The following is a 123,944-nucleotide window of genomic DNA, read 5'->3' as shown; positions in this document are numbered from 1 at the left end:
AGTACACACGGTACATTTCACGTTTAGTAAAATAGTTCAGGGTTGGTTGGCAGAGTCGGAGTACCAGCGAGGTAGCCGCCTCGTGTGCCTGAGTGTTGCGGCCATAGCTATTGACCTAGCAGAGAGGGGGCGTTGTCCACGCGTCCCTCTGAGTGCCCCGAGCAGTGGGCACAGTATATCCACCCATGGGGCATAACGCAAGGAGCCGAGGGTGTGGCTGTATTGGGTTGTTGGTGATCAATGTTTCATCACCCATCCAATCACTGGCTGTCCCACCGATTTCTCACCTGTCCAGTTTGCTGACGGTCGAGGGAGATGTTGAGGATGGGAAACGTGTAAAGGGGATTGCCCTCCCCGCGAACCAGCATCTACAGCACTGCAACTGGTCATCCCGAGGGCTAGCCTCGGGATGACCAGTGCTGTAGATGATGGGCACGGGGTGGTCCGTCGTTCACAGTGTGCCCTCAGTGTGTCCTCGCGTTGGCTGGATAGGTACTAGCTGATAGCCGCAGCTTCGCCCGCGTGGTTTTAGGTTTTTAGAAATTCCGTGGGAACTTTTGATTTCCCAGCGCAAAAGTAGCCTATCCGTAATAGCCCGTCCAAGGGATGCAACGTGTTTCTGTACCACACATTTAAACGGATGACCCTTCAAAAATTCCGTAGGTTCACCAGATTTAGGAATTCCTTACAGTATCAGGGTTAAGGAGTTGGCTCTACGAAGTCAACGACAAAGTCTTTACTTGGTAGATAGATATACCTTCAATATCAATTATAACCGACAGATTCTAAATCCTATTAGCTTTGGTGGTCAGGCTTCCTGCAGCATCAGGATTGAGGAGTTAGAATCCATATTTTTTATGGAACAATGTATCGAGTGGAGTGTCAAATGAAAGAGGAGAAAATTCTGAGTTCATGAATATACAACAACATTAAAATAAATGTACTACAACATGAAAATGAAACAAGCAACAAAACACTTTTAGTATAATATTTCAGCGTTTATTAAGACGATCGTAATCGAGTTTTAGTTTTCAACTTTATCTCGTTACTAATAGAATAGAATAGAATAGAAAATATTTTTAGTGAAATAAACTAGTATGGAATATGAAAATGAACATGGACACCGCACGACACAGTAAAAGACAATAGTGCATACATTTTGAAGTCCCACTCGCCAGAATAACTCCATGTGTCAACCATTTCACATTTTTAACCCCCGACCCAAAAAGGGGGGTGTTATAAGTTTGACGTGTGTATCTGTGTGTCTGTGTATCTGTGTATCCGTCTGTGGCACCGTAGCGCCTAAACTAATGAACCGATTTTAATTTAGTTTTTTTTATTTGAAAGGTTACTTGATCGAGAGTGTTCTTAGCTATAATCCAAGAAAATCGGTTCGGCCGTTTGAAAGTTATCAGCTTTTTTCTAGTTACTGTAACCTTCACTTGTCGGGGGTGTTATAAATTTTTAATTTACACTTGTCATTCTCAAAGCTTACCTATGTGTAGAGAGTATATCTCTATGAAATAGTTTTCTAGTTTGTCTCAGTGTTAGTTTGGACTTAGCTCGATTTTCACAGCTCAAAGCTCAATAGGAGGCTATTGCAGTTAAATAAAGCAGAACATTTTATAAGGTTAAATCTAAAGGCAAAAATAAAATAAATACATATTTTAATACATGCGTATTTTTTTTTAATTTTAATATGTTTTGCAGATGGAAGTAATTAACTTCTCATTAATTAATCAACTGAACAAAACATACAATATAACAGCGATTTTATTAAAGGGCAGCAGTTTAAGCAATTTGCTTAATTGATTCGCAAGTATCAGCGCTTTATTCAACACATTGTCTTCCAAGCTTCCCAAGATCCCCAGAATACTGTCCGGATAATCACTGCCCCCGATGAATTTAATTATGATTTCTTGGAGACCATCAAGGTCGACATCTCCTGGGTAGTTGCCCAAGCCGCCAGCTTCAGTTCCATTAACTCCAGTTTCACCGTTATCAGTTCCGTTAAGTCCAGTTCCACAAATATCAGTTCCGTTAACTCCAGTTCCACCGATATCAGTTCCGTTAAGTCCAGTTCCACAGGTATCAGTTCCGTTAATTCCAGTTCCACCGATATCAGTTCCGTTAAGTCCAGTTCCACAGATATCAGTTCCGTTAATTCCAGTTCCGTTAACTCCAGTTCCGCCGATATCAGTTCCGTTAACTCCTGTTCCGTAGATATCAGTTTCGTTAACTTCATTTCCACCAATTTCAGTTCCGTTGCCTACATTCCCATTTCCGCGATTAAAAGAACCTTTCCTTAGAACTCGTGGTGTACAAAATATTGTTTGAATTATGCATACCAGCGTAATAATGGCGATGATCAGTACCTACAATATTAAAATATTAATTATTATTATATACATTATTTTATCAATCTATATAGAGGTAAAGTTTGTAAGTTTGTTTATAGGAAGTTATCTCTGGAACTACTGAACCGACTTTGAAAATTATATCACCAGTAGAAAGCTACATTATTCCTGAGTTTATATTCCTGAGGTTATATTTTATTTTCTAAACTAGAGTTCAAAAGTCGCTGGAGAGAGATCCCAAGAGCCGCAGTGAAAGAGTGGATCTAGGTTTATAAGAGAAGTAACCCTCGCGCGCTTCCCAGTTATAGAAAAAGCCTATGAGGGCCAAAAGTTTCTCTGTGTATTGTCTCCAACACAGGGAGGCACGATCTGCGACTCTGAAGTTTGGATCATGGTGGCCTTGGCAGATAAAAGGTAACAATGTGTAAAAAACTGATGAAAAAGCTGATTATGATTCTTTTTATAAATACTTGCAAGCACAGGATTGGGAAGATATTATATTACATGGATCTAACGACGTCAATTCCATGATAGAATGATGCTAAACGTGTTTTATGACATTTCACGTGAAACTATTCAAAACTATCCATTTATTTATCATTGTATTAGTTAATAATATATTTTTTTGTAAACTTGTTGTGGTGAATGTTGTGTTCACTTGTAAATAGCGACTACATTTAGTAAGTAAGCTTAGACTAAGTACTATTTTAAATGTATAATGTAAGTAGCTGTAAGTGAACCTAATTAATAAAAATAAAAAATAAAATAAAATAAACTTGCGTTGAAGTGTAAAGTGTACTTTTTATATTTTCTTCAGAATCGTTAACGTTCAAAATTATGGTGTCGTTCAAATAACCATATTATGAGCTTAATATGAGGTAGTTATTTCGAAATTTCAGACAGACACTCCAATTTTATTTATTAGTATATAGAAGTATAGATTATTATAGATAAGACTAGGCGATGCCCGTTTTTTCGGGATAAAAAGTAACCTATGCCGTCTCTTATAAAAATTCATCAAAACAGACAGTAAATAGAGACACACTTTCGTTTGTATAATATTAGTATGGATATACCTACATATCTACGTCATAGCCAATAATTTCCTTCAACATCCAATTACCCTCTAACAGACTTTTTATAATATTAAAAATTACAAATAAATAAAGTAGATACTTTAAAAGCTTACCTTTTGCGTCATGGTGATAGAGAAAAATATCAAATGCAGTCAGTAGTTAAAAACTTACAGCTTTATACAATTTTCTTATCAAAATATATATTAAATTATATTATAATGAAATGTGAAGGTACCTACACTTCTATCACTTCAGGTTTTTAATAGCCTTCATTTATTTCAGTACCTAATGATACAATACAAAACCTGGCTAGATTAGTTTTATGAGCTGTATAATAACTAGGTATGCTAATATTTTTGTTTCGCTGTGTTGTTGATAAATCGATTACACTTCAATAGTAATGTGTTTTTACTTCATTGGTTATTTGTGTTTTAGGGTCCCTTGTAAGGGTGTGGTTTCGGTTCAGGATTGCTTAAGATAAGGATGAGCCTCAATAGCTCAACCGGTAAAGGAGTGGACTGAAAACCGAAAGGTCGACGGTTCAAACCCCGCCCGTTGCACTATTGTCGTACCTACTCCTAGCACAAGCCTGACGCTTAGTTGGAGAGATAAAGGGAATATTAGTCATTTAACATGGCTAATATTCTTTTTTTTTTTTTTTAAAAAAAAAGGTTGTATGGTTTACGATTTCGTCATGTCTGATGTCTAACTGTGCGTCCACACACTGCTCTACTCGCGCAATTAATCTCTCAAGCGCCGCACTAGGTCGCTTGCCTTTGCAGCATGATGGACGTCGAAACTGTGGCAGCGTGCGCGCTATTGCATACTTACCAACAAAAAATAAACCGACTTCAAAAACCACAAACACTAAAAAGTAAAAAATAATTTTTGTTTAGCTACACGTGTAATATACCTAGGTATAAAGTCGAGCGAGCATAATAAAACAAAATTAGAAATCCAAGTTTGAAACTCGCCCGACTACGTACCTAGGTACATTACACGTGTAGCTAAACAAAAATTATTTATTACTTTTTAGTGTTTGTGGTATTTGAAGTCGGTTTTATTTTTCCTTTGATTTTTTTTTATTTCACAATTTTTAGTAGCCCCACTGTACTATAATATGCTATGTCTAGTTAAAACCCTACTGTTTACTAAACTATTACACTGATCGCGAGCATTTTGCTCTTTACCATTGTTCTTCACCTCCGAAGATATTCATCAGATCTTCACCAAATTTATATGGGACCACCTGCTCAGTATACCCTTTCAACAAAAAAAAAATCCAAATCAGTCCAGTACCAAATCTTTGAGTAATCGGGGAACATACATAAAAAAAAAGATTCCGACGAATTGAGAACCTGCTCCTTTTTTGGAAGTCGGTTAAAAATAGGGAGCGATGGGCGTGAACGAGGAACATGCGAGTAACGCGGCCACACTACGTCTCTGCCTCCGTTCCTCGCTTCTTCCCATGCCACACGGGCAGTGTGTGGACGGGGGGTAAGGGCTCTCTCCGTCACTCGTTTCATACAATCGTAGTTCCAATTTCATTTGAATACTAAGCAACCAAAGTCCATGAAATTTTGCAGACATATTCTAAACTAATATCTATGTCTGTGGTTTTCCAGATTTCTGTTAAAATATTCGGTTTCAAAGTTACGCGGTCTTAAAAATTTTCATACAAATCTTTGAGCCCCTGTAATTTTAAAAAAACATATTTTTAGAAAAATCTAAAACACCACAGACACAGATATTAGTTTCTAGAATATGTCTGCAAAATTTCATGGACTTTAGTTGCTTAATATTCAAATGAAATTGGAACTACGATTGTATGAAATGGTATGAAACGAGTGACGGAGAGAGCCCTGTTAAGTAGTATGGATTAGCAAGGATTATATGGATGTCAGTTTGAGAGTTTGAAATCTCTACCGTTTCTGAGATACAGAAGTTGAAATATCGAGACGTACGGAGTACGACGGAGTGCATCAGGCCAAGTTCCGACCTGGCATGCAGTGTAATTTTATAATTATAGTAAATACTTAGGTGCTCAACACTCATGCCTTCATCTTCTCATCATCATATTCATCAACTTTATGAAGCATTTCCCGTGTTAAAGTTGAAAGCACCCGCTATTTTCTATACTAATAAATAATATTGAAGTGTCTGTCTGTAATTTCGAAATAACTACCTCATATTAATTAAGCTCATATGATTATTTGAACGGTACTATAACTGAATCACATGTTTTTAACCCCCGACCCAAAAAGAGGGGTGTTATAAGTTTGACGTGTGTATCTGTGTATCTGTGTGTCTGTGTATCTGTGTATCTGTGTATCTGTCTGTGGCATCGTAGCGCCTAAACGAATGAACCGATTTTAATTTACTTTTTTTTGTTTGAAAGGTGGCTTGATCGAGAGTGTTCTTAGCTATAATCCAAGAAAATCGGTTCAGCCGTTTGAAAGTTATCAGCTCTTTTCTAGTTACTGTAACCTTCACTTGTCGGGGGTGCTATAAATTTTTAATTTACACTTGTTAAATTTGTGGTTACATCAGTAAAAAAAAAATTAAAACGTATTTCAATTTTCAAAGTAAGATTACTATACCAAGTTGGGTATCATATGAACGGGCTTTACTTGTACATTCTAAAACAGATTTTTATTTATTTTTATGTATTTGATTTATCGTGCAAACTGTTGGAAAAATACCCGAGCACGGAACCCTCAGTGCGCGAGTCTGACTCGCACTTGGCCGGTTTTTTAGTCCCGTAGGAACTCTTTGATTTTCCGGGATAAAAAGTCCTTCCCCGGGGTATATCCTAAGTCTGTACTAAATTTCATTAACATCGGTTCAGCGGTTGGGCCGTGAAAACGTTGTTGTAAATGTTGTATGTAAACGTTGTAAGCGCTGTTGTAAATTCGTTTTACACTAATATTTAGAGGTAAAATTAAATAAAAATTGTAGATGCCTGAGGTGATAAGTATCTCGAACATTTATTTACTCAATTCTTACATCATTTGCAAGATGCATTCAGATGGACTGTTGATGGATGTTTTTCTTTTTCCTGTTTTTACAAATTTTTACAACGATACCATAACTGAATCACACGTTTTTAACGATGTTTTTCTTTTTAACCCCCGACCCAAAAAGAGGGGTGTTATAAGTTTGACGTGTGTATCTGTGTATCTGTGTGTCTGTGTATCTGTGTATCTGTGTATCTGTGTATCTGTGTATCTGTCTGTGGCATCGTAGCGCCTAAACGAATGAACCGATTTTAATTTAGTTTTTTTTGTTTGAAAGGTGACTTGATCGAGAGTGTTCTTAGCTATAATCCAAAAAAAATGGTTCAGCCGTTTAAGAGTTATCAGCTCTTTTCTAGTTTTCTTGTAGAAAGAAGGTTATATAACCGTTAGGTTCTTAATATTATGTCAATTGACAAATGTCAAGCTGTCAAGATGGACGTTGCCTAAATACATAATAATTTATTTGAAAATGATGTTTTGGAAAACTCAAATACTTTGGATCGTCGGGGGTGTTATAAATTTTTAATTTACACTTGTTCTATCTATAATATATTACAAGTAATCGCGCACCAAGGGTTCCGTACTTGGGTGTTTTCTCCGACATTTTGCAAGATAAATCAAAAACTATTGGTAAAGTTCTTTCATATGATAGATACCTCACTTGGTTAGTTATCTTACTTTGAAAATTGAACATATTTATTATTTGTTCATGAACATATTTTAATTTTTTTTTTGTAATGTTACCACAAATTCACGGTTTTCGGATTTTTTCCTTTACTTATGCTATAAGACCTACCTACCTGCCAAATTTCATGATTCTAGGTCAACGGGAAGTACCCTATAGGTTTCTTGACAGATACGACGGACAGACAGACAGACAGACAGAAAGACAGACAGATAGACAGACAGACAGACAGACAGACAGACAGACAACAAAGTGATCCTATAAGGGTTCCGTTTTTCCTTTTTAGGTACGGAACCCTAAAAAACTAAATTAAATTCGGTTCAATAGTTTAGGAGCTACGATGCCACAGACAGATACACAGATACACACGTCAAACTTATAATACCCCTCTTTTTGGGTCGGGGGTTAATCTATAGGTACTAATAAATAAAATTGAAGCGTCTGTAATTTCGAAATAACTACTTCATATTAAGCTCATATGGTTATTTGAACGATACCATAACTGAATCACACGTTTTTAAAATTTTTGTCTGTCTGTCTGTCTGTCTGTTTGAAAAGGCTAATCTTTGAAACGGCTGAACCAATTTTGACGGGATTTTCACAGACAAGTAGAGATTTGACCAGGGAGTAACATGGCTACTTTTTTAACCGACTTTCAAAAAGGAAATTGTTTTTCTACCAATGTACACCGAAATCTCCTAGATTTCTGATGCCCGCAGTTTCGCTCGCGTGGATTTAGATTTCTGAAAATCCCGTGGAAACTTTTGATTTCCCAGGACAAAAGTAGCCTATCCGTAATAGCCCGTCCCCGGGATGCAACGTGTTTCTGTACCACCTAAAAACATTTAAACGGATGCTCCTTTAAAAATCCCGAGGGGTCACCAGGATTTAGGAATGCAATTCATTAAAGCATCAGGGTTGAGGAGTTGGGTCCTCGAGGTCAACGACAAAGCCTTTACTTGTTACAGAAACCTTCAATATCAATCAATTTATAACCAACAGTTTCTAAATCCCATCAGTTTGGATGGTCAGGTTTCCTGCAGCATCAGGATTGAGGAGTTGGAATCCAAATTTTTTATGAAACAATATCGCAAAGTTCCTCTATCGATTGAAAAAAAATGACGCAAATCGGTTCAGAAATCTTGGATATTTCGGTATACATAGCTAGAAAAACACAACTCCCTTTTTGAAAGACGGTTAAAAAAGTATCCTATGTTACTCCCTGGTCAATCCTCTACTCATCTGTGAAAATCTCGTCAAAATCGGTTCAGCCGTTCCAAAGATTAGCCCGTTCAAACAGACAGACGGACAAAAATTTTAAAAACGTGTGATTCAGTTATGGTATCCTTCAAATAACCATATGAGCTTAATATGAGGTAGTTATTTCGAAATTACAGACAGACACTCCAATTTTATTTATTAAGTATTAGTATAGATTATTAGATGTATATATATAAATATAAAAAAGCTACCGACGACACTTTTTAAAAGGAAGCTCATTCAGTGGTTGTGTTATAAATCGTTCTACTCTATTTCAGACTAGCTGATGCCCGCAGCTTCGCCCGCGTGGATTGGTCAGATCCCCTGCAGCATCAGGATTGAGGAGTTGGAATCCAAATTTTTTATGAAAGAATATCGCAAAGTTCCTCTATCGTTTAAAAAAAAATTACGCAAATCGGTTCAGAAATCTCGGAGATTTCGGTATACATAGCTAGAAAAACACAACTCCCTTTTTGAAAGTCGGTAAAAATAGTAGCCTATGTTACTCCCTGGTCAATCCTCTACTTATCTGTGAAAATCCCGTCAAAATTGGTTCAGCCGTTCTAAAGATTAGCCCGTTCAAACAGACAGACCAGACAGACAGACAGTATAGTATTAGTATAGATTAGATATCTATACTAATCTTTACTAATAAATAAAATTGGAGTGTCTGTCTGTAATTTCGAAATAACTACCTCATATTAAGCTCATATGGTTATTTGAACGATACCATAACTGAATCACACGTTTTTAAAATTTTTGTCTGTCTGTCTGTCTGTATGTCTGTCTGTCTGTCTGTTTGAAAAGGCTAATCTTTGGAACGGCTGAACCGATTTTGACGGGACTTTCACAGGCAAGTAAAGGATTGACCGGGGCGTAACATAGGCTACTTTTTTAACCGACTTTCAAAAAGGGAGTTGTGTTTTTCTACCTATATTTATATATATAATATATTTCAATTTCGAGTTCAACGAGGTCAGCTAGTAGGCTATACGTATCTATTATCTATTATGTATAATATAATATGTCAAATTCCATTATAGATCAAAGGCGGTAAGATCAGCTACTCGTCCGTCGGTGTTAACAGGGCTCTCTCCGTCGCTTATTCCATACAATCGTAGCCCCAATTTCATTTGAATATTAAGTCACCAAAGTCCATGAAATTTTGCAGACATATTCTAGAAACTAATATCTATGTCTGTGGTGTTTTAGATTTTTCTAAAAATATGAAGTTTTAAAATTACAGGGGCTCAAAGATTTGAATGTGAATTTTTAAGACCGCGTAACTTTGAAACCGAATATTTTAAAGGAAAACCACAGGCATAGATAATAGTTGCCGGAAAGTTTCTACAAAATTCCATTGAGTATGATTGGTTAGTATTCCAATAAGAGACGAACTATGTTTGTATGGAGCGAGTGACGGAGAGACCCCTCTTAAAGATTGCATACACCGCTTCTATTACCGTATTGAGTATTTTTTGGTAGTCCATATGCTCAGAAACATAAGTTGAATATAAGTTCAATATAAACAACACAGGGAAGGTCAAAGTAAATATTATGTAAATAAAAATCAAGAAAATTGTTACTTTTTTTAATATGCCAGAATAATATTTTTAGTGCACAGCTTTAATTATTACCAATATTTTTAATCATATCACTTCACAAGATATACTAGGGATAAGTTTAACTATAGCACCCACGACCTTACCCAGTTGCAGCCCTAAGACATCCAGGCCTGTGATGGTACCTGCACCTTCTCCTGCAGTTACTTCACAAGATATTCCTAATATGCGTAAAAGTTTTAATACGTCTGTAAGAAGAAGTGCCAAAAATTCTTCCAAGTTCCCAATCAACCCTATCAGGGCCTTGACATCCAAGATGTCAGTTACGAGGCTTGTAACTCCACCAAGCAGAGGTGTGCAATGCGTTGTTTGAATTATGCATGCCAGCATAACAGCGGCTAAGATTATTACCTGCGAAATAAATTGAATTACAATAAAAGTCAGGTTTTATATATGTATGTATATATATAAAAAGTATCTATTTGGTAAACTATTTTGACGATACAAAAGCTCTTGTGAACTTTTATTTAAAAAAAATATATTCTTTTCTATACATCCTAGAATTTAGAGTTATAGCGTAGTGGTTAAGACTGCGGCTTTCTTGTCAGAGTGGCGTCCACGGTTCGATTCATCGAGGGAAAATATAGTGAGGGAAACTGCATGGTTGGGAGTTCACCGTAATGTTCTCAAAGATTTGTGACGCCAATGTATGAAAGGCTAGCGTGGTAGACTATGGCCGAATCGAATCTTAGCACCAATCGAAAGATTGGTGCTAAGATTATATTATTATATATTGGTATAAGACTGCAATTTTTCTTCACTTACACAATTAGGTATTTGATCACAAGTTGTACCTACTTGTAACATTAGAGTCCCTTGATTATTGGTCTTATACTTGATTTATTGATTTATTTTACTCGAATCTATGGATTGTAACCCGGTAAAAGCTTCTGCTAGACCGTAGCCGTCGTTTGAAACGAATGATTAAAATATGCTTTATTTCATAAAAAGAAAGGAAGAAAAGTAAAACAAAGAAGGTCCTCAGGGAGGAAAAAAGTGTGCTTTGACAAGCCTTCTGAATGTTGCAAGGGAATGCGCACGTCTAATAATATGAACAGGTAAGGAGTTCAATTATCTTACAGCTTCAACATAAAAGGATTTAGAAGGAAAAGAAATATTATTGGAAGGTATTTTTAGGATAAGATTGTCATCAAAGAGAGCGAGAGGAGGCTTTTTAAGATAAGGAGCAGAAGTAGGTATGATTAGAACACTGTAATGAGAAATAACGTCTTGAGCTCGTTTCCTTACGAAGACATATCATAAATGTGGTCATCAGTTTAGTGATAAAGTTTATAAGTTTGGATGTAGGAGATAATCTGATTTCAAAAATTCATTCACCTTTTGACAGATCGTACTTTGTTCATTTGTGTATAAGTACTTAATTTAACCGGAGCGAAGGTGGATGAATGTGCTATACTCTATCCTCTAAAGAAGTTAGTATTGCACTCTTTCTGTTACGTGATCCCATACAAATGTTTAACGCCCACTGATATTCGTCTCTGTCATTTGTATGGGATTAGAGAGCAGCTATACTATAACTTCTTTCCGGGGATAGAGTATACTACAGGATTGTAGAGGATGATATAGAGTATAGCACTCTTTCTGTTACATGATCCCATACAAATGTTTAACGCCCACTGATATTCGTGTCTGTCATTTGTATGGGATTAGAGAGCAGCTATACTATAACTTCTTTCCGGGGATAAAGTATAGTATAGGATTGTAGAGGATAGTATAGAGTATAGGATTCGGTTTACTCTTGTGAAATTTGATAATATTATTTTGTGAAAATTAATATTTAATAAAATAATTAAAAGGAAAAGAACTTACCTTGGATGCCATGGTTGTAGTGAAAATTGACAATGGTAACTATTAGGCGAAACTTTCCAACTTTATACTAATTTCTTATCAAAATGTAATAAATGAAAATATTTATTGGAATGTCTACTTTATACTAATTCGTTATCAAAATATAATTAAAGAAAATATTTATTGTAATGTTCTCCTATCATTTCAGGTTGTTTAATTAATGATTAAACGAACTTACCTGTAAGTGAAGTTCTATCATAATTATACGAAGGCTTCGTACGAAGAGATTATATAGACTAGGTAGTATACGCGTGCATAGTGGATACCGTTCACTTTATTGAGATTTATGAAATATATTTTTTAAAATAGGGTAGGTTGATATACTATTGCCTTAACGCCCGGACGTCGCCTACTCATTTAGTTTAGAGTTTAGCTAATAATTATTATTTGTCGCCTCATATTTTACGATAAGGGTAAACGCGTAGCGTGAGGGTGGGAGGGTTATTATAATCTCTTCGTACGAAGCCTTCGTATAATTATGATAGAACTTCACTTACAGGTAAGTTCGTTTAATCATTAATTATACTTCATGCTTCGTACTCGAGATTATATAGACTAGGTAGACTTTTAGAGATAAGATTCGTAAAATATGAGAAAGCGTGTTGTTAAAAGAAAATTTTGATTTAAATGTTACAAATTATCTACTATATTTTTAACAAATAACTATAAAGAGTATTCCTCTAATCATAAACAATAACTATTGAGTTAATATAAGAATCAATTAGCAATTTATATTTCTTTTGAGTCATTTATAATAGACCTGCTAAAACAATAAATGTTTGGGCCTTAATAGGCCGAATGTAAAAGCTAGTAAGTATGGGAACTTGAGTTCCAGCCTGCAGTTTCCATAATTTGATGCACTTACTGAAAGACCTAATCTTTGCGCAGCATGTTGGAAAAAAACGTAGAAGTATCAATTCCGTTTTGGCTCAAGGAAACTTGATAAAGTTTGTAAAAAAATTGTTTTTTTTTTTTTTTTTTCTAATGAACAATAATTGTTCTGCAGTTTGCCAGAGTGATTTAGTAATTTTTTTTTTTTTTTTTAGTAAATCTAGTATGTACCGTTATTCCCGGACTAAACTGTGATTTTTCTTTAAAATGCAGGAATGACTAAGAAGGGTTGGTTTATTCCAACCATCTAGGGTTTTAATAAAATCTAGTATATTTATTTGATATCTGATAGATATATGTTACAAACTTTTATTGTTGATAAAGTTTGCACTTTTTGTGCAGTAATGAGTGCTAAAAAAGTAACTAATTTTTAAGAAATCGTTTTTAGATTTATGATTTAATTAATGTATAAGTTACCTAGGTAATTTAAGACCAATGACGTATCCCATGTGTCGTCATACTTTGGCCGCGTTGATCAAGAACGACAAACATCCTTAAAAAATCTTTTAACATCGTCGTTCAACGCTATAGCTGACCGATATGAATTTAATGTCCCATATCGAAAAAACTAAGAAAAAAATAGTAACCAAAGCTTTAATATCGGGCATTGGTACTTCAGACATATTCAAATTATTCTGATTACAATAAAGGAGCCACTTTTTGTAGCATTCTTCATATTGTTTATAAGTGTTTTCTGACAGAGAGCTCATATCGACCTATACGATATCCAAAGATGACCTGGAACACTTCTCCGAATGGATAAGACTCCTGCCACCAGGTAGAGTTGCCTACGTGGAGGCTACTGCAAACTTTGGATAAGATTAATCCATTGTCAGCCATAAACATTAAAACGTTTCTAACACTAAAATATTTTTAAACAGTGGATGTCATGGCTGGGTAGGCCAGTCTATAACAATCATTATACCTTTGGAATTATCATAAATAATTTAACATGACGATTTAAAAACCATAGTAAATGGAGGAAATGCATAAAAATAAAGATTAAACCATGAAATAGTAAAAGCTGCGTACGCACGTGGATCACTGTGCCATGAGACGTATCTCTGACATTTATTATTCAACAATCGACTTGTAAATAAATCTATATTTGGAGAATCAAGCTTAAATATAATTTAAGCTTTAAGCGTAGGTAATCTACAAGTTGCCATTCAATATTTGGATGCACACTTACGTCTAGACTCTTGGTCTGGTTTAGAGTTCTCCGAAGAGCTAATAAATGAAGTAAAAACATACAATTTTCGGTTTTCACACCATTGCCACAGCTGGTTTGTATTATTTTGTATTAACATTTGTCAAATGTGTAAACCCATTGGATTAACGTATGAAATTGCTGTGGTTGTTATCAATTAGGAAGTGTAACCTGTGTGTAAACAGTTTTTCGGCAAATATTTTTAGACGAATGAAGGGAGCTAAAATTTCCATAAAATGAATATATGCATTACATTCATTGTCATTCCATAAGTCACTAGCTCTTTGATCTCCACAGGCAAGGCCACCCAGTCGTTGAGACATCAGAAAAAAATTATCCAGGTAATTGTTTAATATTAATTTTACATACTGGCTGGCCAGTAGTACGATCCCACCATTCAAACTCATGTTTTGATGTACTTTGTATTTTCATGAAATTTTCAAAATAATTTAGGTACTTACACCTATTAAAAAGTTTTGTATTAAGCCAACCGTACTGAACAGCAGAGCGAGCAGATATATCAATAACCGAAAAAACTGGCAAACACTCTAATTTACGTTTGATTTTCGAAATTTTTATAATTTCTGATTTGATTCTATTAAGTTTTGTGACTTGAAAATTTTCTATGTCTACTATATAATATCCTGAGAACTTTTAACATGGATTAAAATTACTTTTCTCATTATTTATAATGAAAAATAGACTCATAAACAAGTTTCTGGTTTGTTGTAAGTTTCGATGACGTTTCATAGTCGTATCCAATAAGACAAATATCGTCTAAGTATAAAGTAGACATGTGTAAGCATGTTTTCAATAACTACTCCCGTTTTCATAACTTTATAGAACACAAAAGGAGCAATAATATTTTAAGCCAAAAGGCCTTAAATTCATAAATAGAATCATTAAACGGGAACCTGAGATAACTTTGATTATCCTCATGTATCTTAAGTTAAAAAATACACGTCTTTTAAGTCTATTGTGCACATCAAACTATTATTTTTCATATTAATTTTAGAAAACTTCTTAATTCTTTCAGCTTGAAATGATTCGTATCTGTTTTGTTTAATGATTTTAAATTATAAATAAAGCACCTCTATCCATTAATTATGTAGGTATTAAAAGAATGTTACCTACTGAGCTTTACATTTTGAAATAGCGCCTAAGCTATTAAATCATTTACTAATAGCATCATAAAATGTACTCTTTATTTGCTATAATATACATTATACACGGTTGCTAAGAGGAACTCTTTGGACTGGTATTCGTGAAAAAGGAATTTTGTAATCCTTGATGTATGAAAGAACCACAGGGTCGTTAGTAATAATATAGACCATACCTTAAATAGATTTTTTAGCCAGCAGGTTTTACCATGTTTATCGACGTTTATAGCTCGCTGCAGTGCTACTGCTTCGAATAGTCTTGCCGACTGTGTTTGACTTGCCGATTCGAGGCCATCGCTGGTCCTTGTGGGTGTCACTGGCCTGCGAGCCGGGCCTTGACCCTTCTAGTATGAACTGGCAGAATTTGGAAATATCTTGGGTACTGGGGATCATTTCCTGATCTATTTATGGCTTTTGCCGACTTTGACTCTCGAAAGGTCCTCGCCGTAAAGAAACTTGTTCTAGCTGTTCCTCGAGCTCTTTCTTTACTCCGCACATAAGATAATTTCTCCTTGCAAGGGCGCTTTCTTTGCCGTAAAGCGCCGCGCCCGTTCATAGTTTGAGCAAAGTAGTATATCTCTGTTTTAAGAATAACAGTGGGATTCATAATTACAACTAATAGCCGAAGACATATTAGCTTGATTTTCTTTCATTGCTTTATCGCGTTGTTACAGTATATGAAACAGTTGCTTTTATCTCTGCGTTTAATATTGGCGGATAGCTATCAACTTGGAAGTTTCAGAAGTTAAATATTTTTCATTTAGCTACTTACACTAAGCTTACACTGTTGTTTTATTAGACTCACAGTGGTGCAATACTGGAATTTAATACAGAAATCTTTTTGTACTTCCTTGCCATATTTTTTATCTACCTATCAATGGTTCTATACGAAGAATATCTAGATACCAATAATATCCACAACTCACTATCAAGTCTAGAGTTTTCAGCTGTAGGTATTCCGAATAGAATATTCCGAAGAATCAGTTTTTATTCATAAGTTCTTTAGAAGAACCAGATTTTAGCGGAAGTTTGGATAGAACCGCACTTGAAGTACCCGGGCTTGAATTTGGGTTTATTTCCGGCTCTTGTTCGTTAAACTCCGTTTAAGATCGGCGTGACATCATCATTCTTTTATTCTATTACTTCTTTACTTTATTATTCTTGTATTCTACTATTCATAATTTTAATAGATAGCTACTTCTTCTCGTACTGTCCGCATAGTAAGTCATATAGTTTAAATAGACTTCTACTTAAGTGAATCATATGCAGTGAGAAGCAGTCCCAATACAAAAGCAAGTACTGCCCACAAACTAACCAATAAACAGTAAGAAACAGTCCCAATGCAAAAGCAAGTACTGTCCACAATACTGTGTGTTTCGTAAGAAAACACATTCACTAAGGTTTATTAATAAACAGTAAGAAACAGTCCCAATGCAAAAGCAAGTACTGCCCACAATACTGTGTGTTTCGTATGAAAACACGTTCAATCAAGTTTATTAGTTATCATGAGTAAAATAATCAGTAAGAAACAGTCCCAATGCAAAAGCAAGTACTGTCCACAATACTGTGTGTTTCGTAAAAAACATATTCACTCAGGTTTATTATTTATCACGAGTAAAATAAACAGTAAGAAACAGTCCCAATGCAAAAACAAGTACTGTCCACAATACTGTGCGTTTCGTAAAAAAGAAACATATTCATCTAAGTTTATTAGTTATCACGAGTAAAATAAACAGTAAGAAACAGCCCCAATGCGAAAAAGCAAGAACTGTCCACAATACTGTGTCCCTGCTCAAGGGTTAGTACTTATTCACAAAATTAACCGTCTTATATAATTATTGAAGAATCAGTCACAACGTAGGTACTGCCTACGATACTAATTTCTCGAGTTCGTATCATCCATCAATCGTAATATCCAACCTTACCTTGATAATCCAACGGTGCATTTTAGCATGTATGTGAAATCTACGATGAGCCAAATTACCATCGAGTATTAAAAATTAATACGCTCGTAGGGTCGACGCTGTTTTCGTCGTAATTTCCTTCCTAACTTTTTAATTTTTTCTTTAATACTTTCACATTTATCACCATTATGTTTAAACATTATAAAAATGATACTTCGTTACCTTTTTTACAGTTTAAATATCACTTTAAATAACACTTTCACAGTAAGCTAGGCGAAGGCGTAGTGGAACGGTAGCGCACTAAAAAGCGAATGGGTAGGCGACGTCCGGGCGTTAAGGCAATAGTATATCAACCTACCCTATTTTAAAAAATATATTTCATAAATCTCAATAAAGTGAACGGTATCCACTATGCACGCGTATACTACCTAGTCTATATAATCTCGAGTACGAAGCATGAAGTATAATAGTATACCTACCTACTACGTCTATATGTATACTATTACATGACATAATATATTTTTAACCCCCGACCCAAAAAGAGGGGTGCTATAAGTTTGTCGTGTGTATCTATGTATCTGTATATCTGTCTGTGGCATCGTAGCTCCTAAACTAATGAACCGATTTTAATTTAGTTTTTTTTTGTTTGAAAGGTGGCTTGATCGAGAGTGTTTTTAGCTACAACCCAAGAAAATCGGTTCAGCCGTTTGAAAGTTATCAGCTCTTTTCTAGTTACTTGTAACCTTCACTTGTCGGGGGTGTTGTAATTAATTTACACTTGTAAGGCCATAAGGAATAGTTTGTGCGACAATTTCTAATTTGTATTGTTTTTTTCTTTTCTTTATATTTTATTTAAGGGCTTTTATACATTTTATATATACCTGTCAGCCCTATTATAATCTAATTAAATAATAGTAAATAAAAATTTTAACCTAACAAAATAAACAAGAACTATTTACATTTAATACAGATTCCGCCTCAAACCAAGTTTCCTAAAAGAATGCTATGTGAATTTTTCTTGTATCGATATCGATTTATATTAGTAAACTATACATTATATAAACCTTCCTATTGAATCACTCTATCTATTGGTGAAAACCGTAATAAATGATTCCCACGATTTCGTTTTCTTGGATTTAGGTTTTTCAAACATTCCGTGGGACCTCTTGGATTTTCCGGACAAAAAGTAGTTCATGCCCGTCCACGGGATGCAAACTACGTTTGGACCTTTCTACAAAATCGGCTAAACGTGTGAGTCGTGAAAAGCTACCAGACAGACACACTTTCGCATTTATAAAATTAGTATGGATTAGTATATGGATGAGGTAATTTTTTGCGTTTCTAGAAATTGCATATCTACTATAATATGCAAATAAGACTACTTAATAGGTACTATATATAGGACAGAATATAAAATGCCGATAACTTAATTAATTTAGCGTTAATGAGGCCTTATTATCACGAGCAATTTTAGTTAAGCGGTCATTACCTCCTTACTTTGAAGAATTTCAATTACCTATTTACGTAATCATTAGGACAATTTACATCATGACTATTATTATTAACCCCCGACCCAAACAGAGGGGTGTTATAAGTTAGACGTGTGTATCTGTGTATCTGTCTGTGGCATCGTAGCTCCTAAACTAATGAACCGATTTTAATTTAGTTCTTTAGGGTTCTTTACCGTTGTTTGAAAGGTGGCTTGATCGAGAGTGTTCTTAGCTATAATCCAAGAAAATCGGTTCAGCCGTTTGAAAGTTATCAGCTCTTTTCTAGTTACTGTAACCTTCACATGTCGGGGGTGTTATAAATTTTTAATTCACACTTGTACTTTTAAATTCTTTAATTAATTATATTTATTATATTACCTTTAAAATATTTAAGTTTGTTATTCTGATAGTTCTTGTTTAGGGGAGCACTCTCTTACGCCCTGCACCCTGTACTCAGCAGTCTGCACCCCGAACCCTGCATTGCGCATCCCTTGCCTTACACACAATACTGGAACCATCCTGGTAGTCTGGTACTTTTGTTCATGACTTAATGAACTATTTATTAATCTTCCGATCTCTACAGCTTCTTCTTTAAAGGAAAATTATTTTTCATTCCATTCCATCAGCCTGTAAGCATCCACTGCTGGACATAGGCCTTTCCAAGAGCGCGCCATCACACACGGTCCTCCGCCTTTCTCATCCACCCGCTTCCCGCTACCTTCTTCAGGTCATCGGTCCAGTGGGCTGGAGGTCGTCCCACACTGCGCTTACCGCAAGAAAAATTATGCCCATGATTTATTATGTATTTGTTCTTGATTAAATATGTTACCGGAAATGTATATATAATTCAGTGATTTTATAGAATACTTAGTCATTCCATGAAATATCGGGGTTGTTTTGGCAAAATATCAAATAGATAACAAATAAATCATCGATCATTAATTTATACATTTCCTAGACATTGTATACAATTCCTAGGCACTCTATACGATTCCAAAATTCTTGTTGGAAATGTATAAAATGTAACAAGAGTTGATATCTTGTTCTCTTAGTTTAGTGACGAGTCTTATGGAGAAAGATCTGGGAGCCTACCGCATTATTATCCCCAGAAAACTTTCTACCATTGTGTTTAATGAAAACGCAAAACCCTCAGCTATGAGGGACACACACAGATATTACTTAAACTTATTTTTTTAAGGTAACTATATTCAGCGTTATTATGCTTGTCTGCACTCTGCATGATCCATTCTTTAATATTCAAAACTCTTTGCCACACTATCACGAATGGCCAATGTCTCACACCAAATCGTTTCTGACAAGTTAAGCCCTCGAGACTTATGTTACAAATTGTCGTGAACTGTGCTTATATTGACTAATAAATTCCAATCTTTTCTGCTTCGAATCAATATCAACCGCTTTTCTTGCCGCTATTTTCCCATCTTCCTAATGTCTTTTCTTTTCTTTTTTAAATTCAACTCTAGGCAAAGGTAATATCGCTAACAAAAGGAAGGGTTATGATTTTTTTTGTAATATGCCGGTTCTGTAACCAATAAACTAATATGGAGCAACTCCTTTCATATTATGTATGCGAGTTACACGTTACATGATGGCCTCCCGTTTTTAGCACAAATAAATATTACAAATGCATTATGAGGAGTCTTATGTCTTACTAATGCATTATTCTTAAGTATTTTTAACATTTGTGAAAATCTGTATTATTACTTTCTAATAAATAGAGTTATAATCGCTCTAATTATGAGGAGTTTTATTTATTTCTCATATCTAAGAACAATTTTTTTGGCGAAGCAAAACATCGTGAAAATTCCTACTTGCCTGAGAGTTCTCCATATTGTTCCCAGAGGTGTGTGAAGTCTGCCAATCCGCAGGGGGTTTCAGCATAGTCTAGATTCAATAAACGTAATTGTTTGTTTGTTCTTAATAATGTTCTGAATTTATTGCATAGCATTGTAGCATTGTAGAAATAATTCTAATTTGTTTAATTTTCAATTTTAATTTATAGGCAAATAAATGCTCTAATTTTATATCTCTTGATTGTGCCATAGTAAAGACTTTTTCGTTCGTCAAATAAATAATTATGGTTATCTAGCACACAAAATCACTCTCTCACACACAAACACACACATTAAATTATGTTTATTGGTACCTTTTGTATTCAAACAGAATAAAAAATGTATTCACGAATGTTATTGGAGGTTAAATTATAAAGACAGATAAGATTGAGAAAAGTGGATCGTATTTATTATGTAAATTGAGTAAATAAATTAAGAATATCCTGTTAAAAAAATGACACACATGATAAGCCCTTAACTTCCTTGCAAGATAGTGCCTTATTATACATATATTGCAGACTCCATTTAATTTTTATCCAGTAACCATGATTAATTCCAAAGTAAGTTCGTCTCCTGTAGGTACCTATAATACTTATAATATAGTATTATTTATTTGTGTGAATTGAATAAGTGATTTTTTTATTAGAAACTTAATATTGGCCAATTTCCACAACTTCTTCCGGGGAATCTTTACAATCTACATAGTATTTAAAACAAAGTCGCTTATCACTGTCTGTATATTCTATGAACGCTTAGATCTTTAAAACTACGCAACGGATTTTTAATGTGGTTTTCATCAATAGATAGAGTGATTCAAGAGAAAGGTTTATTTGGATATTATTTTGTGTTCATTTTATGAAATATGATGATAATTGTTCAAGATGTCGGGAGAAATCAAGGCGTCTGGGAGCATTCATCGAAAATTAACTAATATTATAAGAGAAAAGTAGTAACTCAAGAACTACTCAACCGATTTTAAAAATTCTTGCACTTATTGAAAACTACATTAATAACAAATAACATGGGCCATTTTTTATTTTGGAAAATTAGAAATCCCTAGGAAAATTCTAATAATGTGAATAAAGTCGAAAAAAAACTTCTGATCTGAGAGTCCTAAAAAAAGTCTGCGATAGCATATCTTTTGAGGTTGACCCACAATAACAATTTTTATGATTTTCAAATATGATCTTTACTTTACAACAACGAACAAAGCTTTACTTTCAAAGGTTTTTTACTAACATGATATTAATTCAGGTTATTGAAATAAAATTTTTGGTGATCTTCAGTATTCAATTTAGACCCATTTAACTCAGAATAATAGGTATCTTAGAAGACATGAAAAAATCAAAATAATGGCGACGGCAGTCCGTGGATACAGTGTGGATTTTTTTCGACATAAGAGTACTTCGCAAAATGTTGACAAATTATAGCTTATAACCTTTTCAGATAATGCCTCTTCCTATAGTGGAAACCTTATGGAAATCCGTACAGTAGTTTTTGTGATTGGCCTGAACAAACGCGCACTTTAACTTTAAAATATAACTAACTTGTATAATAATAATTATAAATACTCTTATTTCTTATAGGTTCTCGTCTTCAGAATGCTCGTGCTTTTATGGCTATTCCAGTTTGTCAACTCTACACGCGTGAGGAGGAATTTAATTCAAGCTGTGGTTCCAGCATCTGAGGCTCCGCCTACGGCAAGCTATAGCGAAGACAAAGCTGGAGGTGATGATGAAATTTCGTCCGGCCTTGGAGTTAAATATTTGGCGAATTTGACCCCACGGATTTAATAAAACAAAATACATAATTAAAATAACATAATTAAATTCTTTTTTACTTTTTGTGATTATTGAAGTCGGTTTTTAATTTTTTCTTAAAAAAAAAAATTCACAATTTGTGTGTGGCTGTATTAAAATATGCAATGCGTGGTTAAAAACCTACTTTTGCAGACATATTCTAGAAACTAATATCTGCGCCTGTGGTGTTTTAGATTTTTCTAAAAATATGTATTTTTAAAATTACAGAGGCTCAAAGATTTGTATGTGAATTTTTAAGACCGCGTAACTTTGAAACCGAATATTTTAACAGAAATCTGTAAAACCACAGGCATTATATACATAGATATTAGTTCCCGGAACGTTTCTACAAAATTTCATTGAGTGTGATTGGTTAGTATTCCAATTAGAGACGAACTACGTTTGTATGGAGCGAGTGACGGAGAGACCCCTCTTAAAAATAGCGATATTGTTGAAAATCCCGTGGTTAGCAGCCCTTGGAAATCCACACGCCTAACTCCTCGTTATTCGTGTGTTATTTTGTCTGCAAACTTATTGGACACACGTGCGTGACCAAAGCAAATTCATGATTTCCTGCTGGTGCATTATATCCAGTAGGACATCTGATTCTATATTGACAACACGGCTGCCTCTGCTAATATTATTTCAAAAGTGATACTCTTTAGAAATGGAATTACGGCTTGCTATTTTCTTATGCCTTGTAAGTATTAATACTCTCAATATCATATTATTTTTTCTGGTTGCAAAATGTGTCGTTCATCAGTAAAAATTTAATCCATCGCTGAGAAGTTGGTACTCCTTTGGTTTCTACACGGCATCGTACCGGAGCACTAAATCGCTTGGCAACGGCGCTGCTGGTAGGATGGTAGGGTGGCCGATATTGTCAGCCCTAGCACAGATTACGGTCTAATTGGGCTACAAATTGTAAACACCAATCTTAGTTTTTATCTTGTGCTTTGGTCTACAAAGTTTGGTATAAATTGTTAAAATTAAATTCAAAATTCCAAACCCCAGCCGGGAATTGAACCCGGGACCTTGACTGCAGTCTCACCTAGTGGTAAGTAATGATGCAGTCTAAGGTGGAAGCGAGCTAACCTGGAAGTATTTCTTAAACTCATACCCTAGTTCTAGTTTCTACGCGGCATCTTGTCGGCATGGCTTTGCTAATGGTAACTAGCCATGGCCGAAGTCTCCCACCAGACCAGACCAGAGATTTAGAAATTACAAAATTCAAAATTTCCCCTGCCGGGAATCGAATCCCAGACCTCCAACTAATAAGACTACAGTGCTCATCACTGAGCCAGGGAAGTCGTCGTTATGGAGAACTCTTAGGCAAGTAGGTTTCCTCCTGATATTTTCCTTCACGGTTAAAGTAAGTGATAGTTTACACCTCGTTCACACAGGCTGCGTAAGCGTAGACGTAGCGCATACCATTGCGTTGTAATGTATGGAGCTGTATAAGACATGGCATACCGCTTGCGTGGCATGAACGTTCGCGTAGACGTAATGCGTGCAGTTATGTCTACGGATTCACACGCGTCACTCCGCATGTGTCACGTGAACGTGCTTGGTGTGCATCAGCTTTAATTGCTCAAAACGCACTTACTTACCTAAGTTACACTGAAAAGTTAGACGTGCGTGCCCGGAATCGAACCCCCGACCTTCTAAAATAGAAAGCCGACATCTTAACCACTAGGCTATCATCATTTTTTATATATTTAGATATAAATAGTAATACTAGGTTCTTTTTCACTTTTCTTACAGTGTTTCGGAGCAATTATATTAGCACTGCCATCAGAGTCTGAATTTCGTGTAAAACGGGATGTGATGGACTCCATGAAGAACGCTTGGAACGAGGTCGTCAAGACTTTATCTGACGCGGGAGATGCAGTTGTACATGTATTCAAGCCTACAGAGAAGAATTTAGTGGACAAAATGGTCGACGGGATCAAGAGTCTCGCAGATTAATATGATTACGCGATGCTTTGTTAAAGAACAACCTCTGAAGAGCACAAAACAGATATAGGTACAGATAAAGTAATGTAATCCATCAATCAATCAGCCTGTTTGCATCCACTGCTGGACATAGGCCTTACCAAGAGTGCGCCACCACACACGGTCCTCTGATTTCATCCACCCACTTCCCACTACATTCTTAGGTCGTCGTCATCTTTCTAATGACCCCAACCCCAGTGGGTTGTGGGTTGGAATTAGAAAGGGGTAATGCTCTGCAAAAATTACCTTTTATGAATTCATACGGTTAATTCTGTTAACCTTCATTACACGACTATCCAAAAAAAGGAGTGTAATATTTTCAGGGTTCATTATGTATATACCTATCTACGAGTAGATATGAGTTTCTATGTATATGAGTTTCTTTCCACCATAACTTGTAAATGCCCTGAACAGATTCGGATTATGGGGTATCGTTAGGATCCTCACGTCATCCCGAGTGATCCTGGCTGTAATTTCTTTGAAAACTAAAATCAATATCAATTCAAAAAAGGCATTCGTGTTTTTTTTTAGAAATTTTATATTTATAGAATTTTATAGAAATTAGGTATATAAACTACATCTATATTGGCATGATTTTTAATGCCGTTCTTGCCAGGCAATTAATTGACCGTAGTTGCTTCTCAGGGGTCAGACAGGGCACGGACATGGCACGATTTACGTAGCAAGAATTACTTCATACATTAAAATTCAGATGAGTCTAAAATAAATCAGTCCTTCAAGCTTAAGGCTTACCAACCATAGGTTATACTACTAAGGGTACCGTAAACCGATACTGCTCAGGTACTACTACTAATACCATAATAAAAATGACGTGGTTTATAACAACTGTTTAATTATCTTACTAATGGCATTTTGTTAAGATAATAAATTAGGTTAACAATCGTATTTTGTAAGAAAAATCAATTCTCATAAATGTACCACACATATAAAGCGATAAGGAATAAATAAACGTACCTATACCTAATATACCAATTGAATGGTGTATTGTGATCAAATAACAATGGTTGTGCAACGATTTTATACGTCACTGTGATACGGGACGCTGGAGTCGAGATCAAAACCGACAGATTTATGTTCCGCGTCAGTAGGACTGTCACTGATAATCTCTATTAACTTATCAGTCCTTGGCTGCAAATCCGCCAAAGTCCCTTCAGGATAATCAGGCCTTTTTTCGTAGCTGTAATCCTCTTTGTGACGTGATGGCATTATGAAAATTCCAGCTGTCACTTCTTTATATTCTTTAGCACTATTTTCCTCCATTTGTTCTTGGGCAATCTCGTAATTTTTTCGTCGCAAATCCGATATATTGTATTGATAAGACTCCGATTTGTGACGCTCTTTGCAAAACATGCAAAACGTTATCCAAGCGATCACAAATGCCGCCTGAAAACAACAACGGCATACAATTAACCGATAGAGAAAACTGCCTACTGTACAAGTTCAATCTTATCCGTTAATAAGTAGAATTCATCATCATCAACGGAATCGCCAGCCAACGACTGAAGACGAGTCTCCTTGGTATGAATAAATAAATAACTCCAAAAAGTTAGATAATCCGGAATTGAATAGGAGGCCGATGTAGACCACTAGGCTCTATACAGGGTGTAACCAGAACGCTAGCAAAAACGTTGCGTAAATAGGTCGCTCGTAGTCAATGCCGCGTCGTAGGTGGGGCATTGACCCGAGTTTTGCACGATGTACGGGTTTGAAAAATGCTAAATCACTAAACCTACAAGATAAGGCAATTAATGATTATTGGGACTGGATTGTGTTAAGGTAGTATAATAATAACGCTAAGTTTTAGCTAGAGTTCTGTTTACACCCTGTATTATACATATACGCAATTTCTTACCGAGATCATAGCGCTCAGTAGTCCAATAACGTAAGTCGACATGATAATTGTCACAACAACGTTGAAAACGAATCTAGAGCTCGTATGTACACGGGTATTGCTTACGAGATTGGAACAATAATATAGGCTATGGCAACTAAAGAATAACGTAATTTCTTACCAGGATCATGGCGCATATTAGTCCAATAATGTACGTGGACATGATAATCGTCACACCGTTTAAAATGAATCAAGAGCTCGCAACGTGACACGGGTATTACTTTCGAGATTGGAACAGTTGCTGGCGCGATCGCGAGCTGGACCAATGTCGTTCTCAATTAAGCCCGTTGTTGCTCTTTTAGTGTGTGATGTCATTGGATTGATTGAAGCAGCTCCATTTGGCCCAATGAGCCCAATTTCGTTTACACTTAGCGGTATTGGAATTTCCCTTATTGCGAGTTGCACGGTTAGAGTTAAGTTATTTACTGACAGAGCGTATTCTTTACGTTCATACATGGTTGTTACTTATTACTATTAGTCATTAATTGTTACGAGAAATTCTATACTTACTAGCTTTTTCCCGCGACGTCGTCCGCGTGGACTACACTAATTTTTAACCCCTATTTTACCCCCTTAGGGGTTGAATTTTCAAAAATCCCTTCTTAGCGGACGTCTACGTCGTAATAGCTATCTGTATGCCGAATTTTAGCCCGATCCTTTCAATAGTTTGAGTTGTGCGTTGATAGATCAATCAATCAGTCAGTCAGTACCTACTTATATATTTAGATGCTAAGAGTTGTTCGCAAAATCACACGCAAATAAAAGCAGTAGAAAACTTGACTCCAAATCGATTTGTGACCACTTTTGAACTTATTTTTCTTTGTACTAAACTATGACGTTCCTAGTTTTAATTCTACGCGAAATAGTTTTCTTTTACAACCACAAGAAAACAGTTTTCCAGTCAATACACAGACATCACAGACTTTCATATTTTATTGATAACGCATTATGCATTGTATTTATGACCTCTACCTACGTTACACATTTTACAATAGGTACTTAGCTACTCTAGATCTTTACCTAGGTGCATACCTATCTCTTATTTTAAATACGGAAAATATTAGTTGTTATTGGATAGATATAATTGACTCCAGATAGCCGCCATTACAATTTTGTGACCTCGATTGTGGTTCATTTAAGCCCTAAGCACGGCGCTCTTAACCACATATATACCTACCTACCTAAGATCACATAATTTCCCTGACGCTGTGGTTTTATAAGTGGAAGGTTCCGGATTCGATTCCTGGCAGGGGTAATATACGAATTTATATTTTCTAAATCTTCTGTAATCTGGAGACTTTGGCCGTGGCTAGTTACCATCCTACCGGCAAAGCCATGCCGCCAAGCGATTTTAGCGTTCCGGAACGATGCCGTGTACAAATCGATTAGGGGAATGAATATCCCTTCCAAGTTAGCCCACTTTCATCTTTGATTGCATCATCACTTACCATCAAGAGAGATTGCAGTTAAGGGCTAACATGTATCAAAATAAAAAAAAAGAGGGGAGCATAGCATCGCGTTTGATTCTCAAATGAAATAATACCTACGACAGAGAAAAGAAATTAACAGTAAGTAATATGAAGACATGGTGCTAGTAATATCGTTAGAAACTGAAGCGAGCAACAGGAATGTAAGTAAACGGGTAGGTTAATGTACCTACCTGGGAATGCTCATACATTTCCGAGGTCAGACTCTGACTTTTTAATTATCCATACCACGGTAATATTATGTATAATATTACCGTGTCCATACTAAAGCAAATTTTTCACTCAGAAGGAAAGTAGGTCAGATGAATTTTACAGAAATTAGGTGCCTTAGGTATTTCTATGTGTATGTATATTCATCCTGATCTCTAACCTAATCAAGAGCAAAATGCAATGTGTTTTATCGTCCAATGATGCATAATTACGTAGTTGCGTAAGTATTTTATACTAGCTGATGCCCGCGACTTCGTTCGCGTGGATGTAGGTTTTTTAAAATTCCCGTGGGAATTCTTTGATTTTCCGCGATAAAAAGTAGCCTATGTGCTAATCCATGGTATAATCTATCTCCATTCTAAATTTCAGCCCAATCCGTCCAGTAGTTTTTGCGTGAAGGAGTAACAAACATACACACACACACACCAACACACACATACAAACTTTCTCCTTTATAATATTATAGTGTGATAGAAAATACGTAATTTTAAATCGTAACCCATAAATATTATATCAGTGTAATTACGTTGAAGCGTGTTTGCTATTCTAAATGTAGAGGAGTAAATGAAATTATCTTTTTTCACAATAAACATACCTATCTACACTACAAATAAATCGAAGCGCATTCAATGACATTCCAGGCAGCCATGACCTCTTTAAGAAAGACCGTTAAATCACATCACACTAATATTATAAAGGCAAAAATATGACTGTGTGTAGGTATGTGTGTATGTTTGTTACTCCTTCACGCAAAAACTACTTGACGGATTTGGCTGAAATTTGGAATGGAGATACATAATATCCTGGATTAGCACATAAGCTACTTTTTATCCCGGAAAATCAAAGAGTTCCCACGGGATTTTGAGAACCCTAAATCCACGCTGGCGAAGTCGCGGGCATCGGCTAGTTAAAACATAAAAATGGGAATTTTTAAAGGAATAGACTGTAGTTACATTTATATGATATTTCGGCCCAGTTGCATGAGTCCCAGCCACTGCAGTCCCGTCTTTGCACATTTTCCGGGAAAAGTCACAGGTGTGAAACCGCTGTGAAGAAAAAAAGTTGCCAAAAGAAAATGGATCGCCAGATGAAGATCCCCGTCTCTAGACTAAATCAATCAATCAAGCGACGGCGGATGTTACGGTCTTGAACCCTTGTCCTCATATTATCTTCTGAGGTCACCGATGTTTTTAACACACAATAAAAAGGTTAAATCCCTATTATTGTTCTGAGTGCGAAGTGTCAGTCTGCTAGCTTTTACGAACCGCCCGTTCAACGGATTTTGAGATTTGGTATACAGGTAGGTATGCATCCCGGAAAAGGCCACAGGCTAGGCTTTTTATACGACTGTGCAATACGGTTATCATCCCAGAAAATCAAATAGTTCCTACGGGATTTCGGCCCATCCGGACGGATTAACCGGTTTTAGCGGGTACAGAGATAACTCACATGTCTGGGACGGATATAGATCCTTTTTTGCGTCGGAAAATCACAGTTTAACTGATTTTGTTGAAAGGCACAGAGTTGGCTTACATCCCGGGCCCGGACGGATATAGGCTACTTTTTATCCCGGAAATCGAAGAGTTCCCACGAGATTCTCAAAGACCCATCCGTTGAACCGATTTATATGAAAGGTACAGAAGTAGCTTGCGTCCCGGAGATTGACACAGGCAACTTTTTATCCCAGAAAAGCAAAGAGTTCACGGGTTTTAATAAAAAAAAACCTAAATCCACGCGGATGAAGTCGCGGGTATCATACAAAATAAACACAAATACTACTTTACTGTTGTTTTAAATTTTAATAATGTTCAATGCAAAGATAGAAATAAAGTTTTTTCGTAATAACCATTTCATTATTTATTTTTATGTACCTATAATTTAAATGTATCTACAATAATAAGCAGGTAAATAAATAGTATTTAATTTATTTTACTAGATCCCCGTATATAATATCGAATAATGCAAAAAACAAAAGCACGTGTATGAGTTATAAATTTTTAATGACGATAATTAACAAACATTTCATAATTTTTTGAGTGAAGGAAAATTGTATGACGTTTTTTCATAGTCTTCATTTTGCCGCATGAATGATCTTTCTTAATCTGTAATGGAAAATGCAGCAGAATTAAATAAAATTTTATACATAAATGAAGTTTTAATTAAGAGTAGGTATGAAGAACTATTGAAACACCGAGCTTGGTATCTCATTATGGTAACCGCTTTCATAATCACAGACATTTAAGTCATATAAAGGTCATATAAGACTTTTGTTTGCCTAAAATTAGAAGCAATCTGTCACCACAATATACCGTTACACAAAATACAATCTTTCTCAAATTGTGTTCGTGATATCCATACTTAGGTATATTATAAGTGCTAAAGTTTGTCTGTCTGTCTGTCTGCTAGCTTTTCACGGCCCAACAGTTTAATCGAGTTTGATGAACTTTGGTTCGGAGTTAACTTACATCCCGAGGGGTCCCCCCTAGGGGGGAATAGGCTACTTTTTATTCCGGAAAATCAAAGAGTTCCCACGGGATTTATAAAAACCTAAATCCACGCGAACAAAGTCGCGGGTATCATCTAAATATCTTCTTCGATAGTGTTACTACCACGTGAGTAGGTGGCTCTTACCATCACATGGAGTACCTATGTTAGGCATTTTGGGCACGTGTGATGTGGTTGTCATCTGAATAGAATTTTAGAGGTGTGTTATAAGTTTGACGTGTGTATCTGTGTATCTATCTGTGGCATCGTAGCTCTTAAACTAATGAACCGATTTTAATTTAGTTTTTTGTTTGTTTGAAAGGTAGCATGATCGAGAGTGTTCTTAGCTATAATCCAAGAAAATTGGTTCAGCCGTTCGAAAGTTATCAGCTCTTTTCTAGTTACTGTAACCTTTACTTGTCGGGGGTGTTATAAATTTTTAATTTACACTTGTTGATTTTTTAACTACTTACTCTCACCTGGCTATTCAGCAACATTCACTGAAATGAAAAATAAAATTATTATTTTTCACGAATGAAATATGAAATTATTTAAAAGAACCTTCTTGACAGGCATTTGGGATGAGAATCTAACTCACAAAAGTGAAAAGAACGAACGTGGCTCATTGGTGCCGCGTTTGTCTGTTAGTTTGTTTTACTTTTTAACCGAGTTCGGCAAAGTCAGGAACGGTTATGATTTTGCAATTAGGTCCCCACCAGTCCAGCCCACCCAACTATTCAAGAAACCTTGATTGAATAAATTAATTGATTTTATTTGTATTATGAATTCTGATAATAATAATGTGACCTACGAAATTCATAAATAAATATTCGAATAATAATGTTATGTAATAGATTAAATAAATATTAAGGTTCAAGGCACATTGCGGTAAGCAACGCGACGCGTCTTTTCTTATCTTAGCATAAAACAGACGGAACTTTATCTCTACTAGGTACGTAATCTAGGATAACATTACGTATCTAGCAGATTCTAGGAGCGACTAATAATAACGTTTCACCTCAATATTTAATATTACCTTTGTACTATACCTTTTATAGTAGCTAGGTTTTTACTAATCCATACTTATCCATAGTAATATTAAAAACGCGAAAGTGTGTCTGTCTGTCTGTCTGCTACGTTTTCAGGGCTCAACCGCTGAACAGATTTTAATGAAAGGTACAGAGTTAGCTTACATCCTGGGGATGGACATAGGCTACTTTTATCCCAGAAAATCAAAGAATTCCCACGGGATTCCTAAAAACCCATCCACTTAACCGAATTGTATGAAATTTGGTACCGTGGTAGTTTGCGTCCCTGCAATTGATATAAGCAACTTTTTATTCCGGAAAATCAAACAGTTCCCACGGGATCTTTAAAAACTTAAATCCACGTGGACGAAGTCGCGAGCATCCTCTAGTGCTAATTTAATGTAATTAATAAAGCAGATAATTGGTACCTCCATTCGGATTCTCCACGACGGTCACTAGAACAAAGAGTTTATTTTAATTTGTATGTAATTTGTATTTCAAAAGAACTGAAGTGCGCGGTTTAAAATCGACTACCTCGATCGTTTTAACGTGAATTCAATTTAAAAGTAGGTAAATATCCAAATTTATAATCTATACTAATCCTAACATTATAGATAAAAAGTTTTGTAAGTTTAGATGTAGGCGATGATCTCCGGGACTAATAATTAAATTCTGAAAATCCCTTTACTCCAATACAAAGGTTGCTTTACTCATAGTTAGCTACATTATTCTCGAGTGCTCAACTCATAGCCTATAAATTATATCACGCGAACGAATTCACGGGTACTTATATATTTTTCTAAAACATTTCAGTTTTTTAATAGAAGCTGAATACAGGTTTTCCTAGTTTGCTGTACGCGTCCTAAAGCACCTATGGAGTCAACTCTAAATTGATTACCATTTTTTTTGTTAATTATTCATTTATATTTTAAGAAGCTCAAAATGTAAAATACTGTAGATTGTACAGTTTTGTCATTTCCTTCCATTTTACCTGCATTTTGATTCTCCGCAACGATCACTAGAACAAAGAGATTTATTTAGTTGGTATGCTTATTACCGAAATAAAAAAAATATTTTAAGTATTGCTACTAGTATTGAAAAATTGGTTAATTTAATATTATATTAATCACAAGGTAGATATTTGCAGCCAATGCATCAATGCAATGATTGGTGTCTTATACCTATAACTGTGAATCATTTTCACAACATTTTAGTATAAATCCATACTGATATTTTCAAAACGGAAATATAGCTGTCTACCTATCTGCTACATTTTCACGGTCTATCCTTCAAACTGTTTTTAATGATATTTGGTACAGATCTTGAATTCATCGTGCAATAGACTACTTTTTATCCAAGAAAATCAAAGACTAATAGTATTAAAATTAAAAATTCACGCGGATGAAGTCTCGGGTACTAGATAATATAGTAATTATATAAAAACTTCTAAGTATGAAGTTTTTGATATGTTGACTAAATATAAAAGAAAACGAAACTATTACCTCCTCCACCGCCAACCGCTGTAACAAAAAAAAAATACAAATGAGTGGGTCACATTAGTGATAGATGCTAGTGGATAAGATATTATGGATTTTTAGTGGTAAGTATCTGTACCTACTCGTATTAACATCAATTGGTATTATTGCTGTTAATAAAAATAAAATTAATTGTAATAAGAAACCGGCTTCAACTCACTTGTTTTAGTCGGTGTAAGCACGACTAGTTTGGAACTTGTTTGGAGAATTAAATCATGATAAATCATGATGTGGTCATGTCTGTGTGATAAATCATCCCGAAACGAAATGTGGGTTGGGCTCATGTCCAAGGAAAAAACTTAGAACGGGTTTGAAACTAGTCGGGCTTACACCAAAAAAACAAGTGTGTTGCAGGCTTTTTCTTATTAGGTACTGTGTACGAGTAGCCTCTGTACCAATGACAAAAGTTCAAAAAACAAGTAATTTAAAAAGTTTTCAAAAAACCCCCACTGCAGTTTGAACTGCATGTTTTGCAATCCGCACGTCTATAAAATCTGCCATTTTGATTTTTTAAGAATTCTATGGACCGACCATTAAAACGAACCCAATGACGTATCATTTATTATTATATTATTTATTTATCAAAATCGGTTGAGCCGTTGAGTAGTTACGATTGGGCATAGGAATACATACACGCAGATTAAACACATAAACCTCCTTTTTGGACTTCGCCACAAAACCTTCCGTCGGGTAGAAATAAGTACCTACCTGGTCCGTTTCCATCGACAACTGCAACTGAAAAAGAAAAATGAGGTTTTATCAGTTCCTTTCATTTTAATTACCACCATTGTATTTTCTTATAAATCCGACGCCAATCGCTCCGACTGCCAATGAGCCTTGAGCTTAAGTTAAACAAAATCAAGTTAATTGTTTTCACTGAACATTAGAGGACTATTTTGAAATGTTTTTTTTTAATTTTATAAGTAACTACTTAGTTGATACTTGAGTTTATAATTAAGTAGCTACTCATGCTAAATATTGATAATACAGCTGTAGAGTACCTCCATTTTCATTCTCCACGACGGTCACTAGAACAAAGAAATTATTATTTTAATTTGCATTAATTGCTTACTCCCTCTCTGATACCTCCAAGATACAGTGGTGAGCGTTATGGTCTTAATAGTGAGAGGTCCGGGGTTCGATTCCTGCCATCCTGCCAGGGAAAGGAATTTTATAATTTCTAAATTTTCTTTGGCCGGATATGGTGGAAGGCTTCGGCCGTGGCTAGTTACCACCCTACCGCCCGCCAAGCGAAACCAAAGGGGTATGGTTTTCAGGAAACTTCGATACCCTTTCCAGGTTTGACCACGAATGTTATCTTTGCCAGTAGGTTAGAGTTAGGCTAAGGTTTTTGTGCACCCAGAAATATATTTTCATCTCATATTTTAACTAATATTTAACAATTAACTCGAGCACCATTTTTTTTAAAATCCTATACCTAGCATAAACAGTACTTAAGTATTTCCGATTTTCATAAACTACAGAAACTATTGAGATAATAAAAGAACAGATATTATTATATTTACCGCCTTGTGGATAAGGACGAGCCGATACGATGGCGATAACTGCTATCAGAACAAGTAGGTACTGAAAAATAAAAAAAAGAGTACAAAACCTATAATAAACCTATTTCAGAATACCTATAACTCACATAGAAAGTGGACGTTATGTAGTTTTCGTAAACGAAATATGTTTTCGATTAACTCAAACACCAGATATCTGAGATCAAAGTGGCCAGTTCTCTAAAATGACAATTTCCGCAACTTTCTTCCGTTTTTTTAGGGTTCCGTACCCAAGGGGTCAAAAAACAGAGTCAATAGGGAATAATAATGTCATCTAATAAAAATGTCAATTGCTGTCTGTCTGTCTGTTTGAATTTACTGTTTTAAACAACAAATACTGAAAACAACGATTTATAAAATAGATTGTAAGCTGCGACAAGAATCATTTTTGGGGTTTATTGCAATGTTCTAGCTCGGAAAAGAAATAATATTAATTGAAACCCAAAATATGATGTTTATAATTATGTACGGAACCCTGAAAGAGCTAGGCCCGATTCGAAAAATTCTAATTCTTAATAAAATTTCGGTCTTAGATAGAGGATGTTTAGAACTTATAAGATCTTAGTGCAAAAAAATTTTTAAGAGACATACAGAAGGGCTGGTTCATTTTTTGCACAACGGATCAGCCTGGCTGTCCAGCGCGGAATTGCAGCCAGTATTCTTGGCACTATTCCACGCGAGCATGATTTGTATAGTAATTAAATAAGGCTAGCTTTAAGTTTTATTGTAATATTTTAATTAAAAAAAAAAGATACTGTACAGTGTACAATGTAACCTGTGTCTAGTTTTCAGTAGATAGGTATTATTTTTATAAAAGGCACAATATATACATACCGTTAATTTGGGCATATTTATTTAGTAAATTCACTCTTCCGTCTAGTTCAATGAACAAAAAAATCTAATTTAAATATGATTGACAACATTTAAGTTAAACTGACCTCTCTATAACTGATAACCCGAAATACAACAGATAGATAATTTTGAATATTTCACTGCTTAAGTTATAATTTTTGCTTTTCATACAATGTCTAATATTGAATGAATGAATACTAATATTATATAAATCTATCCATCCATACTAATATTATAAATGTGAAAGTGTGTCTGTCTTGCCAAAACCGAACTAAAAACTAAAAAAATTCACATTTGAAAATGTGCCATACAGCCGCCATATTGATTTTTTCAAAAAGTTATAGCTAGTCACTAGTGTGACACAGGATAATGTAAGGATTTTACGATACTCCATACATCCATACATCCATTATGGTGGAATAAAGAAACTCACATAGGTACATACATGAACCCTGAAAACAATACACTGCTTTTTTGGGGTGTAAATAGGTTCTCTATTTTTTATTTTTTAGTTTTTAAATTACAGCAGTAGGTATTTACTGGTAGTGTCTACTAAAGATTTATAAAAGTATCATTTTATTGTAAGCCTATATTTTGTCGCTACCGTTTACAACTTTACATATTTATAAGATTTGTGGTTTTTCGACGAACTACTTAATAGTGATAAAAACTACGTAAACATATTTTTAGAGGTCTATGATTTTTAGTTTATAATTCTACGAAAAATCGTGCATATGAATTATTTCGCTTAGATTTTCTCTGCTGGCAGCTGCTAGAGCGATATCAGAAGGCGATAGACAGAATTTAGGTAGGTAGGTAGATTAACCAAAGTACAGCGATATCCTGGAGGCATGTGTTAGTTACTTTTATTATAGAAATTCAAGAGTCTCACCAAAATTTCAAAAACATATAGGTACCTACTTATTCATATTTACTTATCCACGCGGACGAAGTTTTTATTTTATAAATAAATCGTAAGGTCATCAAAACTCAAGGTTTATTCATATAAAATAGGTAAATTTTGTTGACAAGTTTCCTACTTGCAAATCAGATTTATTTGTATTTCCCACATCTGTGTCCAGACGAGACTGGGTAAGTACTCGTATATTACAAGAACAATTAGAGGTAATTCTCTGTAATAAAGTCTACTTGACCATGCAACAGGTTCTCATGATCTGGATGCGATCGACGTCACCTCACGAATACGACTCGGCTGCGACATCCTTATCATATTATCACACACTAAACTGACTCATAGTTCCGTGTATTCCGTGTACAATGTACAATTGTACAGATTTTTTGCAATGTGACATTGTACCTAAGGCAAAGATTTTTTTGCAATTATGCATTGTAAGGTCTACATCTTCTCCGGAGTTGTGGCGAAACGTGCGTCGAGTGGTTTTAGGATTTGTGTTGTGCTCCGTGGTGGTGGTACGTATTGCTTGCTTGGTGGCTGGCTTTTCCTGCATGTTTAGCAATGGGAGGGCGGGGGGTGCATATCGCATGCTGCATGTTACACGTACAGATTTGTCTAGTTTAGCGGATTACAGCAAATTAAGCTTTTTGTTCCTTGTATATCATGGACTTCCGCAAAGCAACGCCTGTTTCTATACAACATAACTCTCTTGAACTGTGATACTGCGGAGTACGAAATAGTATAAAGCGAAATCGTCAAAAAACCGGGATAGGACATGTTGCCACTTCACAGTCGATATATTGAATACTAGAGGATGCCCGCGACTTCGTCCGCGTGGATTTAGGTTTTTAAAGAAACTGTTTGATTTTCCGGGATATAAAGTTGCCTATATCAATTACAGGGGCGCAAGTTACCTCGGTGCCAAACATACAAATCGGTTAAGCGGATGGGTCTTTAAGAATCCCGTGGGAACGCTTTGATTTTCTGGGATAAAAAGTAGCCAATGTCCGTCCCCGGGATATAAGCTGACCCTGTACCAAATTTCGTTAGAATCGGTTAAACTGTTGGGCCGTGAAAAGGTAGCAGACAGACATACAGATAGAGACAGACACACATTTGCATTTACAATATTAGTATGAACAGTATGGTTAGAGAACACCAAATCATTAATGTAGTATATTATTATAATCAGCCTTAATTTTATTATACACGTAGGCCTTTTTAATCTATAATGTGTAATTTAGAAGTCGAGTCTCGTCCATGTCTCGTCACTAGGATGTTTTGTTTTGTTTGTAATTTGGTAATTTGTATCATGGGGAAGTAAAATATATCTAGTTAACATTCATTAAACAACGTAAAACGTAATGGACCAAGAGCCAACGAGAGCCAGACCTTCGTTATTTTATATTATGTAGTTTATGATCGCGACTTCGTCCGTGTGAACTAACACAGGTTTCAAACCCCTTAAGTTAAATTTTCAAAATCCTATCTTGACGGATGTTTAGGAATAGCTATATGTATATATCTATGTGCATGCCAAATTTCAGCCCGATCAGTCCAGTAGCTCGAGCTTGAGCGTTGATAGATCAGTCAGTCAGTCAGTCGGCTTTTCTTTTCATATATACAGTAAAAGCTGAAAGATATCTACTCTATGTATTGTCTCCAACTGTCACAGGGAGGAATGATCAGCGACTATGAAGTATGGATCATCAATCTTAGCCAAAGTATAAAGTCCATTTTTTATTCTTCTTTTACTGATTTCTAGTACCTACTAGTTGAATGTTGATGTCTGTTGTGGTTTTCTCTCTAATCAATATGTTTCACCCCTATCTCGAGCTCACATCAACTGACTAATTCTGCCTTTTTGTCTCTGTCCATGCGTTTCTTGAGGCAAAGATCATGCTCATACACATGCTCTTTTGAAACATTAAAACCTTCAAATATTAACACTTTAATAATTGACTGATTCTAAACACACAAACACACACATTTAGCAAATCATGACATATATAAATAAATCATGACACATATAAATACATTTCCACAGGTCAAACACATAACCACATAAAACAACGATTTATGAAAATTTGTAAGCTGTGGCCAAAACAAACGAACATTTTTTAGGGTTTTCTTTCACGGTTTATTGCGATGTCTTAGCTCGGAAAGGAAACAATTTATTCCATATACCCAAAATATGAAGTTCATAATTATGTACGGAACCGTAAAAGAGCGAGGCCCGACTCACACTTGACGCTTGTGATGCAGACAGAGAAAAAGAAAATAAGAGATTTCAAAACCTGAGCCCAGACATAGACATGCTACCTACCTACTTACTCCGTGGTCGACGCAGGAATTTTTTTCTCCGTAATAACTAATTGGTATAAAAACAGCAATGTGCCCAAATTAGCATGCATCGATTTTGTTCGGGCTCTTAAATATTAACAGGGCTCTCTCCGTCACTCGCTTCATACAATCGTAGTTCCAATTTCATTTGAATATTAAGCAACCAAAGTCCATGTCCAATTTTGCAGACATATTCTAGAAACTAATATCTGTGACTGTGGTGTTTTAGATTTTTCTAAAAATATGTAGTTTTAAAATTACAGGGGCTCAAAGATTTGTATGTAAATTTTTAAGACCGCGTAACTTTGAAATTGAATATTTTAACAGAAATCTGGAAAAACACAAACATAGATATTAGTTTCTAGAATATGTCTGCATTTCATGGACTTTGGTTGCTTAATATTTAAATGAAATCGGAACTACGTTTGTATGAAGCGAGTGACGGAGAGACCCATCTTAACTGGCGATATTATTATTGTACACAAACCTGTTGTTTGACGCAATCATAATACACAGAATCAAAATACAAAATACATAACATAACCTACCTAGGTAGGCATGTAGCTAAATAATAGATACCTACGTCAATATGCAAAATATCATTATTATTAATTGCTTATTGGATACAAATATCACTATTCATATTATTAATAAATGCGAAAGCGTGTTTATTATTTTATTTATTTGTTGGTTTGTCCTTCAATCACCCGCAGGCACTACGGATATTATTAAAGAAGACTTAAAGAATGACACAGCCAATTTTTTAAGCGAATCAAAGAGTTCCCGCGGGATTTTGGGAAATGTAAATCAACGGATGAAGTCACGGGCATCATGTATAATGTATATGTATCTACAAAGTGTATAGTTCACTCTGTAGGTAGGTATACTTAATATTACAATAATATTTTTTATTGTTATTATAATATTTGGTACTTCCATCGCGCTGCAACAGTATCTGCATCAGGAATCTCGTAAAAATACACAAGGCCTACATGCGTGTATATGTTGATATATACTTATATAGGTAACCCTTTCAGAAACAGCCACTCACTAGTTTTTAGGGTTCCGTTCCCAGAGGGTAAAAACGGAGCCCTATTAATGTCACTCTGCTATCTGTCTGTCTGTCCGTCCGTCTGTCCACGTGTCATAGGTCTCTAGCTCGTAGATTAATGAGTTACAAATCTGAAATTTTGATATTTAGTGTAGAACGTTGACCCAAAAACAATTAATATTGAATTAGAATTTTAATTAAAAAAAATTTCAGGGGAACTTGCATATATGAAAAAGGAGCCAAAAACTAAAAAAAAATTCTTATCCTAGCATGCGGGATAACACTGTTTAGAGCTCATTGAGTAGAGTACGAATATAATATTTTTTATTTATTTTATAAAACAAGGAAATGGGGGGCCGCCAAAGTTGTCAGTTTCAGAACATTTTTGGTGATGTCTCAAAATGAATGAATGTCTGAAAGCTCAAAAACTGAACTAGTTAGGAATATTAAATTTCAGTATATTATGTACCATATACCTACTGTTTTTAAACGACAACTACTGACTACAAGGATTTATAAAATAATTTGTAAGTTGTGACCAAAACAAACAACGGTTTATTGCAATGTTCTAACTCGGAAAAGAATTAATATTTCTTACACCCAAAATATAACGTTCATAATTAAATTATGTATGGAACCCTCAATGAGCGAGGCCCGACTCGCACTTAACCAGATTTTCAAGTACCTACAACAATATGCGAGGCTATCGTTATAAAAAAAATTACTTCCAATATTTTTTTTATATTCTTGGAGTCATCTAAAGTCCCTACACAACTTTTTAAGAACTCACTCAGATCGGTCTTGAAGACAGTTTGAACACTCACCGTATCAATCTAGTTTACGGAACCGTTCATAGGTAGGTATAGTGTTTCCTCCTGACTACATAATATATAAAAGATTGTTGAACGATATAATACGCAGTATTAGCACAACATAGGAACAAGAAACTTGAAACGTAAGTAAGCATCTTTTGCATAAACTGGTTGCGATTAATGGCCAAAATTAATAATAAAATTCTCTAATCTGTCGATAAGTAACTTTTTTATTTATTTCAATACCAAGTTACACTTGGTTCCTTCGTGCTCGTACAAATGCTAATTCTTCAGTAATCTTAGGTCAGTTATCTCAGGTCTAACTCTAAACATAAAAGTTGCTAACTTCAGTATAGCGAAGTCTACCTATGCTAAAACTGATGAAACTTAACTCCTTTAAAAAGATTCAATCACAACGATACATAAACGTCATTCTTATTTAGTGCCAAGGGTGTTGAATTTTAAAAATTGTAATGGTTTTTTAACCCCCGACCCAAAAAGAGGGGTGTTATAAGTTTGACGTGTGTATCTGTGTATCTGTGTATCTGTGTATCTGTGTATCTGTGTATCTGTGTATCTGTGTATCTGTGTATCTGTGTATCTGTCTGTGGCCTCGTAGCGCCTAAACGAATGAACCGATTTTAATTTAGTTTTTTTTGTTTGAAAGGTGGCTTGATCGAGAGTGTTCTTAGCTATAATCCAAGAAAATCGGTTCAGCCGTTTGGAAGTTATCAGCTCTTTTCTGGTTTTCTTATTACTTTTATCCCAGGACCACCAGAGGTTACGTATTTTCTGACACAGGAAATATGTACGATTGAGTAGTGTTAGTAAGTACTAAGAAAGCATGCCTAGCCTACGTGCTAGCTTGCTTAGACGGCCAATTTTCAGTTATCTGATAATCAAGGTACATAAAACCATTACTTACCTCACGTAAATTCTCCAAACTGTTTTTTACGTATATTTTAGGCAACATCCTTAAAAATATGTCGCCAATACTCCCAGACACTTCCCGCGTCGGCCGTATTGCTTTGCAGACGCTTTAAAGCTCCCAACATAAGTAATTACTTAACTGCACGTAAATTCTGATGCTCCATTTTTATATATGTCCACCAGACAACTATTTTAAAACCTTTTACAAGAAGACAGACCGATCCAGAGAACCAATCATCCCCTAAATTCAATTTTAATGCCTCTGTGGGTTTGAGCGCGAGGGCATCATTATCTACGCGCATGAGACTGAGTAAGACATATATTAGGATATATATTGACTTCTCTCTCACTCTCTTATAGTTTACTTATGTCAATTAATTATTAATATTAAAAAAAATCAGCTAAAAATTAAAAAAAAATGGAGAATTTACGTGAGGTAAGTAATGTTTTTATGTACCTAGATTACCTGATACCTGAAAATTGGCCGTCTAAGCTAGCAGGTCCGTAGGCATGCGTTCTTTGTACATACTAACACTACTCAATCGTCCACATTTCGTTCGTCAGAAAATACGTGACGGCTGGTGGCCCTGGGATCTTTCACTATTGTAACAGAGGTTCATAATATTATGTCAATTGGCAAATGTCAAGCCGTCAAGATGGACGTTGCCTAGATACATAATTATTTATTTGAAAATAATGTTTTGGAAAACTCCGATACTTTGGATCGTAGGCGCGGAGTTTCTAATTTATAAAATATTATAATCACAGTTAAAGCGAGAAAACATCAATTCAATTATAATATCCAACAGTCAACCAAAGGCCACGAACAATCAACCCAAACCCAAACCATAGTCAAACAATTTTTAGGGTTCAGTAGGTATCTGTAGAAAAAAAAGATGTAGTCGCGTAGGTGTGCATGGCACCATTAAATATCGTAGGAGGCGATGACCCTCCGCGCGGCTGAGGTTCCCGCATCGTAGTCGCTTTGTCGCGCAGGTTTGGATGATGCATTAGGCGCACCTTCTTTATATTTTATCTGCTTGAACTCAGCTTATTTACTTTGACAAAATACGTTTAAAATTCATCATCATCAGGATCAACCCATCGCCGGCTCACTATTGAGCACAAGTCTCCTCTCAGAATGAGAAGCTACCACACTGGCCAAGCACGTATTAGCACACCTCGCGCACCTTTGAGGGAGCATTATGGCCAACTCTTAAGCATGCAGGTTTCCTGACGGTGTTTTCCTTCACCACTTCATTGTCTGTCTGTGTGTCATCTTTCAAGAGAATCAAAACTTATAAATTGGGTACTTCCCGTTTACGTAGAATCATGAAAGGCAGGTAGCAATATCTTATAGCTCAAGCACTCTACTCCTGTGGCCCAAGTAAAGTGAAATCCGACAACTGAATTGTCATTACATAAAAAAAAAACTTGTACGGAACTCTTCATGTGTGAGGCAGACTCGCACTTGACCGGTTTTTGAAAGTTATGTCAAATAAAATTTTGACATGCAATAACAAACAAAATGAAATACAAGCCACTTTATTCCTTATTTCATCGGATGAAAGTCGATTTCAATTTAATCGTAGGTATATCTTGAAAAGCGAACTATTTACGACTACGTAAAATGGGTACATTTTTAAAGCAACGACATGTTAGAAACAGATATTTCGTTTTGGTCGTGTTAAACTATGTGAGTCATTCAGATAATTCTTGATTTAGTGAAGTTCGGTCAAAAATATTTCATGGAACATATAATTAACATAACATTGATGTTACTTTTGAAGAGATATTAGCTGCCTTATTGGATTTATATTATTATAGAAATTGGGTTTTAGAATGGCACAAATAAACGGTAATTTATGAATAAAAGTTTAAAAAGCGTGAAATAAAAATTAAATTAAAAATTTAAAAAACCCCCGACACATAAACCTCTAAAAAGTAAAAAAATAATAGGTAAGTATGTATGGGCCCTTTAAGAATAGTATAAATAGTAAAGTTTTTATCCAAGCGTTCGTTGCGTCGGGGGACCGCTAAAGACTATTCTTTCTACAACAGATGACTTTCATAGTTTACGATAGGTAGCGGTCCCCTGGCGCAACGAGCGCTTGGATAAAAACTTTACTATTTATACTATTCTTAAAGGGCCCATACATACTTACCTATTATTTTTTTACTTTTTAGAGGTTTATGTGTCGGGGGTTTTTTAAATTTTTAATTTAATTATTGACAAATAATGTTTCTTTCTGACTAAAATTAATTACCGTAATTAAAGGGCGAATACAGGAAAGTTTATAGTTTTAAATGTGCAATCCTATTTTGTCTCACTTTAATTTAACAAAGTTATTGAAGATTGGAGCCGGAAAGTCCTTGAGTGGAGACCGCGTTTAAGCAAGCGTAGTATGGGACGCCCTCCAGCACGATGGACCGACGATATAAAGTGGCTGGCGGGAAGTGGCTGGATGAGGAAGGCTGAAGACCGGGTGTGGTGGCGCTCTTTAGGGAAGGCCCAACAGTGGATATCCACCGGCTGATGATGATGATGATTGAAGATTGTTTTGTTTTGTTGTGTTGTACTTGTGTTACGGAGGCGTTACGGAGACAGGTGGCGCTCATGGGCGCCCAACCTCCTGCGATGGATGGCATGAGAGCCCGCAGCGTCCTCTCTCATGCGCTTCAAGTCCTAGATTTTAGGGAAATAGGTTATAGTCATGGCAATAACAATTTTAATTAAAAAAAAATATATCCAAGTGCTTCTAAAATTTAAAAAAAAATAGTGAGCAGGCGAGTAGGCGGGTTACCCGATGCCAAGTGATTACCGCCGCCCATGAACATTTGCAGCACCAGAGGAACCGCCGATGCGTTGTCGGCCTTTCAGGAATTGGTTGGTCCGCCCCTTGAATAAACCTATGCTGTTATCTAGTGGGAACAACGCCGACATTTTTGACAGTTGAAGCCTGAATTGAAGCTCATCTATACATATAATGAAATTGTAGAAAAGTGGTGTCTGTACAATGGAAATATATAAAAAAAAAGTAGCAGGGGTTGTTATTATATCGATGCCGAACCCGAAACTGTAATTAATTTTTTTTGTCTGTTTGTCTGTTTGTCTGTTTGTCTGTTTGTCTGTTTGTCTGTGTGTTTGTGCACGCTAATCTCAGAAACGGCTTATTAGATTTAGATACGGTTTTCACTAATATATTGTAGTAAGCTTCACTTAGCATTTAGTGTTTATTTCATGTCAATCGGTTCATAAATAAAAAAGTTATGTCAATTTAAAGAATCACGCGCGCCTGAGCGTCCGTGGCTATAATATAAAGCGCGGTCACTATTCCACGCGAACGAAGTCGCGGGCACAGCTAGTACATAATAAATACCGCCAGCATCGGTCTCATTATTATTAATTTTTATAATACTTATGCATTTTAAATACAATCTATCAAAACAGGTCTTTAGAATTTTTTTATAATTTTAAACTATTTTAACCTATGTCCTAATTCTCATTTTCTAAACATTTTCACCGCTTGTTTCACCGTTGTTGTATAAGAAATCTGTCACGTTTAAAATAAACGCGCGGTTTAACGCTTACTTACCTACTTAATTTTCTGGTAAGTCTTAAGATGTAAGTACTAAATAATCACACTAATATTATAAATGTGAAAGTTTGTATGTGTGTGTGTGTGTGTGTGTGTGTGTGTGTGTGTGTGTGTGTGTGTGTGTATGTTTGTTACTCCTTCACGCAAAAACTACTGGACGGATTTAGCTGAAATTTGGAATGGAGACAAATAATAGCACATAGGCTACTTTTTATCCCGGAAAATCAAAGAGTTCCCACGGGATTTCAAAAAACTTAAATCCACGCGGACGAAGTCGCGGGCATCATCTAGTATGTTAATATAAGAAAAAATTAACTTTTTTGTTTTTCTTATTAGGATGAAGATTATTGTAGTCCTGGCGTCTTTGGTAGCAGCGGCGTTGGCCATTCCTGCTGACACCTACGATCCTAAATACGACAGCTTCAATGCTGCGGAAATGGCGTCAAATCCACGTCTGCTTCGGAACTTCGGCAAATGCTTCCTCGGGCAGGCGCCATGCACCGCCGAAGGAAACGCTTTCAATAGTAATGACAAGTTTTATTTTTGACAAATTTATATCTGTTTTTTTTCTGAATTTTGTAAACAACATGTTCGATAACGTAAAATTAAAGATACTTACTACTTAAACACCGGCCAAGTGCGAGTCAGAGTCGCGCATCGAGGGTTCCGTACTTGGGTATTTTTTCCAACATTTTGCACGATAAATCAAAAGTTATAAGGCATGAAAATAAATAAAAATCTGTTTTAGAATGTACAGGTAAAAAGCCCCTTCATATGATATCCCATTTGGTATAGTTATCTTACTTTGAAAATTGAAAATACTTATTTGTTCATGTTTTTTTTTTTGATGTAACCACAAATTCACGGTTTACGGATTTTTCCTTTACTTGTGCTATAAGACTTAGAATATAAGAATGTCGATCGAAAATACCTTTTAAAATAGTTTATCCTATCCGTGCGATGTCGGTGCATGCCATCTCATTACCTATTACTATTAATATCGTACTTATTGTGTTTCAGTAATAATTCCCGAAGCGCTTCATACCAATTGTGGAAAGTGCACGCGCAAACAACGTGAGCTAGTGCGCATCATAGTACGCGCTTTCCAGAAAGATGTTCCTGATATATGGGAACAGCTCGCGAAGAAGCATGACCCCAACGGCCAGTACAAGGAATCGTTCAATAATTTCCTTAACGCCAAGGACTAATTTTTACCAAAGACCACCATATTTTCTGCCACCACGAAGACAGTGACAGTGACAGTGCAAGTTTTCAGGTTAATAAACAACTCTGGAGTTACATTAATCAACACATAATTAAATTAAATTGAATTAAGTTGCGTTGGTTAACCTGCTTTGTAAGTTACGTGGTAAAATTCGGTGGTGTTTGGTAATTCTTGCCAAAGACCACAGAATTTCTCTTACTTTTCAATAGGACCTTCATAGGTCCAACAAACAATTCGGGATTTAGAAAGATACACGCCAACCCACAAGTCACGTTGGTTTGGCTACTTGATAAGCTAATCACGTGAAAAATTTCGGTGGTGTTTGGTGATTGTTGTCAAAGGCCACCGCATTTCACCGTAACACTTATAGTGGAGTCAATGAGGCCTTTTCGAAGTACTGACATATTATTATCTACTAATACAACTAATAAAAAATTGGTACAGGTCAGTGACTTTGGAAAACAAATACTTCGCTGATAAAATTACCTGTAACTTTTGATAATGTTTGTCTTTTCTTACCTATGATTATGTTAATTTATGAAATCTAGAGAACTCTGAAAAATGTCTGTGATATACAATAATTTTATTCCAGTCCGTATTAATTTTGTACTTTTTAAGCCGAAATTCAAAAGAGTGGACTTATGAAATAAAACATTTTATTTGTATAGGTATATATCTTTTATTTTTGTTGTATAGTCGGGCGAGTTTCCATCCTTGTGTCGTTGACATTCCATCTACACGCACGAAACGTTTTGCGTCTTCATTCCTCATACGCATGGCTAAGGTTTTGAATACTCTTCCGCGATCTGTGTTTCCTACCAATTACAATCCGGGTATCGTTAAAAAAAGAGTAAATAGGCACCTTCTAGGTAAACGTGTCCCATCTTAGACCACATCATCACTTTCGATCAGGTGTGATTGTGGTCAGCTTAAATGTAACTAAATGCTATTTTTAACCGACTTCCAAAAAAGGAGGAGGTTCTCAATTCGTCGGGATCTTTTTTTTTTTTTTTTTTTTTTTTTTTTTTTTTTTATTTTTTATGTATGTTCCCCGATTACTCAAAGACCCCTGGACCGATTTGGATTTTTTTTTTTGTTTGAAAGGGTATACTGTGCAGGTGGTCCCATATAAATTTGGTGAAGATTTGATGAATATCTTCGGAGATGGAGAACAGAACTCCTCAATGGATAAGAGCAAATTGCTCGCGATCACTGTAATAGCTTAGTAAACAGTAGGGTTTTAACTGGGCATAGCATATTATAGTACAGTGGGGCCACTAAAAATTGTAAAATAAAAAATTTTCAAAAGAAAAATAAAACCGACTTCAAAAACCAAAAATACTAAAAAGTAGAAAATAATTTTTGTTTAGCTACACATGTAATGTACCTAGGTATGAAGTCGGGCGAGCTTCACTCTTGGATTTCTAATTTTGTTTTATAATATGCTCGCTCGACTATGAAGTCGAGCGAGCATATTATACCTATATAACCTAGGTACATTACATGTGTAGCTAAACAAAAATTATTTTCTACTTTTTAGTATTTTTGGTTTTTGAAGTCGGTTTTATTTTTATACTAAGAAAATTGTTAGATTTAACAAACCATAATAGAAAAAATGGTTCAATTTGATATCACAACAACAATTGACCTACAACAAGGAACTCATTACAACAAATACGCTAGTAGCAAATAGTCTAGATTTATACCATAGTCACCAAATAGATATGAACGTCTAATGACCCTTTTCAAATAGCCAACAACACCTACCTACTCACGTCTTACGAGAATGCAGTTAAGAGTAAACCATTTTAAGAGGATTCATGACCCCTGAGCCATTTTTGAGAAATTTTGACCCATTATATTTCGTTTATTGTTAGTTAGTTAAGTTAATTATTATTTATTACACCTATCTAAAGATGGCCAACGATCTCAGTGAGTTAGGGCACGTTAGGGTCATGAAAACTTTGACAATACATACAATTTTTTGTCAACACAAACCCTAATTTTTTATGAGTTACAGTGTATTTCCATTTGAAGTTTCTTAGCATTGAAAAGATTTAATGGCCATATTTTAAATACTATAATTATAAGTAACCACGTGCGAGGAGCTGATTTATCGCTGTTACCATAAAACAGTAACTGCAGATGTGTAGGTACCTATTATCCTCACATAGCAGAATAAGGGTCCCGTAATGTATGTAAACGTACAAGTAAAATAGATGCATGCATTACGAAATTCGACGTTTACAAGTACAACTGACAATGAAATTATATCGTGTAACTAATTTCGTGCCACTAATTTCGTAATGTAAATACCGCTTTAGACTTATTGAATCTCCCGTGGGATCGCTTTGATTTTCCGAGAACAAAATAGTAGCCTGGGATTCAAGCTATAAATATTATCTGTACCTTCGTCAAAAACTGTTGAACGGATGGGCCATGAAAAGCTATTAGACAGACAACCAGACAAACTTTCGTACTAATAATTATAATGTGGTATTCACACAGATTAGTATGGATCATACCCACTCGTATTTGCATTTTAGCGCTTCTTCGAAATAAGAGCAAAAAATATAAATAGGTACCTATTACTGATATTAAATGTTGGATAGATTAGTAGGTATTTATATCTAAATATTGCGGAGGTGAACAGAATTTCAAATAGAATATTATTTGGCAGAGATAATATATTACATCCTGGAGACGGGCATAGTATAGGTAGGTAGGTACTTACAACTAATTTTCTGGAAAATCCAAAAAATTCCACGAGATTTTTTATGCCCGCGACTTCATTCGCGTTGACTTCATGAATTTCAAACCCCTATTCTACCCCCTTAGGGGTTGAATTTTTAAAAATCCTTTCTAAGCAGATGTCTATGTCATATCTATCTGCATACCTTTCAGTAGTTTGAGCTGTGCGTTGAATTTAAATTCATCATGATTAATCCATGTCCCCCCCCCCCCACTACTGAGTACGGGTCTCCTCTCGGAATGAGAAGGGTTTTGGCCATAGTCTGCCACGCTGACCCAATGCGGATTGGCAGACTTCACACACCTTTGAGAACATGAAGAACTCTCAGGCACGCAGGTTCCTCACGATGTTTTCCTTCACCGTTAAAGCAAGTGATACTTAATTGCCTGGAACGCACATAACTGAAAAGTTAGTGGTGCGTGTCCGGGATCGAACCCCCGACCTCCGATTAGGAGGCGGACGTTCTAACCACTAGGCTATCACAGCTTATAGCTAATATTTAGATTAGATTTGATATTCACTCATAATAATTTACATTGATGCAAGTAATATCGTCGAAATTCAAGGTCTACTACCTACTCATAATAAGTAATACATTTTGGGAAGTTTCCTAGAGGCAAAAAATATAAGATTTACGTATTTGTATGTTTTTTACTTCTGTGTTCAGAGATACTATATTATAAAAGCAATTATTAGAGGTAATTAGCTGTAACAGAGGTTACTTGACCATGCAACTGGTTCTCATAATGTTAATCAGATTGTCAATAATCTTGATGCGATCGACGTCCACCTCACGACTACGGCTCTGCGACAACAAGCAACGTGGCACATAGCAATTTAAATAATAATCCATACTAATATTATAAATGCGAAAGTGTGTCTGTCTGTCTGTCTGTCTGCTACGTTTTCACGGCCCAACCGCTGAACCGATTTTAATGAAATTTGGTACAGACTTGGGGTATATCCGGGGGAAGGACATAGGCTACTTTTTATCCCGGAAAATCAAAGAGTTCCTATAGGATTTTAAAAAAACGAAACGGAAGCGGGCGAAGCCGCGGGCATCCTCTAGTATTATATGCAGTATGCTACTAGATGATGCCTGTGGATCTGCGTGGATTTAGGTTTTAAATTCAAGGAAACTCTTCGATTTTACGATATCGATATCGAATATCGATATTCGTTTTCGGGCTACAAGCCGTCTCTCTGCCAAATAAATGATGCCCGGTAAGTAGGCATTTCGTCTAAGTTTTAGAGTTTTATATAATTTCCATGGGAACTGTTTGATTTTCCCACAAACAGTAGGTAGCCTATGTCCGTCCTCGGGATGCTAGCTATATCTGTTTCGAATGTCATGAAATTGATTTAAACTTTCACATAGGTATTTCTTCTAAGTTTTATACTACAAGGGTAAATTAAAATTTTATAACAGCCCCGACAAGTGAAGGTTACAGTAATTAGAAAAGAGCTGATACTTTCAAACTGATTTTCTTCGATAATAGCTAAGAACACTCTCGATCAAGCCACCTTTCAAACAAAAAAAACTGAATTAAAATCGGTTCATTTGTTTAGGAGCTACGATGCCACAGACAGATACATAGATATACAGATACACACGTCAAACTTATAACACCCCTCTTTTTGGGTCAGGGGTTAAAATAAACCACCAAATATTAAATGTCGAGTATAAGTATAGGTATGTAATGTCGTGTTACGTATATCAAATCTGTATTGTCTTATCGGTTAGTGTAAAAATTAGACGTCAAGTCTCATCACTCGGATATTTTGTTCTGTTTCTATCGTGCGGAAGTAAAATAGAGTCAAGGAACATAAGCTCTTCTTACGCGCTTTTCCGTACAAACGTATTACGCCTATTATTCTTAATTCTTTGTTGCTCTAGATCTATAACCATATATCGATTTATCTCTCTATTATCTATGCCTTAAAATTTACGCGCTTTTCCGTACAAACGTATTACGCCGATTATTCTTAATTCTTTGTTGCTCTAGATCTATAACCATATATCGATTTATCTCTCTATTATCTATGCCTTAAAATTTACGCGCTTTTCCGTACAAACGTATTACGCCGATTATTCTTAATTCTTTGTTGCTCTAGATCTATAACCATATATCGATTTATCTCTCTATTATCTATGCCTTAAAATTTACAAAAGAAAAATAAAACCGACTTCAAAAACCACATAAACTAAGTCGGTTTTATTTTTCTTTTGAAATTTTTTATTTCACAATTTTTAGTGGCCTCACTGTTATGTACTATAATATGCCCAGTTATAAAACCCTATTGTTTACTAATAATCCCTGATCGCGAGCAATTTGCTCTTATGCATTGAGGAGTTCTGCTCTCCATCTCCGAAGATATTCATCAGATCTTCACCAAATTTATATGAGACCACCTGCACAGTATACCCTTTCAAACTGGAGTCTTTGAGTAATCGGGGAACATACATTAAAAAAAAAAGATTCCGATGAATTGAGAACCTCCTCCTTTTTTGAAATCGGTTAAAAACAATTAATATAGTAAAATTGTATTCATTTTAAAAGTTATGGCCCTTGAAAAATGTACATTTTAGGGTGAATTTTGAGGCTACTTCGTGCGTCAATAAACTATATAAAAAGTATAAAAATAATTTAAAAATTAACTACACCATGTCACGTTTTACTTCATAGTAATTTCTAATGTCTTTAGTGTGTGTAATAAAAGTGTTTTTTTTTTGCTAAAAATAGGCGTAAGTCCAAACGTCTGTTAGCAGTAATTATCACTTTACCGTTTTTGACAAAAATTTTTTGAATCTCAAGCAAAATTCATTCACGCCTGTCTCGTGGTGAAGTGTAAGAGACACAAATAACGTTGTTTCTGTCATATTATGTGGAAACAGCACTACTTTTCCTAGGTTCCACGCGCTAATATAAGTATATATTTTATAAATATAGCTACTAACACTTTATGAATGTAACTTTGTAATTTAATTTAATTTACCCTTACTTTAATTAAAGTACTTATTAGTAATATGTGGTTAACGTAGTGCATAACACGTAAGTTTTACTTCATTATTCTACTATATTATTTATAATCACTGCGTGCTACTGTTTGTTAATCCAAATAAATAAAATAAATAAATAATACTAGCTGATGCCCGCGACTTCGTTCGCGTGGATGTAGTTTTTTAAAAATCCCTTAAGAACTCTTTCATTTTCCGGGATAAAAAGTAGCCTTTGTGCTAATCCAGAGTATAATCTATCTCCATTCTAAATTTCAGCCCAATCCGTCCAGTAGCTTTTGCGTGAAGGAGTAACAAACATACACACACACACACACACACACACACACACACACACACACACACACACACACACAAACTTTCGCCTTTATAATATTAGTGTGATAATGAGTTATATCGCTTCGATGAAGCGGGCTCTTCATTTTGAACTTTAGATAGAACGTGTTTAAGTACTATGATATTTTTCATTTTTCGTAATATTTGTTTCGACCTAGGTCAGTGGATGTGAGTCATTCTTGACGAAAATTGTCGAATAAAAAACTACAAGCGTAGGTAGGTACGTAATTAGCCGCAGGTAGATAATATATTATGTATGCTTATTTTAGAATTTTTGGCCGTTTGGAAATCCCCTTCAAGAACATATTTTTTGTATCGTTCAAATATTACAAAACAAAATTGGAGTTTGGACAAAGGTAAAAACGCGGATTGCAACTTAAATAGGTAGGTGTAGTTTCTGTATTGCTTATAAAACCTATATGTACATTAAACTTATAAATTATTTATAATATACAAAAATATAAATTATTATGCTTGTAACTTCTAAACTTCTACGTGGATTTAAATGCAATTTTTTAACAAAAACCGGTCAAGTGCGAGTCGGACTCGCATACTGAGGGTTCCGTACTCGGGTATTTTTTCCAACATTTTGATTAAAAATAAATAAATATCTGTTTTAGAATGTACAGGTAAAGCCCTTTCATAATATGATACCCCACTTTTGTATAGTTATGTTACTTTGAAAATTGAAACACATTTTTTTTTTAAATGATTCAGATTGATTCTTGAAACACATTTTTTTTAAATGATTCAGATTGATTCTTGTACTTGTGCTATAAGACCTACCTACCTACCAAATTTCATGATTCTAGGTCAACGGGAAGTACCCTATAGGTTTCTTGACAGACACGACGGACAGACAGACAACAAAGTGATCCTATAAGGGTTCCGTTTTTCCTTTTGAGGTACGGAACCCTAAAAATTAAAACACAAGAAATTATTATTGAATGTAAATGTGACCCCGCTTCTACACTAAGTAAATTTAGTTATTCTTAGCTTTATAACTTAGCTAAACTATTGCATCAAACACCAGTCACACTCATGGGCTAAGAACCAGCGTCAATTTTTGATCTTTTTCTGCACCATTGTGTATTGCATTCGATGATGGTAGCCATTTGGAAATTCGCTATCTTGGTTTTTTATTGTTTTATAGCGGCAATAAAAATAAACATCCTGTGAAAATTGTAACTATCTACCTATTACGGTTCACGAGATACAGCCCGCTGATAGACAGCCAGACGGATAGCTGAGGCTTAGAAATAAGGTTCCGTAGGCACCCTCCGCGTACGGAACCCTAAAAATGATCATCAGTACCAACACCACTCTTTATGACACCCGAAAGGCGACCTCCCTGCGCAGTGATAAGCACTGTGGTCTTTTTAGTGGGCGATCCCGGGTTGGATTCCCGGCAGGGGTTTAGAATTTTATACTTAACTAGAGGATACCCACGACTTCGTCCGCGTGGATTTAGGTTTTTAAAGATCCCGTGGGAACTGTTTGGTTTTCCGGGAAAAAGTTGTCTATATCAATAACATGGACGCAAGCTACCTCGGTACCAAATTTCATACAAATCGGTTAAACTGTTGGGCCGTGAAAAGGTAGCAGACAGACAGACAGACAGTCAGACAGACAGGTACACTTTCGTATTTATAATATTAGTATGGATTTGTCTAGTCTGGTATGGTGGGATGCTATGGCCGTGGCTAGTTACCACCCTACCGGCAAAGCCGTCCTGCTAATCGATTTAGCGTTCCGGTACGATGCCGTGTAGAACCAAAGGGGTTTGGGTATGAAAAAAAACTGCCATACTCCTTCCAGATTAGCCCGCTTCCATCTAAGACTGCATCATCACTTACCACCAGGGCTAACGTGTAACTAAATAAAAAAAGGCACTCAGCCGTGTTTACACTTATTGCATTAATTTGCGGTTCTATTCATTCATTATGGATGCGTTTTCCTCCCTGTAAAAACATATAAAAGATTGTTGCACGATTTTACGTGCAGTATTAGCACAACCTAGGAACAAGAAACTTGAAACGTAAGTCTGAATTTATAATTAATAATAATAATAATAATAATTTATTTATTTAACAACAAATTTTTACAAGGTTTACAAAGCAGGTGTATTCATAAACTTGAAAAGTTTTTTTTATTAAAAATTGATGATATTTAATAATGTTCAAATAGTAATTAATTAACAATTCTATAATATTAACTTAAATCTAAATTTAAACTAAAAAAGAACATTAAATTAAACACTAAATCAAATTAAATTAAAGCTAAAACCTCACCGGGACCACCGCAGCGAGGCATTGTACCCAAGATGCTGGCAGGATACCTCTTTGGATGGCCAAACTAATTTTTTGCCCATACCATTTTTGCCCATACATGTCAGATAGCTGCCAGCTCTCGGGTCCCCGGTTGACTCGATAACATTTTTCGAAATTTCCTCAAAATAAAACTGGCCAAGTGTGAGTCAGACTCGCGCGCCGAGGGTTCCGTACTCGGGTATTTTTTCGACATTTTGCACGATAAATCAAAAACTGCCATGCATAAAAATAAATAAAAATAAATAAATTCTAAATATATAGCTAGATTTTAATAGGGTTTCTACTGTAATTTAGAACACGAGTAAAGTTTATCTTTTATGACTAGTATAGCTTATAGCCCACGATTTCGTCCGCATGGACTACATAAATTTCAAACCCTTTGCCCCATTTAGGGGGTGATTTTTCAAAAATACTTGCTTAGCTTACTATAATAATTATTCTCGCACTCAACCAGTTTGATATTGATGTTTCTTGATGTACATTGTATAGAGTTTGGCTCGGGGACGCATCTAAAGTTTTCTGTTCTTATTATTAGGATGAAGACTATTGTAGTTCTGGCAACATTGGTGGCAGCAGCGATGGCCATTCCTGCTGACACCTACAACCCCGACTACGACCACTTCAATGCTCAGGAGATAGCAGATAATCCACGTCTGCTGCGCAACTTCGGCAAATGCATCATCGATGATGGACCTTGTACCCGAGAAGGAACCGATATGAAAAGTAATGACAGGTTTTATCCTTCATAAGTAATTTCTTCATAAGTAACTAGTTTTTTATAAACAAGATGATGCCCGCAGCTTCGCCCGCGTGAATCGGTCAGATCCCTTGCAGCATCAGGATTGAGGAGTTGGAAACCAAATTTTTTATGGAACAATGTCGCAACGTTCCTCTATGGATTAAAAAAAATATGCAAATCGGTTCAGAAATCTCGGATATATCGCTGTAGACAGGTAGATTATGGTCGAACCGTTCTCATTCTGAGAGGAGACCCGCTCTCAGTAATGGGTCAACGATGGGTTGAAGATGACTATAGCTTAGGTCGCCAAAGACGCAAATAGTTGGACGATATAAGAGGGTGGACAGGGCTTACTTAGTCGATCGAAGTTAAAAGAGGCGGCTTTAAATAGAGAAGTTTTATGGATGATGATCGCCAAAGTTCGTTTCGAAGAAGGCACGCGATGGTGGTGATGATGATAACAGCTTATTCACATGATATTTGTATTGTGTTCCAGAAGTGATTCCCGAAGCGCTTGAAACCAATTGTGTAAAATGCACGCCCAAACAACGTGAACTGGTGCGCATAATTGTACGCGCTTTCCAGAAAGAATTGCCCGAGCTATGGTCAGAGATTACGAAGAAGCACGACCCCAATGGCCAGTACAAGGAATCCTTGAATGAGTTCCTCAATGCCGACGACTAATTCTTACCAAAGACCATCATAACACTTTCAATGAGACCTTTCAAACACTGTGTGTAAGTTTTCAAGTTTGATACCAAGAAACAACTCTAAAGTTACGGAAACAACGCACAAGTTGCGTAAGTTTACTTGAAAAGGACTTTGAATAAAATTACATACTCTTCGTTAATAAAACTTGCTGCAACTTTATGTGCTTTTTTACTCAACTATGTTATACTTGATTCTCATCGATCCAACTTCACATTGGCGTCTGGCAGATTCTAAGGACTCAAGTAGACTCAGCCTTGTGGCAGCGTGGTTAGATACGTCCAGTAAAACGCCACTCACATTTATGTTACATTTATATTCACAAGATCACACTTCACACTAATATTATAAAGGCGAAAGTTTGTATGTGTGTGTGTGTGTGTGTGTGTGTGTGTGTGTGTGTGTGTATGTTTGTTACTCCTTCACGCAAAAACTACTGGACGGATTTGGCTGAAATTTAGAATGGAGATAGATAATATCCTGGATTAGCACATAGGCTACTTTTTATCCTGGAAAATCAAAGAATTCCCACGGGATTTCAAAAAACCTGATTCCACGCGGGCGAAGTCGCGGGCATCGGCTAGTATTTTATAATAAGTATACTGTATTTAGACCAATGGTTCGACCAGACGAGGTATATCGCCTCGTTCTGGTGTGGAATATAACAAGACTTCTGGAGCACAGTGGTCGATGAGGGTCTCGGGGAGAATGAGTTTCTCGGAGGTCCACGAGAGCTGCAGGATTTTCAACTCGTTCCAAATTACATTTGTTTGTTCCAACTGGCAGCTGTGTAGAAGTTTTCTTAATAACTGTCTGCCAGCCAACCAACGTCATTGGGAGTAGAGGTTGCATGCCTCTACAGCTTCACTCTTCGAGGTTATCAAGTTTGCATACAAGTGTGCAATTGCAGCTTACTTATAAATGCATCCGTATAGAATCTTCTTTATTGAAACTCATATACAGGCTATTATTAGAACGCTAGCAACAAGTGTAAATTAAAAATTTATAACACCCCCGACAAGTGAAGGTTACAGTAACTAGAAAAGACCGAAAAGACCTGATAACTTTCAAACGGCTGAACCGATTTTCTTGGACTATTCCGCGCCTACGATCCAAAGTATCTGGGTTTTCCAAAACATCATTTTCAATGTTTTCAAATAAATAATTATGTATCAAGGCAACGTCCATCTTGACAGCTTGACATTTGTCAATTGACATAATATTATGAACCTAACGGTTATGTAACCTTCTTTTCTACAAGAAAACTAGAAAAGAGCTGATAACTCTTAAACGGCTGCACCAATTTTTTTGGATTATAGCTAAGAACACTCTCGATCAAGCCACCTTTCAAACAAAAAAAAGTAAATTAAAATCGGTTTATTCGTTTAGGCGCTACGATGCCACAGATAGATACACAGATACACAGATACACAGACACACAGATACACAGATACACAGATACACAGATACACACGTCAAACTTATAACACCCCTCTTTTTGGGTCGGGGGTTAAAAACGAAGACAAGTGATAGTACCGATGATTACTGATAAGGGACAAATGGTGGATTGACAGACTTCACACACTTTTAAGGACATTTTTTTTATAATTCAGATACAAGCTAGCCCATTACTGCAATATCGCCTGGTGGTAATTGATGATACAGCGGCTCAAATAAAATAAAATGTACTTAATTATTTAATATCAACATACAGATAATTAGGTACTTATAAAATAAACAAATCTAAATGAATATTAAAAAAATGTTCAAATAAAAACTAAAATGAATCTAACGAGACCATGCAGTATTGTATCCTAGATGCTGGCAGCATTATCCCATTTAGATGGCCAAACTAATTCTTTCCCCAAGGTAGCCGCCAGCTCTCGGGTCCCCGGTTGACTCGATGACCCTTTTCGAAATTTCCTCAAAAAGAGCTCGAGCCCCCAAGCCCAAAGGCCCCAAGGTCTCCACGCCAATAGGCACAAATATGAAGTACTTAATAATTTTTAATAGCAATTGTTTAGGTGCTATTATTGCTACAGGCATTCCACTTGGATTCCAGCATACCATGCCTAAAATCTCAGTGACTACCAGCTATTCTAAAAATGTAATACATACGAGTGAGTTTATTAACCCCCGACCCAAAAAGAGGGGTGTTATAAGTTTGACGTGTGTATCTGTGTATCTGTTGTGTGTCTGTGTATCTGTGTATCTGTGTATCTGTCTGTGGCATCGTAGCGCCTATACGAATGAACCGATTTTAATTTACTTTTTTTTGTTTGAAAGGTAGCTTGATCGAGAGTGTTCTTAGCTATAATCCAAAAAAATTGGTGCAGCCGTTTAACAGTTATCAGCTCTTTTCTAGTTTTCTTGTAGAAAAGAAGGTTACATAACCGTTAGGTTCATAATATTATGTCAATTGACGAATGTCAAGCTGTCAAGATGGACATTGCCTAAATACATAATTATTCATTTGAAAACATTGAAAATGATGTTTTGGAAAACCCAGATACTTTGGATCGTAGGCGCGGAATAGTCCAAGAAAATCGGTTCAGCCGTTTGAAAGTAATCAGGTCTTTTCGGTCTTTTCTAGTTACTGTAACCTTCACTTGTCGGGGGTGTTATAAATTTTTAATTTACACTTGTAAGACAGTAAATTATTTTGACAACCTACTTGGCGACGTACTGAGTCTGTCTTGTAACTGGGCGGTCTCTCGGTTGATCCTAGACAAGGCTAATTTGAGGGTGGTCTTGGTGGGAGACTTCTCTCCGTCACTCGTTTCCACTCGTTTCATACAATCGTAGTTCCAATTTCATTTGAATATTAAGCAACCAAAGTCCATGAAATTTTGCAGACATATTCTAAAAACCAATATCTGTGTCTGTGGTGTTTTAGATTTTTCTAAAAATATGTAGTTTTAAAATTACAGGGGCTCAAAGATTTGTATGAAAATTGTTAAGACCGCGTAACTTTGAAACCGAATATTTTAACAGAAATCTAGAAAACCACAGACATAGATATTAGTTTCTAGAATATGTCTGCAAAATTTCATGGACTTTGGTTGCTTAATATTCAAATGAAATTGGAACTACGATTGTATGAAACGAGTGGAAACGAGTGACGGAGAGAGCCCTGTTAACGGTGGCTAGCTACCAGCCCACCGGAAAAGGCGTGCCTCCAAGTAATTAGTATTACAGTGACGTCATTTTTTTGTCTGCTGGGAGGCTTTGGCTTGGGTTGTTATACCCTACCAGCAAAGCCGTGCCATCAAGCGATTTAGCGTTCTGGTACGATGCCACGTAGAAATCGATCACAGTAGGTTTGGCTTAAATGAAAACTGCCATACCTTGTCCAAATTAACCCGCTTCCATCTTAGACTTCATAATCACTTACCACCAGGTGAGATCGCAGTAAACTTGTATCGGAATTTTTAAAAATTACCTTTTCTACGCTCGCGCAAGAAATGTTTGAACGCACTTTCTTAGATTGGGTAAACAACCCTCTCTCGATAGTCCTAGCTAACTTATCCTGGCTATGGATCATGATTAATGCGTTCAAGTTGGGGTTGAGCTTTTCTGTCAAAAATTCACATACTTACAACTTACAAACGTAATTCGCTATAACTAATTCATTTTTATTTTTGCTAATTTAATCAAAGGTTTTAAGGAAATGGTTGAAGGCTTTTCTAAATTCTCCTGTGGGATCCTCTTTGTTGACGAGTTCTGCCCAAAGCTCGGGGAGCCTGGTCCGGAAGGCGTGAGCCACATTGCGAACTAGCTGTTTCTGTTTGGGCGTACATTTGGCGCAACTCGTTCTTAACGCTTCAGGAATGATTTCTGGAAATGCAAAATGCAGTTTAGGTATTAAAAACGTCAAGTGCGAGTCGGACTCGTACACGAGTGGCTCCGTACTATTGTATGAAACATAGCCCTTTTGTAATTTTAAAATTTTTTAATATATTTTATTACTTATATCACATTCTGTGAAAGTTTTAATTCTCTACCTATTACGGTACTCCACTGACTGCAGACGGACGGACGCAAGGACAGAGGGACGGACGGACGGACGAATGGACGGACGGCCAACAGAGGCTTAGAAGAAGTTATGAGCGGATCAAAAAATTCCTGAATAACTGGCAACACGGTTCTTCTGCTCGTTTGCTCGTTTGCTCGTTTGCTCGCTATTTAAATAAAATAAAACATTCAGGGTCTGGTAATAGTAGCTCTTACTTTTAATGTCGGAGCCCTCTGTCGTGCAGGGTCCTTTATCGAGGAAGCACTTGCCATAGTTCCTGAGTAGACGCACGTTTTCCATTAACTCCTCGGCATTGAAGTTGTCGTACTCTGGGTCGTAGGTTAGCGAAGGGAGTGCCAGAGCCATCGGCACAAATGTCGCTAATACTGCTATTAACTGCATACCTACTGTTTCAAAAAATACATCTAAATATATTATACAAGTGTAAATTATAAAATTATAACACCCCCGACAAGTGAATTTACAGTTACTAGAAAAGAGCTGATAACTTTCAAACGGCTAAACCGATTTTCTTGGATTATAGCTAAGAACACTCTCGATCAAGCCACCTTTTAAACAAAAAAACTAAATTAAAATCGGTTCATTAGTTTAGGAGCTACGATGCCACAGACAGATACACAGATACACACGTCACACTTATAACACCTCTCTTTTTGGGTCGGGGGTAAAAAGGAAACGCTGTCTAACTGACTGATCTATCAACGCATATAAAAAGATATACCTACAAGACTAAGCTTTGAAAAGTTACTTTTTGCCCATACCTTTTGATTATGGAAACACAAATTAGTGGACACAATTTTAATCAATTTGCTTTTCACTCTCACTTCTAGGAACTTTTAAACACAGCTACACTACTATAAACATTATAATACAGAACTATATTTACACTTAGCTCGTTTAAATATGTTGTTTTCATTAGAACTGTCAGCATTTAAAAATAACAATCATAATATTGTCATCTTTAAAAGGCACGTACCCAAAACTGCATCAGCGAATTTTCCTTACCTCAATCCAGAGTTGTTACATTTCTAGAGCAGCAGTCGTATGTTGCATTGTCATTTTAAAATAGGGGACCATTTCGCAAACCATCTTGAGTAAAAAAAAATGCAAATCAGTTCAGAAATCTCGGAAGATTCGGTGTAGGTACGTACATATGAAAAATGCACCGAATTAAGTATACATACCTTCTTTTTCTGGAAGTCGGTTAATAATAAAACCTAGGTAAACAAGTGATATTCTCTCTTATTAGACAATCTTTTTTGAAAGATTGCAAGTTTTTAGGGTTCCGTACCTCAAAAGGACTTTGTTGTCTGTCTGTCTGTCCGTTTGTCTGTTCGTCCGTCCGTCCGTCCGTCCGTCCGTCCGTCAAAAAAACTATAGGTTACTTCGGCCATTTATTAGCCACGGCCGAAGCTTCCCACCTGCCAGACCAGAGGCAATTTAGAAATTATCATAAATTTTTCAATCGCCACTGTCAGGAATCGAGTCCGGGACCTCCCACTGATAAGACAACAGTGCTCACCACTGCGCCAGGGAAGTTATCTGAAAAAGTTTAAATGTAAATTATAAGCCACTTTAGTTTAAATAAACATTTATTTATTGATGAAAGCTGTATCGAAGTATTTGTTATCAGGATTATACAATTTGTTCGCCTCTTCTATAGAAACACCGTTTTGAAACGCGTTAATCCATGAGGCCATCTTGAATTTTTGCTCGTAACTGCATTTTGGGCACGTTTCTTCGACGACTTTAAAAATATTATCATCTGCAAAGAAGAAACAGCATCGATATGGAAATAGAATATAAGGTGTCATATTATCTACTAATGGACAGATAAACGCGCCGAAACAATATAGGAGTTTCTAATTTTACTATGGAATCCTAAAAATGGATCTTCAAATGACAGAATTAGGGTAAGTAGGTAGGGGTGGCTCTTTCAAAATCAATGGTAGTACCAATACTGAAGCTTCAATAGCTAAAACGAATTGAAACAAAAAATGCAGTTGGGATGCAGTTTGATTGCAGTTGACACAACTGCCAAGCGACCACGCTGTCCAAATGCAAACGAATTTCTAATACGGCTAACACGGTAAACACGCAGTCAGTTAGCAGTTGCGATGCAGTTGTGTCAACTGTACAGCAATTATGCAGCCAGATTGCAGTCCGTCTGTCTAATGCAATAATCTCACCAGTAAAATTATTGTCTTACGGATCGTAAAAACACGAATGAATGCACACGCGTACGTACATTTTGCATAAAGGCCACTTCGCATCGTATGACGTACACGATCATACACGTAAAAATCTCGTATATACATATACGAGATTTTTTCACATTGAGTCGTATTTTCACGAATCACGAAAACGAATTGAATACGAATGAGTGCACAAACGCTCTATGTGACCGTTCTCTGCCATGTCCGCGGGCGCACGTATAATAATTTCACTAAACATATAACTATACTTATCATACTAAATACTAAATGCCTAAGTACAACAAAGAAATAGATTAATACTCACTAGCAGTAGCAGAAGCAAAATTTTCTACACCCTTGTCAACCTGACGCACAAGCAGGTTTTTTAATGTAGGCCAGTCTACAAGCACAGTATTACCCAGTGTTTCAGCTGATAAGAGAGCAAGAAACGCCATCAATACAATAGTTTTCATTTTCAGCTATGATTACCGTTACCTAGAAGTAAATTGAGAATTATATATTTTGATACAAAAAAATCACTCGGTCTATTACAAACGTAGTTTCGTTTATATTTTAATTAACCAAACTCTTGGTAATTTTGTGACGCGTTCTAGAAACTAGTATCTATGACTGTGATATTTTTTAAATCAAAATAGTGAGCAAATGAGCAGGTGGGTCTGGATGTTAAGTGATTACCGCCGCCCATGAACATTTGCAGTACCAGAGGAAGGCCAATGCGTTGCCGATCTTTCAGGAATTTATTGGTCTTCCCCCTGAATAACCCCATGTTGTAATCTAATGAGAACTTTGAAACGGAATATTTTAACAGAAATCTGGAAAAGCATAGACATAAGATATCAGTTCCTAGAATGCATCTTTTTTAAATCGACGCGGCAGTCAGCGAACTGTTTTGGTTTCTGCGATATCTAAATAATTCTCTACATGAAAGATCAAAAGAGCTGACATAAGCTAAAGCGGCTGGGAGGATCCTCTTTAAACACACTCACATATACACATATACAGACGAAATCACTTGTAATTTTACCTCAAGTTAAAAAAAATAGCAATGTCTACGTACCTACAAAGAACTTACTTTCTCTACGTTTTCGGAGATGCAATGAATGAGTTAATTGTAGTTTTAAACAATAAATAGACTCTAATAGCTTTATAAATAGACTCCGTTATCTTGTTGCACAGATGAAAGTAGAGGACAAGATAACACACATTGGAAATTGTGGTGTTTTGGAACAAAAATCACTAAGTACTCATACTATACATGCGAAAGTGTGTTTGTGTGTCTGTCTGTTGGTTTGTTAATCATGTCGCGACGAAGCGTCAGAGCGACGAATTTCTTGTATGGGGTTTTAAAGACCCTGAGACTGATATATGCTACTTTTTATACTGGAAAATCAAAGTTCCCACGGGATGAAAAAAAAAACTTATACAGCTACAGCTACTATTATAATAAATCCGAAAATAATCAGAAAAAAAACCGAAATGAATCCGAAATAAATCTAGGTGCTGCCCTTCGGCTTCACTTGCTAGTTTATTAAACTATCAATAATTCTATAGGTATTATCAAAGACATGAAGATATTTTTGGCAATGTTTTTTTAACGTAGGAGAATACAAAACATGATTTTATTTTTACATTTCCACCAATCCGCTTTTGGTAAGTACTAAGTAAATATAGTAAGTATAATTTTATATTTAAATGATATATTGTTATAATTTTCCTAAAGTTTATAAGTGTGAAATCTGCTCCCTCACCTACCCAATGGTCTATTTTCATGTAATGTGCGATATTATAACATTTATGTCGATTATTTCAATTTTTTCAAATTATCTTGTCATAACTTTCTTAAAGTTTATACTTAAGTGTGATATTTTCTCCCACACCTACCCTATCATCAGTTTTGACCTATGTCAATACGATAAGATAACGGTGGGGTCTGATAAAATAATATGATAATACTAGTAATGACATTATCAGAAAGTAATATCAAAATTAATTATTTTCGTTATCAAAATTATTGGAAAAAAACATTGTGAACGGTCACCCATATGCACGGTTGACTAGTCGCCCGGCAACTCAGTCGACGACGGTCAGATCACATCACACAGACAGTCAGATCTTCACCAAATTAAATTGGGACCACTTTGAAGTATGACCTACCAAACAAAAAAAAATCAAAGTCGGTTCATATTTGGTGGAGTAATCGCGGAACAAACATACAAAAAAGTTTTCTTGACAGACAGACAGACAACAATGTGATCCTACAAGGGTTCCGTTTTTCCTTTTGAGGAACGGAACCCTAAAAACACAGTCGAATAGAGAAACTCGACTCCTTTTTTTAATTATTATCTATTTAATTTTAAATTTAAATTATTTAATTTCAGTATGACGTATTCACCGAATTGGATTGTCTTAGTTAAACATTATTTGAAAAGGCTGCTGACTCCACTGCTTATTTAGCATAGATTTTCAAAGAACCACCCCAACGTTATTTGGTTCTTCTAGAGATATGGATGCCCCATACCTATAACAGCTTTAGGCCTAGTTATAAGTTAAGATATTCACTACAATGTAGTGTTATAGCGTTCAAATAAAAAAGATTTCTTTCTGTCTATCTTTATTCTACGAATTTTGTCATTTCTAATTTGATCATCTACAAATACTGCAATCTATTTTGATCTCGACGCCTAATTTTAACGTTTATATTCATAAATTTTCCTCAATCATTAGTGAGGATAAAGAAAATTGATTTTCCCATTAATTCGTGATTTTGTAATTAGAAACAACATATAAAAGCTTTATTTAGGATATGTATGAAACCAAAAAGTCTATAGACTAGAGAGCAGGTAAGTTTATTGGAATAAGAAGCATGTAACCATTAATAGCCTCTAGGGAAATAATTTGGGAAATTCACGTTTTACTACAGTTATACTTACTCAGAATAATATGTTATTAGTTATTACCCATGGAGAGATTAGAAGTACAAAATAATATTGATACTAATCTCTATTATTAAGGTTTACGACTAGGATTACCTCTACAGCCATACTTTTACAAACTCACAATAAATAACGTGGTCGGAAACATTTCAAAATGTTTCCGATCAATCAAATCAAATCAATCAATCAATCATCAATCATGTTTGATCAATCAAAACAAGAATCAGAGTTCTACACCTAAGTTATCTCTTTATTCATCTTTTAGATAAGAAGACACTTGCAGGCAAAATGAAAATCATTTTTCTATTTGCGTTCTTCGCTCTGGTGTCAACCAAAGCACTGGATCAATCTGTGCTTGAAAACCAATCACTACAAGATTTTTATGACTGTCGTCCGGGTGAAAAATGTGCTGACAAATTAGTGAGTGCCAGCGGTAAGTTTACAAATGGACATAAATTCCACTTTACAGCAACTGCTGAGTTTCTTGTTAGCTCTTCTCAGTAGAATCTGCTTCCCGAACCCGTGGTAGAGCCTTGACATATCATAAGTGGCACCGGCATATCATAAGTGCCAAGTGTAAGAGTTGGGATCCAAAGACTACGATTCTTATATTTCGTGTCCGAATTTTAATGAGGTAATCGCGTTTAACAGTAGTAATTACGTCCGTCACAAAATCACAAACCTGTACCAAATGAGTCCTAGGTATGGATAGTGCTTGCCTAGAAGATGCCTATTCACTCAATGATTAGTCAATTCATTAATAATTCGTCTCAGACTAAATCGCGGTTGGTACCCTCGCTTTAATTTTGCGTAATTAATTATTATTATTATCACTGTTACATCAATTAGAGCCTTAATAGCAGGAACGGACTGAATTCCGAAAGGCTGGCGATTCAAACCCCACCCGTTGCACTATTATTGTATATTATACTTTTAGCCTGTGACTTTTAGCACAAGCTTCACGCTTAGTTGGAGGGGAAAGGGGAATATTAGTCATGATAAATATGGCTACCAATATTATTTAAAAAAACTTACAAATTCAACAATTGACAATCAAAAAGTGTACAATGGTACCAATAATTTGAATAAATGGGCTTAACTTTGATTTTTTTACAGATAATTTTCCAGAGGCTGTCGAAAAAGCTTGCCCGAAATGCAGCTCTGAACAAAAAAGTAAAATGGCGGCGTTTGTCGATGCAATAAGCAAAGGAGTATCTTTGGAAGAAGCGAAGAAATTATACAATCCAGATAACAAATATTTTGATATTGTCGATAATCCCAATACAAGTTTCACTTTTGATGCGACCGTTAGTGCATCCTAAAATTGATCATTATATATCTAACCTGCAACGTTTACCCATTTTTTTCAAACTCCATTAGGTATAGATTTAAAATTATTATCTACGGAATCCAAATTGTACTACTTGTAACTTAATAATATCATCATTGTTGTAACTACTATTTCAAAATAAAGCATAATGTGAAGTGTTTTAATAAAATAAACAATCAATTATTTTTCCTCCAGCTAGGTAATTCGCTAACTCGGTGAACACTGATAGTCACCGAAGTTGGTTGGTTCTACATTGCTGCTTCACTGGGTGATATCAAAATATTATTTCGTAGAAAACCTTCAATGGATTAAGACATGAGCTCGGTGGCTATTATTCATCGTTAGACACTGAGTTGGCGAATCAACCCTCAGGTCATCAAAAACGCAAATGGTTGGACTATATTATAAGGGGGTGGACAGGGCTTAGTTACAAAAATTATTTCAAAAGAAAAATAAAACCGACTTCAAAAACCGCGAGCATAATTAGAAATCCAAGAGTGAAGCTCGCCCGACTTCATACCTAGGTACACGTGCAGCTAAACAAAAATATTTATTTACTTTTTAGTGTTTGTGGTTTTTGTAGTCGGTTTTATTTTTCTTTTGAATTTTTTTTATTTCACAATTTTTAGTGGCCCCACTGTAGGTACTATAATATGCTATGCCCAGTTAAAACCCTACTGTTTATTACTAAGCTATTATACTGATCGCGAGCAATTTGCTCTTATCCATTGAGGAGTTCTGTTCTCCATCTCCGAAGATATTCATCAGATCTTCACCAAATTTTTATGGGACCACCTGCACAGTACACCCTTTCAAACAAAAAAAAAATTCCAATTCGGTCCAGGGGTCTTTGAGTAATCGGGGAACATAGATTTAAAAAAAAGATTCCGATGAATTGAGAACCTCCTCCTTTTTTGGAAGTCGGTTAAAAAGTAAAAACAGGCGGCTTTAGATAGAGAAGCTTGTCGTATGACGACCGCCTAACTTCGTTTCGAAGAAGGCACGGGATGATGATGATGATTGATGAGTCTCCAGGAAGCAAGCTATCTGTCTCTATATCAAATAGATGATGATGGCGACCTCTCCCACATGGATTAGCTGATGCCCACGACTTCATTCGCGCGGATGTTAAAAATCCCGTGGGAACTCTTTTATTTTCCGGGATAAAAAGTAGCCTATGTGCTAACCAACCATATAATCTACTAGTTGATGCCCGCGACTTCGCGTGGATGTAGTTTTTTGAAAATCCCGTGGGAACTCTTTGATTTTCCGGGATAAAAAGTAGCCTATGTGCTAATCCAGAGTGTAATCTATCTCCATTCTAAATTTCAGCCCAATCCGTCCAGTAGTTTTAGCGTGAAGGAGTAACAAACATACACACACACACACACACACACACACACACATACATACACACATACTACACACAAACTTTCGCCTTTATATTAGTAGAGTGAAGTGTGACATATTTAGTGTGAAGTGTGAAGTGTGATGTGATTGTGGGAATTATGGGATACCACGAGGTGTTAATTCGGGGCGAACCACTAGTATTAATATAATGTATTTTGTGAGTATGTTAATAAAAAATCGATTAGTCAACGATAACTTCAAAATAGTATAGGTCATTAACAAAAGAAAATTAAAGTAGGTAATTAACACCACAAAAATGGAGTATAAAATGTAGATTTAATTTTAAAATTATACAGGCGCATTTTTGACACGGCGGTCTTCACTTGTAAGTAAAACGAAGAAAACCTATTTAATCACTGTTGTCTATCTGTCTGTCCGCGTATCACGGGGCTCTATAGCTTGTAGACGAAATGAGTTACAAACCTGAAATTTTGGTATTTGGTGAAAAACGTTGACCCGAAACGAAAAATTTGATTTGAAATTCGGAGACCTAACTGTCGTTAACTGTGACCGCCCAGACAAAGTTTAAATAAATACCTACTGCTACTGGTAGCCAAAACATTTTAAAATTTAATTTATAATTTAAAAGGCACTTGAATTTTAAAATTAAAGTGTCTAACCTACACTTGAAGGAATTTACATTGTTAAATAATGCTTTTAAATTTCTTTCAGGTTTTTCACAATGAAGGCTATTATATTATTTGCGCTATTCGCCCTGGCCGCTGCTGAAATAGAATATTACGTTGCCGATGATACTCTGGACATTAATGAAATAGTTTCTGAAGTATCAAGGATGAAAAGTTTTGTAGACTGCTATCTGGATAGAGAGCCTTGTTTTGAACCAGCTGCAACTTACAAATGTACGTATTTGCGTTACTCACAGAGAATAGTCTGTCTGTCTATCTGTCTGTCTGTCCGTCCGTCCTTCCGTCCGTCCGTCCGTCTGTCCGTCCGTCCGTTCGTCGTGTCTGTCAAGAAACCTATAGGGCACTTCCCGTTGACCTAGAATCATGAAATTTGGTAGGTAGGAAGATCTTATAGCACAAGTACAGGAATAAATCTGAAAACAAGTAATATAAGACAACTATACCAAGTGGGGTATCATATGAAAGTGCTTTACCTGTACATTCTAAAACAGATTTTTATTTATTTTTGTGTATTATTTTTATTTATACCTAGTAAACGTATCTATAACATTATATTTTATTTACAGTATTGATTCCTGAAGCTCTTGCCACTAAATGTGAAAGGTGCACGGATAAACTCAAACATTTGGCACGGGGATTCCTTGAGGCACTTAAGGCTGTTTTGCCTGAAGAGTACAGGGCCTTCAGATTGAAGTACGATCCCGAAGACAGATACTTTGACGATTTCGAAAAAGCAATGGAAGCTTATTAGGTCCTGCAACGACAGAAATCTTCTGCATTCTTTCTTTTTAATTAAGTTACAACGAATATCCTATGCAATTTTCCTAAATCAAACTAAAACCTGTATTTGAAACGAGATAAACCTGAAAATAAAATATCAACGATTTCAAAAAAGCAATTCCGACTTATAAGGTCCTACTGATGATTATTATAGAAATCTTATTATTATTCTTTGATTACTGTATTTAATTAAATTTAATTTCGCATTAATGACTGCTTTCTTTATTTTATTTTAAATAAGTTACAATAAACACCCTAAATACAAATGAAGAGCATTTGGGTTTTAATGTTATGATTTTTAGATAAAACTAGCAAACCCGGCGAACTCCGTTTCGCCACTTGGTTTGTAGTACATGCTATGAAAAAAGATTTTCACGCTTTTCTGTTGAAATTTTTCCTGAATTTTCTTTGCTATAAACCACACGGAGCCCGAGACCTTTCCAACGAATGCAAAACCGTGGAAATCGGTTCGTGCGTTATGGAGTTATAGCGTCAGGAAGGAAAACCCGACTTATTTTTATATAGTAGATAAACGATGTTTTTCAATAACATAATTTGTATATCTATGTTACTAAAGATATCAATGAAGTTAGTAGCTAATTGGTTGATAATGTCTCTAAAATTGTTTTAGTCATTAACAAATGAAGTTATAGTGATTGACATAACAAAAATGGAGTATAAAATGTAGATTTAATTTAAGAACTATACAGGCGCATTTATGACACGACGCGACGGTTCTTACTCGTAAGTATTTCAATACTTGAAACTATTATAATAGATCTAAAAGTACCTTTGTAATGTTAACTATAATAAATAAATCTTTAATCAATTATATTAAAATTCAAATTAATAAAATTAAAACCATTTAATAACCATGTTATAAACCAATATTAATAAAGGAAACAGAAACACATCGACGTCGGATATAGAGTCTAATAATTTTGGTCCTAATTTTTTTTTTTTAGATTTCTCAAAATGAAGGCTATTACATTGTTTGCGCTATTTACTCTGGCTGCTACTGAAGTAGATTATCACACTGGCAACAATACTCTGGAACTCGAGGCATTTGTTTCTGATATAACAAGGGTGAAAAGTTTAGTAGATTGCTTTTTGGATAGAGAGCCTTGCCATGAACCAGCTGGAACTTACAAAGGTACACATTTGCGTCACCAACATACAAAACAGTATTAACACAACAGCTATATTATCAAGTTTTGATCAATGTAAGTCCTAACTCCTAACCTATTTATTTTCAATGGGTGAAAATAATAATTACTCAGACATAAAGTCACACATATTGAAGAAGAATCTAGGCCATGAATTTTTTTCGTAGGTACATTTGTGTTTTTAGCGCCTGCCGGACGATTCAGAACACTCGATTCGGTAAGTTACCGAATCGAATTACACTTGATTCGGTAAGTTACCGTTCGATAAGACGAACTTTTCATTGAAAAATACATCTTATCGAACGATAACTTACCGAATCGAGTGTTTGAATCGCCCGGCTGGATCCCTTTTGCCTTCAATTTTTCGGTCCTGGAGACTACTATACTGCTACTACTATATTTAGTAGTTACTTAATTAACTTTTATTTTTGATTGCAGCATTGATTCCTAAAATTCTTGCCACTAAATGTGATAAGTGCACGAATGAATTCAAGCATTTGGCATATAGATTTCTTACAGAACTTAAGGCTTCTTTATATGACGAATACTTGGACTTGAGATATAAGTACGACCGTGTAAACCAGCACTACGACGATTTCGTAAAAGCGATCGAGGCTTGCAAGCAACTCGTATGGCGTTACTACTGTGACTCATAGTATACTCATTTGGTACAAGCAAGCTAGGACACACCAAATGCGTATGCAGCACGTCAGCGTAGACGTAGCGCATACCATGACATTGTAATGTATGGAACTGTATGAGATATGGCATACCGCTTGCGTGACTTGAAGTTCGCGTAGACGTTATGCGTGCTGTCACGTATATGGATTCACGCGCGTCACGTACGTACGTGCTTGGTGTGAATCGGCTCTTACATTTAGTATTTAGGTACTACCTTGTTGCTGTTACAATAAATTATTGAGAAATGCTGAAAATAAAGATTCCTTCATACCTTTCTTACCGAACCGGGCGCGGTGGTAGTTTTGTTGTTGCACGTGCTGCCCTACATGAAATAAATGGATTCATTTGATTTCAAAATGAAAAAAAAAATTGAAATGAAATTGAAAATAAAAACAAATAAACCTACAGAGTCTACAGAGCGATGGCGATGATTAATATAAAGGCCCCGCTGCAATAATAATGAATTTTAGGATTTAATTTTATAAACGAAAAAATCTCAGATTAATAAAGATCAGACATTACAATAGTATTTTCTGATCTTTTTAATCCGAGATTTTTTACTCTTAACCAAAATAATAATTTTGGTTAAAGGATAAAAAACTACTAATATCACAATTTATTTATTTTTGAATGATTTTTGATGAAAAACTGAACTTGTGAACATTTTAGAATACCCTGAAATAATGTACCTAAGTTTATTTTTATTTCTACTTTCAAAATTTCAATCGGTGTCGGCAAAAGTGAAGTTTTGTTAAAAAAAATATCCTCTTATTTTTCAATTTCTTTAAACATGCCTACTTATTTACTCCGTCTATATGTTCAGCAGTTTAGACTAAGCAGTTAAGACTAATATTTAAATAATTCATATAGATTTTGGCTTGTATTCAATGCACTATACCTTCCTATACCAATAAATACAAGCTGAATTCCCTGTGTGAATTATCATGTCTATTATTATATGATATTAAACATACCAATTAAATACCTACTTAGTCCATGATGACTCTTAAATAGTTTTAGACATTAACAAAAAGGAAGTCATAATAATTAACATCACAAAAGTGGGGTATAAAATGTAGAGTTGATTTTGAATCATGCAGGCGTATTTTCGACTCGACGGCTCTCACTCGTAAGTAGGTACTTATTTTAACTTTAGCTTTAACTATTACTAATTTCAACTTTAAGAGATAAAACTGAAATTAATTATATCGAAATTAAAACTACTTTCAAAAGTAAAACACTTAAGTGTAAAATGTAATTAAAACGAAAACACATCGATGCCAGATGAAGCAGGCCACGTTTACTTTCTGGTTACTGATAGGTAGTTACTTAGTTTTTGTCCAATTTTTTTTAGGTTTCTTAAAATGAGGCCTATCACATTGTTCGCGTTATTCACCCTGGCTGCTGCTGAAGTAGAGTATTACACTGCCGATGAAATTCGAGACATTGATGCAGTGATTTCTGATATATCAAGGGTGAAAAGTTTTGTAGATTGCTTCTTGGATAGAGAGCCCTGCCATGAACCGGCTGGAACTTACAGAGGTAAAGATTTGCGTCACAAACAAAAAAAGCGGCCAAGTGCGAGTCAGACTCGCGCACTGAGGGTTTCATACTCGGGTATTTTTTCCAACATTTTGCACGATAAATCAAAAACTATCATACATAATTTTCTGTGATGTAACCACAAATTTACGGTTTTCGGATTTATTCCTTTACTTGTGCTATGAGACCTACCTACCTGCCAAATTTCATAACTCTAGGTCATCGGGAACTACCCTATAGGTTTTCTTGACAGACACGACGAACGGACGGACGGACGGACGGCCTTTAACCTACCTATGCCTTTTCAGTAGGAGAAAATGAAAAATAATTAGATACTGTATATTTATGTAACTAAAGTAGAATCTAGTAAATTCTTTCATAGGTACACCTGCTCTTTGGTTTTTAACAATTTCTTCTTATATACAATCCTCCGTTACTGTTTAGTATTTTTTTTAGTTTCATAATCCAAAAAATTATAATTTTATTGTTTTGCGTCGATATTCTGGACTTTTCTGGTGAAACAGGTTTTCCATGTAAGTACTTTACGTCAAAACAAGGCCTTACTGTTTATCAGGCTCAGGTTTCGATCTGCTATGACTTCTACCACCCTTGGAATGAGTCTGCCAAGTACCGACTCAATGTATTGGACTCGATAGATCGCCGCGCCCTAAGAATTATTGGCGATCAATCACTTACGCAGGCGAAATTGCTCGGCTTACAGCATCGACGCAAAGTTGCCTGTTTGTCGACCTTTTACTGGATATACGAGTAGACTTTGTAGTATACAGAGTGTGCTCAGGAACTTCACAATCTTGTTTCTCTTCACCCTTCTACCAGAGAATAGCAAAAACCGTGGACGTTGGCACGGTCCACCACAAGACCACATATGGTCGACATCCAATCTACTCGTACTTAAAACGTTTTTGCTCAAAGTTTCTGATACGAACCGCTAAGGTGTGGAATGCCTTTCCGAACGCATCCGTGTTTTCTGCCAAATATACGTAATTAGGGGATGCCCGCGGCTTCGCCCGCGTGTATTTCGATTTTTAAATCCCGTAGGAACTTTTTGATTTTCCGGGATAAAAAGTAAACTATGTCCTTCCCCGGGATGTATCCCAAGTCTGTACCAAATTTCATTAAAATCGGTTCAGTGGTTGAGCCCTGAAAACGTAGCAGACAGACAGACAGACACACTTTCGCATTTATAATATACTGTATGGATGGATTTACATACAACAAGAATGGAAAGGCGTCTTGTAGGCAACCGCACTCCAGCTTAGACCTCATCATTGTTTTGTACTAGGCACGATTGTCGTCAAGCGCAAACCTATCTCACAGTAATAATATAAAGTCCACGTGGACGAAGTCATAAACATCACTTAGCGTACTTACGTGTTATTATGTATGTATAACAAGTTCAAAAAGATAACAGTTAAAATAAACTTCTAAAAACATAATTTTATTCAGTTTTAGCCAATCGTGAATGAATTTAAGAGTTAAGGTGCCCACGCACATGAACTGAACTGCAACTGAACTGCGCGTCGCGGCAGCGCCCCGCACGATAATCTCTCTAGCCGCGACGCGCAGTTCAGCTGCAGTTCAGTTCGAGTGCGTGGGCATCTTTATTAAATCTTGGCTTCGGCAGCGGCTGAAGGTTCTGGCGATAACCGATTAATCAACTTGGGCTTCGGTCTTCTGACCGAATCTATCATCGGTCGGAAACTCATAATAATATTAAACTAAACTCATAATTTTTAATTACAGCATTAATTCCCGAAATTCTTGCCACTAAATGTGAAATGTGCCCGGATGAATTCAAGCATTTGGCACATGTATTCCTTACGAAACTTAAAGCTTCTTTATATGACGAATACTTGGACTTGAGATATAAATACGATCACGAAAACCAATACTTCGACGATTTCGAAAAAGCTTTAGAGGCTTACAAGCAACTCATATGGCATGAATATTAACTTGAAGAAGATTTATATATACGATATAAACCTCCTATAACCTCAACTATGGAAACTTGGAAATTGGAAAGAATCCAACGGTAATCCTTGAGAACCATTGAAACTATCGAATAAGGCAAGCGATGGTGGTTTATTAACGAAACGAGCCGTATTGAACAAGCCGCCAAGCCACTATATGGACAGACAACATCACAAGAATCGCAGGGAGCCGCTGGATTCAGGCGGCGCAAAATTCCTGAGACAGAGGAAGCATCAGAAATTGCAGCTTATGTCTAACGCCGGCAAGCGAAGCAAAGCGCTCAAAGAGTCTTTCTCTGCGTCGTATTCCTTGTTGTCAAGTATTGTGACCTCTTTCCATACCGGTAGGAGGGGATAATAATGCTACTGAAAGAATAATGTAGGGGGTGAATTGGAACTCCGAGGTTTTAGCTCGAATGAGGCCAGCATAACGTGGACATAACGATCGAGTGTGATGCAATGACATCCATGATGGGTTTCATCACGATAAAAAAGAGTAAACCAGACTGGACCGCTAACCTTAAGTGACATTTAATAAACTCGTTTATAAATATTTCAAGAAAATTGTACAAATTGTGCTGTGAGAGCAGATTAAGTCTCCTCGAGATAGTCCAAAATAGTGCCTCGACCTCTACTTTACATAATATAAAAGGAGAAATGACTGATATACCAACATATAGCTAAAAACCTTTTTCTGGAGACTTGTGATTTTTCATGAAGTTTTTCTCTATAATGTAAGTAACGATCCATTTTCCTCCAATATAATATAAGTAATTAAACCATCAATACGCGTTTTTTTTTTTACCCCCTAAAAAACAAAAGTACCTATTCCTTTCCAACCTATCCGGTTTCCATGTTATACTGCATCGGCACTTTGCAGTCAAGTCGTTAAATTGAATAAATAAAACACTAGAATAATTTATGCAACCGAAACCGTGAAGTAGGAGTATGCAAAGCACGTGCAAATGAAAAAACCTAGCAGTAGCAATGACAGAGTCCAGTAAAAAATAGATTTGATAGGTGCGGTAAGTGGGTAGAATTTTATTTGCCTACTCACAAGTCCACGGATGTCCACGGCTTCGTCCGCTTAGATTTATGCTTTTAAATATCCCGAAATCATCGATATTCCAGGATAAAAAGTACCCGTTTTCCGTCTCGAGAATCTTTATACAAAATTTCATCAACATCGGTTTAGCGATCGAGCCGTGAAAAGGTAAAAGACCTTTTCCCGTTTTTGTGAAACAAGCTATCTTTGTGCAAAATTTCATCACATTAAGTTTAGCAGTTGAACCGTGAAAAGGTAACAGACATGCAGACAGACACACTTTCCCGTTTTATAATGTTAGTAATGGATATCGAGTATGGGTTATGCATACAGAATACAGATATATACGGGATTACGTATAAAAGGAGCGTCAAGAAAAGCGTGTGAAACATTTGATTTAAAATTTCGTGTTGTTCAGACTTAGCTCAGCTGATAAAGGTAGGTGATTATTTATTATTTATTTTTAACATTTTTTTGGACCTTGATTGTAATATCTCTACAACAGATCTCTCGACTTAGAGAGCGTGGGTAAAACTCCATTGTATATTACAGTTTAGTTAGCTATTTAATGTAGGAAGTACTAATTCTTTTGGCTTTTTATTAGTATACTTGTACGTATATTATATTGTCATTCAGTTGAAACAGGTGACTGATTTTCCGGCTAGTATAACCACGTATAACTGTCCGATTGCAAACACGTGGGGTTTGTATAGCAATAAATGATTATGGTACCTATGAGCTTCATACCCGGCGTGTGCTGCCTGCTAAGCTAAAAAAAACCGGCCAAGTGCGAGTCAGATTCGCGCACCGAGGGTTCCGTGCTCGGGTATTTTTTCCGACATTTTGCACGATCAATCAAAAACCATTATGCATAAAATAAATAAAAATCTGTTTACAATGTACAGGTAAAGCCCTTTCACATTAATATTCCTGTATATTGTAAGAGCCCTGTAAAATTAATATGAATAAATAAAATTTAAAAAAAAATGTTACCCCACTTTGTATAGTTTTCTACTTACTTTGAAAATTAAAACACATTTTAATTTTTTCTGTGATGTAACCACAAATTCACGGTTTTTGGATTTTATCCTTTACTTGTGCAATAAGACCTACCTACCATGCCAATTTTCATAATTATAGGTCAATGGGAAGTACCCTATTGGTTTTCTTGACAGACACGACAGACGGACAGACAGACAGACAGAGAGATGGACAGATGAACAGACGGACAAACGGACGTACGGACAGACGGACAGACGAACAGACGGACAGACGGACAGACAGAAAGACCAACAGACAGGCAGACAGACAGACAACAAAGTGATCCTATAAGGGTTCCGTTTTTCCTTTTGAGGTACGGACCCCTAAAAAAGAATATGCCTAATAGGTACATTGTTTTAGTGGTCTAAATAAAACGATGTAGTAGAAACATCTTTGTATTTTACATATAAAAATTTAATAATACGAGAGAAAGACATGTTTCAATTACACAGTTATTAATACATTTTGTTGTATCTTCAAGATAATACGTGAGGTCAAAGGTGATAACCTATGTAAATCGAGATCTGTGTTTATTCATTAATGTATCTATAAACCTGGTAACTAAGTGTATTATCTCAGTAAGGGTTACCATGCGCCCACATCTTTACGGACTTGTTTACTTTCTTTCGTGCTTTCCCCAAGTTAGAAAAACGGTGTCTTTTTGTTATACTTGTGGAATAACACTACAATACCTGTTGTTATTGTTATCCGAGTAACAACACGATTTGGTCGGACAAATAAAGACCGACTTCAAAAAGTAGGAGGTTCTTAATTCGTCGGAATCTTTTTTTTAATCTAAAATCTTTTTACGGTGATCATATTAGGAGCAGATTTTTCAATCGCGAATAAACCCCTCTTAATGTATCACAATAATTCACAATGTATCATCCATATTTGTCCGCTTGCAATCAATACAGAGTTGTTTATAGAATCTATTTACACTTTAAATGAAGTGTACCGAGTAAACAATTTGTACTTCCATGTTACGCAGTTTAATTATAGGTAATATTAATACGAGTACGATACGAGTAGGTAAGAGTACCTATATATTTTTTTAATTCAGATACATTTAGCCCTTGACTGCAATCTCACCTGTTGGTAAGTGATTATGCAGTCTAGGATGGAGGCAGGCTAACCTGAAGGGGGATACGATGTATCGGCATACTTTTACATTCGAGTAATTCCTACCCTAACGCAGTGGGTGTACGGGTAAATACGAATTCCCCTTGCACCCATTGGTGGCCGGTTGGTGCACAGTCGCTTCCCCTAAAATCTTATTTCTTTAGTTTCAGGACTAGAAAATGAAGTGGGTTATCATACTTTCGGCTTTAGTGGTTTTAGCAGCGGCTGAAGATAAATACACCTCAGAACATGATGATTTTGACGTCGACGCTCTCGCCAAAGACCCCGAGGAACTGAAGATATTCCTCGAATGTTTTACTGGCAAAGGTCCTTGCAGGGATATTGCTGCTCACTTTAAAAGTGAGTACAATTTTTACCCGACTGCGATGAAGGCCAAAAAGAGGGTCACGTGTTTGACTTGTACGTAGTATTATGTATGTAATATTACCTATTATGTCAGTTCCTACGTCCGCTCTACCCAACGGCTCAACCGATTTTGATAAACGATACGTCATTAGATTTGCCTTTATGGCGCGAGTGTTTTTGCACGGGTATAGTTTATTTATTTATTTATTATAGTTGCCTTAGAACCGCCCACAGAGTTATACATTTAAATTATACATGTTATTCTATGGCTATTAAATTCTATGGCTCTTATGCAACTCCACTTACGGGCAGTTAAAGTGACATAGGCCACTTTTATCTCGGAAAGACGAAGAGTTCCCACAGGATATTTAAATATATAAATCCACGCGGGCGAAGTCGCGGGCTTCAGCCAGTATGAGACTATAAAGAAAGAAGAGGGACCCCAATCGTTAACGGTCAAACTGTCTGTGGCGTATTTCTATGGAACTCCTAATTTCTTGTTTGCTCTGTTTTATAGATAGTGACTTTGTCCCGAAACCGTATTTATGAGGTGGTGAGTAGGTAACAAAAAGTTGTCATAAACTTTTATTTCATGGGGTCATCATGGGGTATAGTACCTATTACCTAGTTCCCGAAACTTATTCACTGAACCCGGGTGCCGGACTGGATAGTCAGGCATATTTTTTAAAATCTCGCTCTCTAAACTAGCGCTGGTAAGTGTTTCAACATCAAGACTTCTGAACTTACGATCTCTGTACTTTGTACGTTGAATTTAAAAATAAACAGGATTGTTTTATAGCATTAAGTAGCCGTCCCAGCCGTTATTAATTTTATTATAGCTAAATAAGCTTTATTATTATACCAAACTGACATACCTACTAAGTAAGTACCTATAACACCGAAAATATGATATTCAAAAAATGTTGAAATATTTTTTATTGTGAATTTTTATAGGCACCTACTACCTACGTGCTTAATATAATAGTGTATAAAGCCTAGATTTAGGGGCCATAAATAACTATGAAAGGATATAAGGAACTATGAAGGATGATACATTGATGTAGGGGGCTAGAATTTCCAAAAATCCGAAACAATAATAGGTATCTCTATATTTTTATTATCTAATACTGGAAGCTCAAATATTAATTTAGGTACGTGGATAAACTTAAATAATGATGAATTTTCATACAAAGTTTCATCCCCTATTTTTAACCCCCCTTATGGGCGGAATTTCTTCGGTTTTATTGAGAAATCAGAGTTAACTGTTTCCCGGACTATTTGCACAAGATGCGTTTTTAGGAATCCTTATAGGATCACTTTGTTGTCTGCCTGTATTTTTAACCCCCGACCCAAAAAGAGGGATGTTATAAGTTCGATGTGTGTATCTGTGTATCTGTCTGTGGCATCGTAGCGCCTAAACGAATGAACCGATTTTAATTTAGTTTTTTTTGTTTGAAAGGTGGCTTGATCGAGAGTGTTCTTAGCTATAATCCAAAAAAATTGGTTCAGCCATTTAAAAGTTATCAGCTCTTTTCTAGTTTTCTTGTAGAAAAGAAGGTTAACTAACCGTTAGGTTCATAATATTATGTCAATTGACAAATGTCAAGCTGCCGAGATAGACGTTGCCTAGATACATTTATTTATTTAAAAATGATGTTTTGGAAAACTCAGATACTTTGGATAGCTATAATCCTAGAAAATCAGTTCAGCCGTTTGAAAGTTAGCAGCTCTTTTCTAGTTACGGTAACGGGGGTGTTATAAATTTTTAATTTACACTTGTATGTCTGTCAAGACCCGTTAAGGGAATCAAAATCGCTATGGCTTTTTAGTTTGAACTAGAATCATTTGGCTGGTAGCAATGTCTAATAGTAAAATAAAATGGAAAAAATCGGAACTCCGTGAACATAAAAAAATTAAAAAGTGTTATTTGTTTCTACGATGGTACAGAACCTTTCGTGAGCAAGTCCAACTCGCACCTTGCCGGTATTTTCGTTTCTGAGTTTATCTGATACAAAATAGGATAGTTAGGTTCCAAAAAACCAGCTGTGCTTCCTTCTCACCCCCTTTTCTTTTTGCAGAAGACATACCGGAAGCAGTTGTCCAAGCCTGTGCAAAATGCACAGATGCGCAAAAACACATTTTCAAAGTTTTCTTGGAAGCAGTCAAGGCACAATACATGTACGGATACAGAGACTTCAAGGACAAGTACGATCCAGAGAACAAATATCTCGCTGCTTTGGAGGCTGCAGTGGCCAACTATTAGGGCTTCGATAAAAATATTGTAATCTCACATCTCAAAGTTATCATATTGAAATAAAAAGTCAAATTTAGTGTGTTTATTTATTTTATTTTCTTTTTCTTCTTCGTCGTAACACTCTTGACAGAGTATGGTCATCACGAAGTGACGTTTTTGGGGCCAGGTGTTAGCGCCTCAGGAGTATTCGCCACTTCTTCCTGAATTGCCACAACTTCTGGCCAAAATTAGTGTGAGGTTTCCATCATCATCAATCGCCGGCTCACTACTGAGTACGGTCTTCTCTCTGAGAAATATTTGACCGATAGGTCGACCAAGTGCGGATTGGCAAATTTTTCACACGCCATTGAGAAAATTATACAGAACCTTCAGGCAGTTTCAGAAATTCAAAGGGTTCCCACGGAATTTCAAAAACCATAATCTACGCCGCAAAAGTGTCGGGCATCATCTGTTTACTGAAAAGATACGGGAAGAAAGGAGACTAATTTTTATACCCGAAAATAAAAGTGTTCCCATTTATGAAAAAGCAAAACTGACGCAAAGTCGTGGGAATTATCTAGTGTAAGGTATTAATTGTTCACATTCCGCGTCTTTTGGAAATTTATGAATAAAACTCCGTATACCCCTATCGGCAAAGCTTATGTGGAGTCAGTCAAAAATATTTTTTATTTTGTAGTTTACGGCTTCATTCAAAAAACCTACTCAGAACTCAAAATTTTATTCAAAAGACTTCACAACTCCTAGAAAATTATTATTATTTTTCATTGTATGGTTTCGTCGACTTAAAATTAATGTAATAGAAGCTTCCAAAATCCACACCCACCCAGCGCGGTGACAAGGTAATTCGCTAACTCAGTGTTCAACACTGAATTATAGCCACTAAGCTCATTTGCCATTGGCATTAATTTTTCTTAGAAAGCCTTCAATGGATTAAAAATAAACGTCAAATGAGATCGGTGGCCATCATTTAGTGTTGAACACTGAATTAGCGATATGAAAAGAAGCCCGCAAGTATTCTTCTTGTTATCATACATCGATGGTTATCAGTTATCACCAATTCACATTGTCATTCTTCAGACATGTTAACTGGTGTCACTTGTTTTTCTACCTTCATTCGAGCGTCATCGTAACATTATATGGCGTTGTTAATTTTTTGTACCTACACATTATTTCTTATTTAATATTAACTTACATTACATATATCTACCTACTGTTAATATTGACATACCTACCAACTAGGGTTCGCTTCGGCTTCTCACCAAATATATTTCTACTAGCGGATTCCCGCGACTTCGTCCGCGTGGATTTAGGTTTTTTAAGATCCCGTGGGAACTGTTTGATTTTCCGGTATAAAAAGTTGCCTATGTCAATTATAGGGACGCAAGCTACCTCGGTACCAAATATACAAATCGGTTAAGCAGATGGGTTTTTGGGAATCCCGTGGGAACTGTTTGATTTTCCGGGATAAAAAGTAGCTTATGTCCATCCCCGGGATATAAGCTAGCCCTGTACCAAATATCGTCAGAATCGGTTAAACTGTTGGCCCGTGAAAAGGTAGCAGACAGACAGACAGACAGACAGACACACTTTCGCATTTATAATAGTGTGGACTACACGAGTGCAAAAGTTAGGTTGGTACAAAATCACAGACAAACGTGAATCTCGGAATTTTGTTTTATTTATACTACTATTCAAGGAAGAGAAGAAGAGAGTTTATTAATATTGCTTAGTAGTTTCGAGGCACACCTATTATTATAGTCAAGCAGTCAAGCTATTTTTAGCCTCTATTTAAATTTTATTTTTAAAACAAACATTGCATCAATGAACTAGTACAAAGTTGACATTTACATCAATCATCATCATTTTTTAACCCCCGACCCAAAAAGGAGGGTGTTATAAGTTTGACGTGTGTATCTGTGTATCTGCCTGTCTGTCTGTCTGTCTAAACTAATGAACCGATTTTAATTTAGTTTTTTTGTTGGAAAGGTGGCTTGGCTTGATCGAGAGTGTTCTTAGCTAAAATCCAAGAAAATCGGTTCAGCCGTTTGAAAGTTATTAGGTCTTTTCTAGTTACTGTAGCCTGCACTTGTCGGGGGTGTTATAAATTTTTAATTTACACTTGTTGCAATTATATTTCTACGCACAATTCGATCTAGAAAAATGTATCGGGGCGTAATGGTTAGTGTACAATTGTTAAGATTGTATAACATACGTGTCTAGATAAACTTTTACGGAACAATTGTTACGCAAAACCCGTAATTTTTATGTGCGCCAGTTAATCTCAATGTGGTTTAAACACGCAATTTTATTAACACTTATCATTTTATGACACTATAACCGTTGTTATGAATCAAAAATTTAAAATTGACTGTATTTAAATAATTGGCCTAGAATATTGTATAGAGTTATCCTCAATAAGCATAAGTAGGTACCTACGGATGTTTTGAGTCGATGCATACAGATTTTTTTGAAAACTTATAACTCTTGGTAAGTTTTTTTTAATTCGTCTAAATTGTTTGCACAATCAAAATATGAACTAGCAATTTACATTAGTGGCTAGTGTAAATTTATACTCTTTTATGTAAATGAGAAAGACAAATATTGTGTCACTTTGCAAAAAAAACTGTTGTATGACTAACTTATTCCATCAGATAAAAAATGCTATTTACTTACTATTTTTTCACATGAAATCTAAATCCGGATATCACGCACGTCCATCAAACGACTTTAAAATCGATGTCGAATCCTACGTTTCCACTTTCCACTACCCTTAACAATAAACAAAGACCATGTTATAAAACAAAGTCTATTAACTTATATGTGTAATGACTAATGTCCTAAATATATAGTCAGACCCTGCGTATCTTACTTGTGTATTATATTCGTCTAGTAGTTTAACAATGTTAAAATATTTGACTCTTTTAAAAGACTCTGTTTATTTAACACTAGACGATGCCCGTGGCTTCGCTCGAGTGGATTTCAGTTTTTTAAAATCCCGTAGGAACTGTTTGATTTTCCAAGATAAAAAGTAGCCTATGTCCTTCTCCAGGAAGTATCCCATGTCTGTACCAAATTTCATTAAAATCGGTACAGCGGTTGGGCCGTGGAAACGTAACAGACAGACAGACAGACAGACAGACAGACAGACAGACAGACAGACACACTTTCGCATATATAATAATAATAATTAGTATGGATTGTTAGTTCACTCTGACGCATTGAAGAGCCGTAATAGCCTGCTGGTTAAGATGGCTCTCTCCTATTCTGGATGTCATTCTGGATGTCGGGGGTTCGATCCTGGGTACGCACCTCTAACTTTCCAGAGTTATGTGCCTTTTGAGTAATGAAATATCACTTTGCTGTGTCGGTGAAGGAAAAATTATGTAACCACAAATTCACGGTTTTCGGATTTATTCCTTTACTTGTGCTATAAGACCTATCCACCTGCCAAATTTCATGATTCTAGGTCAACGGGAAGTACCCTATAGCTTTTCTTGACAGACACGACGGACGGACGGACGGACAGACAGACAGACAGACAGAGAACAAAGTGATCCTATAAGAGCTCCGTTTTTCCTTTTAAGGTACGGAACCCTAAAAATCGGCCCAAAATAATATATGACCATGTTGATGATTATAATCATCATAATCGTATGAGAATCATTATGAAAATCATGATAATTATCATGATTCTTATTAATTGAGCACTATAAATAAGTATTTTACTTACTATAATAGCTCTTTACAACATCGCATTTAAAAGACCTATTAAACGCAATAATAACTGAATAATAATGTTTATAAATAATTATAATAGGTAAGTTAACTACAATTTACATTTCATGCTTGTTTATCTTGACCTATTATATAATTTTGAACTTTGATGGTGATTGTAAATACATAGTAAAGAGTAAATGGATACCATACACCTACCTACCATCTTCTACATAATAAAACTAATACTGACTGACTGCCAGACAACGCATAGCTTAAACCAATAGATATAGATAGTATAGAAGCATGAAATGCATGAGAGTTCCATGTAACGTATAGGTAATGAGCAGTTAGAAAGGTTTTAGGAAAATTTTATCCCCTAAGGATCGATTCACATTGGCAGCGAATAGAAGTGAAATCCAAAAAACGTAGCAAATCGTTCTTATCTCAAGTAATACACAAACTATTGAGAAAAAAATCTCGGTAGTAAGAAGCAAAAAATTGATCATCTACGCACGAATGCCCGCGCGCCTGGTTGATCAATCGATCACATTCGATAGATTGGTAATTTGTGTTCAATGTGGTGGAAATAGAGGTCAATATGCTATACAAAATAATATTTCTCTTCCATTTTTGTCAATGTGCATAAAATTGAGCACTGAGTTTTTATAAGTACTAATCTAATTATGATAAACTCTATGGAATCGACCCTTAGAATATCCGATTAGAAATAAATTTGCAAGCCTGGAAAATTGATTGTGATTCTCTCAATCTATACTAATACTTTAATTAATATATATAATAAATAAAATTGAAGTGTGTCTGTACCTAATTTCGAAATAACTACCACATATTAAGCTCATATGGTTATTTGAACGATACCAACACTGAATCACACGTTTTTAAAATTTTTGTCTGTCTGTCTGTTTGAACCGGCTAATCTTCGGAACGGCTGAACCGATTTTGACGGGATTTTCGCAGACCAGAGAGTAACATAGGCTACTTTTTTAACCGACTTTCAAAAAGGGAGTTGTGTTTTTCTACCTGTATACAGCGAAATCTCCGAGATTTCCGAACCGATTTGCGTATTTTTTTTAAATTGATAAAAGAACTTTGAAACATGAAAAGAGCTAGAGACCTGTGACATGCGGACAGAAAGCTTGACAGACAGACAACAGAGTGACATTAATAGGGTTCCGTTTTTACTCTCTGGGTACAGAACCCTAAAAACTACACAATTTGCACTAACTACGATGACGATGACGACATTTTTTATACGAAAAGTAACTAGACCTGCAAACGCAAAAACTGCACAGAAGTGCGTCATAGAAACATTATTTTTAGACTACAAATAAAAGAACTACAAAATTAACTAATGGATAAACTACAGCCATTAGGTATGGTTTTTATTCGCATCGCAAAAAAATATACCATTAGCAATCGACAAATTTAATATTTTTCAATATAAAATTTTCTGGGTTTGTATAAACTTATGAACTCTGTATACAGCTAAGAGCTACGATTTTTATGTATTTTCGACATCAGTGTCTAAAGTTTAAAATTCAATATCTCCCCAAGAAAAAAAAATACATTCTCTAGAGTTTAGACCAATAAATAAATTGGGTATAGTTTACATAAGTCCTTACCTAATAAAATGTTACGTGATCAGCCAAAACAACATCATTTCACAAAAGGATCCTTGGTGGAAGAGGCCACAACCCTCAGTAATAGGACACAGAGAAAACTCAAACAAGTATTTCGTTTAACCTTTCTACTAATTTTTTCTTGGTCTGTGGTTGTCTAAAATAGATTTTACATTGATAAAATAATTGTACAGTTATCACGTTTTACCTGTGGTTTTACTGAATAACAATATAACAAACAATATAAATATATACATAAATATAATATATAAAAATAACAAACTCTTCCCCAAAGAGAGCTAAACCATTTGTTGCTGGTTTTGCAATTATTATTTTTTTTCACTTTTTTTAAACTGCAATCGCCTAAATTTACAAAATGCGCTATACATAAATCTTTCTCTTCCGACAATTTTTTTACTGTTATTTGTTTTATTTTGTAGAGCTTGTATTATTTTTTATTTGCAATTTTGAATTTACTATTTCTAAACTTGTACTTCTAATCTGTTTTTATTAGGTTTTTATTCTCACATTCTAGGGCTTCTGGTAGAAATCTTTTATCCTTGCTCTTGTATAAGTGGTCCTGGTGCATGTTATTTCAATGTTTATGTTTTATTTTTAAGTTTTTGGTACAATATTTATAAATAGGTACTTACATTATTAAAAATAGCTAGCCGGCATATCCTAGCCAGAACGTGGCTACCTAGCTACTATCTTCCTCATTTACCAACGCCAGGGGATTTTGAGTTGCTCAATTTAGTTTCCTGGTAATGTTCAGCACCAAATCGTATTTGATATATTTCGACAACAAAGACAGGCCTCAGTATATGCTAATGTTGACCAAATAAAGGTTCTTATCTGCATTGACAAAAGGCTTAGAATTCAATACGTTTATTGCACTGTATTTGGTCTGCGAGGTGGCAAAGGTGGTGGTTTAGTAGTCGTCAATATAAAAGCACTGTCGCTTTCTGCGGCGGCTAGTTCTTTGGGTCCTATAGAGAGTAAAAGGTGGGTGAACGAACTGCATTATTGCAATCAGTGTCAACAGCAACCGATTTGTGATCGTGTTACGTAACAATCGGCTCGATGCTCTCGTAACCCGGTGTGATACTTACGGATAATCTAGATTACGTTTTCATTGACTGTTTTATAGGATTAACTGAATTATTACTTGTGTATTGTGTGATACTAGTACCCGTCCCGGATTCTCTCGGGTGAAACTTTGTTCCGATTTATTTCAAAAATCTTATTCTCTACAATAGATCAATAGATAGATCTAGATCTAGCCTATAACCTTCTTAGGCAAAAGTAAAGATTAGGTAGCTTCTATTGATGAAATAGTAAGATAATCATCGTTTTTGAGATCAAATCGAACAAACAGCGTGGCAGGGGACTTTAATTTATAAGATGTAGTGAAGATCAATTGATTATTTATTACTTCTGTATTGTGTCATATCATTATTACCTTATTAAGAAAAACAAAACTCAAAAAATATAAACACTTTCAAAAACATTGCAATTATTCTAGCTGACATTAGCTGAATTTTAGAATTTCGTTTTAGATCCATACCAGTGGAGTAAGAATTATTGCTAAACTACTTATATTGATCCGGGTAAAAGATTTATGCATTAAATCATTGACTACACCTACTATTTTTTGCATATATCTAACGTTTTTGGCATCGTGAATCGTAATGGTAGTAATTCGTGCTTATTCGTGTTTTATTTTTACCCATAAGAAATAGTAATTTATTAGATTATTTTAATCTCTCTGCTTAAATTTTCCACATTTATTGATACGGTAAATTGATTTTCACCATTAAAATGAGATCTTCGATTTTCACAAGCAAACAATGGATTGATTGATTTTGATATTTTATTTTTAATCCCCGACCCAAAAAGAGGGGTGTTATAAGTTTGACGTGTGTATCTGTGTATCTGTCTGTGGCCTCGTAGCGCCTAAACGAATGAACCGATTTTAATTTAGTTTTTTTTGTTTGAAAGGTGGCTTGATCGAGAGTGTTCTTAGCTATAATCCAAAAAAATTGGTTCAGCCGTTTGGAAGTTATCAGCTCTTTTCTGGTTTTCTTATTACTTTTTTGTATAGTATTGTGTTTCATGTAGATGTCATAAATCATTAAAGTTCCAAGGTATTCGAACCACGTATCCGATGCCCATGGAAGCTATTCGTATTGTCAAAGATCTCCTTGTTTAATATTCAGAAGGGTGCTCATTCGCTTCATTGCACTTCAATCGGATAAACCCATTAACTCATAGTTAGTTACTTCCATCATGTTTCAAATATTATTTAAGTTTAAAATCAGTATAATATATTATTTAACTACACTATACATTAATAAATTGAAGTAGAGTTTTAAAAAATCCCGTAGTTCTTCCTTATAAAAAGCAATTTAGACCATGGTCCTCTGCCTGGTGCGTGTTTGCGAAAAATAATAGTAGCAGTAGCTTCATAAAAGAGAGTTTTTGAAAATTACCGAGAAACACTTCATTTGTATTTATTTATAGTTTGTTTTTACAGATTTTGATTCTAGTTCGAACCCATTTACTTAATCTTATCCAATTTATCTATTTTCAGAATAAATAGGCACCATGAAGTCTTGTATTGTTTTGATTTGCCTGGTCTTGTCGGTGTACGCCGCGGACAAGTACAACTCAAAATATGATAACTTTGACGTGGACACCTTGATTGGAAACGATAGATTGCTCAAATCGTACGTCAACTGCTTCTTAGATAAAGGCAGGTGCACTGCTGAAGGAAACGATTTCAAAAGTAAGTTTATTCATAGTCTAATTATTACTAACCTCCCAGTAAATTCTAAAATCGTGGCCTAAGCCAGATAGATCGACGAAAATATAACTCTTGACTGCCATGTCATCTAGATAGGTGATAATGTAGTTTAAATAGAATATATAAAAGGAAAGGCTGACTGACTGACTGATCTCTCAAGGCACAGCTCAAATTACTGGATGGATGAGGTTGAAATTTGGCATGCAGATAGCTATTACGGCGCAGACATCGACGTAAACGGAAGCTGAAAGGGCATTCCATATTCTGGAAGTGCATATTAGATAGTCCGGCTATTCAATTTGGAAATTGTAAATTTCCAAATTGAATAGCCGGAATTCATAATATTAGTCTCATAATACCACGTGCATGCATGATTACGTATACGTGTAGGTACTGTTTGTACCAGGGTGGTTGTCAAGTGGGTGTAATGTATGTAGTTGATTTGCTGAATATATTTACTTAAATTTGCTATTTTCGCAAAAAAACGGCTTACGGGTGTTTTGAACAAATGAAACCTACTGAAACTAGAATAGAATGGATTTTTTTTTTATTGATAATAATAATCGACCCTCAGCCTAACTAAACTGTTTAAACTTTAGGCGGTTTTGACTTAGGTACATTTTTGCAGTTTGAGAATCTTTCGTAAAGTCTATGTAAGTAGGTACGTATAATGTATAAACATAGGTGCATCTAAGACCATTTTATGCAAATAATATAATTACTTTCCATAATTACGAGTAGGTAACTATGATTGAAAATGGTAGGATACACTACCGTGCTATTGGTAAAGCAATAGACTATGAACATTATCCTTTCAACACATCCGTTTGTGATGCTAACGAATACTGACTTATGCCGTATGTGTAATGTTTACAAAGTACCACATATTTATTATGTATGAGCTCAGAATAAATAGCACCTGATTACTACTTAAAAAGGTTGAGGTCAAGGTTATTGTACCTTGCCCATAAATCGCGAAATGACATAAAAAATTGAACTGCGTACGTTGGTACCCACGAAGTAACTTTGTCATACATAGTTAAGATATAAATATGTTTCAGAAAGTCTATGTGCTTATATTCCTTTAATTACGAATTTAATAAATGAGGAGCTGACTATCAAAATGATGAAATTACCTACATGAAATAAAGTTTTGCAGAAGGAGCATAAAACTGAATAAAAGCTGATAAAACTTCACAGCAATTAAATTGTAACGTTTGGATCAAAATCACGAACTTTGGACTCAATTATTAGCCCAGTTTTAGGCCGTTTTGTTTAGAAATGAGTTCAAGATTGTATTAGACCAGCTTTTGGTTCCTATCTTTTGACAAACGGCTCTACAAGTCCTAAAAAGTTTTCACTTCACCACGACGTAACAGTTAGGCCTAGCCAAGAATTATTACTTCCTACATCCATGAGACTAGCACATTTTTTTGAAATCAATTGTACAATGTCACAGTGACACCACAACAAGGTTTCTCCGGTTGGTAGTCAATTAATTTACACAAAGCCATGACCCGAAGCCATGACACATAATATGATATTTACCTAACATAATAGTAATAATTAACCTTAAAAAAAGTCAGACAGATGAGATGTTTAATGACCTTATATAATATAACAAGGCCAGTGACACATCATAATTCAGTGCATAGTGAAGGATAGAGTGATAAACCTAAGTTTTCCAAAATAATATGTTTACTTCATTAATAAGATAGTAAAAAAAGCTTCGCGTGCGTTAGTACATAACAATATCGATGATCAATTCATTAAATAATAAATAAATAAATAAATTAAATAACATCCATGACCCTCTTTCTACGTCGGCAACAAAAGATTAAGCATTTAATTAACTGCCATTAATAAGTTTATGTTACTTTTCAGAAGCCCTCCCAGAGGCTGTGGAAACGATTTGTGGAAAATGCACTGACAAACAGAAGCTAAACATCAGGAAGGTAATCAAAGCAATCCAGCAGAAGTACCCCAAGCAATGGGAGGATCTTGTGAAGAAAAATGACCCTACTGGCAAACATCGCGCCGGCTTCGAGAAGTTCATTCAAGGAAGCTAAATCAATACTCTATTTGAGGAGCTGACGAACAAAAGCAGATAGTTACATTTTACAGAGGCGAATGAAACAGCATCAATTCACTGTCGGTGTTTTTTTCCATACATTACTTAAGAATTATTTCAAGAGAACTGGTAAACATCTGACGACAGGATAACAATGAAAATTGTTAAAGAAAACTTTTGCCAGGAGGTACATTGCTGTTTGAGATATATGGAAATAAAACATAGAAGAGTTTGAGATAAAAAAACGGCAGAACGTTGATGATGATAATAACTGTTTTGTTCAATAATGTACCTATCAGAGCTTTATAGTTGGGTACTTTGAGAGCCAAAACGAGCTTTAAAGTACACAAATCTACTTTTGTTTGCCAACTACTCTTTTTTTTAAACTCAAATTAGGGCTAAGAGATTTTAAATTTTAATGTAATATTTAGGTACTTTTAAGGTTATTTTTCACCAAGTGAATGAGTTAGAGTGTAGTTCGATACAAAAAGCTGGGGAACTTCCATTAAAATTGTTTGAATGGTGCAAAACACCCAGTTTATAAGTGGTTAACCTACATACAAGTTTAACTTTAATTATTAGGTTGCACAGACATTGTGTGATTTGTAAATTATGGTTACCTTGACCAGAGATACGACAAAGTAATTTAAGTTCTTTATTCTGAGACAGTATCTTACTTTAAGAAATAAATCTAATTTATTGCCGACAAAAAGAGAGATTATTATAAGCCCTTATTTTTAACTAGTAGACAATGTGATAGATAGATTTGGATAAAGAAATAACGTGTTGTGAAAAGAAACGTATTGACATAAATTAGATTTAAGAAAATCAATAATTTGGTTTTGGTATGACGTGAAGAATAACACCTAAATTAATTAATAAGGTAATGCATTTGTAATTTTCTATAAGTAATGGTGAAAAATTGTTATTTATTTTATTAATTATTGGTGTTGACTGATTTTAATAAATGAAAATCTGAAACTTCGTCTTGTTCTTAATAAACCTTGCCATGTTACAACTTTTGATTATAATCTTTGAAAAATTAGTACCTAGTTATATAATAGACCGTTTAGAATTGTTTTTCTTTTTCGTCTTGACTTTTTTTGTAGCATTCTTATTTTTTGAATGAGAAATGAGATTTCATTGATAAGATTTCCAAATCCAGTTGGTTAATCGAAACTTTTTGCGTTTATCCATTCTATCACTTTTTTCAAGAACTCAATGATTGCTTTCATTATAGAACCAACTGTTATCGCACTCTATCAACTTGGATTGCATTCGCTATCGTCAGAGTTACTGATGCATTTAATTTTATTTCAACATCCGACCAGCCGTGGGCGCTGTGGTTTTGTAAGTGAGAGGTATCGGATACAATTCACAGGAGAGGTAATATTATCATCATCATTATCAACCGATAGGCATCCACTGCAGCTAGACATTGGTTCTTTTATGGGGACTTCCAAACGCCACGGTCTGGCGCCGCCTGAATCCAGCGGCTCCCTGTGAGTCGTTTGATGTCGTATTCCACCTAGTGGAAAGCGTAATTCAGAAAGTGCAGAGGCAATCTGGAAAAAAATTCAAATCACCCCTGATAATAATTTAATGGGAAACCTTGGCTACTTACTTACCAAGTAATTTAGCGCGTAGGCACCAATTAGAGATATAGGTTTGATAATTAAACTACGAAACCCCTTTTTTAATGCAAGACTTATACCCGCGACTTCGTCCGCGTTGACTATACAAATGAAAGATAATTCAGTTAGTCAGTTAGTCAGTTTTTCCTTATATATATTTGCAGATAGATTAAGCTTGACGGCAATCATGCCCAATAAAGTGCAATTGATGCGGTCTAGATTGAAGAATGATTGCCTACAAAATGCCCTTACTCTTGCCTTGAATGTAATTAAGGTTACACGTTACAATATGGACAACCCCTCATTCCGAAGTTACCCCCAATTGGAATTGACCGTCACTTATTATTACGAGGTAATTACTACCAGGTAGTGATGTTCAGATTGGAGTCAAGGACTAACTCGATGACTAGTTAGTCATTAACGAATAAAAAAGTGCGAGTCAGTATTGTCAGAGCTCACCCTTAGCCGGCCAAGATCGGAAAGGTTGGGCAAGTCGAGGCAAACAGCTGTTGCATGTGTGTTTGTGTGTCGGGCAGGTCAGTTGCGCAGTTGCAACGTGACGTAACCACAACATTGCTTGTATAACCGTCTCATATAATCTCAGCGGGTTTCAATCAAATATTGGTAATAGACACAGAATTCTAGAAAACTTAATAGAAATGTTAAACACTGTCTTTAATACCATCAAATAATTTGAAAAACTATATTCTGGCATCCAACAAAGTAAATTAAATTGTAACGCTATGCAAATACTACGTCTATTTTGTGGTTTTAACAATGACAAACACTGATGTTTCACTGCACATCAGCTACGTGGAGACATCTAATATTATAAATGCGAAAGTGTGTCTGTCTGTCTGCCTGTCTGTCTGTTTGCAACAGTTGAACCAATTTTAATGAAATTTGGTACAGAGTTAGCTTACATTCCGGGGAACACATAGGCAGTCCCGGAAAATCAAAGAGTTCCCACGGGATCTTTAAAAACCTAAATCCACGTGGGCGAAGTCGCGGGCATCATCGAGTACATAATATTTAGCCTATGTTATTTCTAGATAAATAGCTTTCTAAATGTGAAAGAATTATTAAAATCGGTTGAGTAGTTTCAGTAGTTTAGTTGTAGAGAGCTAGGTGCTAGCTTTTGCCATTGGTTTTGATAGAGCGATGACCGCTGTACCCGGATAGTTCTAGATTGGAGAACGCGAACAGGTACTTACCTCAAACATGAAGTTCGTAGTGTGGGCACCCTTTACCAAGATAGACCTATGATATAAACAGAGAGTAGGTAGTGACTGGATGAAGAACGCTGAGTAGAATAGTGGCGCTCTTTGGGAAAGCCCTTTTTCTGCAGTGGACTTTCGCAGCCTGAAGTGATTGATGAATAAGCATTACTCTAATAAATCAGTGAAGAACTTGAACGATCTATTATAATTCTATGACACATTTAAGAAATAAAAACAAGGAAAAAAGAAAACGTGGGTAATTAAAAACCCAGATTGCAGTAACAGTTAGGTATAGTAGACACGCAAAAGCTTATAACTAATTGGTTGATGATGCATATAAAAGATAGAATCCCATTGTAGGATATAGTTGTTTCTCCACAATTACCATGGTAAGCAGATCATATTTTTACCTAATATTTATTTATCAATAGACCCTTACGATAATAATAATAAAATTAAGGTATACGTATAAGAATACGTAGAGGCGATGGCTGATGGAATTCCTTGAGTGGAGACCTCGTTTAAGCAAGCGTAGTGTGGGACGCCCTCCAGCACGATGGACCGACGATATAAAGCGGCTGGCGGGAAGTAGCTGGATGAGGAAGGCCGAGGACCGGGTGTGGTGGCGCTCTAGGAAGGCCTATGTCCAACAGTGGACGTCCATAGGCTGATGATGATGATGATATGTATAAGGATATAATAAACAAAGAATTCAAAAATTCATTGTTTACAAAAATAGTTAGGTAATTAATTACGCACAATGTAAATTACTAGATAATGTCGGATTTTTTCAGCGCGGAAAAACGGTTTTTTAAATAAGTAAATCCTGCTGATACTTTTCGTGATAAGTACATTATGAGCTATGTATCTCCATTCCAATGTTCGGTCGTCAGTCGTGGTTCGCTCCAAAATCGGTTCAATCGTTGTGTCCTAAAAGACTAACTAACAAACAAACCTTCAAACATCCAAAATCGCCCATTGACTATGCTACCTACCCTATACTATAAGAATATAAGTTTTTTAAATCCCACGGGATGTTTCCGGGATAAAGAGTAGCCTCTATGTCTGAATGTCTGACACATATTGTTATGAATTCCCAGTTTAAAGATAGCTAGGTAATTTCCAAAAAGCAGAAGTCGTTAACTTTGAACTTTCCTACCTTGACTTTTATGACTGCTTTTAAATTAAGAGGATAGTCTAGTTGTAAATTTTTCCAAACTTTTTCATATTCTTCATTTGCCTAGTTTTCATTTGCCTAAGTAGGTACATTTTATTCTTGAAATATTGTCTGGGTGATTTTTACCCCCTCAAACAACAAAATTTACAAAATTAGACAATTTTGATCTCATTAGATTCAGTATACCTTAATCTAGGCTCGTATATGTTATTTTTTAGTATTTTAGTATAGTGACGTTAAAAAAATAAAAATACTCAAGAAAGATTTTAGGTCAAAAATATGGATATTAAGACGCTAGTAACTTTTAATATAAGCAATATTTCTTTCAAATTAAAACGTACGAGCATGGTTCTTAATTATATCTACAACATTTCTAGGTCAAAATTATAAAAATTGGACTACATTTACGGCGAGAAAAATTACATCGCTTTTTGTATGAAAATTTACAACTAGACGATCCTCTTAAGATTTGTTTGATTTAATTTTTTTCAGATGTACACAAAACAGAAATTGATCGTACAGCTATTCCTCTTAACATTTATAACTACAGTCATCAGTTCTAAAGTCGACTTTGAAAAACTGAACATAGAAGGACTCCTCAGCAATGAAGAGCGGACAAAATCTGCTTTTGCCTGTCTCATGGACAAGAAACCATGTGGAGAATGGCAAGGGTTACGAGGTATGTAGAGAAAAAACCGTTCAAGTCCGACTCGACCTTACACACGAAGGGCTCCGTACCTTTTGTTATTTATTGATTTGCATAGCGGCTATTTTGAAACTTTTGTTATTTCTTGTTATAGTAACAATAGAAATACACACTCTATGAAAATTTCAACTCTCTACTTATTACGGTTCACGAGATACAGCCCGCTGACAGAAAGACGGACAGACGGACGGACGGAAATACGGACGGACAGCGGAGTATTAGTCACAGGGTTTCGTTGTCACCTTTCGGGCACGGAACCCTGAAAACTGATTTTAAGCTTATTTTGGTTTAATTCGTCTATACAATTAGCCCGCCCTCCCGCTATTAACGTAAAGGAAAATCAAGAAAACATGCGATATCCACCCCCACTACATAGACCGTAGGCAGTATTTCACTACGGCACCAGAACATCTTCAGGAGTTGTGGATTTGACATAAGTCATGATTTGACAGAGTACAACATTATGTTGTTCTGTAGATTTTTGCTTAGGTTGTTGTACCTAGTAATAAAACACTCTAGCTGATATCCGGTAAGAATATTGCGACTTCGTACAAACTCATAATATTTTGTGTCAGGCGTCATCAGCATTCAGTTTAGTAAAAATCCCCTTTGAAATATTTAATAGCAAATATTTTGAAAAGATAAATTGCTGTTAATAAATCAGAAGAGCAATTTGTACAGGAGCAATGTGTTGTGGGCTCGACCGAAAAATTACAAGGTCTTCCATCGAGTGGGTGTCATACTCGGGATCCATGTGATCCGGTCTAATCCTGGAACTTGTATAATATAATATAGGCTCCTGGAATTAACACTTTATTAGCGTGATGTAGGCTTCGCAGTGAGTGAAGATACCTGTGGTGCCATCTAGTTAGATAGTCGTAAGTTGATATCCGTCTTAGGTTTGTATCACGGATGCCCTGCGCCTCACCCGGGTAAGGAGGCCATGCCTCGAGGCCCGTACCCCCGCTTGGCCGTTCCGACCAAACGGAGAAGACCCGCACTCTCTCGTATCACGGAATTGCTGTTCAATGATTCTTTCTAATGAGAGTGAGGACCATTATAGTTTTCCACTTCAATTCAATTCACTTTCCATGAAAAGCCACCTAAATGAATTAATGTAGTGCCAAATTGAAAGTGCGAAAACCGATACATCAATTTCCATGAAAAATCGCCTGTGAAATCACTGTGATGAAATAGGTATAATAATTTCACAAAGAGAAAATGAATTAAAATTAGCTATATGGCCATTTCTACTACATTAGATATTGTCTAGACTTCAAGGCAGGTGCAGACATTAAAACTTAATTTCTTGAAACTTTATTTAATTATATTTTTCCAGATACAATTCCTGAGCTGATAAAAACCAAATGCGGCGCATGTACTCCAAAAGAGAAAAAGAAGTATGATCACGTATCCAAAGTTCTCCTCGAAAAGAATCCAGAGATTTTTAATGCTTTAGTGTTAAAATATTCTGCCAACGAAAATCCATACCAATAAACGATAGACATAAAAACGACTTTATTTATTTTATCTTTAGCCTATTATGTATCAATGATGAAAGCTACAAGTAGGTTTGGTCTATGAGCTTGAACTTTTGCATGTAGATTTACGTTTATGTTTTAACGTAGACCACTAACAAAGGATTTTCAGAAATTCCAACCGCTTGAAGTTAAAGGGGGTAATGTAATAATTACTCATAATGTAGTAAGAAGCTATACATAGCATAGTTTATTTATATTACTTATTACCTCTAATCTACCTAATCTTTATTGTAATAAGAATAAATTATACACCATCATACTTACTGAGAACTTTCTCAATTATTGAAGTCGATAAAAAGTTTGTGTGTATGTGTGTGCGTGTGTGTATGTTTGTTACTCCTTCACGCAAAAACTACTAGACGGATTTGGCTGAAATTTGGAATGAAGATAGATAATATCCTGGATTAGCACATAGGCTTACACATAGGCTACTTTTTATACCGGAAAATTAAAGACTTCCCACGAAATTTTGAAAAATCTAAATCCAGCGGGCGAAGTCGCGGACATCGGCTAGTTTAAAAATATTGGTGCTTTAGTTTTTTATAATATTAAAAACAAATCGCTTCTAAGAAACATTTCTCTGCCCAACTCAGTCTGATGATTCAGAAATCAGGAAAATAAAATGTGAGGAACTCTTTAGCAAAGCTTACATACTGGGCCTGACTCGCTCTGTCTTCGCTCAGGGTGGCATAAATAGGTATACTTAGTTATTTGTGTATCCTTTTTAAAGTCTTTTCCATTTATCGCGGTCCTTCCAGGTTTGCCTTCACCAGTTTGTGTATTTATCCATGCTTCAGGTCTTCTTTTACGTATTCCATTGCTATTTTGGTCTGTCCTTTAGTATTTTCTATCGAAACATCCCCTAGTTCATAAAACTTACCGACCAAGTAATAATAAAATCAACTAGGCAGGTACTAGATGGCCAACATTTTACCGGTTTTCATAGAAGGAACCTGTTTAAAAGAAATTAAAACAAGGAAATATGTATGTAGACCAGAGTAAGAACCTATTACAACTATAATTAATAGCGTTATACATATATTAGAAGTGAAGCCTAATTTGAAGGAGACAAGACAATGCTTAGTTGCGTTTTTATCTGGTTTTGGCGGGTGACGAAGCAGCATGAGAAGCGTAAAAATAAAGAATCAAAAGCTTAATTTGCTATAAAACCCACTAAAAAGGGCAAATCTGTATGGTACAACATGCAGCAGGTAACATGCACCACCCGCCCTCCCACTGCTAAGCATGCAAGAAAAGTCAGCCAACACGCAACACCACACAAAATGACCAGAACACACTCAAAACGTAAAAACTTTTTAATCTGGAAGGACTAACACAGGCTCATATCCCTATATTAGGTTGATATGGCATCGAACTAGAATACCATACCTAAGCATTGAAGTAAAGCGGGTTAACTAGTCACGAATCAAAAGGCTCTGTGATTTCCGAAGATAGTATTAATATTTAATTATATTATAATACACCCCAATTCAATGCTCGTTAAGTTCAATATGAATTTGGTAACATCGTGCAAAAACCCGTTAAAAATACCTTCCATCTGTACATAAAAATAACTAAGTACCTGCTCACATATTTCCTGGATACTAAATTTTAAAGTCAGGCTAACCGCTAAGGGGAATGACTTTAGGCTCCGAAACCAGTTGATACTTGAAAATAAAAGAGTTTTCATGGTTTTTTAGGGTTCCGTACCTCAAAAAAAAAACGGAACCCTTATAGGATCACTTTGTTGTCTGTCTGTCTGTCTGTCCGTCCGTCGTGTCCAAAGAATATACTACTCTCTTACGAGAGGTCGTGTCTGTCATGAAAACCTATAGGGTACTTCCCGTTGACCTAGATTCATGAAATTTGGCGGGTAGGTAGATCTTATAACACAAGTAAAGCAATAAATCCGAAAACCGTGAATATTAAGTAGATAATAAAAAACTAGAATTTATGATACATAAGACTTCGTCTTGGGCCTAGTTTGTTCCCTAGGACCTAGATCCTAAAATGTGATAACGCCATTAAACCAAAATTAGGTAGGTACGTTCCAGTCAAGGTCAACACATAAATAGATTCAGTTCACAAGAACAAAAAAATACATTGATGCGGCCTTCCGTTCACTACTTTCTTCTGTTCCGGGCGCAGTGTACTTTGTATGCGGCCCGTTACATCGACCTGGGACTGGTTTAGAGAAATGTTCACAGTTCACCCCACTGTTGGTAACGGGCCCACACAAGGCCCATACCGACACTGGCCGTGGCAATCGAAGGACCCGCACAAGACTTTCTCACTTTCTTCAAACCGTAAGTGGCCATTTCGATTTTAAACATTTTTACTTTGCGTAGAAAGTGACGCTCTACATTAACTGGCCGGGTCAATGTTTACGGTCTTTTCTTTTTTTTTGTGTAAGGAATGTACAAGAGTTTTTTTGATTTCTTTATACTTAAGTAGGTTTGTTTTTTTTTTTGTTTTTTTTTTTTTTAATAAGAATATTAGCCAAGTTTTTTTGACTAATATGTATTCCCTTTTTTTTTTTGACTATTTTTTTAAAGTTTTTTTGACTAATATGTATTTTCCAATTTTGCTGACTAATATGTATTCCCCTTTCGCCTCCAATTAAGTGTAAAGTTTGTGCTAGGAGTAGGTACGACAATAGTGCAACCGGTGGGGTTTGAACCGGCGACCTTTCGGTTTTCAATCCGCTCCTTTAACCGTTGAGCTATCGAGGCTATATACCTATTAGTACCTATTACAAACCCATTATTTTACTAACATTCAGAGGGACAACCCTTTGAAAGAAGTAGAGTTCTATTATTGTCATCCATTTCCTTTCAAAACAACTCCAATTTTATTTTGACTACCTATTTTATAAAGAAACAAAAGCCAATTTTTTCTTTCTGATTTTTAACCGACTTCCAAAAAAGGAGGAGGTTCTCAATTCGTCGGAATCTTTTTTTTTTTTATTTTTTATGTATGTTCCCCGATTACTCAAAGACCCCTGGACCGATTTGGAAAATTTTTTTTTGTTTGAAAGGGTATACTGTGCAGATGGTCCCATATAAATTTGGTGAAGATCTGATGAATATCTTCGGAGATGGAGAACAGAACTCCTCAATAGATAGGAGCAAATTGCTCGCGATCAGTGTAATAGCTTAGTAAACAGTAGGGTTTTAACTGGGCATAGCATATTATAGTACAGTGGGCCACTAAAAATTGTGAAATAAAAAATTTTCAAAAGAAAAATAAAACCGACTTCAAAAACCACAAACACTAAAAAGTAAAAAATAACTTTTATTTAGCTACACGTGTAATGTACCTAGGTATGAAGTCGGGCGAGCTTCACTCTTGGATTTCTAATTTTGTTTTAATATGCTCGCTCGACTTCATACCTAGGTACATTACACGTGTAGCTAAATAAAAGTTATTTTTTACTTTTTAGTGTTTGTGGTTTTTGAAGTCGGTTTTATTTTTCTTTTGAAAATTTTTTACTTAAATAATAATTAAGTATTAATAGATTATAGACTCAAAAATCATGGACAGAACCCTCGCTTGAGTCCTAAACAATACCTAACAGTGTAAATAGGTACTTGTATTTATAATGTGTTAGATCTATTCACGAAATCATAATATTTTATTGTATTTGTCAAATCGATCTTGTTATATTAATGATATTTTACGGTATTAATTTTAATTCTTTAGTTAAAATCACTTCGGATCAATTTCTTTACTTCAGGCTTGGACAGTGTAATGTGCTACCTATTATTACATAACACAACAAATAAAATCGTAGAACCCAATACAAAACAAGTACACAGTAAGATAGGTACCTATACCATAAATTATAACTTTATTATTCAAATAATCACAATAAGTTGAATAATAACCAGTTTGTGTCATGTCTCATAGCATTTTATGCTATTAAGGAGTTTTTCCTAAGGCTAATCGTTCCTATAGCAAGCTAACAATAACATTTAATTGACCGGTATGTTCTAGATACAGGTAAATGCCGCATCATTAGTCTTGAGATCTTTGTTTCTCCAACTTACAAGAGACGATTCGTCTTCACGACAAATTGATCGAAATAACATCGGACGATATAACTCGTCGATGTCAATGCAGTTTAAATCCATATACTTACCGAACGTGATGAATTAGTAATAATTAATCCTCTTTTGAAGATAAATGCTGCATCAAAATTATGTTAAGTAAGGATAATGACTGGTTTGGTCTGGTGGCCGGCTTCGGCCGTGGCTAGTTAAAACTGGACACATTTATGTCAGAGACGTAAATCTGTCTAGTCTTAGCTGAAACCAAAATCTGAGCTCAGTCAAAGAGTGTTCGATAGATCTAAACCGAACTTGATATTTTTAACCCCCGACCCAAAAAGGGGTGTTATAAGTTTGACGTGTGTATCTGTGTATCTGTGTTACATCTGTGTATCTGTCTGTGGCATGGTAGCTCCTAAACTAATGAACCGATTTTAATTTAATTTTTTTTTTGGTTTGAAAGGTGGCTTGATCGAGAGTGTTCTTATAGCTATAATCCAAGAAAATCGGTTCAGCCGTTTGAAAGTTATCACCTCTTTTCTAGTTACTGTAACCTTCACTTGTCGGGGGTGTTATAAATTTTTAATTTTGCACTTATCCTTCACCAGAACACAATGTAACACTGGTTGTTGAGCATATTATGTGCGCTGTTGCTTGATAGAGAACTAGAGATATTTATGTCAGAGAGTGAATCAAAAGTCTGAGCAGGCTCTGTAGACATAAGCCAAACTTGAAAAAAAATTGGTTGTCTGTAAAGTCGGTTTACTGACGATAGTTGAACGTGACAACAAAGGCCGATTGTGCTTCTTTGTCGCTCGTTCCGCACTCTCGCTTGCACTTCAAGCCTCACATGGAACGCCTCAGAGCGAGGTAACGCCGCATGAGTCATGTTTTTTCGTGCGTGCAGCCGGCTCTATCGAATTATAAGACGTTGTCACGTCAAAAAGATAATATCTTTAAATTAAAAATATTTTTTTTTTCACCAGAACAAAATGAAACACTGGTTGTTGAGCGTATGTGCGCTAACGGTGGTGGCATCCTCCATAGCACAACAATTCAGTTCAGCGCAGCAGCAATTCATCAACCGATACGACAACTTCAATGCCGACTCCATCATACAGAACGACAGGATCTTACTCGCATACTACAAATGCGTCATGGAAAAGGGCCCTTGCACTAAGGACGGCAAGAATTTCAAACGTAAGTTGCATCATTTCCCTATTTAGTTTGAATATAAACTTCCTCGTTGAGTGGGCTTGGTTTGCTCTCTTGAATCTTAATGAATCTAATATCATAAGGAAACATCATAGTAGGTGCCTATGTTATAGTCCAAAGCTAAATGCCAGCACACAGCTATTGGCCTAGGCAATTGTCAGGAATGCCGAGCGAGCTTTTGTCTAGTGAGTTTTCAGTCCATCCTTAGAGTGCCTAAATTTTTAGTCCAAAGACAAAACCTAATTTTATTAATTCGGGTTTAGATTCCTGAATTATGTATTTGAATGTGTTTATCTCTGCATCTTATTCCTCATTGCTATAAGTTTTCTGAAAACTCGTCAGACTGAAGCCAGGGATTTGGCCTTCGACTAAGCGTTACCGGCATTTATAAGATTACTATCGCAATGTGCCGGAATTTCAGTTTGGACCATAACATCTACATAAAAAGCCTCATTCCTAAAACCTTAACTATTGGCTGCCTTAATTAATGTAACAGATGAATAATCACTGGTTATATGACAGTGACGATCAATGAACGTGCATCTTCAAAAAAAAGTTCAGTGCCTCTGAAACGGCCAACTTTCTTATTGTTAATTATAGTCACTAGAATCAATAGTTTTTCTAAAAGCAGAACAGAATGCTTAATATCTAAGTAAATGTTTTAGTTAAAAAATAGAAACACCGGTGGTTTCTTGGTTCACTTATATAGTATGATACATTTTCAAAAGTCGCTTACTAGGTGTCCACCGTCATAATTTCGGTTAAAAAAAAAGTTGTTGTGAAAGCTTGGTTCTAAGTTCTTTGTTTTTGCCAAAGTATGACCGCTACGATTGTTCTATACAGATGTAGATCTTATTTTTTACTTATCTTGAAGAAAATTTATACAAAATCTTCTAGCTGAAATGCGTAAGAGGTATTACGACCTTGTTACTGCGACCTATTCGTGATACGAGTCAGAAACCTAGCTTCAGAAGCTAAAGCGCCAGGAAAATCGCGTTTCTGCGAAGTTTCTGCCATGAGAAAAATCAACTATGCAACGTTCGAGTTTTATAATGTAAAATTATGATTTTCCAGGTGTACTGCCTGAAACGTTGCAAACGGCTTGCGGACGGTGCTCTCCCAAACAGAAAATGGTTGTACGCAAGATGCTACTCGGCATTAGGGCGAAGAGCGAGCCCCGCTTCACTGAACTCCTAGAGAAATACGACCCTACACAAATCAATCGAGAGGCCCTCTACGCATTTTTAGTTACGGGAAATTAGCATAGTCTTTAGTCCTGAAACACACACAACGCGCGGCGGAAACACACGTGACACTAAACGTACTAAATCTCTGTATGGTCTGGTCTGGTGGGAGGCTTCGGCCGCAGCTAGTTACCCTACCAGCCTACCCAAGTGATTTAGCGTTCGGTTACAATACCACGGTATTGGTATAGAAACCAGTAGGGGTTTAGTAAAAACTGCCACACCCATTCCAGGTTAGCCCGCTTCTATCTTAGACTTTACTCACAGTGCAGTTAAGAGCTAACTTGCATCTGAAAAAAAAAAAAAAACGTATAATTTGTAATTCAAGGAACAGTGTAGAACATGTCAAGCTGTATATGGTAGCTCATCTTCAACTGCAAGGCTGAATTTCTTTTCAAGCTGATCAACGACACTGACGATTAAAACGTAGCACTGACGATCTACGTGAAAGACTCTAGGGGAGCGGCTGTGCGCGTGCTTTGCATTGTGAAAGCTTTCGCACTTTGCCTAATATCCATCTATACTAATAAATAAAATTGGAGTGTCTGTCTGTAATTTCGAAATAACTACCTCATATTAAGCTCATAGGGTTATTTGAACGATACCAACACTGAATCACACGTTTTTAAAATTTTTGTCTGTCTGTCTGTCTGTCTGTTTGAAAAGGCTAATCTTTGGAACGGCTGAACCGATTTTGACGGGATTTTCACAGACAAGTAGAGGATTGACCAGGGTGTAACATAGGCTACTTTTTTAACCGACTTTCAAAAAGGGAGTTGTGTTTCTCTACCTATGTACACCGAAATCTCTGAGATTTCTCAACCGATTTACGTAATTTTTTTTTAATCGATAGAGGAACTTTGCGACATTGTTTCATAAAAAATTTGGATTCCAACTCCTCAATCCTGATGCTGCAGGGGATCTGACCAATCCACGCGGGCGAAGCTGCGGGCATCAGCTAGTTAGCAATAAAAGTCAAAAAAGTCGCTCTGGCAAACTTGCACTGTGTCAATTGCTGCAAGTTTCAGTTGAAGAAATCAACATCGACTTGACATGATAGCTTTTTTAAATGCAAGTTTTGTTACTAGTTTACACATAATTGAGAACTGCGTTAGACACGTTCCGTTGCGCTTTCTGTTTATTTCAGCCTTATTTAAGTTAATTTAATAAACATTTTCCATCCGCAATTAATCTTGTCTGTATTAAATAAGTTTATTGTTTTACTTTAATCCTGTATTTCCATAAACGACTTCAATAAATGTAAATGAAAAGAATAAATCCTCAAAGTATTACCAGCTTAGGAGTTACCTCGAAAGGATTTAATATATTTTTTTATGTTTTGATATTAGGATTCTATGTAGATGGGAATTATTTGAACAATGTTGCAACACTATGTTTTATGGAAAAATACTAAATTATTTATGATAGAAATAAATTATTATTTAGCTAAAGATTATAAGATAAAGTTTCCTTTTCATTGCTTTGAATCAGATTTCCTGGGACAGAAAATTAAATGATTTAATTATGATCAATACTTGATATAATTGAATGCGAGCATCGGACTATAATATATTGTTGTAACAAGGACATATTAGTGAGACCTGTAATTACTGCATGTTTGCATTCTGCTTACCATTCCAAGAAATAGCATGAACTTAGATCACACATATAAATGCAGGAACAGCACTATTCTAATCATATTGTACTACAACTAGATCTAAGCAGTACATTTAATCGGTGTTAATAGAAACTGAAAATGAAGTTAATCATACTGGTCCTGTGTGTTGCCGCTTTGGCTTTGGCTGAAGATAAATACGATTCTTTAGATGATATAGATCTCGGCGAAGTGCTGGGTAATGACAGGCTGTTAGTTTCATATTCTAAATGTCTGTTGAACAAAGGACCTTGTACTCCAGAAGTTAAGAAACTCAAAGGTAAGAATAGTTTATTTTTCCTTTTAAAATTTGAAGTATACGTAATAATAATTTAGCGAACTAATCCCCCTGACTTCGTTTGTGTTTATTTAGGATTTTAAATATCTAGCGGGAACTCTTTCTTGGAGTAAAAAGTAGGATGTCACTCTCCAGTTTAACCCACGCAAAAAATTACGTCGATCCGTTGCTCCGTTGTGACGCGATTGATAGAAACACCAACCAACCAATAAGCCATCAACCAAATACTCTTTCGCGTTTATAATATTATGCATAGGTAGTGATATTGGCGTTTGAAAGTGCCTGATGTTGACAATGATGATGATGATGAATATTATTTAAAGTGGTACCTGTATAATTTAGAACATAGTCTCTTTTCCCTCCAGCGTGAAGCTTGTTGTTAAGAGTTGGTGAAGTTAGAATCTGCTACGATATTTTGAGATTGAATTAATTCAAAAACTTTTAATATTACTCTTTAATAATAATAATAAAATCAAACAGTATTAATTATTACGTAAATAAATCTAAGTAGCATAACATAATTTCAAAGTACTTGAATATACAATTATGTTTATCAACTATTTCAAACTTGACATTATTATAAACTTCTGCTATTTCATACTTTAGCGCGTTTATATTCGACAATAGAGCGCCTAAAAGTTTCAAAACAAACCGATCCTTGGGAATGGTACTTCTGAGCAATCTCCCAGATTGCTTCAAATTCATCATCCTCGAATGTTTCTCCAGCGTTTTCAAAAACTTTTCTGACAAGTTTTGGGTCTCGTTTAGCGTACATATCACGATGATCTACTCCAAGCGAAGTAAATATGCTGGGAATCAAGCATGCTTTTGCATCAGACTCTTCAGGAAGGTAAGTCCTGTCTGCTTTACAACAACCGTCGGGAGTGACTGGGTATTCTTTGTCTAAGTATCTTCCTGATGGTGTTCCAGCCATGGGGCCGGTAGTGTCATGACTAAAGCAGTCTTTAAAAGAATCGCTGTAAATAGTTCTGTAGTCTATGTCTGTATCTTGTATTTTGGGCATTTCTGGAGACGGTTCGTAATGATTAATTACATGGATAAATGTTTTGTATTCAATTTGAGATCCATCAAATGCATGCCATATAGACAAGAGTGGTTCAATAAGGGACGGATTAAACCGTATATATTTAGCACTACATTGTTTGTAAACAAGTTGTTTACTTAACCAACCGCTTTTAGATTCGTCTAAAAATTTAAGGCTTAAGTAAAACTTACGATAAAAGTTTCTATCATAACGCTTAGCTAAGCATTTTCGCAATGCGTTTAAGTGACCTAAACATTTTTTTATTTCATCCTTGTATGGATTTATTTCACAGGTTCTTAAGCATTCCGCAATATTGTCTGGACGGGACAAATTCCCAAAAGTATAACCTTCAGGTACACAATTGATATTTTCATTCGGTGTTTGCGCAACTCCCAGTCTAGCTACTGTTGAAAATTGATATTTAGCTTGATTTTCCAGAACTGGCTTTTTTAAAGAAGTGCCCTCCCTTATTTGGTCGTCTCTTAGACAACATTTCACTAATTTTCCAGATGGATCGGCATCAGTTTTATTTCCGAAAGTTGTCAAAGGATCAAACGAACAATAGTTACGATTAGTCTGATAGCCTGCTTTTTTTGAATCGGGTGTTTTATCAGGAGTTGAATCATTTGGCATAATTATGTCGTATAAATTATTATTGGATGCATATTTTTTACCTAAAACAGTGTCATATGTTTTGAAACCCTCCGGCAACAAAGGTGTTTGATCGGGCGCTTTACCAACTGCCCTTGCCCAATATGACTTATAGATCGTGCTTTTAAAATCTTCTACCAAAGTTTGAAATTTTGTTTTTACTGGAGGATTGATAATATCACTTCCATCACTAAATATACCGGCATGGCGCATATCTCGCTTTTGTGAACACCTCAAGGGCGGTAATTTAGTTTCTTCAGGCACGGGTATTATTGCATCCCCGATAAGAGCATTTACTTCATCTTGCAAACAATATTGTGTCAGGAGATCTTTAACAGTCAGTTCAGGTTGAGCAGATGGCTTGCCTGCTGCACATATTTTAGAATCACGTTCTATGAAACGTCCCATATTACCTTTACCACCGCTTGTTTGAGTAGAACACTTTGTAGCCATCTTCTAATAAAATTATATATTTATAAATCTTTAAACAATTATCATCAAAACTCTCAATAATTATAACAAATATATGCTTAAAATGATTATTATTTAAAAGAAAATTATGAACTTAATCTTTCATCGCCATGCGATGGTTTTGACGTTTTGACTGGCTTTGACGGAGTAAAATATAGAGAATCATCGATATAAAGTCTATGTAGATAATAGATTATTAAGTACTAGTGAGACCTTATATTATTAAGGAACAGAGTGATAATATCATGAAACTAGGAATCATCTTATCTTATTGATACTAGGTAAAGCCTGACAAAAAAAATACCTTGCCATATTGCAGAAAACCTGTGGAACTAATTTACACAAGACCATATTCTTAGTGACCATAGACCACATAGACCATATACAAGTGGCGCTCCCGGAGAAAGTTTTCTATATTTCTGGGCAGGCTAACCCTTTGATCATGTATATCCATAGACTTACGGTTTTTCGCTACGTATGTGTATATCTATACTTATAATAATAATCTAATAAATCTATGGGCTAACCTAGGTTACTATACCTACTAAGTAGTCATGGAATTAGGAACTAACTTGGATGAAAGGGAACTAATAATTCTTATTACACCATTTCTTCGTAATTTCATGGTAGCTAAGTACTTAATTCCCTTATATAGTGCGACATATAGAGCGATTAGTACTCAGATTCAGTCATCAGTAATTTTATTCTACGTCTATAACAAACTACAATGTTTAGCGATTTTAGCAGTCTTATGTTTATTGTTAAGTAGTTGTGTATCTATATTTAGTATTTGGGTACGTTTATCAGTTTCCCTGTAGCTCCCAACCGACTTTCATCTAAGCGTTCCGCTTGGCTGTAATATAATGGTAGATACCTGTTACTTACCACATCTTTAACCTGTAGTTATATTCCTATTTATGATTATGACAGACGCAGAAATTGAATGATGGCAGAAATGATAATATAACGGCCGTATTCACAAACGTTACTATGAGGTCTCACAGTAAGCTCGAACGCAGGTAGGTTCCACCAATCAGATCATTGTAAATTGACGTGATACAGTCATCTGAATGGCGGAACGAACACTGTGCGTTCGAGCGCACTATGAGACCTCATAGTAACATTTGTGAATACGGGTGTAATTCTGCTATGCTAGTATAATAATCATGATCAATTCATCCTTCGTCGGTTCACTATTGAGAACGGGTATCGTCTCAGAATGAGAAAGATTTGTTATTTTCACAATGTTCTCCTTCACCGTTAAAATAAGTGATATACAATTGCTTAAAACGCACATAACTTTGAAATGTTATAGGTGCGCAGTAATTATTTATTAATCTAAGGTCCTTAATCTAAGATCGAACCCTAGACCCCCCGACTGTAGGCCAACATCTACACCACTAGCCTATAACCGCTTCTAGTACTATAGTAATACCACGTAATATTACCGTGGTAATACGTATTGAAAATTCCGACATTACGCAACTCCATTTTTTATTGAAATTATTTTGGACCGTTAATTATGTGGTTTCTGTTTTGTTTTCAGAAAAAATGCCTGAAGTCTTGGAAACACAATGCGCAAAATGTACAGATAAGCAAAAACAGATGGGAAAACAATTGGTAAATGAAATTAAATCCAAACATCCTGAAATTTGGTCGGAATTATCTTCCTTCTACGATCCTCAAGGAAAGTACCGTCAAGCGTTGGAAGAGTTTCTTAAATCTTAATTAATACAAGTTCTTTTCTTAATCATTTTTGTAAGACAATTTCTTAAATATTAATAAATAAAAGTTCAGTAAAATTCTGTTTGGAATAATAAAAAATCATTATATATATAACTCAGCTATTTTTTATTTCCCTTAATTTGATTAAATTTGATTTAATTTCCTTGATTCTGTGAGTAGGTTTGTAAAGCTCGCCGAAATGTTTCGTAACAAACCCACCCTTGTGAGTGGTATTTTTTGGCTTCCTCCCATACAGCATTGAACTTTTCATCATCCAATAACTCACCAGTAGCTTCAAAAACCCGTTTAACGATATGCGGTTCACGCTTAGCGTACATGTCTCTGTGATTCACATGAAGCAAAGTTAATACACTCGGAGACACACAAGCTTTCATATCGGACTCGTGAGGAAAATATGCTCGATCAGCTTTGCAACACCTTTCTGGCGTTATAGGGTAATCTAAATCTAAATATCGACCCGATGGTAACCCTGCCATTTTTCTTTCACCTGTTTCTTGTACAGACTTTATCATATCAGTATACGTTGTGCGAAAGTCGAGACATTCTAGTGGTAAATCAGGTATTTTGGGAATTTCTGGGGAGGGTTCTCTGTAGTTAATCACATGAACAAAAGTTTTGTATTCAATTCTAGAACCGTCAAAAGCTTGCCACATAGAAAGCAACGGTTCGATTAAAGAAGAATCAAATCGTATCAACTTCGATGCACATAATTTATACACAACATCTTTCGGAAGCCAACCAGACTTTTCAGTGTCGTAATATTTAAGATTCAAATAAAAACTTCGGAAGAATGTGGGTAAAAAGCGTTTTGATAAATTTTTCCGCAAGGAATTTAAATGACCTAGACATTTTTTGCACAAATCTCGATCTGGATTCATCTCGCAATACGTCAGACATTCAGGCAAGTTATCAGGTGCCTTTAATTTTCCAAAAGTATATCCTTCAGGTAAATTACTAATGTTATCATTTGGTGCTAAGACTGTCCCAATTCTTCCTTTGTTCACCTCTTGATGGTTTGAGAGAATTGTATTTTCAATTGTTCTTTGGCTTGTACCAAGTAAAATTCTATCATCAGTTAGACAACATTTAGCATAAATGCCGCGTTTATCAACTAAGGTTCGATGACCAAACGTTAAATCTGGATTGTACGGAGGAGTACAATAACTGCGATTTGCTTGAACTCCAGGATTCTTTGTTTGAGGGGTTTTATCAATTGGAGGCTCCTTCGGCATTACTATGTCATAAAGACGACCGTGAAATTCAGTTTTCTTTCCATAAGTCGTTCCAAAAATATCAAAGCCTTCGGGAAACATTGGTACAATATCACCAACACGGCCGAGTGGTTTTTTCCAATACGAGGAGTATGAAGTATCTTTGAAATCGTCAACTAGCGTTTGGAATTTTGTTTTTATTGGTGGTTTAATAAGCTCTGAAACTTGTCCAAATGGTCCAGCGAATCGTTTATCCTGAGGAATTGGGAAACGAAGTGGTGGCAAAGGCTTTGGCTTCTTGGAGGGTATAATAGCATCACTAATAAGAGCATCAACTTCATCCTTTAACAAATAGTTCTGTAAGGAATCCGAAACCTTTTCTTCAGGCTGGGCTGTAGGAAGTCCAGCTGCACATATTCTGGGATCTCTCTCAATAAACATACCAAGATTTCCTTTCCCACCAGAAGTAGATTTCTGACAATCCACTGGCATGATGAAAAAGTAGGTATTTCCAATTATAAAATTATGTCCAAAAATGAATTTATATTGTAAACTTGTATGAAAAAATATATGTTTACCAAATGTTTATCAATAATAACCATGACTATTGGTGTCTACTGTCTAAAATTGCGTTCACACCACATATTTGTCACATTTTTCTAAACAAGTAGGTACCAAAAAGTATTTATATTTCATCATACTTTAGAGTGGCTCTCTTCTAAAATAAATGGATCCCATCGATTTTGGAGCGCCACCCATGGTCAGTGAATTTCGTCTATAACAGCTCTATTTTTAATTACTATTGGATTTATTCAACTACAGATAAGTGTTAGGTGGGTGTTGTATAACTTCCTATAGGTAAGAAATACAAATACCAACTGATGCATCACAGATAGTATTTTAAGCAAGTATGATTCCTAAATAACATTCCTGCACCTAAGAAGTTTTGCGGTAAAATCTACTTTGTTCTTACGACGTGAAAAATGGTCTGGTTATGACAATTATAAGAGGGGTCTCTCCGTCACTCGCTCCATACAAACGTAGTTCCAATTTCATTTGAATATTAAGCAACCAAAGTCCATGAAATTTTGCAGACTTATTCTAGAAACTAATATTCTATGCCTGTGGTTTTCCAGATTTCTGTTAAAATATTCGGTTTCAAAGTTACGCGGTCTTAAAAATTCACATACAAATCTTTGAGCCCCTGTAATTTTAAAACTATGTATATATTTTTAGAAAAATCTAAAACACCACAGGCACAGATATTAGTTTCTAGAATATGTCTGCAAAATTTCATGGACTTTGGTTGCTTAATATTTAAATGAAATTGGAACTACGATTGTATGGAGTAAGTGACGGAGACAGCCCTGTTAACTTAAAAATAACTTAGTCATGACATAACTATTACTTAAATGTTTTTATCATATTTGCAGTGGGTATCATTTACTGTACAATAACTAGGTACAAATAAAATAGTAACTCACAGCTGACCCCAAAGGTAGCAATTGCTGGTTGTATTTACTGTATACTCATGTAATAACAGCCTCCGAGCACTTTATATATATACATGAGGGTTTCTAATGAATGCTTTAGTTACAGTATTTCTTACATAAGTCAACATTGTACATAACAGGTAATATTGTTCTGGATATTTTTTTTATAAAGAAACTGGAAGGTCAGCTGATGGTAAGAGGATTAAATTATTTATTATTGGAGGAATTGGTTTTTACCCGACTGCGGCAAAGCCAAAAGAAAGGGTTATGATTTTAGCAGTCTATGTATGTATGTATGTATATATATATATGTATGTATGTATGATTGTATCCAGATTCGGTGTGTTCCATCGTAGCGCCTAAACTACGGGGCCGATTTTGATGAATAAGGTGTCAATCGATTCGTCGTAAAGTTCCGGGTGACATAGGCTACATTTTATACGAACAAATTGATCTAACGGATGTAACATGAAAAAAGATAGGGGTCTCCAAAAATTTTTTTTGCTATTGTATCGACTGGGATGTCAAATGAAAGAAGACAAAATTCTGAGTTCATGAATATAAATGTACTACAACACTGAAATATACCAAGCGATAGAAAAACAATGTTACTACAATATTTCAGTGTTTATTAAGACGATCGCAGTCGGGTTTAAGTTCTCAACTTTATCTTGTTGAGGAATCTGTTTATCCCCTTGAATAACCCCATTTTTCTTGGGTTTAAATTTTGTTTTATTATTATTTGCCGTATTAGAGACTATAGTAACATGTATTCTATAAAAATTTCAGCCTATTATGGCTAAAGATAGTATATTTATGTTAGACGTATGGACAGATAGCATAGATTTAGTCATACAGTTATACTTGGCATCCCTTGACTACGGAACCCTAGAAAACTGGATAAAAATCTAAATATTTTCTAGATTAGTATACTTTCAAGAGTTTTTATCTCCGCCCTGGCAATATCATTGGTGGCAGCAGAATTCTACAGTTCAAGATACGATGATTTTGATATCAAACCACTTCTTGAAAATGACAGAATTCTTCTGAGTTACACTAAATGTTTTCTTGAACAAGGACCGTGCACAGCTAAAGCTAAAGATTTTAAAAGTAAGCATTTTGAATTCTATTTGGTTGACAATGCAGACGAAATTATGGTTATCAAATTAAAAAATAAAAATATAATATATATAGTGAAATTTTAAAAAAAAACTTTGGTACAGCTCATAATATCTGCCATCATATCTGTGTTAGGTAATTATTTTCAAATTACTTTTTTGAACCCTGACTTGGTTTAAAAATGTTGACGATTATATACCTACCTACTCTATCAAAATTACCTACTAATAAAACAGTTCCGAATCAATAAGTCACTTACGCTGGCTTGTATGAAATCTACTTTGGTTTATTCGTCCAAGGATATATTTTCTTTTTCTTTTTTGGGCACTAAATACTTCCTATCGAGAAAAAGGAGAGGTAAAGCAGGTAGGTATAAGTGATATTTCTTTTTTGCGATTTCACCTGCTGCCAAGTTAGGATGTGGTCTTGGTCTAGATGGAAACGGTCCAACTTAGAAGGGTATTTTGATACGATTATCACAAAAACCTGTATGAAAGTGCTCAGCCTCCAAACAGAAATTTTATTTCAACTAATAGGTTACCTATATATTTTATTTCAGAAGCAATACCAGAGGCTGTAGAAACTACATGTGGAAAATGCACACCAAAACAGAAACAGTTGATCCGTAAAGTGATTAAAGCTGTGATGGACAAGCACCCTAAAGCTTGGCAGCAACTCGTAGACAAATATGATAAGGATAACAAATATAGAGACACATTTAATGCCTTTATAGAGGAAAATGAAAATATTGAAGACTGATATTTCTTGTTTCATTTTACTAAAACTAAAAGAGATAGAGTTAATAAAATAAAATTTAACGTTAAATTTTTAAATATCGAATTTATTAATCATATTAACAGTTGCAATCTTAGATTATACAAACGTTGACACATTAAAATTTTGCTTTGGTACCAATGACTGACATTATTTTTTACTAGCACACCCCCTTAATTCTTCCAATATTTCTAGACCGACGGACGAGTTATTCTTGATGAAAACAATTAAGCCTTTCCCTTGACAGCATTGATTCTGTCCTTATATTTCTGCTGGTAAATGTTCTTGGGGTCATACTTGGCAGCGAGCTCCTTCCACAGGTCAGGGCGTTTGTTGACTAAATGCCTGATAACTTTGTCGGCTGAAGACTTTTGTTTTGGGGTACACTTCGAGCAGTCATGTTCTAAAGCATCAGGAAGTGTTTCCTTAAGGGCTTTCGCGTCAGATGTGCAGCGACCTTTATCAACTAGGCAATCAGCGTAACCCCTCAAGAGGCGCTGTGATTCCAAAATTTCGTCAACGTTGATATGATCCCATTTGTCAGTGTACGTATTAGCTGGCTTCGTCCACGCTACTGCGATTACACTGAACAATGTCAATACGATTAAGGACTTCATTTTTAACCTGAAACAAATAAAACAAACAAAACATAAATACAAACACAAACACACAAAATAAGTCTAAACGATGAAATTATAAATAACAGATAGGTTAATTTTGATTGTACAAATCCTACCCACTCGGTACTAAGATTGGTTAAGCTAGAAGACACAAAAATCTATAGAATCGAATGTGTTACTCTTTTCAATGCTAAACTTAGAAGGCTTACCAATATAATAAGCGCTCTATGTAAAGGCATGATATCTCTAACAATAATATTCAGTAAATTGACGCATTTTTACCGACCAATTTCCTATTTGCTTCCTTTAAGTTACTTGACAATGGCAAAGTGCATTGTGCTGGTCTGGCACTGGTGGTGGCACACCAAACAAGAACAGAAGAAGAAAATGATCGAACATCGCGCATTGTAACAATACTTGAGCAGATATTGGCAAACGGCATATTTTCGTAGCTAAATAATCGCATTTGGTAGATCATCCCTGTCCTGATTGTAGGCAAGAGTTGGTTTTGGCTATTGATTTTAGTAGAGGTCTTGGCAGTACAAGAAAAGATATCTAGAATCTAGATGTAGAATTAACCAGTGCAGTGGAGCGTAGTTACCTATATTTTTTATCAACATTAATTTTATAAAGAACATAAACATGGAAGGCTAATTGAATTGCAAATGATTATGACGTACTGCCTATACTACAAGTTCTCTATTTTTCCATAATTGCATCGTAAAGATATTTAAAAATACCTAAGTATCTAATACGCTAACTTCACAGACGCTTGTATCTAGCCATATTTTAATTGCCACGATTGTCTATTGTCTTATTGTTTGTTTTATAATCATGCCATTGTCACTTCCACTGTGAAGTGTTAAATCCACACCATTCTCCCTTAATATTTTTTTTTAATTTGCAACCAATAAAATTTAGAGGTTCCGAAAGATGTACTATTCTGTAAAGTAACAAGTGTAAATTAAAAATTTATAACGACCCCGACAAGTGCAGGTTACAGTAACTAGAAAAGAGCTGATAACTTTCAAACGGCTGAACCGATTTTCTTGGATTATAGCTAAGAACATTTTCGATCAAGCCATCTTTCAAACAAAAAAAAAAACTAAATTAAAATCGGTTCATTAGTTTAGGAGCTACGATGCCACAGACAGATACACACATCAAACTTATAACACCCTTCTTTTTGGGTCGGGGGTTTTTTATGTTGACACAGCGATGTCGGAGTGAACTAGAGTGAGGGAACTCTCGGTTTGATCCTGAATCGATATTTCAAATATTAGGCTATGGGTGCCGTGAAATCAAAGAAAAATAAGCTAGTCTGGCTATTCATAGCGTCAAATGTTGGAACATTTGACTCCTGCCAGTGATATCGAATCCTTGATGTTTTGTTACAAGTTATCTCTGTCATGAATTGTGCCGATGCAATTAGTCATTGTGACGATGTCTCATCGACTTCGTCCTTGGTATTTAAGTTTTTAAAATCCTTGGAAACTGTGCGATTTTCGGGAATAAAATAATCAATGCAAAAAATCCGCCGATCCATTACTTGCTCCAATGCGGCAAGATCGAATGACAAACCAACAAACAAACTCACTTTCGCTTTTATAATATGGGTAGTGATTATTGAATGAAATAGTCCACGGGCCCAAACTAAGCGAACAAAACTGATCGTTATATTATTTTTTTATTATGCAGTTTTTAGGTGGTTGAACTTCACTAAATTCAGCTGAGTCTCGAGTTTTTTGTGAAAACTTATTTTCTCAGGGATGATGCGCTATCGAGTAGAACTTGGCACGTAAAATATTATATGAATACAAAATTTTAGCCAAACTGTTCCAGGCATTCTTATGGACACACACACATATATTATAAATATATAATATACCTACATATACTAGACTTTTAAGAATTAAGATAATGGACTTTTCAATTATTGTTTTAAAGGAAATTACTTGGAACAAATACATTTTTGTTGTTTATGTCACTGTTTTAGGACTCAATATTTTGTTTGCCCTTGCACTAATTTGCACTTTTAAAAGCTTTCAAAGAAATTTGTTATTCAATTGAAGAAAAACTCGCGAAAATACTATTTGCGAATCTATCCAAATCTGCTATCTTTTGTATCTCCAAAGTTTTTGACCGCGAGACGATTTGATTACGTTTTGTTGTTTTAATAAAAGTATTTTTTAAATATGAATGAAAACCTACCTTAATTGATCCTGTTTAGTAGTAAACACTGATCGAATCAAGTCTGGCTGTGAGGTTCCGACGGCTAGCTTTTATAGTGAGAATCAGCGTTGCGCTATTGACGTTGCAACAATCGAAGGGCTCTGTGAATAATTGATAACAATAATAATAAATAATGGCTGATTAGACAATAGCTTCCCGCGGAAGAAAATAGGATGTCATGAAATATGCGTGTTTCGAAATATATTTTTTTACTAGCTAATACTCAGCAATGAAGTTTTGATAGCCTGTTGGTTAAGACATCGCCGTAATCGGGAGGTTGGGGATTCGATGCTCGACAATGAAGATAGCCTGTTCTATTCGGGAGGTCTAAGGTTCGATCCCAGGTAGCACCTCTAACTTTTCGGAGTCATGTGCGTAAGCAATTAAAATATCACGTCTTGTTTTAAGAGGGGTCCCGTCACTCGCTCCATACAAACGTAGTTCGTCTCTCATTGGAATACTAACCAATCATACTCAATGGAATTTTGTAGAAACGTTCCGGGAACTAATATCTATGCCTGTGGTCTTCCAGATTTCCGTTAAAATATTCGGTTTCAAAGTTGCGCGGTCTTAAAAATTCACATACATATCTTTGGGCCCCTGTAATTTTAAAACTACATAATATTTTTAGAAAAATCTAAAACACCACAGGCACAGATATTGCAGATATTTTGGTTACTTAATATTCAAATGAAATTGGGACTACGATTGTATGGAATAAGTGACGGAGAGAGCCCTGTTAAAGGTGAAGGAAAACATCGTGAGGAAACCTGAATGCCTGAGAGTTCGCCATATCATAATATATTGATTAAGAGAAGTTTATTTACAGCGCGCTCCATTAGCTCCAAACGTACTTAGTTTGGCACTCATTTTGAACATTACCTAATCAAACTCAATAAAATTTTGTAGGTCCTAGAAAGTAATAAGTAATAATATCCGTGTCGGCGATTTGCCAGATTTTCGTAAAAATATCTAGTTTTATTTAAGTTATCCACTTCAAAGATTTGTATGTAAGTATATCCTAAAACAAAGAACCTTCATATGGAAAGCGTTGAGAAGCGGGCTAGGGAAACGTCTCTTAAGTCGGATCGTGGGATAAGCTGATTTTCATTATTGCATTGAAATTTTTATTGCACAATAAGGAAAAGTGGGTATAAGTACCCACTTAAGTGGTGCTTCATGTTTCCTAGGTCGCGTCCGTGCCGCCCATCATTAAAATTGCGTTACTATAAAATGATTTACACGATATTGTTAAGAATTTCATCACCTCATCTAGTGACATAAATTTTCACAGTAGGACAGGTCATCAGAGTTTGAACTTACAAAAGTGACCAAATATTTATATAGGTAGATATACCCCTAGGCACACAGCTATTTGCGATGCAATCCACGGGGCAAGAAACAGAGAGCAATGGAAGAACATCGTAGCAAAGATTGCATCAAAGGGGAGCCACGACCCTCAAAATTGAGGAAACGACGCAGTAAGAAGATACTCTTAGGCCTGTAGGTACCAGTACTTCTTTTATCCTTCATTTAATTTTATCGTACTTCCACAATAAAACTTTAAAAAAAATTATAATAAACAATTTAGAAGTAGGTACTTCTTATAATTTCAATGTAGGTGGTGTAAAAATCATCCCCAAAAAGTTCTAGCTGCTTTACTCTATTCTAGTTAGAGTTCTAAAGATCGTTTCTAGATCCTAGAAAAATAAATAAATAAAGTTCCTCTATGGATTCTTAGTTATGCAGCCTAGGTCTTTCTAGGTCTAGGTCTAGCCTGAATCTGGATATTTTATTGATGAGTAACTTATAAAATGATAGATATAGATAGTAATATTAGAAGATGCCTCCGATTTCGTCCGCGTGGATTTAGGGTTTTAAAATTCCGTCGGAAATCTTTGATTTTTCCGCGATGCAAAGTAGCCTATATTCATCCCCGGGATGAAAGTTATGTTTATCAAGCAAGTCATGGATGTCATCGTAGATCAAAATATCATATTGAAGTAGTCGACTGTTTCATAAAATGGTGGCATTTCTGAAATATTAGCTAAACTGTTTGTTGACCATCTTGATATGAGTAGACCCCGTGTTATCAGAAATGCTTCCTCAGATAAGCCATGACGTCCCCCGACGGGTCTGATAGTGAAAAATATTAGATCAAAAAATCGGCAAATGAAAGTGCGAAAGATTTATCAAAAGTTTTTACCTACCTACCTATGTAGGTATTATGTGTATTTATATTTTGAAAAATTGGAAGAAAGCTTGGAACTTGAAAATAAAAGTTTTCCATTTGAATTTTCAAAACAAGCGCAACTAATCGTATCATCTATAATGCTTTTACTTTTACTGTAGGCGTTTGAACGGCGAAGGCAAAAGTGTCAAAATCTGCGCGTCTGAGAGTTGCCCATAATGTTCTCATATCAAAGGTGTGTGAAGTCTGCCAATCCGCACTTGGCCAGAGTAGTAGACTATGGCCTTAACCCTTCTCATTCTGAGAGGAGACCCAAGCCCAGTTGTGGGCCGGCAGTGGCTTGATGATAATGATGAAGATATTTCTGTATTTTTGACGACCACATTGACGTTATAGTGGGCGCTGGTTCTAATTGGAAGGCCTCTGCCAAGTTGGGGTTGGGGTTTCAAAATCATACCTGATGGAAAGTGATGATGTTGCCTAAGATGGGACACGTTTACCTAGAAGATGCCTAGAAGGGTTATTAATTACTTAGTATCATTATCATCATCATCATAACCATCGCCGCGCCGGGTACGTGCCCGAGATCGAACCGTGGACTTTCCAAACAGGAGGCCACCGCAATTGGTATAGTAAAAACTAAACACGGCGCAAACTTGGCGCATCTTTATTGTTGTTTAAACGGCTCCACTCCGCTCTGCTGGTGTGTTTTACGCTTAAATAATTTATCATCATCATTATCATCAAACTATAGATATCCACTGCTGGACATAAGCCTCTTGTGGAAAGCACTTGTGGCGTGAGGAAGACCACACGGCATGGCCTTTCAATGGATGTCAACCTAGTAAGGGCCCCCCTTACTAGGTTGACATCAAACGTTCCAACGCTGCGCTTTTCGTTGCGAGGTTGCCATTCCAGCACTTTGGGACCCCAACGTCTATCGATTTTTCAAACTATGTAAAATAAATAAATAAAAGTTTATTCAGCTCAACAAAATCTCAAACAAAAAAAAATAAAAATACAATTCATACAGATTATCAACTAAACTTAAAACTAGAAAATACTAAGACCAATTTTGTGTCTGTGAGCTAAAAGGGCTCTGCCTCAGCAAGATGCTGCAGTATTTGACTACCGCAGCGCTGATTTTCAGGCAGAGCCCTGGTGCCCTCTGCCCATTGCCACTTCGGATTTCGGAGCACTATAACCACTAGGCCGTGGTACACTTACAGTCGTGTCGTGGTCGTACTTACAGTGGTGTTTCAGATTCTATTTTATTCATCCTGTAGGTAGTACGCGACAGGTTGAGATGGCTATCGGGGTATGAGGCGGGGGGTTAGCGTGGAGGCTGTGCGGGTGTACGGGGCGTCACCACCCCGATAGCTATCTAGACCTGTCGCGCACTGTTCCTAAGTACCTACTACGCGCTCCGGGTGCGATACCCAAGGGAGACGTAGTAGGTTCGAATCCTGCCGGTGCAGTCCCGCAATTTTTAATATGTATAAATACCTACCTATTTAAAATTATTTAGGCCTTAAATAGTTAGCTAGTAGTAGCAAGTTAGTTTCCTACTCGTAATTCCGACGCCTTGTTTTTACATTAAAATGACCAAAATAGAGTAATTAGAAATAATGGATAATTATTATTTTCATATTATGACATCGGATAGATAATCCTTTGTTTTCCGAAGCATCTATTGCACAGCTGAAGGCCAAGACCGCTCATTGTGCTGTCAAAAGGATTCACGTGCATGAATGTGCAACAAAGCCACGTAAGTACCTACTACTAGCTACTAGTGGTATAGACTAGTGCCTCACTTGCTGCGACGGAGTGCGGAAATTTCATTAGATTTTTTGGTAAAATACAACATGCAGCAAGTGCCATGCACCGCCCGCCCTCCCACTGCTGCTCATGCAGAAAAAACCAGCCACCGAGCAAACCCGAAGTACCATCACGCAACACCACACAAATCCACCAGAACACACTCGACGCACGTTTCGCTCCGACACTGGAACATCCTCAGGAGATGTAGACCTTACAATGCACAATTGCAAAGATATCAAGTTCAATTTGCAATTATGCATTAGGTCAGAACAAAACCGATATCGGAGGATCGAATCGGAATTGACATCCAGAGTAAAGGCCATAGCTCATTAGAACCACCTGGCACCTGACCAGCACCCCCTCGTCGTTTGGTGTCCACTCGTAGTCGACAGGCGGTCCACGCATGGATGCCGCGTTGTCACCAATGAACCTCGCGTGGTCAACAAGTGAATATCGCGTGGTCAATGAGTGGACATCGCGTGGTCAACATTGATCAGTCTGTCAGCTATTGGCTCTAGGTCACAAATATGTCTAGCCTGAAACACTCGAGGGCAGCGCGTGGCCCACCAGGGACCCGTACTTTGGCAATGAGCAATCAACGCAAAGCAAGCGCCAAGCATCCGCCGCGCGTCCGTGCGTGGACAGCTTGCGAGCGAGGCGGACCGCTGACGCTGCGGAGTTTGTGTAGTGAGCGTATGACCATGTAAAGATCATACTAACAGCACGAAGCGAGGTGGTGCAGGTCTGGTGCCGAATGGTCCTAATGAGCTGTGACCTTAATGTCACAGCGCGAGTAAACCAGCGGGCATAACCAGCTCAGACAACTGCGTAACAGACTTAATTGTAACCTAGGTTTCCATTATAGCTATAACCATGGAACTATGAATCAGTTGGAAGAACCGATCGTAAGAACTAGATAGTTATCGATATGAAATCTCTATCGATATGACAACGATGTAGGTACTTACCTACTTAGTTTAATCCATTCCATATTTACCTTGTTATTGTACATATGTTAATTAACATGGAAATGTGTGTCTGTCTGTCTGCTAGCTTTACACAAATACACAGCCCATCCGTTTATAACTAAATTGGACGAAAGGGTGGAGATAATGGCATGTCATAAACACTTTTGTCCCGGAAAATCAAAGTATTCTCATAGGATGATTTTTTAACTTAAATCCACGATGACGAAGTTGCGGGCTTCATCTATTTGATACAGAGATAGTTTGTATCCTGGAGACGGATATAGGCTACTTTTTATTTAAGACCTCCCACGGGTTTTTAAAAAAACCGAAACCTATGCGAACGAAGCCGTGCGCATAAATAATCTAATGTAAAATAAACAAAATAATCCAAAATGCAACCTACTCGAGTAATCAAAAATATCCGTGATAAAACTAATTAATTAAATTACCCAAATACTTGCCTACTTTGAACAACAATAATAACACCTACTCGAATTACAATTAATATTCTTTTTTATAAAAAGGCAGTATGTTTGTTTTCCTACTCAGAACTAGATGTTAATTAATTACAATGTTCTAAGAATAATACAGGAAGGTCTTTACTTGCCTACGTATGGACTTTAAATAAATCTTAATAAATAAGACTATCGTTGCCATGGTAGGTACAGTATCAAGATGGAGCATCTGATTATGTAAATTACTTGTAATTAACAATCTAAGTAATTAATTAATTATCTTTTATATATGTATGCCGGAATCTAGAAACATAAACATAAGCTGTAGTAGCCTGCCTATATTATTTGTAATGTTAGGTAAAATAGGTAGAATGCTGATAATAATAATAAATGTTTCAATTTTTTTTAAAAACGCCATTTGTACAAATCCTAATTTGTACAAATTAGGATTTGTAGGAGTAGGATTAGGTTAGGGTTTTAGGATTTGCCAGCTTGATGGGTACTTTTGGTCCAGGGGCAACCAGGAGTGGTCTTTTTGACGACGATAAATAGTGATGTTAATTTATTATTATTAATTTACAAAAATTTGTACAAATTGCGTTTAAGGGTACCGTACCGTACCTCAAAAGGAAAAACGGAACCCTTATAGGATCACTTTGCTGTCTGTCTGCATGTCTGTCTGTCCGTCTGTCGTGTCTGTCAATAAAACCTATAGGGTACTTCCCGTTGACCTAGAATCATGAAATTTGGTAGGTAGGTATTAGGTCTTATATGTAGTACAAGTAAAGGAAAAAAAGGTATTTTGACGGAGACATCCGCTGAGAAAAAAGGATTTTTGAAAATGCAACCCCTTAAGGCGGTAAAATACGGGGCTGGAAATTAGTGGAGCCCAGGCTAGTCGTTCATAAACATAAAAGAAACTACGTTAATATACGAAGTCATGAGCAAATAAATCAATAAATTAGATCACGTAAGAAGCGTATCTAAGTATTTTTCCAACGTAGCCCGTACTTACCTCAATCAACGAAGTATGTAATAGGTATTCTAGCATCATTCCACCAAGTAAACAAACGAAAACTTTTGAGTCAAAGAATTTTATTCTACCCAAATAATTTTGAGAGTTGAGAATAGTCTGGCCTGTCCCGCTTCACTCGAACAAGTGTAAATTAAAATTTATAACACCCCCGACAAGTGAGGGTTACAGTAACTAGAAAAGAGCTGATAACTTTCAAACGGCTGAACCGATTTTCTTGAATTATAGCTAAGAACACTCTCGATCAAGTCACCTTTCAAACAAAAAAAACGAAATTAAAATCGGTTCATTAGTTTAGGAGCTACGATGCCACAGACAGATACACGGATACACACGTCAAACTTATAACACCCCTCTTTTTGGGTCGGGGGTTAAAAAATCCTGAAATACGTGCCCGTGTACGTTTACAGTCATTTCAAGGAAATGCATAGGTGTGCGAAGTTTCATAAGAATGCTTCTGTAGGACTAATTAAAATATCCGTCGGAAAATTCGAACATCAGAATATAATTCTCAATTAGGTAAACAATTACGTAAATAATAAAAAAATTACTAAGCACAAAAAAATG

At 35.9% G+C, this 123,944-nt stretch overlaps 14 protein-coding genes and 3 long non-coding RNA genes across 22 annotated transcripts; 11 read left to right on the top strand and 6 right to left on the bottom strand.

The window, feature by feature from the left end:
- Positions 1-25,021: 25,021 nt before the first annotated feature.
- On the bottom strand, positions 25,022-26,553 carry LOC123875640. The gene is made up of 2 exons (XM_045921579.1): positions 26,219-26,553; positions 25,022-25,589 (listed from the first exon to the last, which is right to left on the bottom strand). Exons 1-2 carry the CDS (start codon positions 26,258-26,260, stop codon positions 25,224-25,226), a joined length of 408 nt encoding a protein of 135 aa, XP_045777535.1. The 5' UTR covers positions 26,261-26,553; the 3' UTR covers positions 25,022-25,223.
- Positions 26,554-33,549: 6,996 nt separating this feature from the next.
- LOC123875423 lies at positions 33,550-35,330 on the bottom strand. Its single transcript, XR_006798137.1, has 4 exons — positions 35,238-35,330; positions 34,368-34,428; positions 33,843-33,869; positions 33,550-33,576 (listed from the first exon to the last, which is right to left on the bottom strand). It is a non-coding gene; the product is annotated as an uncharacterized LOC123875423 (long non-coding RNA).
- A 5,141-nt stretch (positions 35,331-40,471) lies between these two features.
- Positions 40,472-46,800, top strand: LOC123875631 (allergen Tha p 1-like). Its single transcript, XM_045921566.1, has 3 exons — positions 40,472-40,520; positions 45,243-45,430; positions 45,927-46,800. The coding sequence occupies exons 2-3, from the start codon at positions 45,244-45,246 to the stop codon at positions 46,112-46,114; spliced, it is 375 nt and encodes a 124-aa protein (XP_045777522.1). The 5' UTR covers positions 40,472-40,520; position 45,243; the 3' UTR covers positions 46,115-46,800.
- Positions 46,801-48,940: 2,140 nt separating this feature from the next.
- On the bottom strand, positions 48,941-58,233 carry LOC123875639. Its single transcript, XR_006798186.1, has 2 exons — positions 57,601-58,233; positions 48,941-48,993 (listed from the first exon to the last, which is right to left on the bottom strand). It is a non-coding gene; the product is annotated as an uncharacterized LOC123875639 (long non-coding RNA).
- On the top strand, positions 54,173-56,177 carry LOC123875629 (allergen Tha p 1-like). Its single transcript, XM_045921563.1, has 3 exons — positions 54,173-54,276; positions 55,104-55,291; positions 55,804-56,177. The coding sequence occupies exons 2-3, from the start codon at positions 55,105-55,107 to the stop codon at positions 55,989-55,991; spliced, it is 375 nt and encodes a 124-aa protein (XP_045777519.1). The 5' UTR covers positions 54,173-54,276; position 55,104; the 3' UTR covers positions 55,992-56,177.
- Positions 58,234-59,610: 1,377 nt separating the features above from the next.
- On the bottom strand, positions 59,611-60,960 carry LOC123875630 (allergen Tha p 1-like). Of its 2 annotated transcripts, none has more exons than XM_045921564.1 (3): positions 60,813-60,960; positions 60,246-60,437; positions 59,611-59,852 (listed from the first exon to the last, which is right to left on the bottom strand). In XM_045921564.1, the coding sequence occupies exons 2-3, from the start codon at positions 60,430-60,432 to the stop codon at positions 59,665-59,667; spliced, it is 375 nt and encodes a 124-aa protein (XP_045777520.1). In that variant the 5' UTR covers positions 60,433-60,437; positions 60,813-60,960; the 3' UTR covers positions 59,611-59,664. The 2 variants fall into 2 exon arrangements, with proteins under 2 accessions (XP_045777520.1, XP_045777521.1); XM_045921565.1 differs by having other exon boundaries at positions 60,246-60,434.
- A 654-nt stretch (positions 60,961-61,614) lies between these two features.
- LOC123875638 lies at positions 61,615-63,372 on the bottom strand. Its single transcript, XR_006798185.1, has 3 exons — positions 63,325-63,372; positions 62,572-62,741; positions 61,615-61,816 (listed from the first exon to the last, which is right to left on the bottom strand). It is a non-coding gene; the product is annotated as an uncharacterized LOC123875638 (long non-coding RNA).
- Positions 63,373-65,443: 2,071 nt separating this feature from the next.
- Positions 65,444-66,615, top strand: LOC123875636. The gene is made up of 2 exons (XM_045921577.1): positions 65,444-65,633; positions 66,317-66,615. Exons 1-2 carry the CDS (start codon positions 65,489-65,491, stop codon positions 66,520-66,522), a joined length of 351 nt encoding a protein of 116 aa, XP_045777533.1. The 5' UTR covers positions 65,444-65,488; the 3' UTR covers positions 66,523-66,615.
- Positions 66,616-68,018: 1,403 nt separating this feature from the next.
- Positions 68,019-69,361, top strand: LOC123875632 (allergen Tha p 1-like). 3 transcript variants are annotated; one of them, XM_045921569.1, is made up of 3 exons: positions 68,019-68,097; positions 68,613-68,800; positions 69,154-69,361. In XM_045921569.1, the coding sequence occupies exons 2-3, from the start codon at positions 68,623-68,625 to the stop codon at positions 69,336-69,338; spliced, it is 363 nt and encodes a 120-aa protein (XP_045777525.1). In that variant the 5' UTR covers positions 68,019-68,097; positions 68,613-68,622; the 3' UTR covers positions 69,339-69,361. The 3 variants fall into 3 exon arrangements, with proteins under 3 accessions (XP_045777525.1, XP_045777524.1, XP_045777526.1); XM_045921568.1 differs by having other exon boundaries at positions 68,028-68,090; XM_045921570.1 differs by lacking the exon at positions 68,019-68,097 and adding an exon at positions 68,249-68,265.
- A 981-nt stretch (positions 69,362-70,342) lies between these two features.
- Positions 70,343-71,189, top strand: LOC123875846 (allergen Tha p 1-like). Its single transcript, XM_045921895.1, has 2 exons — positions 70,343-70,520; positions 70,972-71,189. Exons 1-2 carry the CDS (start codon positions 70,343-70,345, stop codon positions 71,187-71,189), a joined length of 396 nt encoding a protein of 131 aa, XP_045777851.1.
- Positions 71,190-72,578: 1,389 nt separating this feature from the next.
- LOC123875845 lies at positions 72,579-74,729 on the top strand. Its single transcript, XM_045921894.1, has 2 exons — positions 72,579-72,756; positions 74,521-74,729. Exons 1-2 carry the CDS (start codon positions 72,579-72,581, stop codon positions 74,727-74,729), a joined length of 387 nt encoding a protein of 128 aa, XP_045777850.1.
- A 1,416-nt stretch (positions 74,730-76,145) lies between these two features.
- On the top strand, positions 76,146-80,656 carry LOC123875633 (ejaculatory bulb-specific protein 3-like). Of its 2 annotated transcripts, none has more exons than XM_045921571.1 (3): positions 76,146-76,230; positions 78,126-78,315; positions 80,400-80,656. In XM_045921571.1, the coding sequence occupies exons 2-3, from the start codon at positions 78,135-78,137 to the stop codon at positions 80,582-80,584; spliced, it is 366 nt and encodes a 121-aa protein (XP_045777527.1). In that variant the 5' UTR covers positions 76,146-76,230; positions 78,126-78,134; the 3' UTR covers positions 80,585-80,656. The 2 variants fall into 2 exon arrangements, with proteins under 2 accessions (XP_045777527.1, XP_045777528.1); XM_045921572.1 differs by having other exon boundaries at positions 78,120-78,315.
- A 6,196-nt stretch (positions 80,657-86,852) lies between these two features.
- On the top strand, positions 86,853-91,792 carry LOC123875634 (ejaculatory bulb-specific protein 3-like). 2 transcript variants are annotated; one of them, XM_045921574.1, is made up of 3 exons: positions 86,853-86,937; positions 88,526-88,720; positions 90,623-91,792. In XM_045921574.1, the coding sequence occupies exons 2-3, from the start codon at positions 88,540-88,542 to the stop codon at positions 90,805-90,807; spliced, it is 366 nt and encodes a 121-aa protein (XP_045777530.1). In that variant the 5' UTR covers positions 86,853-86,937; positions 88,526-88,539; the 3' UTR covers positions 90,808-91,792. The 2 variants fall into 2 exon arrangements, with proteins under 2 accessions (XP_045777530.1, XP_045777529.1); XM_045921573.1 differs by lacking the exon at positions 86,853-86,937 and adding an exon at positions 88,135-88,205.
- Positions 91,793-93,964: 2,172 nt separating this feature from the next.
- On the top strand, positions 93,965-97,059 carry LOC123875637 (allergen Tha p 1-like). Its single transcript, XM_045921578.1, has 3 exons — positions 93,965-94,052; positions 95,333-95,519; positions 96,886-97,059. The coding sequence occupies exons 1-3, from the start codon at positions 94,050-94,052 to the stop codon at positions 97,041-97,043; spliced, it is 348 nt and encodes a 115-aa protein (XP_045777534.1). The 5' UTR covers positions 93,965-94,049; the 3' UTR covers positions 97,044-97,059.
- Positions 97,060-99,240: 2,181 nt separating this feature from the next.
- Positions 99,241-114,210, top strand: LOC123875844. Its single transcript, XM_045921893.1, has 8 exons — positions 99,241-99,393; positions 102,123-102,336; positions 103,426-103,612; positions 104,684-104,705; positions 105,343-105,529; positions 109,261-109,334; positions 113,088-113,274; positions 113,843-114,210. Exons 2-8 carry the CDS (start codon positions 102,129-102,131, stop codon positions 114,040-114,042), a joined length of 1,065 nt encoding a protein of 354 aa, XP_045777849.1. The 5' UTR covers positions 99,241-99,393; positions 102,123-102,128; the 3' UTR covers positions 114,043-114,210.
- LOC123875635 (allergen Tha p 1-like) lies at positions 105,277-109,500 on the top strand. Its single transcript, XM_045921575.1, has 2 exons — positions 105,277-105,529; positions 109,261-109,500. Exons 1-2 carry the CDS (start codon positions 105,352-105,354, stop codon positions 109,440-109,442), a joined length of 360 nt encoding a protein of 119 aa, XP_045777531.1. The 5' UTR covers positions 105,277-105,351; the 3' UTR covers positions 109,443-109,500.
- On the bottom strand, positions 114,104-116,986 carry LOC123875627 (allergen Tha p 1-like). The gene is made up of 2 exons (XM_045921560.1): positions 116,889-116,986; positions 114,104-114,681 (listed from the first exon to the last, which is right to left on the bottom strand). The coding sequence occupies exon 2, from the start codon at positions 114,672-114,674 to the stop codon at positions 114,285-114,287; it is 390 nt and encodes a 129-aa protein (XP_045777516.1). The 5' UTR covers positions 114,675-114,681; positions 116,889-116,986; the 3' UTR covers positions 114,104-114,284.
- Between the last annotated feature and the right edge of the window lie 6,958 nt (positions 116,987-123,944).

This window comes from Maniola jurtina, chromosome 20 (assembly GCF_905333055.1).
Source record: "Maniola jurtina chromosome 20, ilManJurt1.1, whole genome shotgun sequence".
Classification (NCBI taxonomy): domain Eukaryota; kingdom Metazoa; phylum Arthropoda; class Insecta; order Lepidoptera; family Nymphalidae; genus Maniola; species Maniola jurtina.
Note: the sequence above shows the minus strand (reverse complement) of the source record. Positions and strands in the feature narration are given on the sequence as shown.

What these genes read in the sequence shown, in the direction of transcription:
- LOC123875640 (XM_045921579.1), bottom strand. Translation starts at nt 26,260, where the DNA reads ATGTCCACGTACATTATTGGACTAATATGCGCCATGATCCTG. An exon ending in TAATATGCGCCATGATCCTG is followed by an intron (nt 25,590 to 26,218) that starts GTAAGAAATTAC and finishes TGTTGTTTTCAG; the next exon opens with GCGGCATTTGTGATCGCTTG.
- LOC123875631 (XM_045921566.1), top strand. Translation starts at nt 45,244, where the DNA reads ATGAAGATTATTGTAGTCCTGGCGTCTTTGGTAGCAGCGGCGTTGGCC. An exon ending in CGAAGGAAACGCTTTCAATA is followed by an intron (nt 45,431 to 45,926) that starts GTAATGACAAGT and finishes ATTGTGTTTCAG; the next exon opens with TAATAATTCCCGAAGCGCTT.
- LOC123875629 (XM_045921563.1), top strand. Translation starts at nt 55,105, where the DNA reads ATGAAGACTATTGTAGTTCTGGCAACATTGGTGGCAGCAGCGATGGCC. An exon ending in AGAAGGAACCGATATGAAAA is followed by an intron (nt 55,292 to 55,803) that starts GTAATGACAGGT and finishes ATTGTGTTCCAG; the next exon opens with AAGTGATTCCCGAAGCGCTT.
- LOC123875630 (XM_045921564.1), bottom strand. Translation starts at nt 60,432, where the DNA reads ATGCAGTTAATAGCAGTATTAGCGACATTTGTGCCGATGGCTCTGGCA. An exon ending in AGAGGGCTCCGACATTAAAA is followed by an intron (nt 59,853 to 60,245) that starts GTAAGAGCTACT and finishes TTGCATTTCCAG; the next exon opens with AAATCATTCCTGAAGCGTTA.
- LOC123875636 (XM_045921577.1), top strand. Translation starts at nt 65,489, where the DNA reads ATGAAAATCATTTTTCTATTTGCGTTCTTCGCTCTGGTGTCAACCAAA. An exon ending in CAAATTAGTGAGTGCCAGCG is followed by an intron (nt 65,634 to 66,316) that starts GTAAGTTTACAA and finishes ATTTTTTTACAG; the next exon opens with ATAATTTTCCAGAGGCTGTC.
- LOC123875632 (XM_045921568.1), top strand. An exon ending in ACCAGCTGCAACTTACAAAT is followed by an intron (nt 68,801 to 69,153) that starts GTACGTATTTGC and finishes TTTTATTTACAG; the next exon opens with TATTGATTCCTGAAGCTCTT.
- LOC123875846 (XM_045921895.1), top strand. Translation starts at nt 70,343, where the DNA reads ATGAAGGCTATTACATTGTTTGCGCTATTTACTCTGGCTGCTACTGAA. An exon ending in ACCAGCTGGAACTTACAAAG is followed by an intron (nt 70,521 to 70,971) that starts GTACACATTTGC and finishes TTTTGATTGCAG; the next exon opens with CATTGATTCCTAAAATTCTT.
- LOC123875845 (XM_045921894.1), top strand. Translation starts at nt 72,579, where the DNA reads ATGAGGCCTATCACATTGTTCGCGTTATTCACCCTGGCTGCTGCTGAA. An exon ending in ACCGGCTGGAACTTACAGAG is followed by an intron (nt 72,757 to 74,520) that starts GTAAAGATTTGC and finishes TTTTAATTACAG; the next exon opens with CATTAATTCCCGAAATTCTT.
- LOC123875633 (XM_045921571.1), top strand. Translation starts at nt 78,135, where the DNA reads ATGAAGTGGGTTATCATACTTTCGGCTTTAGTGGTTTTAGCAGCGGCT. An exon ending in TATTGCTGCTCACTTTAAAA is followed by an intron (nt 78,316 to 80,399) that starts GTGAGTACAATT and finishes TTCTTTTTGCAG; the next exon opens with AAGACATACCGGAAGCAGTT.
- LOC123875634 (XM_045921574.1), top strand. Translation starts at nt 88,540, where the DNA reads ATGAAGTCTTGTATTGTTTTGATTTGCCTGGTCTTGTCGGTGTACGCC. An exon ending in TGAAGGAAACGATTTCAAAA is followed by an intron (nt 88,721 to 90,622) that starts GTAAGTTTATTC and finishes GTTACTTTTCAG; the next exon opens with AAGCCCTCCCAGAGGCTGTG.
- LOC123875637 (XM_045921578.1), top strand. An exon ending in AGAATGGCAAGGGTTACGAG is followed by an intron (nt 95,520 to 96,885) that starts GTATGTAGAGAA and finishes ATATTTTTCCAG; the next exon opens with ATACAATTCCTGAGCTGATA.
- LOC123875844 (XM_045921893.1), top strand. Translation starts at nt 102,129, where the DNA reads ATGAAACACTGGTTGTTGAGCGTATGTGCGCTAACGGTGGTGGCATCC. An exon ending in GGACGGCAAGAATTTCAAAC is followed by an intron (nt 102,337 to 103,425) that starts GTAAGTTGCATC and finishes ATGATTTTCCAG; the next exon opens with GTGTACTGCCTGAAACGTTG. An exon ending in TACACATAATTGAGAACTGC is followed by an intron (nt 104,706 to 105,342) that starts GTTAGACACGTT and finishes CGGTGTTAATAG; the next exon opens with AAACTGAAAATGAAGTTAAT.
- LOC123875635 (XM_045921575.1), top strand. Translation starts at nt 105,352, where the DNA reads ATGAAGTTAATCATACTGGTCCTGTGTGTTGCCGCTTTGGCTTTGGCT. An exon ending in AGAAGTTAAGAAACTCAAAG is followed by an intron (nt 105,530 to 109,260) that starts GTAAGAATAGTT and finishes TTTTGTTTTCAG; the next exon opens with AAAAAATGCCTGAAGTCTTG.
- LOC123875627 (XM_045921560.1), bottom strand. Translation starts at nt 114,674, where the DNA reads ATGAAGTCCTTAATCGTATTGACATTGTTCAGTGTAATCGCAGTAGCG.